The sequence below is a fragment of the Simochromis diagramma genome, unplaced genomic scaffold (assembly GCF_900408965.1).
Source record: "Simochromis diagramma unplaced genomic scaffold, fSimDia1.1 OVJJ01000302.1, whole genome shotgun sequence".
Lineage (NCBI taxonomy): Eukaryota > Metazoa > Chordata > Actinopteri > Cichliformes > Cichlidae > Simochromis > Simochromis diagramma.
The window spans coordinates 13,247,882-13,370,982 of NW_024386792.1; the positions used below are offsets into that span (position 1 = coordinate 13,247,882).

The 123,101-nt window shown below is 40.2% G+C and overlaps 3 protein-coding genes across 14 annotated transcripts in view; all 3 read right to left on the minus strand.

The window, feature by feature from the left end:
- Nucleotides 1-19,425: 19,425 nt before the first annotated feature.
- On the minus strand, nt 19,426-89,967 carry sept9b (septin 9b). Of its 7 annotated transcripts, none has more exons than XM_040024651.1 (11): nt 89,925-89,967; nt 60,625-61,302; nt 35,208-35,384; nt 31,666-31,794; nt 31,420-31,501; nt 30,804-30,941; nt 27,301-27,418; nt 25,179-25,274; nt 24,833-24,929; nt 21,574-21,625; nt 19,426-21,113 (listed from the first exon to the last, which is right to left on the minus strand). In XM_040024651.1, the coding sequence occupies exons 1-11, from the start codon at nt 89,950-89,952 to the stop codon at nt 20,897-20,899; spliced, it is 1,812 nt and encodes a 603-aa protein (XP_039880585.1). In that variant the 5' UTR covers nt 89,953-89,967; the 3' UTR covers nt 19,426-20,896. The 7 variants fall into 7 exon arrangements, with proteins under 7 accessions (XP_039880585.1, XP_039880586.1, XP_039880584.1 ...); XM_040024652.1 differs by lacking the exon at nt 89,925-89,967 and adding an exon at nt 74,827-74,953; XM_040024650.1 differs by lacking the exon at nt 89,925-89,967 and adding an exon at nt 68,570-68,767.
- Nucleotides 89,968-93,458: 3,491 nt separating this feature from the next.
- LOC120729162 overlaps nt 93,459-123,101 on the minus strand; it is a 103,137-nt gene continuing 73,494 nt past the window's right edge. Inside the window, exons 1-4 of one of the 3 annotated variants that reach the window (XM_040024667.1) lie at nt 96,269-96,654; nt 95,271-95,324; nt 94,829-94,932; nt 93,459-94,278 (exon numbers count right to left, since the gene is read on the minus strand). In XM_040024667.1, the coding sequence (XP_039880601.1) occupies nt 94,168-94,278; nt 94,829-94,932; nt 95,271-95,324; nt 96,269-96,509 (510 nt within the window). In that variant the 5' untranslated portion in view covers nt 96,510-96,654 and the 3' untranslated portion in view covers nt 93,459-94,167. Of the gene's footprint in view, nt 94,279-94,828; nt 94,933-95,270; nt 95,325-95,881; nt 96,655-123,101 lie in introns of those variants that run through there. The other 2 variants (XM_040024668.1, XM_040024665.1) reach the window with 2 other exon arrangements.
- Nucleotides 114,586-120,582, minus strand: LOC120729158 (ubiquitin carboxyl-terminal hydrolase 37-like). Of its 4 annotated transcripts, none has more exons than XM_040024658.1 (19): nt 120,310-120,578; nt 119,708-119,788; nt 119,454-119,509; nt 119,086-119,155; nt 118,894-118,977; nt 118,348-118,403; nt 117,938-118,028; nt 117,769-117,852; nt 117,557-117,657; nt 117,377-117,436; nt 117,145-117,276; nt 116,929-117,052; nt 116,691-116,842; nt 116,486-116,585; nt 116,269-116,345; nt 115,974-116,082; nt 115,307-115,364; nt 114,980-115,137; nt 114,586-114,893 (listed from the first exon to the last, which is right to left on the minus strand). In XM_040024658.1, exons 2-19 carry the CDS (start codon nt 119,732-119,734, stop codon nt 114,888-114,890), a joined length of 1,545 nt encoding a protein of 514 aa, XP_039880592.1. In that variant the 5' UTR covers nt 119,735-119,788; nt 120,310-120,578; the 3' UTR covers nt 114,586-114,887. The 4 variants fall into 4 exon arrangements, with proteins under 4 accessions (XP_039880592.1, XP_039880593.1, XP_039880595.1 ...); XM_040024659.1 differs by having other exon boundaries at nt 117,377-117,433; nt 120,310-120,576; XM_040024661.1 differs by lacking the exons at nt 117,557-117,657; nt 117,769-117,852; nt 117,938-118,028 and having other exon boundaries at nt 117,377-117,433; nt 120,310-120,582.

Genomic DNA, 123,101 nt, shown 5'->3' on the forward strand with positions numbered 1-123,101 from the left:
CCATTCCTCAAACAATCATCTTTTTCATCTTTCAGGATGAAGACCAGATTTGTGTCGCCCACATTTGCCATTGATGATGATATGTATGCACGACTTGTAATTCAGCAAATCTACCCACCCTCAGGTGTTTTATCTTATAATAGAGGAGGTTGGGGGGTCTTTGTGGGCTTTAGATGTGTTGTGGGAGACCGTAAAATGCCACTTAAGCAATATCATACAAGAACAGTATAGGTGTGCAGGTATGTGTAAGAAAAAAACCTTCATCATTTAAAATGCTTGTCACATTTAGGCGTAAGTCTGTAGTTTTATAATGGAATGAAGCAGAAAATATATATTTTTAAATCTATATGAATATTACACCAACAATATTATTTATCAGCTAAATTAAGAGCACTGGCAGCATATAAAGAACATTTCCATTCTTCCTTTTAAAACCAAATTACACCAAAGCTTCATGTGCGAACTGAGCTAGCATTTGGATTAACAGCAGGGGAGCATTTAAGTTCAAGTGTGTCTCCTAAAAATGATAAAAATGCATTTAGAGTAAACAGGAAACATACCCAGCTTGAAATCAGACGTCTTAGCCTTCATCCAAAATCTTTGTGGTTCAATGCCAAAAAAACCAGAATGTGGTTATGATCAGGATAGCCAGAGGTCCAATAGCAGTTCAGCCAGATCCTCTCGTACAAAGCAGGAACTATTCATTATATTATTGCCAAAAACGCAAATGGTATGTTTTGTATTTTTTAATACAACAATTTTATTAAGTTGTGCTCAGCCAGCCACAAGACATCCACTGAATATACAAAGAATTACATCTTTTAAAATGCATTAAACATTTTTATTCTATTAAAATGTACATCTACATATAAATTAAATTCCTGTCTTATTTTGTGTTGCAACTTATTGAACATACGTATAAAGGCCTCTGAGCCGTAATGGTAGCAACAGTCAACCCTCTGCCCTTCCAGTGTAAGCAAAACATAAGTTTGCAAGGTATTTATGAAATGCATTGCCTGTTAGTTCAGTAGGATAAAACAGAATGACTGATAATATGTTATGAGAAGTTTTGAGAAGTTTGTAGAAAGCGCAGCATGGCTGATGGTCCTGAAGGACATCGAACACACAGCAAGGTAAAATACAGGTATTTGAGGTTTGAACGACAGCCAATCAGTGTCATCTGGATATTCTGGATATTTAAGCTGCCAATTGCATTGACACTAATGCACCCACATACCATCAGAGAAGCAGACTTCTGAACTGAGAGCTGATAAAAAGCTGGATGGCCTATCTCCTCTTTAGTCCAGAAGATGCAACGTCCATGTTTTCCAAAAAAGAACTTCAAATTTTGATTCATTTGACCACAGAACAGGTTTTTACTTTGTTTTACTACATGTTAAATGAGCTTTGGTCAAAAGAAAACGGCTTTTCTGGATAATGTACATATATGGCTTCTTCTTTGTGTGGATGGCATGGTGACCTGTGTTCGCAGATCACAATTTCTATTAGTGTTTTTGAGCTCATGCAGCGAACTCCGTGACAGAATCACGTCTGTTTTTAAAGCAGTACCACTCGAAAGACTAAAGATCATTCAATATCGATATTACTTGGTGATACATTTTATATTTGGCCTTACACCTTGTACACAGAGATTTCTCCTGACTTTCAGATTCTTATGATGATGTGAAGATGATTTTACACTGCCGAAATTGTTCCACAATTTGTAGACGCAGTTTTTTGTAGACTGGTGAACCTCTGCCTGGCTTTACTTCTAAGAATCTCGGTCTCTCTAAGATGGAAATTTTATAGCCAATCATGTCACCGACCTGTTGCCAATTAACCTAATTAGCTGCAAAACAGCTGTTTCTTTTTAGTACCACTTTTTTTTAGTGGTAATAGTACCACTAGAGCCTTCTGTTCTCCCTTTCCCAGTTTTTTTGTTTTGATGTGTTGCTGCCATGAAATTAAAAAAATCAACTAACATTTTTCATGAAATGGTAAAATGTCTCATGTTTGTTTTATTGTGATTAAAAAATGAGTTTATGAAATTTGGAAATCGGTGAATTCTGTTTTTGTTTACATTTACACAGCACGGCAAATTTGGGGGAAATTGTCATTTAAAACATTCCATAATTATTTAAAACTACCAACAGATTGTAAAGAAACAACAATGTCATGCTGAGTTAAGAAGATATCAACTGAAGTTAAACAATTTCTTTCACTGTTAGGCTGCTTTATGTTTTATTTTTGGAGCCACAAACATAGATAGGACTTAAAATACTCTACATTCTTTCATTTTGTTGGTAATGAACACATGCAAATAACTTGAATTTTTGTTTTGTCATAATAATTGCATTATTGCGTAAATAGAAAAAAAACAAAACACGGTGTTATCGAGACAAAAATGCAAAGTTAAAGCACCAAATAATCATAAATAGTCATGAATAGGGATGGGTACCGGTGTCCGGTGCCATCATGGCACCGGTTCTGACATAAACGGTAGTAACCAGACCGAAAAGCAGCACACATTTCGGTGCTTTATTTCGGTGCTTTTTTTCCCTGAGCTGTGATACACTTCTAGCCAATCATTTTACGTTTCCGAGGATAGTAGGCGGGTCCAGGTATGTACGTTTTTTTAGAGCAGAGCTACAGATTAAAAATGCCCAAGGCGAAGCGGTCAAAAGTCTGGCTGTACTTCACAGCAAAATATGCAAACTCAGCAGCCTGCAACAAGTGCTTTAAGCTGGTACTGTGATACTGTCAAAGGAGGTAACACCTCAAATCCGATGAAACACCTGGCGACGCATAGCGTTTTTTTAAAAAGCCGAGAAATGCGCCGTATTTGATAGCTTGTTGCGAGACCTCACACCGAGCACATCTACTGCGGGTGTGGTGCCTGTTATCGGACAGCAACATCCCCCAAAAACACGAAGAGGAGAGTCCTGGCCCCTAGCCCTGCCAGTGTAGCAGAAATGATGACGGATGATGATGGCAGCAGCAGCCGTTCTTCTCTGCGTGAGTAGCTTAATGTTGTTCGGGTGCAATTTACGTTGAGTAGGCTAAACACGTTATTAAATTAATGCATGTAAGGTGAACTAGCAAACATCATCATAGCTACATGCAGCTGTCTTCTTGTTTGATGGCAGATGCTCCCTTCACCCTGGCCAAAAAGGCTAAAATGACCAAAGAAAAAGAGGGAAACAGTTAAACATGAGAGGTTTTTGGACAAAGTTTGTGTTTTTTCCATTGTTTAAGCACTGCTTCCAGCCAAGAGTGATACCATATATGCCCCACAGCTGCAGAAAAGGCTAACATTGTTATCTTTTTACAAAAAACCAGCTGAACATGAGAGGTTTTTGGACCAATTTTGTGTTCTCCATTCTTTAAGCACCGGTTTGAGCACCGTTTGAGCACCGGCACCGTTTCAAAAGTACCGATTTGGCACCGGTATCGGATAAAACCTAAACGATACCCATCCCTAGTCATGAAGAAAGGCATTCTGAGCACATTCTTATTCACAGTGTTCAAACATATTTCAGCATGCCCACTGGTAAAATGCTGCCCCCTGGAGGTGTTTGTTTCAAATTCTGTAGAGGGTAATTACAAAAAGTACCTTTAAAGTTTGTATCTTTGTGAGATCATTTATAGTAAATGCTGACCATAACATTTCTCTGCTGTTATCTTACTTTATTTAATTTAAAACATTAAGTATTGTAAAGTGAAGGGAACAAAAGATGCTGTTACTGACGAATTTCTATATGGTATGTTCTATATGAACATTTTGCAACCTGGCAGGTACTTTCATGTATTGTTAGAAAATGGATTTGCTACTGCAAATGAGCTCTACATCATATCAATGTGCATATTTGATTTGTCAGCTAATTAATACAAGATGAAGAACTGGATTATAGATAAAGACTACAAATATTTAAAAGACCATCCAATCAGACGTCACCATGAATATTCATCCCGTATAGGGTTCAAGAACTTCAGTTTCAGGACAGCAACATAAAGATGTGTGGCCATTTAGGGAACGTGCGGTTTCTTCAGTCATCAAAGCAAAAACAAGTCCTGAATTATCACTTCTCATTAATATCTGCACCAATTCCATTTTGAAGGAGCTAATTTTTCCTTGGAAGAAAAAACATTTTCTCAGCACCATTAATTAAAGAGAAAGCGGGGGCTGTACGGTCGTATGGAGATGTGAGGATGTAATTTGCATAGCTTGATGACATGGGTGGAAATCACTATGATACATATAGGCTTTCCGAGCAGTCATGAATATTCATTTATTCTGTACGCCACCAACACAGCACATCAAAAATAGATGTGCAGGGTGGAAAACGATCTTATCAGAAAATCCACGGGTGACATACAACGTTTGGCTGCGGTCCTCCACCATGGAGAATCTGCTCAGTGATTTTAAGTTCATTGAGTTCAGAGTGTTGGTGTAAGCCGGTTTACACAGCCATTTGATAACAGAGTTCAACAGAAATGTCATGTAAGTCTTGTGTGAGAGATATCAAGACCCCCTGCTGTAAAACATGAAACTCCAAAAGACTCACTGCAGAGCAGCATACTCTAACTCGCCCATTTAGGGAAGAAGCAAATGCCACTGTGGCTCTGTGAGACAGTAACGGACTATATCCTGCAGCGAAACTGAAGGTGAACAAGGTAGCTCATCCTTGTTTCTTTTTGTTGCCAGTGGGAATCGGTTTTACTTAGGTTGTAATGCCGCCCTCTGAAAAGAGGGAATGAGAAGGAGAATGTTGGAGGGAGGGAGTGAGGGAGGGAGGCAGCGGCCAGGCAGTGAGGGAGCAAGAGAGGGAGGAGGAGAGGAGGCAAAAATGGCTGCAGGTTATGGGGAGTTTATTTAAGACTCAAATTAAACATCCAGAGCAAAGGCGCCAACAAAAATTAAACCTTAATGACAAATTATTACCCCTATATTAGCAACTCACAAAACAGAAGGAGAGGGGGGTTCAGAGGTTCAGTGTGCGTGTGTGTGTGTAAGGAGGATATTTACTTGTGGTCTTTTGTGTTGGTGCTGAGATGATGTCAAAGACCGTTATGACCATGTGAAAACGTTACAGAAAAAATACAGTTTGTATTACTTTGCTTATGCAGCTTGTCTTAAATGAGTCTCAAAACCAAATGGAGCCAAATGAAAAACATGAAAATGTCAGTTTAAAACACAATAGCTGGGATTTGATGCAGAAATATTTAGTTTTAGTTTTCTTTTCATTTGCTTTGTTTTGGTAATCCTACATATATCTCATGCTATAACTGGAATGCACTATTGAGAGTAGTATTATGTATGTATGCGAGGATGTGTGCTGGCATGCGTGTCTGATCGTGTGCCCAGTTGCATCAAGTTCACCAGCATCCAAGCAAACACGCGAGTGCATCGACACAAAACAGAGCCAGGCAGCGAGGCAACAAGAAAGAGTGCCGACACAGCAAACAATGCTGTGACCAGGGACAGCCGGTAATGGGATAAGTGGCGGGTTGCAAATGTGTCAACTGGAGTGTGAACGCCATGTTAGGTATGCAAATGAGGAGGAAAACCTATTGACTTGGCATGCATGGCCCATCTATTCCGCAGCCGCCAGCCACACTGATACAAGACTTGTCAGAGATGGCCTGTGGTGGTTCCAGCAGTTTACACTATAAATTCGAGTTTATGGGTTATTGATTCCACCCTAGGAAAATCAATTCAATATATCACTTGCTGTAAACTAAATGATAATAAAAATGCCCTTCTTTTCCAATATATACTTTACTGTTCCTCCACCTCCAAAGGGAATTTTTATTAACGCAGGCACCATACAGGGCAAAGATAAACAAAGCTTAGGGTGCTCATTAGCCGACTGCATAATACTGCATCTCAGTTCAGATGTGGCTGTATCTCAATAAACTACAACTACTGATGAAAACAAAAATAGAAACAAACATGGATGAGTACAGAGGGATCTGAAGGGACCGGCATTGCTGCACAGCTTTGCAGACAGTTTTCTATATGTTGTAGCTGTTTATTGTCACCAGGGGGCAGTGTCAAAGTTTTTTAGAACAACCAGTTTGTGGGAGAAGAGCTAAGTGGTAACACACGAAGTGCTGAAGTGAAACAGTACAAAGTGTCGAGTGCAGCCACTGTCTGTGCCTTTAATGCTGCTTTTCTTGCACTTCTGTCTCTGTGTGGTGACTTTACTGTCATCCCCTGACACTTTTGAACAACCAGCTTTTAACCTTAGCAGCCCCGCTCAAAAGCATGCTGTCTTTGTGGTCTTTTTTTAAAATTAATTAAGAATCATAATTAATAAAATAAACATTGTGCTGTATACTTAAAACTAACTGACACCATAAACACAACTAGAAAGCACTGAGCATCACTTTCCTATCGACTTGTATACAAAGCGACTTCTTTTTGCAGTCAACCGTCGCCTCGCTGATGACCAATAGAAAGAATGAGGTTTTTAGGCACGTCCTCAGTGGCTTCTCTTTTCAAACACGTGTCCATCTGTTATAGACAGCGTATGGCACTGACACCGCTTCTACACTATCCTCTGGATATACTGCGCTGCATGAATTGATTTTCTTTTAAGAAAATCTTTTGAGCACATGCTGCTTTTTACAAACGGACTGGATAATTTATAAGCAGGTATTTAACATTATCTAATATATGACAAGTTCAAGACCAAGCTAGTCATTCTTTTAGCGTTGGAGGAGTTTAGCAGTGGAGCTTTGGCCCACTTACATCCAAAAAGATATTCATTCAATATGCTTGAGGGAAACTGCTCCAAAATCAAATTCAGTTGTCAAGTTTCAAAGTAAAATCAGAAGTAAATAACACAAAAAGCCACAAAAAACATAATTATACTGATATGCCTTTTTCAAAATCCTCTTCTTCTTGTATGTTTTTATGCTCCTGCATGTTTCCTACATGTTCCTGCATGTATTTATTTATCTTGTTAATTTGGTGCACTTTCAACCAGAAAAATTATTTTTTCCCTTTTGCACATTAAACGATGAAACGGGGCTCGTGGCAGTAATTGCATGCAGTAACTTACAGAAAAAGGACACAATTTATGGTGAATGCAAAGGCAAAAACAAAGACCAAAGTGACCCGCAGCAGAACTGAATAACATGCCAGCATGCCTGGAGTTTCTTTGAAGAAAAGTCAGGAACCCTTAAGGTTCAGAAAGGAGAAAAACCTGATTTCTGTTCCTCTGCATTTTTCTTTGTCCTTCTAGCCCTCCCTTCTCCTCCTTCCCTCCTCCCCCCTTTTTTCTAATTTTCCTGAGGACGGAGGTGCCTGCCTGCCTGGCACATGACATTGATTTCCATCAGTGCTTGGAAATAACCTCAGAGCCGTTGCCAGGGCAACCCGCATCTACCTTTTCGCATTTTTGCATATTGCCACTGAGGGTTTTTTCCTGTTTTTTCTTTCACTGTGTCGGCCGCAGCTCGCAGTAAGCGAGGATGACAAATGCTTCCAGGTAGAGAGGCGATGGCACGGGATGGAGAAGCAGCATGGGGAGGGGGGTGTTGGAAGAGAGAAGTAGAGAGAAGCGGGTGGGTGGTGGGTGATATAAGAAGAGGGAGTGCACAGAGATGGATGGCTATGCCAGGCGAGAGCAGCCAGGGCCGTGGATACTCTGGCATGAAATGTGTGTTGGGGGAGAGGGTTATTGATGTCTCCCAGTTGGGGACTGGGGGGGGGGGGGGGACAAGAAGGGGAAGACAATAAAACACCAGAGAAATGACACCAATGGACTCCTGCCTCCTAATTAACCACATAAAGGACACGCTCAAATATTCAAAGAGAGAAAGAAGAAAAATGCATGCAGAGGGTTGGAATGAAAAGTGAGAAAAGAAAGGACAAATCAAACACGTAGTGGGTCACAAAGCCAGAAAGATGCTACTTTCTTACTAGCATGAAGCATCTGCCACACCAACATCTGTATGTGGTGCAGGCCAGCACGCCACTGCCACTCACCACGTGTAAGAGACTGTCGTCGCTATGTGTTAATATGCATATGCATGTATTGTTGTGTGGCTATCACGAGCGGCTTTCTTGCTTTGGTCATCAGTTCAGTGGAGTAGAGACCGAGGCTTCCTTGTTATTTTGAGGGTTCCTTCAAATTTGTATGTGCACGGGAGCATGGGGCGTGTGAATGGATGCGTGGGGTTGGCTATCAAATCACCGAAGTGTGTCATGAGAAATGTTGATGCACACACAGAGAGAAAACGAGAGCGAGGGAGGGCGAGAGAGAGGCCAAGCTACCTACTGCATTCCCTTACCGACGTTTGCCTCCTGATTTCTCTTCCCTGTATCAACAGCCCAGTCAAAGCGCAGCCAGGGGGAAAATTAATTTCTTATTACCTGATTATATTATTGGGTTTCGCTTGGAGTGTCTGTTAAATATTCTATATCAGCATGCATGCTGATATAGAATGCATGGTATAGAGGACTGTATTGTAAAGAAGGGTATGGGCCGAGCGGGGCAGGCCAGCAGCACGAGCCTGAGTTTGGGGCTGTAATCGTCTGAGACATGCCTTCTCGTCCTGGGGAATAAAGACTGGCGGTGGCAATATGCTGGCAGAAAGCAATTTGCTCGAAAGCTATTCCCTCCACCGGACACACACACCCCTGCATGTGCACACTAAGTGCAAAGCCTAGCCGAGTTTCAGTCGGGTAAAGCACTCACCATCATACACATTTTCTGGCCCTCACTTGTACACATACACAAATACAAATACGTTTTTATTTTATTTTTATCAATAAAATAAGTTTCATCCATCCAGCCCTCAAATTTGCCTTTACAGAGGATTTCAGACATGACCAGTAACTCGGTGCACTCTGGCACCTCCCCATGTTGCACAAACACTAACTGATAGTGGAATTTAGAGGTCATCACATGGAGAAAATGAAAAATAATACACCAACAGCCAACAGTATATAGACTAAAACAGATCGACATTTCGGGTGTAAATCAAGCTCTCATATATCCCGATAAGTCTTGGAGGCGGTACGGTAAACAAAATTGATCATTACAAAATTCATGAGGTCCAGAAATCCTAACTTGGGCCTCTTTCCTCCTGGAGGGCAATGTTATTATTTTTTACCTCATTCCTCGCAACAAATCTACACACCATGTGGCTCGAAGACTCAAGAAAAGGGCAAATTTGCATACCCTCCATAAGGAAGAAAATCTGATCATATAAATGTAAATAAGGTGAGCTTAACTTATATTTTCCTTGAGAAAAACTGTGAATTGATAACATGAGTGAGCAGCAGGCAGAGGAGCGGTGGATGGAGTGGAGAAGGTTCCAAGGTGCCTGTGGATCAGTATATGTATTAATACTGGGGACCAACAGTAGGGAATTAGTTTGTTTTTGGAGGGGTTTTTGGCCTCAAATGCTACAGCTGTGGACAAACAGCACGAGGCAATGGTGCAACATCAGGAGCACAACCATGTGCCTTCTGAATGTTTTACTCTGGTAAGCAGTTTTTTTAATGTTGCATTATCATTTATTCTTTAATCGGTCGAGTACTTATTCTGAAACATTAAATGGACTGTTACAAATAACACTAAATACTATATAACCCTACACTGTGCAGCAAATAAATAACTAATATACATCACTGCATTCAAAATGGTTCTTGGCTTGTGTTAAATCACAAAGCTTTGTTTCTTTGCATAACTTCTAATTGAAACTTACAGTGAGGTCAAATATTGTCCATAACCAACTGAGTAAAAAGCATCGGTCACTAAAAATGAAAACAATCAACCATAAACTACAATGACTGGCAGATAGATGGTGACAAGGGTGGCTGTAGCAGTTAGCTTTCTGCTAGGCTACAACACAACTAATTTGAGTCACTGAAGTGAACCTTTAGGGTTTTCCAATAGGTGGTAGTACCTAGTACCAGGTATTTTTTTAGCACCTACTTGACCAGGGTTCGCCTCGACGTCCTCCTTTGTCGTAGCGTTTATGTTGCATAAAAATGACTAAAGCAGTTAATTTCACAGGCAGACAAGTAACAACCTCAAACAACCACTCACTAACCACTTTTTGCTAGGGACCGGTGGGGTGTGTGTGTGTCACCAACTCCACCTTCTGGGCAATGGCACACTGCCAAAGTGCCAGCTTTAACACCAGGCTTCATAAACCAGGATGACATCCTGTTGGTTATATCCATCTTTTATATACAATCTTTGCTTTAAACATTACTAATTCAGTTTTTGTTTAGTTTGGGTTTGGGTTTTTTTGGTACTGCACAGTGCAACAGCCCCTTACCTACAATGTCTTCTGGGACAGTATGTTGGCTCCTCCATGTTTTCCTCTCTCTGTCTTTTCCTGTGCATCTACAACTCCAGGTGTCCATGCTGTAAATTGACCTATTGATGTAGATTACTGTAGCTACTGAAACCAATATGCTTTCAATATACTAGAAAAAGGGAAAACACGGTGCCACAGTGGTTAGCACTGATACCTTATAGCAAGAAGGTCCTGGGTATGAACCTCCCAAAGACATGCAGCTAGAGGGATTAGTTTAATTGGTGATTCTAAAATGCCTGTAGATGTAAATGTGAGCATGAATGGTTGTCTGGGTGCGACCTGCCCAGGGTGCAAGCAGCCTCTCGCCCGTATGGTAGCTGGCTCCAGTTAAGTATTCTCTTAACCAAGGCTAAATCACTTCACTGTTTTATCAGCTCACTATATTTATGTAAAACTACATATAAATAATTTTTTTTATCTTTTAAAGTTTTGTCTTTCTTGTCCTTAAACTATATCTAAACAAATAGAGTTTTTTTGCTGAGAACTAGACTTCTCCAATGACTTCTCATTGAGATCAACAAAAGCATCTGACTGCTTCATTTTAGTTAATATACTGTATTTGGCTGCAAGGCACACATGCTTCCAGACTGAATGTAATTGTGACAGAGAAAAGTTTATGGCTGAGAAGACACAAGACAAGCATTCTATTAGTCTGCTCGGGGACACGCTGCTCTGCCTACAGAGAAAATGAAAGGACAATCTCTCTGGCTGTAGGCGCACCGTGGGCTCAAATCTGATTATGTTCCCCACCTATTGTGACTCAGAATTTGATCTTTTCATTTCTGTCAAACAAACAATCTAATTTTCTTCTTATTTTGACATACAATGAAAACATTAGACGTATGCAACATACTCTAAGAGCAACACAAGAAGAAGAGAAAAAAAAAACAGGTTTGGGCTTTCATTTTCTCTCTGAGCAGTACGAGCTACAGACCAACACAATGTGATTCATATTATCTTGACCTCGAAGGGGGTTTCATTACAGTGAGGCTGCGAGGATGCCAACTCGGTCAATGGTGCATGAAACTGCCTCCTTTTATTGGCATGGCATTCAATCAGCTCCTCTTGGGTATATGTCCTTGGCTTTGCAGTGGGGCCACCTATAATAGCGCTCCATGCACCTGCCCACATCTTACTACCCCTTTTAATGCCTTTCCCCCGCAACCGCACTTCCATTCCTGCATAAATATAATCAGCCCTGTCAAGAAAACCAGAACCACTTGCTCTCTTCCTCTATTGTTTCTGATGGTTTATGCAGAGCAACCAACGCTTTCTCCTCTCAATTCCTCCCCATGTCTTTGAATTTAACCAGAGCTGGCTCGATGCCAGCAGATCCTCCCCCAGCGTTCCTGCTTGCACTGTTTAACCCTACAGCATGCCCACCTGCCTATACATCACCCCTCTTTCATCTCTTGGACAACTATCACCCTCAACTAGTAATAGCAAAAAGAGAATAAAGGAGGGGAAAGATGCCGTTTAGGAATTTATTAATTCAGACTAACAGTAACAAGGATTCAGGTAATTATTCATGCAAGTGTAGGTTTGTTGCACTCATTGTAAGACCAAACTGAAGAACTATAACTGTAGGTCTAGGTGACTTCTGTCACAGCAACAACTTATTTCTCTGAAAAGCTGAAAATGTTCTGGGGAAGCAACGTTTTGTCTGTCACCCAGTCCACAGGGAACAGTCTATCTGCCACAGAGTGGAGGGATGGCCACACGACAAGCCATTTTATTACACAGACACCGGGTTTACTGTTTTCTCGCAGCAGCCTGGCAGCGGTTGGTGGAAATACAACTGACTTGGCATGCCAAAGTACCTTGAAGGCTGGTCTATATTTCATTGTCAATTGCTTTGGTTATCATGCAGTGTGCATTCATTCACATTCTGCATCAGTGTGAGCTTTAAATTATGTGCCAGTCAGTCAGCCCCATTAAACCCCAAAGCAGTCCCTGGGCAGCCCTTTCGTCTCCTCTATTTGTTCCCCACTGCAGCACTAAACAGCAGCTCCCACAACACTGACTCCAACTAAACAACCTTTGCATCCCTGGAGAGGTATACTTTTTCTTGTCTCATCTACACTGGTGACTTTAATGAAATATGCAGCTGTCTTTAAATCAAAACACGACCAATTTGCATATGGACCGGGACGGGACAGTGGACACTCCCCCCCGTCCTGACCACGTCAGAGCTGGCTGCGATCTAAGCAGATGAGCACTCTGATGTCTGAGCAGTATGAAGGAGACAGCGAGGAGGGGTTGGAGGAGGAGGAGCAGGAGACATAGAAGGTGTGGATGGGGGGTGAGGGGAGGGAGAGGTGGAGTAGGAGGGGCGGGAACATGGCTGGAAACAAGCAAAATCTAAATTAAACAAACAGATGGATGTGGCACATTTGCATACATCAACAATAAACATGGGTACTATGCTTCATGTCCAGCAGGGCTCAAGGGTAAACCGGGCAGAGGATTACAGAGAGCGCTGGTCTGTGTACACGTATTTGTTTTGGTGTAAATAAGTTTGCCGAATCTAAAGGTGCTGATTAGCCCGGGGTGAGCTGGATGCCACGCAAAACAACTGTCAGCATGCACAGCTTTAATAAATGCAAACGAACGGCAAATTAATTACCGGCAAATTACCTTGCATCGATTACTCTGAAGGTGCTGCGGAGCGAAGCAGGGGATGTGGGAGCTGGGCAACGGGTAGCAGCCTTTTGTTTTGGGTGTTTTGCGGCTGAGGACTGAGGAACAGGCAGAAATAAGAGAGTTCTCTCCTGTTGTGTGTGTGCATGTGTGTGTGTATAAGTAGCTGTGAAGGAGTCTGTGGCTGAGGAAAGATGTACTTGTGTGTGTGTGTGTGTATGTGTGTGTGTGTGTGTGTGTGTGTGTGTGTGTGTGTGTGTGTGTGTGTGTGTGTGTGATTTTGGGACTGAGACAAGCAAGCAAAGTAGCCACTAGTGCCTCACCAGTGCAGACGGGCGTTGGCTCGCTCAATGACAAACTTACCAGGCAGATGGTAAACTGGCTGAGTGGAAGTCTATGTGGTTGGCGTGCTGGTTGTCTGGCTAGACTGGTGGCTCATTGGCTGTCTGGCTGGAAGAACTCTGCCTGGTAACGACGGAGCCAGTGAAGGAACAAGGAAGCCTGTGTTTTTGAACCCTGCTTTTCTTCTCTCTGTTCCTTCTCTAAATCTGGCTTTGACTCTTCTTTGTTATTTAGTATTTGTTTACACACAAAAGTATATCCTGTCGTGTGGAAAAGGCAGAATGGTGTCTTATCTTTGTTGTTAAATGATCAACATGCAACGTAACCCACCTGTCTGTGTTCCTACCAACAGGCACTAGTGATGTGCCGCAATAGAGCAGTATGGCTGTGGATGAAGTGCAGTGATATATTAGGTGATATGATCCAGCTGAGACACATTATGTACCTGCTCTTAGAGTTGGTGGGAGTTTCTATATTTCTAAAGCACTGTGATGGAGGGGAGTCTGGCTGCCATTTGCTTTATCAGAATTAATCAGTTCAGAGTTACAGTGAAGCCTTTTATTTTTTTTCATCCCTCTGAAAGAGCTCTCAATTATTATCCAGCCTCACTGAAAAAAAGGCACACATTCATACCTTGTCAAACTCCAGCTGCCCCATCACCGCCGTCAATCCAGCCGACACTTCATCAGTGAGGCACAAGCCCAGCCGGCCACCTGCAGATGGGCCGCTCGCTGACTGAGAGAAAGCAGGAAAACATATTTCACCATCACTTGCTGTCAAATTTAAACACACATCAGATCTGCTTTGGTTGATCTTACATAGCTTCAAACGATGCCGTGTAGCTAGTGTTGTCGAAAGCCTAATTAATTCGGGCCTCCCACAGCTTTACAATGTGACACTACACGTTGGCTCGTTGCCTGAACTGAGCATTGGTTGTCTGCAAAAACACAATGTAACTCAATATGCGTTGCATCAGCTATCCGCGGAAAATACTCAGAAACATAAAGCACCCCCAGGGGCAGTCTCTGCTGTTCTTGTGACTTATTTGTTAGGAAACAAAGCCTGTGATGAGCGATGGCGGTGATGATGATGATGATGAGTCAGAAGTCTTTCTGAAGTGCTGAGCAGGACGTTTCCAGCAATCAGTGCCAGCAATGAGCTTTGTTTGTTCAGATGATCAGAAACATCCTGAGCTGCCATTCAGTAAAGACTGTGGTAAGCTCCAGACACCAGATAACAAACAAACAGATGAAGGCACGAGGGCAGTCCAGAATCTATACATTTCAGTATAGATTCAGTAAATATGGTTAGTATATTGCAGTTATGGGGTGGCTGTAGCTCAGGAGGTAGAGCAGGTCATCTACTGATCATAAGGTTAGTGGTTCGATCCCTGGCTCCAGTCTACATGTTAGGTAGAAACAGTAGAAACAGTACTTGTGTAATTGGATGAATGTGGCATGTTGTATAGAGCACTTTGAATACTCCAGGAGAGTAGAAAAGTGCTATATAAGAATCAGTCCATTTACCAATACTTATTCAAAATCAGAATATACATTTCTACTAAAACAGACATTACATTAAATGAGAAATGCAGACCAGCAAGTAACAGTGAGCAATAAGGACATCCTCAGCTAAGCATTTTATATAATAGTACAATACAATACAAATAAGTAGAGCAAAGTCAGGTTTTATAAATTCCCCACGGATACAGAAACAAAAACAAAACAACCTTGTAAACTGGATGTGGAAAAGTGAGTTGACTTACCTATCCATTCACTAATCTCTCAGTTTAGTTTTATTCTTTATTTTTACCAGGACCACGCATAAGAAAAGTGACTCTCATAACAACAACATTTGCTACTACCTAATTTCAGACCCTAGGCAGGCACAGCATTTCACAAAGCTAGGTCGCTGGATAACCCTCGTGCAGCCAGTTAGCATAATTGAAATGGCACAGATAAATATATATATATTTCTGTTTTGTAGAAAGCTTATGTATTTTGGTTCAAATGATCCTTATAGCAGTGTATGAAATAGTCTAATCACAAACAGTACAGCAGAAGTCTCTACTTTTATTTATGTCTGTTGCACATACAATGGCGCAAATGTATAAATTAGATGGTTGGCAAAACTTAAGATGGAAAAGAGAAATAAATAAAAACATACCTGATGCAGAAACTCCCTTTTTTCTTTTTTTCAGTGACAAGACTTCAGATGAAATTCCTCCCTCTCCTCCCACATCCTGCCACTCTTCCTCTCAACCTCCGAACCAACCAGGCCACAACAGTGTTTCGGTCATTACTAACACCATGTTTTCGTCATCTTACTCATATTTTGAAAAGAAGTTGGCAAAAGTTTTAATCCACCTGCACCAAACTGCATTAGCAACATTCAGTTTCTCTTGTCATTAGTGCCAACAGCTAACCGTGCTAACGTTGGGTTTGCCTGCTAGCGGCACTCCTGCAGTAATGCAGTGGGAGAGGAGGGCAGCTGTCCTCCTGTCTCCAAGGCTGTCATACAAACATTGCTGGAGAACTGCACCTATCAATAGCCACAAAGGAGAAAAACAGCTGTGTGCAGCAGCAGCACTTTGGTAATGTGTTTGCACTATACAATATAAAATATGTATCATGGGCCTCATTGGATATTGATAAAGATCAGACTGTGGATTTCCACCCCCAAAAGAGCAGAGACAGGCCTTTTTTTTTGCTTGTTTATGCTGGTGAATTTGAGATCAAAACACAAAACAGTGATAAAAACCTACTTTGATTTCATAATATTTATTATAGGCACACAGAACATGTAAGATATATCTCATAAAGATATCCCAAAATTGAATGTATATATCCTAAAGTATCATCAGCACAGTGAAATGATTGGTTCCTTTCCATTAAGATATATTGCTCTGTGTGTTATGTTTTCATGCTGGTTTCTTAATCCTGATAAAGGCCATGTGGTGAAACATATCAGCTTGTTAAAGTGCAGATGCTTCTAGCAAGGCACTTGGCATTGCCAAGTTGTTTATATCTTTGGCTTAGACAGTCTATTTCTGTGACATAAAATAATCAGCTTGGCTTCACAGCAAATCTGCTCTGGTGTCATTAAATGTAAACACTCTGCTTTACACTTGCTTAGTAACTGCTGCTTAGTGATTCTGAAAGTTTAGTTTTAGGCAGTCTGTGAAAGGCCACCTATTGCCCACTTTATTGCTCTGATGTACGATTTCCATTGGAACGGCTAACTGTAGGAGACGAACGGCAGCAGTGAGAAAGTACAGATGTCAGTTTATATGCACCAATAAATTGGTCTGCCTCTGCTAGCCAGTGAATCTGGCACTGTCATAGCAGTGTCAGAGATGTCATTATCACTCACCTTCATGGCTCTGGGTGGCTGCCAGGGAAACTGTTTAGACAGAGGTGTCAAAGTTACGCGAGTTTTCAGTAGATACTGATCTTTCTGCAAATTTCATTGTCTCTCACCTTCACATTTGTCATTTGTCACCAGAGCGGCGTCATCCTCGGCAAAGAGGACTTTCAAACCGAGGACTGAATCTAACACAAGAGACGGCTGCAAAAGCCCCAGCAGGAGCTGCAATGTGTGAAAGGATGACAATGACCTTCGACAAGCAACGGTGTCAACACATTACAATCGACAGAATAGTTGAGAAAGTGTGAAAGGAGGTGTAAATGAAAAGCCCTATTAAACCGGTGCTATGTGGGCATGGTGTGATGCCGCTGCAAAGACATATTTCCTCTCAGTTGGATTTGTTTTGTGAATGCGGTGCTTGATGGTCAGTATATTACATGCTTGAAGGCTATTAGGAACTGCACTCAGAAAAGGAAATTATTTCTTTTTGTCAGTAATGTACCTTTATCATAACATCGCAATGACTGACTCGGCTCAGAAAGCATATGTGCGACCTGGTGTGCTTTATATCCACCAGAAAAAAGTTAGTCATTTAGAGATTGCTTCATTAACAACACTCAGTGTCATTTCTTCAATTTAAATTGAGTTTTTTGATTTTTTTATTCTTGCTTTGCACAGTTTGATAAGTGAAAAACAGTAACAACAGTACAACAATATAACGATATAGTTAGTGATATATTTAACTCTGACTTCAGAACTGCCGCAGGGTCAACAAGGTGCCAGAAATATTCTTCAGAGATTTTGATTCATAGTCACGTGACATCACCTCGTGGTTACTGCAGATTTGGCTGCACATCCATAATATAAATCTCTTGTCCCAACACATCCCAAAGCTGGATTGAGGTCTGGTGACTGTGGAGGCTATTTGAGTACAGTGAACTCGTTATCATGTTCAAAACCAGTTTAAGATGGCTTGAGCTTTGTGATGTGGTGTCTTATCCTGCTGGAAGCAGCCATTAGAAGATGGATACACTGTGATTGCAAAGGGATGATTAGCAACAAAACTCAGGCCGTGGCTTTAGACAATGCTCATCATTTTGCCCTAAAGGTCTAAAGTGTACTAAGAAAATACCTCCCACACCATTACACCACCACAACCCCAAACCACTGATACAAGATAGGCTGGATTCATGCTTTCATGTTGCTTATGTCAAATTCTGACCCTACCATCAGTGTCGTAGCAGAAATCAAGACTCATGAGACCAAGCAAACTTTTTCCATCTCCTTATGTCCAATTTTGATGGGCCCATGTGAAATGCAGCTTTAGTTTCCAGTTCTTAGCTGACAGAAATGTTACCCAGGGTGGTCTGCTACTGAAGCCCATCTGCTTCAAAGGTTTAGAGATGCTCTACTGCTTGCCTTGGTTCTATCAGCTCAAAGTAGCCTGGTTGATCTTGAGTTAACAAGGTATTATTGATAGGGATTACAAAGAAAGTGCATATTTCTCCTATATTGGCTTCTCTCCTCTTCTTCTCTTGGCTCCCTGTTAAATTTAGAATTGAATTCAAAATCCTTCTGCTCACATATTAGGACTTGACTTATGAGGCCCCATCTTATCCTAAAAATCTCATCGTACCGTATCACCCCAATAGAGCACTTCGCTCTCAGACTGCTGGCTTACTTGTGCTTCCTGAGGGGATTTAAAAGTAAAATGAGAAGCAGCTTTCAGACTCCTCTTCTGTGGAACCAGTTCCCAGTTTGGATTCAGGAGACAGACACCCTCTCTACTTTTAAGATTAGGCTCAAAACTTTCAATTCTGATAAAGCTTAAAGTTATGGCTCGATCGGATTACCCCGAGTCCTCACTTCGTTACACACCATTAGGCCTTGGCTGCTGGGGGCTTCTCATGATGCCCTGAGTGTTTCATCTTCACTCAACGATCGTTTCAGATTGCTGCCCCACCCTGACTCTGGAGGTCTGTTCCTGCCTTCCTAAATGGGAGTTTTTCCTTCCCACTGTCGCCAAGTTCTTGCTCTTACGGGATCACCTGATTGTTGGGATTTCTTTCTATAATTATGAATGGTGATTATGCACCATATAAATAAATAAAACTGAACTGAATTAAACGGCTGTACCCAAAATAAGTTTTGCTCGATTAACGTTTGACTTTCATTTAACTGATTGGGGGGAAAAAGATCTGCCTTCAAAAACCAGGTATATGAGGTGTAGTCTTAAATATGAAAAAAGGAGTAAACTGAAATGAGAATTTTTGAAATGATTATCCTTTTAACCGTAGGCGGTAAGTGATGAGATACTAGCATGCTGTGAGGAGTGTAAACACTGTGAGGACTGGGCCATTCATTTCATTTTTGAAAAGCAAAGTAAAAAATGACCTCTACCCTTCTTCATTTGTACATTTTGGAGAAAAAAAAATAAACAACTATTAAACAATAAAAATATCAATCTTTATTCTTTGAGATAGCATATCAAAGATAAACCTTGATCTATAATACCATGACAAATTACACAAGAACTATACAACGGTAAACAGTGTAACCCAATAACTTTCTCTTGATAAACAATAGTTTTGTTTTTCTTCTCTTTACTCTTAAGTAATGAAAATATCTTTGACTTCAATTATACTGTTGACTCTCTTTTGGAAATTAGAATGGTATATTTAGATGTAGTCTCTATAAAATATCCCATGAGCTTTTAAAAATACTTTTTTTTTTCCCCCCAAAGAATATAATCACGTGATGTATATCATATGATATGACAGGCAACATTTAGAGGTATCATTTCAGGCTTTTAGGTACAAATTGTCCCTCGCAGTTGTGGCAGAACATCTGCCTCTGATGAAATGATGTAAGCTTGCAATGTAAAAGTCACCGTCTTCCCATTATTTGTTGGCATGACTGATTGTAAATAATAAAATTCAATGTACAAAATGATCAATTCTTGGAAAGTTACTGGTTGCCAGGTACGGTAAAGTCTCACAAACGGCGTACAAAATACTGCATGATACAAAAACCCAAACATATTCTAAATCTAAATTATCATCACTGGTTAAGACCTGCAACAAACCGGAAGCCAACAGCTGGAATCAACGATGAATTAAAGTGATTACATTAAACACACACATAAATACCTATTGATAAAATCAGATCTATACTGTATACTGTATGTGCTTCTCTTTAGAAAAGAAAATGGACTTTTATTTGGTCAGAAAAAAAAAAAAAGGACAAAACGGCTGCATGGGATAACAGTTGCACCCCCATCTTACACAATAAAATTAGAACATTAGCAATTAAAATACAACAGTAAAAGAGCAATGCAAAATGACTGTATTACACAACATTGGCATTATATGGAAAGAGACAATATTGTTTGGCAAAAAAAAGGGGGGAGGGTTTTAAAAAACATCCTAAAAACACTGGAAAATTACAAGACTCGTTGTTTCCAAAAGCTACTCCACACTGCTACCGCTTGTCTGTTTAATTCTACAATGCGGAGGTGTCAACAATATCTTTACTTTCTCTGTAACACTATAAGCCTAATCTACACATCCCTACTTAACCCTAGCGACTATACAATACTATACACCACAACACAAGTCTTACTGGGTCAGTGGCACTAAGTTAGGTGTAAGTTTAGAGCTAATCTACTGTCATCTCAAAAGCTCTACTGTACTCTGCAACATGACATTTCTCCTCATCCGTGCAGCCTTGGCTCGCCAACACTTCTGTCGACCCATAATTTCGATTATCTGTGTGTGTGGATGACTTCTGTGGATTTCTGTAAACAATCCTGAATGTAGATTGGATTTGACAGTTATCATGACGGGAAAACGAACTAAAAGAAAGTAAGAAAGAAATAGATCACTGTATGATATTGTGGCCCACAGCGAGGATGTGATTTTGCTTTCAACTGTAATGATGTAAAAAGATGAGAAAACAGCTCCATGGATGGAAAAATGTAGGAATTTACTCTCCGCTCTGAATCTTGTAACTTCCTGATAAATTAAAAGATGTAGTTAGTTAGTCCTTCTTGGTAATAAAAATGATCTTCACAGCATGAATGCGTGTGTGTTTGTGTACATCTGGGCTTGTTTTTGTAAACAGAATATATGCAAGAGAGTGTACGCTTTGTGCCAAGCTGTGTCCTGATATCATAAATTGGCAATTTGGCTCCACATTAGACCCTCTACATCTCGTGGGACAAGGCTTCGTGCTGAGCAGCGACTCCGTTTGGCTGCGGGGTGGCGGGCTGCTCCTCGGGCTGGCCATTGGCCTTTGGCTGAACAGCAGGATGGTCAGGCGGGTTAGAAGTGAAAAGGATGTTGGATTCATTTAACCGGCGAACACGATACGTCTCATAGTGGATGCTGCATGTGATGTCTTTGATGTTCTGCATGTGTGTCCTGAAAACAAGACGAAGAAGAGAGTATTACATCTAATGAGAACGTACCACAAAGCAAGCTTAACAGGAAATGCCTACAACAGGTATCACTCTATATTTATGGTCATGTGTTGTGGAAACAATCGCATGTATTTGCATACTGTGTGCGAGGAGTCGGTCCTACACTAACAAGCTTAAATGCACAGATTCATTGGAAGAACCCGAGTAGAAATGCCTGCTCTACCACTGTCTAGGGAAGCACTCAAAACATCAAAAGGAATTTCATTGGTATTGATTTCAGTCGGAAATTGAAGCTTTATAGAATCACTCCTGTCTCCAATTCATTTCAGCACATCTAAAAGACAGAGTGAGCTCTGATTTAGCAAAATGGTGAACCTGTAGCTGGGTTTTTATTCAAATCACACTATACCCCTAAAAAACAAAAACATTAAAATAAATGTAGAAGTGTGATGGATGCTCACCTGATTAGGAGATCTCGGAGATAAGCAAACTCACAGTGTGCAATGTTCTCAACTGCAAAGAGAGAAAGAGCAAATCGCTGAGACTAAATTCACTAAACAATCCCAAATCCTTTCCAATCCTGCTTTCTTGCAATTCCTTAAAAAGGTCACAAGATGGCAGTGCTGTTCACAATCCAGTTGAAGGGCGTCCTCTAACATGACATCTACAGCAATTTTCTTAAGCCATGATAACTCCCTCCTCCACTTTCCAGCAATTTAACACATCAGAGCTCTTCACTGTATTGGAGAACTTTAAGTAAGACGTTTTAACAAATTCCCTATGACAAGCTTGTGGTGCCTTTAGTAGGCCTAACATGTTTGAATTATAGATTATGTCATGAAAATGAAGTAAAGGAGGCTACTACTTAAGTAAAGCTTTGAAATCCAGGGCAGGAAATTTAATTCTCTTTGAAAGTGGGAGAGTGGAATAACTGCTGGGCCTGTGAGCGCTGATTAACGGCATCAAGGGAACAAGATACCAACTTGTAACGAGCTGAACTGCTGGTGTCTAGACGCTCTACTCCTCAACTAGCAGTGAGGAGCTGTTATATCAATCGATATGTATGCCTAATATACCCGTTACCAACACAGCCCCTGAAAATAAACTGTATTTTCAGTGCTTGTGATAGTATAGAGACTTAGTCCTCCTCTGAGGCCTAATTTATGATGATGGTGCCGGCATGTCCGGGAACTTTCTCTCCCTTTCTTTTCCCTGTTCCCGCTCTCTTACTACTTGGCTTAACCAGAACTGAGCCACTGTTCTCTTAGCCAGACAAGACTGCATTTGTCCTGAAATTCTTGTACTCTATCTCCCTCACCTTGCGGTTCTACAGAATTCATTTGTAAGCTTTCGTATGAGTAGACTGGACATCTTCAGAATGTAAAATTGAAAGGTTAAAAGCCCAAAGTACCATGTTTTGAGGAGGAAGAAAAGTCTGCATGCACCTCTGAATATAAAGCAGGTTTATACAATAGAAGTACAAACTCAAACCTGAAAATATTGGGATACCGTGCGACATGTACATTAAAAACAGAATGCAATGGTTGCAATTTCATAAATCTATATTGTATTTATCATAAAACATTTAATGTTTAAACTAAGAAAATGTACCACTAAAGGTCCAAACTCAGGTCAGTTTGAATTTGATGGCAACATGTTTCATAAAAGATGAGGAAGTGCCGTGTTTACAGCTGTAAACATCTGGGAGCTGAGGCTAGTTCAGCACCCAGACTCTTCTACTATGGAACCAGTGCTTACAATAGATCCAGTATGTGGTTTAGCATTGTCTTGCTGAAATATCCAAGGTCTTCCCTGAAAAAGAGGTCATCTCAGTGAAGCGTATGTTGCTCTAGACCCTGTATTTACTTTGCAGCACTGATGATGCCATTCATGATGTGCAAGCTGCCAATTCCACAGCCACTAATGCACCCCGACACCATCAGAGATGCAGGCTTTTGAACTGAGAGCTGATGAACAAGCCAGATGGGCCCTCTGTTTTAGTCTGGAGCACATGGTGTTTTCAAAAAATAATTTCAACTTTTGATCCGTCTGACCACCCACTTTGCCTCAGTCCATTTTAAGTGATTTTAAATATTCAAAGTCATTGCAATTATTATTCATTAATAATTTATATCCACTGTTCTGAAATGATTCTACAATGTATAGACAGCTTTTTGCAGGTTGAACCCATCCATCCATTTTTTATACCCAGTCATGTTACTGACCCGATGCCAGTTGATCTCAGTTAATCTAAAATGTTCCTCCAGCTGTTTCCTCTTAGTACAACTTACTTTTCCAGCCTTTTGTTGCTCCGTCCATACTTTTTTCTTCAGTTGCTACCATCACATTCAAAATGAGCATGAGTCTCTCAGTTTAAACATTTGATATGTTTTCTATGTGCTATTGAATAAAATACAGGTTTACAAATTACTGCATTTTGTTTATTTGCATTTGAATCCTTATCTTTGAAATCATTTTTGATTTTTATCCCAGTGTTTTCTGCTCGAAGCGTCACGCCAAGTCTTGCATGCTACCATACTGTTTAGATACTTGTGTGATTGAAATGCTCTTGTTTATGTGAACATTTGTTGTGTTTCAGACACAGTATTTCAAGGTCATATTTCATAGTGAACACTGGGCGTTTCCCCAGCTACACTGAATCACAAAACAAACATAGTCTGAGTCATTTACATTTATCATTTACATGATATTAAATAGCTTGAGGTTTTTTTTTGGTGAATGCTTTACACATTACAATGCATTTATAGGACAGCAAATGAACTAGATGCTCTGCAAGGACTGTACTGAAGGGTGTCCTTAGCAGGAGACACTATTAAACAGTGATAGGTCCCTGCTGAGCTATCCTTCAGTTGGCTTTTTGTCTTTTTGCTACGTGTCCTCGCTCTTTCTCCATCTCTACACACACACACACACACACACTTGCACAATTGTGAGTAATGCAAGTACAGTTACTTGCTAAGAACCTCTTTGGCACTGTGAGCGTGCAGCACAGGCCAACAAATGTAAACCACATCACAGAAGTTATTGCATGCAAGTGTGTCTGTGAGACAGTGTGCGTGTGTTTTATGTTTCTTCCTGTAATCTCAAAGGACATAGAAAGTGTCTGCAAATCTTTTCCTCCTGTCTCCTACGTCTCCCAAGTTACAGACTCAGAGACACTTATATAAACAAGCACCTGGTATTCAAACAGCAGATGGTTAAACTAGCTGGCCACGTTTTCAAGCAGCAGTCTCTAACTTTCCACATGCTGAGAGTTCACCAAAATCAGTCTGCTGGTTTTGCTGGTCATTTTGCTACCACAAATACCAGCATGAGCAAGGTGAGACAACTCAACTGTAGTTAGTAACTGTAGCATGCATGCTGCTGTATTATTTATTGGGTGAAGTCAGATGGCTTTGGCACTGTCGTCTGGACAGGTGCGACCCAGTCATGAGTACAGGAAATGGGCCGTTTTAACGTTTGACCAGATGGACATTATAACATTATTAGGCCAAGCCAAGTATTTTTTTAACTGCTTTGCTGGAGCAATTAGTGGCACTGGCAGTGACAGCTACATGTCGACATGGCCGATCTACATCGAGACAGTAAATAAATGATCACATTGTTCTACCTTGTTATTCATTTTCTATTATCTGGCAGGGAAACTAACCAGCTGTGGTGTTTTATTTGCAAGTGTGGATTACAGTTCATGTGTATTACCCTCTATGGTGCCCCACTTTGTTTTCCTTCCCAGAATCCTCTTTCCGTTCACCTGGTACTCCTGGTCGCTGCCCACCACAGCAAAAGGGGTCATCTCCTGTTGAGTGCACACATGCAAACATGAAGAGAAAACGCTGAAGTGTTTGCACCGATTCATTTTCAGGTCATGTTTGACTTGTTGCAATTTCCCCAGTTATCATGGATTTTACAAAGAAACACAAAGAGGAGATCAAAAAAGTTGCATCTAACAAAGGCTTACATTACATCCATGCTGTAGCCACAGGATGCTATTCTTTAGGTTTGCTGTTAAAATTCGAAGTGAATGAACACAGCAGTATCAACTTACCCTGATTTTGTCATTGATCATCCTGTCCTCTGCATCCTCATCAAACTCTTTCTGAGGATAAACATCGATCCCATTGGCTCGCAGCTCTTCCCTAATCTATACACAAGTAAAGAATGACGCACAAAAACAATAAAGTTAAGATGACAAAAAATGCAAAAAAGTCACACCAGCACATAATATATAAATGAAGATGCTTCAGTCTACGCAGATAAAAATGTACAAACGGAGAGTGAGACTGTGGCAGTTGTGCACAAACGCACTTGACTGTGTCCTGGAGCATTTTGTCAAACCAGTATAACAGAATATAAGCTAGCTGTTGATACCCGTGACAGAAAGGGGCGGGGACACGCTGGTTAACAGCTCTTGAGAAGTCTGACATCCAGACAGAGGTACAGCTCATAAAATCTCCACCCCTCACTTTCAGCATGCTTTTAAAACGACTAAAACTCGGGCACGGGCGCAGGAAAGTTTCTGAGAGAAATGTCCTTTTAATGAATGACTGTTCACTCCCACAATTACTACTCTGACAATTTCCACTTGGTCCTTGATCAAACATTTTTATTGTGTATCCTTAGAAGCTTTCTCAGGGTTACATTAAAGGATGCGAACCAAGTGAAATCCTACAAAAAAGCCACATCAGCGGTGGTTATGTGAACACACATTCATAGTTGAACACACTGAGACCCAACATTTAATAAAAAACAAAACAAAAAAAATTCAGCTTGTTCTGGTTGCATGTTAAGTTGCTGCGGGGATAATGGGAGGGAAAAAAAAACTGGCACGAGAAGCTTTTAGTCAATAATCTTCAGGGTCAAACAGAGCATGTGCAGCCAACCAAAACAATCCAGCTACAAGCCCCGAGGCTTCTACTCTCTGCCAGGGCCTGGCACAGAAAGCAGACTCTGCTTTGTACTTATTGGACTGTGTTACTGGGATAGAGGGGAGACTGGTAGCCAAGACACCCATTGTGCTTCCACCTCTCTAAAATGAATAAAGCTGTTGGGAAGTCTGCATTCTTAAAAGAAGGGATGCGACACAGAGAAAAAGATGGAGGAAGGCAGGTGGCTGTCTGCCTCCTGTGGAGTGAAAATAATCCAGCAGAGAAACGCAGCGAGGAAGAGATTCAGCATCACGTAGGGACTCAACCCAGGTGAAGCAGGAATCTGTTTAGCAGGGAAAGCCATGATAAGAAGGTGAGCGGTGTGAGGCTACAGATTGTCAGGTTTACAAGTCAAAGTGTTGACTGTAAAGCCAAATATGCCCCCAAATTAAACTCTATGGATGAAAGCCTGCACAGATTTACAGTGGTTAGCCTGGATGCATTTGCTAAAACGTGCTTAAAAAACTTCAGTGACAATAAAGACTTCTTGCCATTTGCCAAAAATAAAAAATGCCCATCACGTTGCTGAAATAGAGGAAAAGCCAGGAGATCATAAAATTCATTATGCTGTTTAGTTTGGGAACCGTAACTGCATGTATAAAAGCTCTGTGGCGTTAAAAAAAACAGTATGGGACTTAACAATGAAAAAATAAACTCGCGTATCAAAAACGGGCAAATTATCTCAGATTATTTAGAGAAACTGATGAATATTCAGGGTTTACTAAAATGCTAATTTTGAACTCATTTAATTCTAGTCATGTTTTATTGCACAGTGGAGACCTCTTTGAGCTTGGCTGTATTGTATGCTCACCCCATAATTCAGTGGTAGCCAAACGAAGAGCCTGTCTGCTTAGCTGGAAAGTGGGCTTAAATCTCTTGGATTGTTGCTTAGATAAACAGTTCTTAAATATCTGTAATTAATAAGAGCTTAAAATGTTCACAGTTCGCAGAGATAATAGAGTATTTACCAGGATGGATGGAGTGTGAGTTTGCACAGATGGCTTCAGTTTGTCGTTAAGCCTGGCAGCTTCTATATACCAGTGATTAATGATTATTACTGGTTACTGAACACACCTGTGTTCATGAACACACTCTGTCGTCCGATCTACCAACGCACTGCATTTATTTATCTTAAGCACACTCTGAAGCGCTCCTACAGGCTACTGCAGGCCAGGTCTCGCACACAGCTAACACGATGCAGTTACCAAGACCCAGCAATGCATGCAAACACACTTCTCTCACCGTCTTTTTAAAGGAGTCCCTCTCCTCCAGGGTGAGCGTGTCGGCCTTGGCAATGACAGGAACGATGTTGACCACCTTACTGAGATGCCTCATAAACTCCACATCCAGAGGCCTAAGACTGGAAGATGAAAAAGACAACAAAATTCAACTTTACTTTAAGTAAAATAATTCATATTTTACACATAAATGTGCAAGGAGGTTCTAAATTAAGATGTCTTACACTATGGAAGGACAAAGCAATTTATACTACAGATAAAAAGACACCAAGATGTAAACCTTGTTTCATTTTTGAGTGAATAGTAATAATAATTTAATTAAAAGTGCAGGAACGTCAGTTTAGGTTTTAGAAATTGTATACAGGAATCGCCACATACAGGATTAATCAGTTAGGCAGGTACCTAAATAAAATATTCCAAATGTTTGTTAATAATATGAAATAATCAATAATTCCAGGAGCTTGCGCCTGATGATGTTCTCCAGTGTGAGCACTGACCAATGCCTAGCTTGCAGTAAAAGAGAAGAACTTGGGGGGGGGGGGGGGGGGGGGGGGGAGACTCAAACTGTTTCTTTTCAGTAGCTGACTGCACCAAAAATAGCAAACGTGGTTAATTACATGTACTTCACTGCTCCAAACAGACAACTGGAAGTTATATTTAAGAACTGACATGACTGTAAGGAAAGAGAACAACCACTAGAGAGCAGTCATGGTCCACTGCAGTCTTTCTGTTCTCCCTGAAACCATGTCACTGTAACACACAGAGGGGCTTTCTCATTTTGACAGGTTCACCATTTTCCCCATTTGTCCTTAATATCCTGCTTTCGCCTAACTCAAAGCCAGTTTAGATAAAAGCATTCCTCCTCACTGGCTTTGTGAATCTTTCAAATCTTAACAGTGTGTTTGATTAAAGTTGTTTACGTTTCTCCTTTAGCAGCCTGTAATCGTGCCTAGCGTAACAATGATTAGGACCGTCAGTGTGCACACTGTTGTTCCATGTTGCCTCCAGTTGCTCCTGCACACAGTTTCCTTTCATGCTGTCTGCTCTGCCCTCCAATTAACCTCAGCCAGCCTGGTTCAAAGACCCAGAGGCAGCTGGAGGGAGGAAGGATGCCAGGCAAGTTCTCCAGAGCAACTGACAGACATGTCACCATCAAAATGGGATGAGCTTGTGCTACACAGAGCACAGAGACAGGACAAGAGAAACAGAGCAGCAGAGGTAAAGAGAGAGGAGCGATGCAGAATAAGCGAGGCATCAAATGCTCAAGGGGCAAAATGCCACATGAAATAAATACGCAGACAGGAAGGATATCCCCCCCTCCAAAAAAAGAAAAACTGTGGCTCACGATCCATGTGTGTCAGTGCATAAATAAACTGGGGCTATATGTACATGTGTGCAGCATCACATGCATGACAGAGCATACATGCACACTTTCAGATGTACACATGCACTCTTACCGCAACATATGCAGCATGGACAGTCTTTATAAATTAAACATGGATGCATGCACAGACGTACAACTGTATGTCTGTGCATGCATGAATAAATCCTTCTGTCTAGCTGGTCGAAGAACATAGCAGTGACGTTTAAATGAACTGAGAATGGTTAGCTCGGTGGTCAAATGAAATGAGGAGAAAACAACCAACCACACTGCGAGCAGCACTCCCCTCCCACCATTTCAGCAACGGGTCAGAAAACCAGCTCTGAGTTGACGAGAGCCAAAGTGGAGTCTTTGTTTTCTCGTGACAACATGTTAAGTGAAGTAACAACAATACTGCCCGGAGGGAAAATAATGTGGCTGATGCTGCCATTATCGGAAATGGCTTCTTTGATGCCAAGGCTGTGTCTTGCTTCACTGAGCGCTGCTCTTCGATCCGAAACCACAGTAGCAACCGAAATGCACATCTCCAACGATAGAGGCTTATGAAAGCTCAATCTGTCGTCATTTTGCTTCCTGTCATTCATGGTCACATGGCGCAGGCATCCAGAAGCCTTTGGCATTGTGTCTGGGTAATTGGTAACAGGCCTCATTTAAAAAACCTTCAGCTAACATTACTGTGAGAATTTAAAATGAGAAAATAAGCAAGCAGAGCATAATAGGGTAAGAGTTTTGTGATTCTTTCAGGGACTTATGTTCTTATTTTATTTGTGAATCACTTCTACTAAGTTAAAAAAAAAAAAAAAAACAACTGCAAAGATCTGCCGTAGGTTTGTAAGTATCCTTATATGTACGTATGAAACTACCAAACAGGAACTCTCTACCACGTGCCATACCCCAACGGTAGCCCCAGCAGATGTCTCCTTTATTCTTGCATACAACTCTCTGGATAGCTGTAAGGAAGATCACTTCCTGAAAGATGTTTATAACTTTTGATTAAGAAAAAAGGTGTGAATTTTTGCAAAGCGGGCACCTCTGCTTATGAGCAGTATCTGACCTGCAGCAATACTATGATTATAAAGATGACGCTGGAGGATTTAGGCACTAAGAGAAGCAATGCACAGTCACAATAGAAGAGGGTGGACTGAACTCTGCAGCTGTAAGCACAATTATCCAAACACATTCAGGGTATCCACATATGCGCACCCGTGCAAGTTTCAGCATGCCCACTGCCCACTTGAGTCCACTCCCTGCGCCCTGCTTTACATGAACAAGGGTACACACGAACACACACTCGCTGAAGCAACAGCTGTGGTGACATGAGCAGATGATGAGGGGGTCTGTCAAACTGTGGGGCTCGCACATGTCATCCCTCGATCCTTGAAAAACATTTAAGTGGACAACTGTTGAGTTATTGGTGCACAGAAATATGCGACTGGGTTGGATCTGCGGTGAGAAAGCCAGTTAATGGGTGTTTACAGTTGGTGCGCATTAAAGCTTTGAGTGTTTTAATTCACATATGTACAATATTTTAAAGCCAAGGTGGCTTTATCAATCACACACACTCAAGAGACAGTATCTTTCTTGCTCTTGAGGTAACACAAGGACACTAGCATTAGTTGCTAAATGAGACACCTGCACTCTTTTGGTCCACACTTTGGTATGTTAGAATCATTCACACCATTTTGTTTCTGCTTTAGCCTCCAACCACGTCTTTTGCACATTTGGCGGCTCAGTGAAACACGCTCGTCTCTGACCACTGTCGCACTGGATTTCATCATCAAGTTTCCGTCAACTGCTCGATATCACATCTCTCTATTCAGTCACAGATGATAAAGCCGAGAGATATTTAAGAGAGAGACGGCTCAGAATGAAAGGAATACAGCGGAAGCTGCAGAGTTCAGTTTCTTTGTGAAATGTGACCCTTCGAGTGACTCTTATGTGTCTTTGAGGAGAGAACGAGTTCCACATGTGGTCATTAGAGAGTGAGATGAAAAAGACCAGGAAAGCGATGTGGTTAAAGAGCTAGAAAGAGACAATAGGTCGGGGGAGGTCCCCTGAAGACCCTCTGTAGTTGTGGTGAGAAAAAAAAGAGTAGGAGCTTGTATCACTTTAATACAGGCTCTTACCAGTGGCCAGTGGGAGGTATGAAGTATATGCAACAGTGCACCCTGGAGTCTGGGATCCTTTTCTTCCTGTTAATGTTGATTTCCTCTTGCAGGTAGGATTCATACTGGTCATTGATGAACTTCATGATGGGTTGCCAGCTGTAACAAAGAAAATTAAGGAAAGAAACTATTACCTCAAAACCTCTTGTAAACAGTTACTCTGCTACAGTGACTCCTTTTGTTCTGCAACATTAACTTATAAGCTCCAAAGAAATTTGTAAAGACAAAACTACGGAATTTTTTTTCCCTTTTCGGTGATATAGCGATATTATAACATGCAGCATTGCCTCCAGGGAGGCAAATGTTCCTGTAATGCTAAAGACACTTTTAAGACATTATAACTTCTAATTAAATCATGCATATTTTACTTACACAAAAACTGAATCACATTTCCTCAACACTTTACTTAACTTATAAAATAATAACATGAAATCCACCGTCTTGATTAAACAAAATAAAATGGAAAAAGTGTTTTAAAAAAAAAAAAAAACCCAGAAAGAAATTGAGTTTCAGCTTTGAGACAAATTGAATAAGTACAGGAAGTGATTGTAGGCAGGTAGATCAAGTCAGGGCTCACCAGTTTTCATTGTTGATTTGATCCCCAAAGCCAGGAGTGTCAATAACTGTTAGCTTCATCCTAACGCCTTTCTCTTCAACATCTACAGAAAGAAAAAGTGATTCGTGTAATTTAGGACACTTCACTTTTGCAAGAACGATGTACCGTTTATATATTTATAATGACAGATTAGACAGAAAGCCCATATTTCATATTATTAATGCAATATGTGCTGCATCAGGTGGTAGGCTACAAAACACGGCATACCGTGACTGACGGACTTGATCTCGACTGTCTTGGGGATCCTCTCCTCCACGTTGGGCTGCACAGACTTACGGCTCACCTTGGATTTGAACAGCGTGTTCATCAGAGTGGACTTTCCCAGGCCGCTTTGCCCTGATCCGAAAAACGAACAGACGAACATGCAACATTTAGTAAAAGTAGGAAAACAACCATCTTAGGCAGTCACAAGGGAAATCCCTCTGAAGACAAAATCATAATTCAGCTTCTCTTTTTTAAAACCTCAGAGTGGGGAAAACGACATCTTATAACAGGACCTTACGCTCTTCTGCATGGGTTGTGTGGTGGGTGTGTAGTTGCATTGGGAGCCTCGTTATAGCCCCCAGAAGAGCCACCTTTGGACGCCACAGTATTGTACAGACCACACACAGAGATGCAGACATACACAAGATACATCACCCACTAGGGGCTGAATCCTCTTACGTTGTGTCTCCAGTATTATATAATTCTACTGAATATGGTCTTAGTGAGATAGGGTGGGTGGAAACTAAGTAGAAAGTGCATATATACTTATTATACAATATTATAGTGTCATTTCTCTTACTTAATTAAAAAAGGTCCACTGCTGTTGATACCATGAATAAAAATGCAATTTCCCCTTCCACAGTGTATACTTATCATACTTGTCAATACATTACATTTAGTATTTATTAATCAGTACAAGAGTTATACTCCGACATCTAATAGCCTCAAAAAATGTGCACCTGCATAGTATGGTATCCAGAGTCGTTCGGCTACGTTTCTTTTTTTGACTTCCAAATGAATTTAAAATTTAGTCAATCTGCTCATTTCCACTTCTACATTTTTACCCTAAAGACTCTGAGGTAGATTTGCATAATTCACAGTTGCTGTAGCTCCCTTTCCTGTAGCTCAACTTTACTCTGACTGGCTTAAGCATTAGCTGTATGCCTGACGACATCATTATTTAAAACCATGACACACACAATTGTCAGATATTAAATATGTCGAACTTGTGGACAGAGGATGCCAACATGGCGAGTCTATGAAGTTAAAGGTGACTTACAGTGATGCTATTCATTGCTTGTTTAGCCAATGGAAACATCGACTAAACAAATGCGTGCTTGTGCTGAAACAACAACGAGTTGGTTTCCTTTGACTGGATGAAAATAATACAAGGTGGAAGTGAAAATCTTGATTTGATACTAGCATCATTTTGAAACATTAGGAGTAACCGGATAAACAGGTCACTGCACACAGACCTACTCTGTGTGCCATGTCCCACATTTCCTGTCCTAAATGTGGACTCTGTGGGTATCTGATAGGGCATATGGAGAGTCGCCAAGCTGCCAGGCCCTCTGTGACCCCTCTTGGTGGCCTTTACCGCCTCTCTCTCACCTTACATAAACACACTGCCTCTTTAGCACACACTTCACATGCAGTCTTGCCCTGCTGTATGCATTCACCCACAAGCACATGGTCACATTTTCTTTCCTTCTTCTACTGACATACACACTTAGACACATTGGCCAGGACTAGGTAGCTGAGGGGAGAAATTAGGGTCAAATGCATTCTCTGAATACCACAAGACCACAAGGGACAAGACCAACACCAGTTAACCTTTTACATTTCAACTAACCACTCAAATAGCAAATCTGTTAGCCAGCAGGAACTTTATTAGAATGGGAATAGATTATCTCTTAACGTTAACTAAAAGGAAGCTAACATAGTTAACATAGTCAATCACAACTACAGAAAAAAACAACAACAAAACAGTAGCAATATGACTACACACAGTAGCCAGATTCCTACTGTGTTTCATGGCCTTGAGCAAGAGCTGAAGACAATCTCACAATTATCACCAAAATGATGCACACCCTGCTGTCAAAACAGTCAGAACCCAACGGCAGGCCAGCACTGAACGGAAAGTAAGAAGTAGATGCCAATCATGTGCTAGGTGTTTGCTAACACATTGCCAGAGGAACTTGACACGTTGCTATAGTGATGTACTTTAAAGCTCCCTTTGGCAATCAGACGCCTTGTGCCGGTTGAAACTTGCCTTTTCTTTTCCTAGTGAGCGTTATTTAACAGCGATAGACTTTATCAGTTAATTTTCATTTATCCTTGATGCATTTGGGGCACTGCAAGCAAACATGTCAATGTTGGGTAGAAATCTGCAGTTTTCCTGCAACAACACAAATGTGTAAGCAGGGATGCAAATCTCACAGAGATTGAAACACGCTGCTGTTTCACTCGGGAGCTTTTTGTGTTTACTCTGAAAATAAACGTTTGGTGAGTCATGTTCCACCATCATGCTCTCAATATAAATCTGACACTCTCACTTCACACTCAATGCAACAAACAGTAACTATGCAGCAGCCCTCATTTGCCATGCTATGATCCATTTCCATGAAGCTGCACTGACATGCCACCTTACAGCGTGTACTAAACATAGCCCCGAAGAGCCTCAAATCAGAGTTTTACAGTTACTTCCAACAGGCCAGTACCAACAAACAAAACAGATAAAATCTCTGATTGTTATGTAGCTTGATAACATTCCTTTCTTTATAAACAACATTAGCATAGGTCTGTGTCTCTTGTATGCATGCATGCACACAGGTGCAGGATTGGATAGATGTACTGACACTTTGATGGTGAGGCTTAACTGGAGGTGCGTAGCTGCTTTCTGAGGACGTGAAGTCTCACACGGAGTGTGTGCTTCAGCTTGTCAGAGTAATCGCCATCATTATAGCAATTACTCAGCCTGACAGCCTAAGTTTATCCTCTCAAGTGAGAGTGTTTGTCTGATAAACTGTGGACACTCAAAAAGAGAGCTTGTTGAGGAAGTCGCCACGTTAGCTGACTGTTACCAGAACAAGGGAAGTAGAACCACACTATCAAACACGCACGGTTCGCCCTGCCTTTGCTCTTTACGGCAGCCTCGTAATAGATATAAAAAGCGATTTTCTGAATCGACAGCAAGCAAACCAAGCATGTCCTCTTTTAACTGGCGATATGTGTGCTCCTGATGTGTGTTGCGTCTCAGTTAAATGCTGACTCATGTGTTACTTGAACCACAACTCTTCTTTCGTTGCTTTGTTCTGCATTTTGAGTTGTTGCTGCACAAACTGAAAAGTTTTAAATGACTCCCATGTGATTCCCCCCCTTTTTTTTGCTTTGCTGAAATCGGGACTGGGACAATATCTGTTGCAAACACACCACATTTGGGAGCAATTACAGCTTCAAGCCTTCTTGGACACATCTGTGCTAGTTTAAACTGGTTACATAGTTATATTCAAATCTAACATGAAGGCATAATAAACATTAAAGTGTGAGGTCAGACTAGATGGGAGGAAAACATTTAGAATTAGACCTTTACATCATTCCACAGATTTGTACGAAAGCGACCACCTTTACTCACTGTAATTATCTTTTTTATATGCCATAATTTAGCATCTTTAGCATCTCCCGCTTCTCCATTTAATTTGACAAGACAGGGTTAGAGTCAACAGCACAGGTTTTCACTGGGTAATGTTGTGTGTCTTACTCACCCACAACCATGACATTGAACTCAAAGCCTTGTTTCATGGCCTTCCTCCTCATTTGCTCCAGGATGGCATCGATGCCCACATAGCTGGTGTCGCTGATCGGGGTCTTCTCCCCCTTAGCTTGAGGTTGGGGCTTGGTGGCTTCAGACATGTTGCTATGGCTCAGATTGACCTCTGACCCTAAGGGACACAAAGAGGGGGGCAAATTAGTGTATTTTGTTGGTGTTTATCCCCAAAGCTTGATATTTGAGCACATTAGTTTATGAAGTTAACGTTTAAATTTAGTACATTTGAACAAGCAACATAAATTCAAGTGAAACCTTATTAACTGCAGTGAACACCAAGTTAGGAGTGCAAATCATACATGATACTCATCTGAGAGGCTGACTTCCTGTGTGAAACAGGATACCAGACTCAAAATTCATAGCACCAACCCCCTTTTACAAGTTACTGTGTAAATGAGACATTATAGAAGAACAAGAAACTTTCCAGCAACTACCTCACGCTAGCAACCCAGTGCACAAAAGCTGTTGACTTTTTCAAAAAAATAATGATGTGGAAGTTGGAGCCACAGTCAAACAATGCAGCTGTGTTTTGCAGTAAAGATAAACTAATAAGGAAGACAAAAGAAACAGACCCCGGTGGAAGAAGCGACCAAATATAAATCACAGCTTACCTCACTTTAAGGCGGATCAATTGAAGGCGAAGGCTGTGTGCCAAAGCACTGCTGCAACAGGCAAAATAAAAAAACAGTTCAACCCTACCAACTGTACTAGTATGTGCTTGCATCAACAGCAAGACTCACTCCTATGGTAGGAGGAGACATCATTTCCTGTACTGTGACAGCGTGTGGCGATGCCTGCGTGAGGTCTGCAGTCAAAGACACTACAAACCACTGACGTGTACCTGAAACTGAATCTGTTACAGCCATCCTGGATTTATCTTTATATGAGGCACGCTAAAACAACAGCTTGTCCATAAAGTGCTTTCTGCAGCATCACGCCTTTTAACGCTATAAATATAAATGAAGCAGTTATGACAATGAACTTTCTGATACTGCTCCCTGCTCAGAGTTTCTCTCTTCCTGGGTATGGGTAAGACAAAAACATTTTTTTGTGAGCGTTTTGTTTTTATATTGATACCATGCTGGTTGTTTACAGGCACAGAAAACAGAGATTTACCCACAGAGGCTGAAAGTCAAAGACTCACAAGATTGTGGGTGTCCACTCTCAAGTGGACACCATTAGTCAGCACAAGCCTGAAAACCACAGACTTTTCTACTTTACAAGTCATGCATGCTTCTCTTAGCCAAGATTAGAAAAACAGTGCACACATATTCAACGATACCCAGTTATTTTAATAGATATAACACAAAAAGTAGGTAAACTACATGCATGACGAGAAGGTAGGAAGTTAAATAAGAGTTTTCAAACAGGAATGGCTGCAGTGCTATCAGACTACCTTGACAACTTTCCTTTTGGTTAAACCTTACAGTTAGGGTTGGCCCTTAACCACCATAACTTTAGTTATGCTGCTATAGGCTCAGGCTGCTGGGGGACGTCCCATTCTCCACTCACTTTTGTCGACTCCCTGCGCATTCATGCGTCACTAATGCATGTCATTACCATCTGTCTACATTGTCCCATAGTTTGTGTTGTTTCCTGTTCATGGTGTCTCTGTGTCATCTTTTTTTCTACGTTCTTCCACTTAGCAACCAACTAACCGGTGTAGCAGACGGCTGCCCCTTCCTGAGCCTGCTGCAGGTTTCTTCCTGTTAAAACTGAGTTCTTCCACCCCACCGTCTCCAAGTTCTTGCTCAGTGGGGAGCATTTGACCATCACTGGTTCTGTCTCAAAGATGGGGTCTTCAATTTATAATACAAAGCACCCTGAGAAGCTTGTGTGAGCTTGTGCGATATACATAAACCTGAACTGAACTGAATGTCGACTAACATAACATATAATTTCAACCTTCTACACACTTGCATAATACCGAGTACGTCTGAAATCAATGACTGCTTCTTCTCTGAGCGAGACAAAGAACCACAATTTTGGACCACGAGTAAGGTTATTGCACCTTCAGCAGTCTCTGTGGTATCCATCAGACCTCTGACTTTGAGACTCTGATGGCCAAATGTTTAGTGGACGAACTACCCATGTGGCTTGGCTAAAATTCAACAAATCAATCATCAGGCAATAAGTGATCACTAAACAATGCATTTCTCTTGAGAAATCACTCAACTGAAATTAAAATGCTATTTCTTTTTCAATTCTATGGGGGAAAAATCCATCCACCACAACAATTCAGGAGTTTAACCCATGCTGTGATGTAAACCTCCTGGCAATACTGCACAGTGTGATCATTTTGAGCAGCACAGCTGTCCTCAGGAAACCCAACACATAACTGCTGTCTGTTGGACATGATACAATAAGGTTTTTGGATTGGTATTTCTTTAGCCTGCGTTTCAGAATATTTGTACAGGTTTACAAATTGTTGTTTGGCTAACTATGCACAATGACATCAAACGTGAATGCAACAGTAGCTTCTTGAATGACAGAATGAAAGATCGCTTTAATGACGATATCCAGAGCATTTGCCAAACTGCCTTCTGGTCACCCTGACCATGCCAGCCCCAGACCACCTACTACGTTATAAGTCTGCTTTCTAATAATGGACAGCCACCAGCTAGGTGGGGCAAACAAGTCAGGGTACTGAAATCCTGCAAAAACAGACAAATGTGTGATACACGTAGGGAAAAAGGAGAACAAGTATCAATACCACGAAAGTGCCTGAAAGCTCTCTGCTGTCAAGCATACTGAAACTGTTTTTAAAGTCACTTCTCCTTTTCCAAGGAGAACCAAGAACTTTCATTTTTAATCTCTGAGCTAACCCATAGCTAATTGATTAATATAATTAATCGCTGAGCTATACATTAACTGACCACTAGCGGGCATCTACTTTACTAAGAATTATTTGTGGTCTTCACGTACATAAGAGCCAATTCTGCTAAAACCATTTCTTCATCAGATCTTGATTATAATGTTGTAAAGTTCCACAAGAAAAGCACCAATAACGCTTGCTAGTGGCAGAACATATTAATCGCCAAACCTCATTCATAAATGAACAGAAACAAAGGCTGTGACTCAGATCATGATTTGGCTGCCACAGCCGTTGAATAAAGTCTGCTTCTACATGAGAGAGACTCAGCAGAGTCATCATAATGGAACAACATATCAAACTGTGAGATGCAAGCAATTGATGGCAAAGTGCAGTGGACTACAACGATGCATCAAGGAGCCTCAGCAAGCACCTATACCGATAAAGCACACTACATTTATTTTACCGCCCTTGAATCTTCCTTCAAATGAAAACAGCTTTATTAATCTGCAAAAATATTCTGTCTTAAGATCACTTTGAAGAGGACAAAAGAAAAAAAAACCCACTAGACAGAGGATATTTTGCCTCATAATATGAAAAAGCAGCACTTTGGGATTAACTGATTTCAGAGCTTTGTTTAATGAATGGAGAGGAGTTCAAGCCTTTTCCCTGCATGAATGGATAGATCCCATCAAAGAGATTACTCCAATCTCTTGTTAGTTATTTTCAAATGAGGGCACTTTATGGGAAGCTGACGTTCATTTGTACTCGTCTCAAGATGCCATCTTGCTGTTTTGTTCTTGCTCTTTAGAAGTCGACACAGTTTTCCACACAAACATATTTTATGTTGTCTTAATGGCGAAATGTGTCTTTATTTAATAGGAGTTGCATGCTACAAAATAATTGCTCTATTAAAACGAGTTTCAGTTGTGCACGTTTTCTAAAAGATTTCCTGTTTGTCACAGAGGGCCTCACAGCAGACAAACCACAGCATTTACATCCGCACTGAAACAGTTTGTACAGCTTAAAGGCATACACCAGCAAACTGTACTCATGAGGATCAATTAATTTGCCACAAGAAATATCACTTAGCACTTGTACAGTATCCTCCATTTCTCTGAATTTAACCTTGTCAAGTCTGTGAAAGTAATCCCGAGGTTGTTAGACACGTCATCGGGGATATTTTAGCCTTACAGAGAGTTTTGTACATGCAGATACTGCAAAGGATATTTAGGCCTTATCTTATAGAAATGTACCACTGAATAAACCGACTATTGTTTAATGAACTATTATTTCTTATCATTTTCCATAGCGATCCCATTTGATACCTAATGTAATAGAAATGGACTGACATGTAGATCGTGCTTTTCCAGCCTGAAACGACAAGTCATATTTAACCATACATTCCTAAAGTGCTTTGGTCTATAGACTTCTTTTGCCTTAAAACGACAACCAAGTTAGAATCACTGACTGACTTAACGTGCATGTCTATGAGCTGGTGCAGGACATGGAGGAAGCCCATGCAATTACAGAGACAGCTTGCAAACTTTGTACATAAAGGCCCGTAGCGATCAGGACAGTGAAATCTGAAAACCTCTTAGATTTAGGTGACAGTGCTACAGAACATCTCAGTTTAAAATAGATAATTATCTGCATCTACTATATGAAAAAGCTTTCACAAAGCCTGCAATAAACTGTCTCTGACTTAAATTTATTTCATACAAGAAATATGAACTATTCTGGGAGAACCAAGTTGTTGAATTTCATGCAGTTGCCCTTTGACACATGTAGCACACGGCTGCTGATAGTTTGCCTTAGCTGGGTGGTTTAGGTGAAGGTGCATTATCAAGGACGCGTGACAACCCCTCGCTCACTGGTAATTAACTGGAAAGTTATCTGCCCTATTCTTACATGGCCCCATATGGGCATTACTCAGACTTCGTACCAGTCAGGGGGCAGATTAAAGACATTTTAATCTCCATCAGGTAATGCCCTCAGAGGACTGCGGAGGGAGTGAAAGTGAGGAGAGCTCAACATCCACGACTCACAGAACAGAAATGATTGCCGTTTATCTTCAACACCAGCAGTTTTTTGTAGACAAAAACACAGAACGGCTTTCAGGCAGCAATTCTTATATCGTAAGAGTAGAAAGATAGACCACTTTGAGATTTCAAAACTTGCATACAGCTGACAGATCAAAAAGCGCAATCCTGGACACCAAACTCACTGCATTGTAATATAACCTTCCTGGAAAACTAACACACAGTATTACTCTTCCGTCAGATATAATACTCTGTTTGGCTGTAACAGAGAATCCCCTTCCCATTCCACATTCACACATAACTCAACACTCCCTCCCAAGCCCTTCATTAAAATCCCATCAGGCATATCATATCCAACTCTACATTTAATATTCACCAAGTGAAACTTGAACATGCCTTCCCAAGAAACAAAGCCTTTATTGTCTTCTCAAAAAGCCTCCTCAAACCAAAGAAATTCAGTTTCCATCGATCCGCGGACGCCACATCACCACTTTTCAGCCCTGCTTTAAATTACATGAAAGTTTTTCTCTGTTATTGTTCGACTACAGCCAAGACCCTGACAATGCTGCAGAGGGAAAAGGAAGCAGGAGGTGAAGGAGAGATAGAAGAAATGAGTAAAATGAATCAGTGCGTGTACAGCATGTAATTAGCGCAAATGAGCCAAACTGTTTGAACGCTGTGGTCGATGACTGACACTTTGAAATTTGTGCATTTTGAGGATTTTACAGCACCCCCCTGAAGACTTACTGTGAGGCTTTTTAGCCTTTATTTTTGAGATGACAGTAGAGTAGACAGGAAAACAAAGAGTGGGGGTTGGGGAGAGAGCAGCAAATGGTCAAGATGCACTCAAACCTGGGCCCCGGCAAAAGCAATATGCTGCTTAACCCAGTATCTGAGGATTTTACAGCTGGACATAACTTTCTTTTTTTCTGGATTCAAACAGTTCATCAGATAAATGGTTTAAAGTGCATGAAGCTACAAAGCTACAAATGTTTCTAGCCTCATAGAAAGGAAAGACAGAATTATGAAAAACTTTTTGCTAGTATCCTCTGAAGCAGTCAGAGAGTATTTAACTTTGGTGCACTGAGGCTCATCAGAATGCCAAAATAACCAAGGACATGGTCTGCAAATTACTCGTGGCTAGAATTCCTACATATATTGCATTGGTTGAATTTTTGTTTACATGCAGCAATGTTAATAAGCAGCATCTCTGTTATAATAAAATACAAACACAAGACTTGGTTTATGTCTTGGACTCACTTGAGTTTTTAAAAATCTACTGAACTTTACATTTTCAGATCTTGATTACCTCCCTGAAAGTTACTTGTTAAAGAGTCAGATTCTTTACTCTAAGTGAAGCGTTTAATGTCTGTTGACGAAAAAGAAAAATTCTCTGGGAAATCTTGATTAGCTCTTATACTTAAAATCACTGATAAGGCCACTTTCATTCAATTAATCTTAATAATGAGGGTAAATGTGCATTACAGTTTGTGATTCTCCTTTTTCTTCCTGTGTTCAAAAGCTGTTCAGTCCCTCCTGAGGGGAGGTGAACCCCGGTTAAAAGGAAGATCAGGTTTGTTGTCGCACTCACACAGCTTTTTAACATCATCTGCTTTCTGAATGCTCTGTTATGTTTTTAAAAGTCATGGTTCCCATGAGTCAAATCCCCTGATCCTTTCCTTTCCCATGTGTGTGTGTTTGTGTTTTTCTGTTGCTGTCCTCATCCCTTCCTCTCTTCTTAAACCAGAAATGACATTTCCAGAGGTGGCGTCTCGCTCTCGAGAGGAAGAGATCGTTAAATTTTATGCCAGCTGCTGTCTAGAGTTCAATAGATAGACCAGAGAGAAGAAGGAAGCCACAAGAGTACACAGTAATAGAAGTGTGGGGTTAATATACGCACAATTTAGCATCCTCTAATAATTTAATGGAATGTTTCTATGCCAGTATCAGTTAAAGAATTTAAAAAGATTTTCATCTTCAGGCAAAATTGCATTAAAACCCAGTGCTACTCAAAGCTGCTGTTTTTTTTAACCATTTTCACCAATAGTTGCAATATCAGACAAAAGTATCCTATAGAAACTGTGACACAGACAAAATAACACAATTAAAAAAACAAAACAAAAAGAGCGTACAATATTGCACTTACACTTCAAATATATGCCTATATTAGCATCAACTCCTGCTACAAGGGTGTACAACATTGTCTTCGAAGAAATGAGATAAGACTGAATCACCTAAATCACACAAGCATGAACGAATTCTTGTGAAGGACTCCAGTCATAATGATCACATACGCCAAACACAGGTCTGAAGTTTAAACACACAAAAGCTATAAAGTCGACTAGTCTAAATAACACGACTGCGTATCGTGTGAGAATGCTACGAATTCTTCTCCACAGCACTAGCTCACATTTCCTTTTTCCTTCAAGGTCTATTTCCAAGTGGTGTTTGTATCATCTTATCCATATTGTAAACGCTCAATCCACAAGTCCTTCTTAAATCCTCATGAAAGCCTATGACAGGTTTTGCCTGGTGAAGCTGACTTGTATGTTAAGCGTATGTGCGCCTTTAGCAGCACAGGCCCCTAGCTTAATCCTTCGCTGTGTTCTGTTTGATGGAGATAACATGATGACATGTTTACAGAAGGCAGTGACAGAGCGAGGCTGACAGCTCAAAGTTGGAAGGGTAGTGGAGCCTCTCACTGGGCTCTCATGTGTATCCCTGACAGAGGAAATCCCTCAAACATAATCCCCCCCAATCTGTAAATTCAAACCACAGGAACACAATGATTAAAAAGGGACCTATTATCCTTTGCATTCTAGTAGACTAGCTTTGCATGATTCTTATTTCAAAATAATCTTTATTTATCTGCTGGGCCTTTTTGCAGCCCCTCAGTTCACACTGAAACAAGCTGTTTTAGCTCTTTTGCCTACACTTTCTTACACTTTCTTCTAATTAACTGAAGGTTTGAAAAGCAAGTCTGAGAGGCTGCTGTATAATGTCTCAGTGGCATAATAATGATCCAGGAGTAGAAAAAATTGGGGGGGGGGAAACCCCTAACAGATCCACTTTTAAAGGTTCTCCTTTCTCCGTAAAATGGCGTGATTTTGTGAGGTCAGTCAAGGAAAGAGCTGACACAAACTGAAATAAGAACTCAAGAAAAGGTCTGGAAAAGGCTACTGGCCCACTTCATCTTTCAGTCTTGTAACATGACAGCCCACTGAGAACGCAGCCGCTGTCCCGGTGTGGAGCAAAAGCAGATGGTGTTGATATGCTTGTCACTCGTAAACGTCTGTTAAGGACCTTTACCAAAATACCTCACAAAGATTGAAAGAGTGAGAGTGGATGACCAGAGAAAGCTGTAAATGGAGGACCCTTTAGGTGAAGGGCGAGTCAAGAAAAGAAAAAAGGAAAAGAAACATGAGCCAAATGAAACAATATCAGTGACAAGCTGAAAAACAATATGAGAATACAAAGCCCAGCGCAGCAGGGCAGACACTGTGGTGCTGTGTACCACTGTGAGAGCCCGCTGTTCTGGGCAGCACTCAGCAGACTGAGAGACCACAGCTGTAACTCAGAAGCCCAGGCGTTTCTGAGAAACATGGAAGGGGAACTAGGAGGGTCTCACCACAGAACCATCCACAGCTGCAATAAGGGAAGTAGGATAGGGCAAAGGACAAACAAAGACCATAAAGGAATAAATCAAGCAACCACTAAGCATCAAGTGGGAAAGGGGCTGGCTTGTCTGCATATATCAATGGGCAGCACTTAATTGGGGGAAATGAGAAGCAACTCGCTGTGCACAAATGGCTTCTGCACTTCTTCTGCACACAGTTTTGTTGTACCCTTTATCTGTTCAGAAAAACATCCAGCTAATCGGGTCTATTAACGGACCCTTTTCAATGCAATTATATAGACAAGCTACAAGTCAAGACTTCAGAGTGAGCCAAAGCTAAAAACTGATTCTAATTTAAAGAACCATGAGGTATCTGTGTGCAAGCCATAGACCAAATTGTATCATTTTCTATTACCAGTTTAGAGTCAAGATGCCACAGCAGAGCATAATATTATAGACTGGTGCAGTTCTGTAGAGCAGACCACCGCAAATAATAATCCACTCTCCCCCCTCCACCCACCCAGTGTCGGCAGGTCCTCAAACTGTCACCTCTGACAGGACGTGACATGTCTGACTTCCTCCAGGCACTGACATATGTACAGACAGAAAATGTCAGCTGTGGGCAGATAAACAAGCCATTTTTTAAACAAAATGTGACATTTATGACTCGTGCATTTTTATTTCCTACCACCAACTGACAAAGACAAGAATGAATAAAAACTTCACAATGGCGAACAAGAAAGACAAGCAAGCTTTTAACATGTGGGTAAAAGGTGTGCACGCTAATGTGTGAAAACATATTGTCAGCCTGTTTCTTAATAGTAAAACAAGTTCACACTACTCCTCTCCACTCAGCTCTTCTTCGGTCAAGAACACCAAAAGTGTGTTGAATGTCAAAAATGACACCAGCAGTGGGTTATGTGTCCACGGGGGTGGATTTACACCTTTAAAGGATCAGGTTTGAAGTCTTTATGCGCTCGCAAAACAACAATAAGTCTCTGAAAATGATCCATCTGCCAAAGCTCACGATAATGCAAGACTTAATTACAGAAGGGGAAGAAACCCCCTTCATTTATTTTGGGCTGCTAGCCCCAAACAATCCTAATGAAGCGTTTATCTGTTGTTATTGAATTACTTATTATTATCCAGCTACAGTAATCTGATTAGTAGCATGTACACAATGGATGACTGACTTTAACCAAAGGATTTTGTAATAATGCTTCATGTAAATCAGACGTGAGGCATTAGGAGTAAGTAATATCAAATGTATTGTGTGATAAGCTGTAACAGTGACAGCAGCCCGACTGCTGTGGGAAAAAACACATTTAAATTAACTTCCTAATTCAATAATGTTCTGGTGGTATTGTGGCGCTACAGTGACTTCAGGGTAGCAACACAAAATGCATGCATTTATTCATGCAGACGCAACACGCGAGGATGAATGCATCTCTTTACTTATCAGACATTAAGATGAAATGCAGCTGGTTCGTGTTGGTTAACGAGAACATTTCCAATAACACAACAAGAGAGCAAATGGAGCAGAAAGATCCATTTGCAGTCTTTTTTGTGTGTGCTACATTAGCTATGAGATGAGTGGGATTCAAGGGCATCGTATCCAACAAAGCAACTGTTCAGCTACTGTACTAAAAAATGGGTAAGAGAAGATCATCTGAGACACCAAAAGTATGAGATATTGTGCGGATTTCAACAGCTATCACAGCTAAAGTGACTAATCACATCCTTGCACAATTTTCTTCCCGCTTGAAGCAACTGACAGGAGTTAGAGGAAGAGATAAGTCCTTCCCTGAGAAAGTCTCAAGGCAAATCTCAAACTCACAACATGACCTGTTTGACTCTTCACCTTTAGCTGAACTTGGCAACAAACTCTCTGGAGAGAAGACACAAGGGATTGACAAAATTAAATCACATCACAACAGCTTAGGTCCATCGGTCCTTGGCTAATCCACTGCACTGGATCAAACAGAGCCTTGAAACTGTGATGTGAGGAGAGCTGAGGCTAAAAGAAGGGATCCTTACTACAGAGAACCCTGGAGGCATGCAACTTAAAGAGGAATACGGGCTACCCTGATTGGTCAATCACTCTGCCTCTTTATGCGAGGCTGACTACCCATCCATGCTTCAGAGTTGAGGACACAATGGGGAGGGAAAGCAAGAAAGAAAGGGAGAGGGTGGGAGGAGGGGGAAAGTAAGGAGGGGGAAGAGTAGCAATGCTGACCCCCCCCAAACTCTTCCCGATAGTTGAACAATAGGAAAGAAGAAGAAGAGTGGGAAAGGGAGAAAAATTAAGGTATTTACACTAAATTTGGCTAGCTGTAAGATCTCCTGCAAAAAAAACCCCCATCTAATCTACTCCCAGCTTCAAAACTTTACTTTCTGAGCACACATGAAGCACCTAGCAAACTAACTCTGACACCAAACAGCCCCAGAGGACACATTTACCCCCTCCCCACACACCGACACACCGCCCTTTTGTTTCCCTTTCCCTCCCTCTTACAGCCTGCCCCCTTTTATGCTTTTTCTAAAACCATTCCCCACTGTTACTGCGAAACAGAAAAGTACACGGTAAACATAAAAATCCACAACTCACCCAACCCTTTCCTCTCCTCTCTTTCTTCCTCTCAATCACAGATTCAGCTGTAGAGGCCAGGCTGCCGCTTCTCCTCCCGGCCACGCCCACACGTGGTCATGTGACTGCCATCCCAAGTGGCTAAGAAGGCATTCGGCAGTCACACCCCTCATTCAAAGAAAGTGAATGAGGAATATTGTGGATATAGCGAGCAATCCTAAACCACATTTATTATAGATAAAGTTTTATGTCTTTATGGGAAAAGGAAATTACAAAAGAAGAGTGTGTGTTTGCACAATACAACAGGCAATACCTACTTCCCTGTCCTTATGTGTGCCCATATGCTCTCTACCACCCCCAACTGCTTTGCTTCACAGCAAGAAGTGTAACAGATTATCTGTATATGCACACTAACAGCATTTGGTCTTTCCTTCAGTCCTCATTGTGCCTCTTTCTGAAATAATAGGCTGCACAGACACACACCAACATGCATCCTCTCCCTCCAGCTGTAGCTGACTCATGACCAAAACCATGACTAATTCAGAACATTTCAGAGTTTATAAAAATAAAACTACATAAAGGAATATTTTGCGAAAAATGCTGTCAAAGGATCTACTTGTTTTATGCACCGTTCCCTTTTCAGCTTCGATTTCCCTCTAAAAACTGGCAGCAAGGAAATAAGCTCATAGTTTGTAAGAATGCCTCCACCCCCAGTAAAGCTTACCAAACAATTAGTGAGTGTTGTTTTGGAGGGTTATGTGTTGACCAGGTATAGTGGCATCCTGTGGTCCAAGGCGGTTCATATAAAGACTCAAGGAATGATTAACTTTAGTTGTTTTCTTCTCCTTTCAGTTGTTATGCTTAGCCAGCTGGGCTTTAGCTTTGCCTCAGTGGGCTTTAGGTACACTCTTAATTGGTAGACGTAAGAGAAGTCTTTGCAGCTATAACCTGCAACCAAAAACCCAATACAGTTATTTCCAGTGATGCCAAACTACTTGCTTTTCCAACAGAAAACGTATGTCCTGGATGTTCCCCCTGTTACACATGCTGTTTTTATTTTGCTGCGGTAACCCAGCACCGCTCAGTGTATGAAATAGTCGTGTAAGAACTAGACTGTACTTGTGTGAAGCTGCACTGAAGTAAGCATTGGCTGCGAAACAGCAGAAAGTATTTCCAAATCCCAAATGTTCCTTGGAAATGTGTAGGCCTTGTGCTCCTGCTTCCTGTGTCCCTCCTCTCCAACAACATAGAGGTTCACATTGATCAAATCCATCCCTCCGACTGAGAAATACTAATAGTGCAGTCAGCGTGCGAGGAGCTGTTTTCTGAGAACAGATTTTTAAAGACAAAGAAAGATTTCTGCTACAAAATGGATTTCATCTTAACTTACTGGAAGAAGAGCGTGATTAATTTGTTCCTTTGTTGACTTGGCTCTGCTTTTTTTTTCCATCAGCATGCAGGCTGAAGGTCTGACAGAGGTTTTCATAACATTCAGCAGAAATACTTCCTTCCTGTCAAAAATGGAGCTGAATCTGACTCTTGGCAGTGGTTTTGTTGTGAATATGAAACCAAAGCAAACGTACAATATGGTGTGTTGTGGGTATCAGGTACCCAAACATATTCACTGCTGTTATCAGTTTGCATATACAAGCTACGAGTTTTTAAGATACACCTATTAAGAAATCTCAAACATAGAAACAGCAAATTGATTTAATACTGAGCAACTGCTCAGAGAGTTTACATTCACTTCCTTCACTCGGACCATGATAAAAGATTAGCTTTACCACAAGACCGGATCAACCATGTTATCTGATGTCTGTATCTAGAACACCAGCATAACTTTGTGAGACATCATTTATGGTTAATTCTCCTGTGATCTATATGACTAAAGCATCTAACAACTTTAAGCTATATGCAGCAGTTCCAAGGTTCAGTTTAGGCTATGTCCTGGGCTTGTATCACAGCTGTCATCAGATTCAATTATGAATATAAATCTAATGAACTTTTGCTACATAAGGAAAAAAGACCCAAAAAGATAAATGTTTTCACTGTCCCACATGCCTTTTCGGGTGACACGCTTTCTGACAAATTTCTGTTTTATCAAAGGAGATATTTTCCCTTCAGTTGTCACCAGACAATAAACAATGTTGTCAGTATGGACCTTGCGACACACCAGTGTCTGAAGTTCCCATTTCCTCTTGGAGGAAACAAACATCAAAGGAGAGGAGACATTTTATTAGTGCTGCAAAGAGCCTAAAAGACGGATTTCAGAAAAAGCAGACGGGGGTGCAATATGTGTGTTTGTGTATTATAGATACATTTCTTTACTTATCAATGTATATTTAGAGTGTAGTATGCATCCCATGTTAAAATGCTATGACTCATATCTGCACAACAAATAAGTGATTCAGACGGCCAAAATAACCCAACAATCACCTCTACTTCAGCCACACAGTGCTATCTGTGGCCTGATCCACGTGTCGCTGCTTCACTGTAAATCTAAATAAATAAAGAGTTTCCTCTTTCACTTTAATTTCAGCTCAAATACATCAAGCCATTAAAACCTGTGGTAACCGAATGCTAATATGTTGGGATGGCTGAGGGGAATACGAGCTTTGCCTTAAGGCCAAAGCTGATTTCTGAAGGCTACCCAATCAGGGCAGAGCACATACTGAGCTGATTAAAAGAGTCGCTTCCATGACTCAGCGGACTCAGTGACACATCCTCCCCAGGAGAGGTTGGGGAGCTGAGGAGAGAGCAGAAAGCAAAGGGAAGGAAGGCCGGGAGGGAAAGAGGAGGCAGAGAAGAGAGATAGCAGCAGGAAAAGTAGCGGGTGGGGGTGGTTGGGAAAGTAAGGAACAAGACAGAGAAGGGGAAAGAAGAAGAACATCTGTCTTGGCCTAGATATCTATGGGGAAGATAGCTGGGTCTGCTGGAGACTTCCTGTTGTGTTTTTTTTTGCTGTGGTTGCTCTGCTCTCCTGTGGTGCAAATGGAGACAGCATGTGTGATGAGCGAGGACACCCAAAAGTGTTCTCGCAAGACTCAACTTCTGGTTAAAATCGCCAAACATATATTAACAGTTCTGCTGGATTAGTCTGCAAATATATCTCCAGCTACTTCACATGTTGACAGTAAAATATGTCACTGCTCCAGGTTTTTTTCTTCAGCCTGCAGCTTGGACAATTTATCTCAAGGCTACTATGACGTATGCTCATGCTTGTATTTTATTAGCTTTTCACTGTACCAAACTAGAAAAGAATGTGCTTCGTTCTTTCTTTCTTTCTTTTTGTTTTTAACAATGATGAACCATTGAAGATAAAGTGATTTTGTGGTCTGAGCAGTTGTTTAAAGAGATGTGTCTGCTTGTGGTTTACTGTTTCTCTTAAAAAGGCCACTAAAGCATTCCCAGCTGAACTGCTTAATACAGAGACGAGTTAAAAAGACAAAGAGAAGTAGAAGCCTCTTCCACTTTCAATTACCATATTTAAAAAAAAAAATCCCACTCATTCTTCTATAACGATGTTTCCTTTCAAATGTAACCACATCACCATTCTTTTAAGAACAACATGTTTTTCCAATTCATAGGAATGAAACCAATATTGTAAGAGGAAGTGCAGAATGGTGTCTCATAAGACATTAAAACACTGATGTTTGCAAAAATGTGAATTGAAAAAATGTTTAAAAAAACTCTTTTCCTGCACCAATTTCCCTGCATCCCCATCTGAGGAGGATTCATTGTTCATCCTTTTCCGTGATTGGCCTTAATGGAAACCAGGCAGTTATTCTGCCTCTGTAAGGAGATAGTCCAAAACAGCCGAGCTCTCCCGCAGATACAAAAAAGACAACGACTGAACAGATACTCACACAGGGGTTCTGTCTTGTGGTTGTTGTACATCTCGCTGCAAGTAGAAGTCATATCTCCTCAAAGCGCTTTTCCTTCTGCACCTCTTTCTTACTTCCACAAGTAAAAGACCAGGAGTTAAACAAACTAGCAGCCTCTTCTAGTCCATACAAGCCAGTGTGTGATCTCTCACAATGTCCTCTAGTCTTCCCTGCTGACCACTAAGCAGAAACACTACAGAGAACTGGCCTTCTGGGGAATCCCTAGCCCCCTGCTAGGTCTGCGGGGGCCAGGATTGGGGATGACTCAATTCTAAAAATGAAAACAGGACGGAAAGAGCTCTGTGATTAAACTGTTTGTGCGGTCACGGCATGTCTTCGTGAAACATCTAACTATGTTATGATGCTAATTAAATCTAAACAGAAACCTGGGATGTGCACAGGCATGGAAGCAGATAGAGACGGAAAATGAAGTTCAGCTTCTGACATTATAAATATCCTTCTTCTGTAACTGGTGTCAGCATTCGTTTGTCGACAGGACAAAAATACCACATAAGGCTTCCACTGAACATTGAACCTCAGTTTGATGGTGCATGAGAGACGAATGAATCTGAGGAAACTTGTCATTTCTCTGTGCAGTTGTGTTTTCCACCCTCATCTGCCCGCTCTGCCGCTGAGTGATGCTGATGACTACAGTTGGCTGTGTACCATTAGCAAATCCTTCACACCATCGAGGCTGGACGTGAAAGTTCACCCAAAGTTCCTTCAAGCTCAATTGGTGCATTTCTTTTCTCAACAGATGACGGGGTTCTTCAAACAAGGTAATTGCACTAAAAACCACAAAGCTGCAGGCATATTATCTAAATCCCTAAACTATCATTGTAAATCCCATTTATAGCAAAAGATCCAGATCACTGCTTTTAGAGTCTGTGCTGATTATTGGAAAGTAAAGACTTGAGCATCAGTAATGATGCTTGCCCTTTCTGAACTGAGAAACCAATCAGTCAGCAGCGCAGCATGTCTGAATCAGGCTTACAAAGCTAATCTAACACATTAATCAGCAGGGTGAAGGTAAGAGCGCAAAAGAGGCGATGAAGATTATTAATATAAAAAGTTATGTAGCACTTCAGTTTTTTTTCTAAACTTCATTCTCTGTTATGAAATGTCATTTACTGACACTGAAATTTTATACTTTTAAATTTCACATGTGCAGAGTCTGCACAGTTCAGCATCAGCAAGATCACATTTTTATAACTGTGCTGTCTTTAAGTGGTTTAAGATAATCACCTGTTGTTGGTGCACAATGAGGGACGAGACTGCACAATCTCATCTTTATTTTTGGGTTCTTTTCCATGCACATTCACTTCAGACATACTAACACACCAGTCCCTCCGCTTTACTCGTTTCAGCAGATGGTAAGTCTGTGATGCAAAAGGCCATCTGTCTGTCCATGCACAAAACAGCCCCCTATCAGCCAACAAGTGGATAAAACATCATTAGCAGAAAATGTGGAGACAAACACATGAACTTTTCTCCTGCACTGAAACGACTCTAAACAATCAATATCTGAAATGTATTTTACCCCGACTCACACAGATCCATGAAACATGGCTTGAGTGAGCAAGAGGCATTAACCAAACGAGCTCACCAGATTTAAAAGTGGGAAAAAACAGTTTTTGTCAACTTTAGAATTGGAGTTATATACGTGTAATGCTGCTTACTATCATAATTATGCAATTCATCGTCATTCTGGTCACGTTTTAGGTTTGTTTGTAAATGTTTTTGATATGATGATAGTGGATTTAATGCTCAGTTTCACCACCTGAACATATCTGAAGATCAGTTCTTTAAATTTATCAAAGTTTTACTGAAAAAACAAAACAATGGCTGATAATAGCATGCCATATTCCATTTTAACCTCTTTAATTTCATGACCAAGATAAGAGGTATGATTTTCCCATCAGCTTTTCCAAGACAAATGAATCACTAGCCCCATATCTAGATAAATAACAAGGAAGAATCATACGCCGGAAGGCCAGATAAATGAAGATAATGTCAACAGACTAAATGCTATCTTGCCTTCCTTCATTAGGCTCTGATGGCCCATATCCTACTATCTGTCTTTTTCTCTTACGGCAAGGTCGCTGCTTCTTTGTGATGTTTGTGCGTGTGTGAAAGTCTAAAGCTGAGCTGTTAACGTTTTGCCAAAAGTTAATTTCCTAGTCAGATGAGTTTAGTATATTCAAAGTAGTATATGCTTGGGTATACACATGCTTTAAAATATAAGTGAAGGAGAACCATGTGAACATGTTCGGGTTCACAGCATGCAGGGGTAACTGAATGGAGAAGGGGGTGTTTACAGCAGTTTGGGGATTTGGCATAATGACTTAACAGGACAGAGGTCTTTCTGCAGTGGTGGGAAACTTCTTTAACCCTTGACTTCCCCCAGATGCTCAGTGTAAACTTTAACTTCCGAAAGCCTTTTCTGGGTGAGAGGGGAACTGTGTGTGTCTGTGGTCTGTGTGTGTGCGTGTGTATGTGGGACTATTTATCTGAGGCAGAAGGGCTGTCCCTTTCCCATTATTCAGCTCCACCTTCCAGTGTAAGATGTTCATTGTAAATAAGGAAAACATTTCATGTCAAGTCTTTTTAGTGTCTGCACACTTCAAAGAACTGCAAAGCAGTTTATTGAAAAAATGTCTATCCCGCTGATATATTGGTGTATTAAAAACATTCATAACATATGAATGGAAAAGCCTGACATCTCTTTTCTGCACCAGCATGGTTCAAATTTCTGACCCTGGAGCTTTTTTCTTCATTAAGCTCCAGCCATGAGAGAAAGCGCAGTTGTATGATAACATTTTTCATTTGAAAATTAAACTGTCTGAAAAAGCATGAAACACAGCTTTATTTTACCTGCCACCCAGACTCATTTCATTTCATTTCATTTTTCATTTCATTTATTTATTTATTTATTTCACACTTGGTACAACAGTTTCCACAGTTAGTTCTTTCAGACAAACCAACCACACTTTCTGTCAGTAAAGCACTGCAACCATGTGTGAAAAGGAGCAGGAAGAAGAAAATATTCTTATTAAACCCTGCCCCCTATCTACAATCCAACTTATATTGCAAGTGGGCACCACAAATAAAGGAACAAACTAACATTAACATTTATCTCCGATCCTGACTCAAACCAAACAACAAATTTACAATCAGAATATACCACTCCACATAGTAACAAGGAGAAAAGATAAGTAAATAAAATAAATGAAACAAAAAATAATGGATCCTTTTTCAATGAACTCCAATTTCATTCACATTCTTCATATTGAGTTATCGTTTTAAGCATGTAACACTTTTTAAAACAATGTAAATTTATACAATTCTTTAAATTATAATGAAGAGAGTTCCACAGTCGTATACCCCTAACCGTTGGACTCATTAATCTTTGTGTAGTCCTAGCTAGCTGATGCTTAAAATAAAATTTCCTTCTGCTGTCTTCTCCCCTCAAACACATTAAAAATACTCTTTGTAACTTAAAAGGCAAAATATTATTTTTAGCCTTAAACATAATTAATTATATTAATTAACAATTTCGATTTTATAAATGATTTATTTGTATGTTCCCTTTATTTAATATTATGAATCATTCGTATCACTTTCTTCTGTAATAGGTTTAGAGGTTTTATAGTATTCTCACATGTATTCCCCCAAACTTCGACACAGTAACTAAAGTATGAGAAAAACAATGAAAAATATAAAATGCGCATTGTTTTGTAGTCTAATAAATCTCTTACATTTCCCAAAATATAAATGTTTTTAACCATCTTCTTTCTAATATACTCAATATGTGATTTCCACATCAAATTTTCATCTACTATGACACCCAAAAAGCGAAATTCAGTAACTCTTTCAATCAATTCTCCATTAATGGACATAATGACTTCTTCCTCCTTTACACGATTGCCAAATATCATGAATTTCGTTTTTGTCAGATTCAAAGATAATTTATTTACATAGGGTTACTCAAGATTTACTAATCACACACTGCCTCCTGCTGGCTTGTTAGGGAAGCACAGTGACAGTGAAAGTCATGCACAAGATAATAGGAACTGACGCTTGTCACTGCTGTCACTGCAGGGCGTTTTTTGAACTGAAAAAATAGATGTAAACTCGAGGCTCGCTGACTTCACATGAGCAAAAGTGCTCATTAATTTGCAGCACAGCCAAAGACACAGACACGAAGAGTCTCCCCTTCAGCGCAAGAGCGTCATTTTAAGCCACAAATTTCTCATCATCATGATCAAGGATCTTGAATTATTTGGCAAAAATGTACTTCTATCTAAAAATATATTATTATAATCCAACAGAAGAGAGGATTTTCAAACAATTCAAACAAAATGATTCTCACGTTAATGAAAGAACAACAAACTAAAGTAGGATTTTATTCCCAGTAAGGAACTGCTCCTCCTCACAGGCGCATAGGTAAAGCCTGCCCCCGCTCTCATTTTTTTCCTTGGCAATTAGCCGAAGGGTCACACTGAGTAATGGTCTGGGATCAGTCCAGAGTAATTACACTGGGAGAGGATTGACCCCACATGTGCCTCTGCCGGAGGCTGCGTGTTTGCATGTGTGTGTGTCGATGAGAGACAACAAAAACACGCATACACACAAAAAGAGAGATTAAGAAAGCATGCTTGTTTGTGTGTGCATGTGTGTGTGCGTGTGTGGCCTTTTTTGACCTTTGGACAAGCAGAGACAAATCGCCCTCCACCCTCTGTGGACGCCTCCTCCTCACTTTTAGAAGGTCAGTCCAAACTAAAGACAAATGGCCTCACTTGGTCTTTCTTTCACAGTGACCACATTTTAATTATGAACAGAAATGTCAATAATAATAGGAATCTATTAAGGCAATAGGCAGACATATTCTGTCCAGCCGAAATGAGGATATCTCTTTTGTTCCGTACCATCACAACAGGAAGACAGGACACAATGGCACTACATGAAGCGACTCCTCAGTAACACCCATTAAATACACATTTACTCTCGAAGCCATAGCCTTGGTTTCCTTTGCAATTGTATTTTTAGTGTGTTACAGTTTACACTTTCTGATGTTCTGAATTTCCTCTCTACCCTTATCACAACAAAATACTAAAGAAGTGAGCAAATGAGGTTACTGGATGTTACCCTTTCCCAATGATAACCTATACCAGTCCCATCATCCCACAGATAAAGACACTATTTATGGTCAGCCACTCTAATGAGTTACTATAAAAGTCCATGCTTGATCTTAAAATGAAGGCTTTTCCGGCAAGAAGAAATTGTATTAAAGTTGAAAAATGTGTCAGAAAAAAGTGTTAAAAAAATTCTGACTACAGGTGGTTCAAGCATTTCTGTCCAGAGATATTACGGCTCCTTCTGCAATGAACTGGTGAATAGCAGGCCTAACTGTCAAGATAACGAGTGGACCAGATACCCATCAGAATGCCTCTGGCCTGAAGTGAAGCTTTGTTGTTACATTTCTTAGATGTGCTGGATCAGTTTAAAGCTGTTACTTAAAAAAGCTGCTTCTTTCTGCTTCAAGTACTTAAGCTGCCATCTATCACAGCTGAACCGAGCACAATATTGAGGTCTTTTAATATTTTACCACATTATACAAGATAGAAAATTCTGAATTTGTTTGAGATTTAAACACGTCTCTCCCTGTTCAGCTCAACCCCTTGGTTATTATCAGCAAAATTTTGACTAGAATTCTGTAATGAAACAGTTTTTTGACACTAAACTTTTTATGGAACCTAATAGAATAAAAGGGTGAATAAACTGAAGACAGTGGCTTACAGATAAATATAAGAAAACTCCAACAAGTGTTAATATCAAGTCCAAATGTGCATTTGAGTCTTTGTGCATCTGTTGGGAGTAGAACAGCCGTCCACGTCCCTAGCTAAAACACCATAATGAACTTAGTATGTACAGTTGCCTGAGATGACATCTGTTGCTATGATTTGGTGCAGTATAATAAAATCTGACAGAATTGTGCGGCCTCTGTTGACTTAACCCTCCTCAGATGACGTATTTGCTATTCATTGATCTACCAGTGATTGTAGGTCACACAGCAGTGGATGTGCGTGCACATTTCTTTTCATGCTGACCTTTTACCTAAACATCCTGGCGTATTTCATTCCCCTTAATGCTCACATCAAAGTACGGAGGGATATTGTCGAGGAAGCTGACTAACTTAGATCACATGACCCCTGTGAGAGGAAGCGCTCTGCTGTGAGGTCAGCTGCAGGGGAAACAATCACACTGAGAGAACACGGAAGGAAGCAAGCACAGCGTACACTATGTGTGTGTGTGTGCGCGCATGTGCGTGTGTGCATATGCACTCATATGATGTGTAATGTCATTTTTATGGAAAAACTGAATAGGCCGGAAATCAGGGCAAAACACTTTAAAAAAGTCATATGGAAAAAAATAATCAAATCATAATCATTAGTTGTAGTGTTGCAAATAACTTTCCCTGTTATCTATGAGGCAGATACACTTCAGAAATTTCAAATCTGTGACAGTAGTGCATTTATAAGCATAACTTTGCAGATGTGTTTTTGCCACAGTTCTCTTTTGCGTTTCTGCCGAAGAGGGCGGGCCCATTCACAGCCACAGGGTCCTCCAGGCAGGTCACCCCTCATTTAGACCCCTATTTGGGCCTCTCCCTGTGGACAAATAAGTGGCTACAACTCACATAATCTCGAAGAGAACCGTTTAAAACTCTCAGCACACCGTCAAGAGATTTATAGTAATATGAAATAAAAAAAGACTATAAGAGCAACGTGACATACTTACAGCACAGGCACATGGGCGCACTGGGACACTTTTGAACAACAAAAAATCTGCCAGATGATAAAGTGCAGTTTTCATGGTAAAACTAGTGTAATATTTCAAACCAGGTAAATATAAAATTAAATGTCTAAAATCAGCAGGAAAACACACACATTATGTTTCATCAAGTGATAATTGCAAAATACTTGGCATTGTTGATAAAAGCTGATATATCCAGTACAGCAGAGTTTTGCATTTTTATACTAGCTTTGGAATGATGCAAGCTAATGGCCATTTAATTGGCATTCGCGGCTAAAGGTGCAGCCAAAAACTTAACAAATAAAGCAGATGGCTGTAGAGTCTGTGGCCATAATCCAATTTTTCTATAATAACAATTTAATAAATGACACTGTGAAAACAGTGTGACGTGACAGTGGTTACTCCCAGTGATTAAAATACTTAATCATCACCTGAATCTGTGAAAGAGATTTATAGTCATTTTGCAAATTAATGCTAATGATGATCTTTAAAAGCCATTTGCAAATTAATTTGCAGATCCAAATAATCTACACTCCAAGGAAATAAAAAGAAAATGTCACGTTTAAGTTTTATACCAAAAACTACACAAAGCTACCCATTCATACATTCCTTATCCATATTTGTATCCATCACTGAACAGGTTGCTGGGCTCTCCCAGTGTTAATACAGAGAAACAGACCTTCACACTCATGCCCAATTTAGTATCATCAGTTACTCATAAGTACAGAAGACAAGGTTTATTCTTTATGTTTACTTCTGCCACTTATGCTGAAAGAGCTCAAAGGTATTTAATTCAATTCAATTCAGTCAAATCATAACAACAGTTGCCTCAAAACACTTTATATAGTAAGGAAATGAACCTACAATAATACAAAGAAAAAAAGAGAAAACCCCAAGAATCTTATGACCTCCTATGAGCAAGCACTTTGGTGACAGTGGGAAGGAAAAACTCCCTTTTAACAGGAAGAAACTGTTCTAAGCCTAATCTTAAAAGTAGAGATAGTGTCTGTCTCCCGAATCCAAACTAGAAGTTGGTACAAAAGAAGAGGGGCCTGAAAGCTGAAGGCTCTGCCTACTATTCTGCTTCTTAAATGTTTTAGGAACAACAAGTAGGCCTGCAGTCTGAGAGCGAAGTGCTCTAATAGGGTGATATGGTACTACAAGGTCATTAAGATAAGATGGGGCCTGATTATTTAAGACCTTGTATGTGAGGAGCAGGATTTTGAATTCAATTCTGGATTTAACAGGAAGCCAATGAAGGGAAGCCAAAACAGGAGAAATATGCTCTCTCTTTCTAGTCCCTGTCAGGACTCTTGCTGCAGCATTTTGGATTAACTTGAGGCTTTTCAGGAAGTTTTTAGGAGATCGTGATAATAACGAATTACTGTAGTCCACCCTAGAAGTAATAAATGCATGAACTAGTTTTGCAGTGTCACTCTGAGACAGGATGTTCCTAATTTTAGAGATATTGCGCAAATGGAAGAAAGCAGTCTTACATATTTGTTTAATATGTGTATTGAAGGACACATCCTGGTTAAAAATGACTCCAAGGTTCCTCACAGTGTTACTGGAGTCCAGTGTAAGGCCATCCAGACTAAGAATCTGGTTGGAAACTGCATTTTAAGATTTTTAAGGATGAGTTCAAAAACCTCAGTTTTATCTGAATTTAGAAGCAGAAAGTTAGAGGTCATCCGGGTCTTTATGTCTTTAAGACGTACCTCCAGTTTTACTAATTGGTGTGTGTTATCTTACTTTATGGAAAGATAAAGTTGGGTGTCAAATGTGTATATCAATAAAATGTATGCTCTGAAACCTGAAGGAAACTATTCAATTAAAACTGTTCCTCCGCAGATGATCATTTACCTTCTTTATATCTACTCTTTTAAGAATTTTTGAGATAAAAAGAATGTTGGAGATTGGCCTATAATTACCTAAGACAGTTCAAATGATGACTTTTTTAGTAACGGTTTAACTACTGCCAGCTGACCTTTGCCAGCCCAGCTACAGTGCTGAAGAGAAAGCTAGGGTTGTTTGTATTTCATTCAATCAGTGAAGATGTTCTAGCTTTACAGAGGGCTTTCCAGGCCAAATTATGATCTTTTAAATTAGCGAGGCACCATTTCCTCTCCAGTTTTAGAGTTACCTGCTTTAAGGTGTGCATTTGAGAGTTATACCAGGGAAGTATGACTTAAGGCTTTCTTTTTCAGAGGAACTACTGTATCTAGAATTGTACTCATTGAAGAAGTAAAAATATTAAAAAGACAATCGAGCTCTGTGGGAGCAGCGTTCAGGTAGCTGCTCTACACTGAGTTGGTGCAAGGCACATAGCATAGCACAAGGCATGTAGCTGGATGTAGAGTTTTCAGAAAACACTATGTCTAGATGAACAGAATAAATGTTTTGAGACACTATCTATAGGTTTTTAATTAAATTGGCTTCGCAAAAAACACAACTGCGAGTTGTAACATGAACAGGAAGTGATGCTCTACCATAGAGAGACCCAATACATAAAGAAATTTGTCAAATACCACATTTACCTGAACATAAACATAACCAAAAATTATATTCTGTATCATGATCAGTCATTTGAGCTTCGAGCGGCTCGAAATACAACACAGTCCTGTGGGATAAAATCATTTCATGGTCTTACTTCATCTTTCTTACCTTGTATTTAAGACAAATACTATTTAGCTGCCATAATTACTATAAAGGTCAGGCTTTCATCGTATCACAAAACTGCCCCGGCTCTAATGCGCTATTCAGGAGAGACATGGATAACCACAAACACAGAAAGCCCAGTCTACTGTTTCTACCCAGAAACAGGCCTCTAAAGATAAGTTTCCTTGTATTACTGACAGATACGCAGACATCAGATTAATCAAACCAGCTGCTCTTACTGCTGCTTTTTCCTTGGTTAGAGATCTGATACTTGGGTCACTTTGTGCAGAATGGAGCAGTGTGCAGTGTGAGTACAGAAGGGAGCAGGAAAAAATAAAGTCCAAATGGAAGTCCAATAACACCAGAGATCAAATAAAATGCAATCTGGAAAATGTGACAACATTTCTCACCGGGGGATTTTCAAATGTAAACTCGCAGCCAGGAGTTTAAAGTTGCTGCTTTCTCATCACATGAGAAAATGTAATTGGTTTTATTTGACTTTAAGACAGTCTTTTATAATCCTTTTAATCTCTTTTCCACTGATGATATTCCCACATCAATATGGTAAGTCAATGCTAAAGCAATTACACAAGCTGGTGAACTATATCAATGCACCAAAGCACCACTTTACTAAAGACGTTAGAATGCATGAGTAGACAGCAAGTTAACAAATCTGAGCAGTTTGTCAAAGAGAATTTTCCAAATCAACAACCAACAGCATCCATCTGAAACAACAGCCTTAAGGGTGTGTGATACAAGCAGCAGATGAGAGGCTAACAAATAACCTAACAAATCTCATGGAGATAGCATAAAGTTACTGTGTTTCAGATGTGTTTTTTCAAAAAGAGTTCAGCAGACATAATTTCAGGGCACGACTAGAAGGAAAAATATGAGTGGAATAAGCGTGGGTTGGACTGATATATGGTGAAAGCAGACTTACTGTCAGGGTTGGGGGATTTGCGTCCGTGGTTAGGCGAGGAGCAGCGGAAAGTGGTGACGATGGTGTTGTGGTGAGGGTTGGGGTGGTGCGGGTGGTGCACTGCTGGATGGTGGCCATTGTTCTCGGGAGGTGCTTTAGTGATGCTGATATCAGGTTTACGGATATCCCCTGGACTAGGGGGCTCAAACTTGCGGGTGTGATTTTGCTCAGGGGCTCGGCTGGTCCCGTTGTTGTTCAAGCTGCTCTCATTGCGGCGTGTGACCGGGGAGTCAGTTGGCGTCTTGGCAAAAGTCACCTCCCTCTTGTGGCTTGTCTCGGGCGTCTTGGAGTGCCCCAGGACTTCTGGGCGTTTCAGGGCGCTGTTGCTCACAAAGCGTGCGGAAGCAGGGCTGGTGACATTATCGACCTGCTTGCTGGAGGAAGAGATGTCGATGGAGAGTTCAGAACGGCGGGACACAGGCTCCGGAGTCTTGGAACCTCCTCCACCCATGATAGAGCGGGGCTGGGTATAGTTGAGGTTGTTGTTGTTAGTGGCCGGGGTGGCAGAACCGAGGTCACGATAATAGATGCTGGTGGGAGACATGGCGTTACGGTGAGGTGAGTTGGTTGTCCGGCGGGAGCCGGGTGAAGAGTGAGATGAAGTGTCAACATCCTCTACCTCAAAGGACCTCTTCAGGGCTGCATGAAGGAGACCAAGACAGCGTTTTATTCATACAGTCATTCAAGTGCACGCAAGCAGTTACAAAGTGCTTTACAAGTGATTTAGAAAAAAAGCAAAAAGTTGGTGGATTCACAATAAAATATTATAGAAAATTAAAGCGCTGATTAATAACAACACAAAATCTAGTTAAAACACAGGTTAAATAACACAAAAGTATTGGTCTATATTGGTAAAAGTGTTACCCACTACATATGTAATTAAAGTAAGCAAATAGTAGTACACAAGTACAAAAACAATCTTCAGAAATGTATGGACAACATAACTAAGCTATTGTTGTTCCTATAGAAATGCTTCAATTCACAAGTAGCAGTTTGCTCTTTTACTGCTGTCTGGCATCAAAATAGTTTAAATTATATTTATATTCATATCACAGGTCATTGTAACAAGTGTGGAATTGTTAATGAAGTAAAAAAGAGGAAAAACACTCTTCTGCTTCACAAATGCATGCAAGCAGTATCTCTAACTTGTACTAAACATACTTGGTTACTTTTCACATAAAACAGAACACAACTGGTTGAAAGCTCGTTAATTTGCTGGTACAATTTCTTAAATAAATCAAGTACATCCTTCGCTTATAAACGGTGACATTTACAAGTAGCAGGAACAAAGTCATAAAAAAGTCATCAAAAAGGTCAAACCAATTAAGTGAGAAATATAAAAAGTTAACTGTTTTTTCTAAAGGCATTATGAACAGCACCCAAGTAGTAAAGCGCCTGGGGTTTGAGGGTGGAGAAGCTGTAGGAACAGTTTTGGTGGCACTCGAGAGAAACAGCATGCGCTAGTAATTAAGCCGTGTACTGTATCTAATTTCATTCTCAATCACCAGCAGCAAGTTTTTCGCTGCCGTATGGACTGACATGTTTAAGCCAGTCCATGCCTTTCTTTGTCACGACCTTGCTTGCTACGTGTGTGGTACGCTACAATATAAAATTCTAGGCTTTCACACAGAGTCACTCGAAGCGTTTCACGGCATGTTATAGCGCACGCAATCAGTCAAACATCGACTGCCAAGCATCTGGGCAAAAAAAGTCCCAAGACTCCCTGTTTTTGAGCAAAGTCAACACACAGATAAAGGCACATAGTTCCCCAAGGTTAGTTGTGATGTGAGAAAATAACAGCACTGTCCAAGAAGACACTGAAGGATGGAATCACCCCCTGGTAAGACTGTGCTGGCTGAGAGTCAACTTGAATTTGACTCTCAGAGTTGCTGTGCCAAGCCAGTGGCCAGGAGCTGGCATCATAATGATATACTAGTAAGACTAGTCCACTCACGCACACCCTTTAAGAGCATCTCTAGTTTCTTACAATCCAAAGCACAGTGCTGATTATTTGATCTGTTTGTGGCTTGCGGTGTTCCCAAGTGTGCCTATGTCTTTATGCAACTATTTGGAGTTTTGTTCAAAATGCTTGTAAAGACATGTAAGTATGTGTTGAGGGAATGTATACATGTTTATTTTTAAGCAACTACACAGGGAGGACACAGAGCTGCAGCTTCACTGCTCTCAAAACTCTGCGGAACTCAACACAATCACATCAAAGCTGCACATCAGCCAGCATCCCTAATCTGATTTACTGCCATGAGATGCCTCCTAGCAGCATGGTGGACATTTGATACAATTTGCTGTCTAAGAAAAATTCAGGCCAAAGCCGATGTCTTGTTCTCCTTTTTGTGTTAGTTGGACACACCAAGGAAATTCCCATGCACCACGGGAATAAATAAATCTGATCTCACATCTTGGAGTTCGTGGTGATTTGTCTTACAAATCCCTTTAACTCCCCGCACCTCCCTGTACACCACTCATCTGGACCTTGAGGTACAGTTACCTTTCATCCTTGGCACTATTACTGTGTAGAAGACTGGTTCTATAAATGTTGTCTTAACCATTAGGCAGATAAAACCTGAAGTCACTGCATATAATGTAGCTGTGCAACGCCTGTGCTATGTGTGGAAAACATCTGTTTTACTAAGAAAAGTTGAAACGTTGACAAAAGATCATTAACAACTACTAATAAACACTTTAACAATATTCTTTCTCACAGTTCTGTTTCTTATTGCCTGAAGTTCAATATCCAACTTTACAGTCTATTACTTGAACATGCAATCTGTAAATGGTGTCCAAACCCACACTGCAACCGAACTATGCCCTTCTTACGCCTGCTGTCTTGTTTTTGATGATTCCTAAGAGGGAGTCCAAGGTTATGGCTACTTTCAACTCTGACCAGAAAATGAGTCGGTGTGCCAAAATCAGTCTGCACATTTCACAGGAAGCAAAGAGGCTGTGATACATGCATGAGTCTAATCAGTGAGGCATTCTTTTTAACCTCCTCTGCAGTCAGGACTGCAGACACCCGTGCACACTCTTAACTTTTCTTGACACTTGCTGTAGACTTTTGTTTAACTTTGGAGAAGTTGCAAGTGTGAGAAGCGAAACCCGGGGGATATATTCACAAGTCTGACCAAAATCAGAGAGCTGAACCAAAATGTTTTCCAGTGACCTGTTAAGTGATTGCAGATTAGTATTTCTGGTCTTGGCTGCTTTGTGATTATATGCCTTCAGGCACGTGACTGGAGCAAAGGGTTTGAGTGCTTCGCTCTCAGGTTATTTGTATTTAGAGGCCGTGCAGCCAAGTGTACATAATTTAAGAGCACAAGTGTATTTTAATCTTTCTTCTTCTAGGAATAAAGAGAATGGAAAAGGGCATTCGGGGGCATTTTTCATTCACTCATCAGTCAACTCTTATATTCTTATTCATAAAGTCTGTCGTACCTCGTTCTGTTTTCTTGTTTAGCCAAAGAAAAAAGAGGAAGAAAGAATATCCTAAGTACAGGATCATATAGCAATAGAAATAGTATTTCTGTGGGACTGACAGATGGATGAAAGAGCATAGTTCCCTGTGAAAGAGCATTCCCAGACTATGAGCAAGAAATGAGAGGTCCAGTCTACCCCAGAGGAAACTCATTAACAGGAGCCAGAGGCCTCATCTCCCCACGTCCCTCCACTACCTATCACTGCCCAGTGTTCCAGTATCTCACACTATCTCCTGTGGGAAGATAATGCAGCTCAGACAATGTATCTCAGGACTACCACTATAAAAAAACCCAAAACAAAACACACACACACACAAAAACAGAAGCAGCTGTTCACAGTCATTTATCCTATATGCAGCCCAGGTGCCTAGCCACACTGTCTCTTTATCATCAGTGTCATCACTTACTCTCAAGGACATCCCAACAAATGAACGCAAACATTCGGTATCATCTCAGTGCAGATGGACTAATAAGAGATAGTCAGGGCTTTGAGGGCGGAAAACAAACACAAAAGAAAGGAGGGAAAGGCAGAACACTAGAAAGTGGGAGAAGCCAAAACAAAACTGTAAGCGCTTCTATTACTGGCATGAGCTGGGAGTGAGGGCTTTCCACACTGATTTGGTATGTCAAAGGTGCACATCATTTGTTAAGGGATGAACTGACACATTATTACATTGCTGCAATAAGATGGCAAAGGTCGTAAGACTGGAAATATAATAATATAATTGACAAAAATCTTACAACATGAAATACATTGCATATGGTGCTGGCAAGTTTTAGAGATGATGGTTCTTATTTCAGTGATTAAAAACACTGATTTTATTTTTTATTTTTAAATTGATTGATGTTCAGTTCCTGTTAATGAACTTCACCACTTGTTATGTATGTAGCCCAATAAAAGTCCGCTGGGAAAGGGAAGGGATTATGCATCTGAACTGCTGTAAGGCATTTAATGTGGAACAGATGGGTAAAGTGCTTAGTTTGCATTAACAGAAAACTGCTTTAACAGCAAATTAACACCACAAACAGGAGCAGATTAGAAAATTATGTTTTTTTTTAAACTAAGATGACAAAACTGGGAAAATTACAAGTAAAGGACTGTCAGATAAAAGGCGTAGTTTTACAGCACACCTGCAAACATTTCATTCATTTGAGTATTGTGGTAACGTCCTTTTAGATGGTAAATGTATATAAAAGTATATTGCATATATACTGCATATATTGCAGTGCAAACAACAACAACAACATAAACAAAACAGTACATCAGTATTTTGATTAATAAAAGGGTGTACTTCATTTTACATAGCCTTGAACTCACAACTGGGTCCAGTAATTCTAGCCTCAGAGTCATACGTCAAGTGATTAAGACAGTTGCTGTCTGTCACACACTGGTTATTTAAGACCATTTTATGCACAGTGCAGTTTATCTGATGTCAGTAGCCACTGAATATATATCGATGTGGTCAGGCAAGGAAAAACATGACCAAGGCTTTAACTGACAGGACAAGGCCAAACAATAAACGATAGAATTTCACACTATGCTATTCTGCTGGGTAAGACAAAACCTTAATGCTAAACTGTCAAACACACACTTCCTTCAGCTGCCCACTGACGGTGTTGGGTTAGCTAATGGTGCCCGGGAGCAGTACATCTCAGTGTGTCAGATTTACTGCACTGGTCTGCACTGGTCTGGCTGAGGAAAATGAAATTCTGGGAATGTTATAGGTGTTGTGGTGAAGTGGAAAGACATTAGAGGAGAAGCGAGAGTGGAGAAATGATCCAAATTTGCATTTTTAGTTTTTATTTTTTGCCATAATGTTGATGAAGCAGATGCTTAAAACCAAGATCTGAGCTCTAATCAGAACGAAGAGGCAATTTCACCTGTTAGATTTTTTAATGCGCACACTTTCCAAACTGATTGGAGTCTGATGTTGAAAGGCTACCCCAGTTCTTGGCTTTAGGTTCTCAAGGCTGTAACCTGAGAGATAAATCCTTATTCTTGTACTTTGATCATCCACTGGTTAACTGTATTCCACATGAATAAACAGATTTACATCAGTGATCAGTGAAGGTATAAAGAAAGTTGTTGCATTCCACTTACCAACAGATAACAAACTGATTGGGCTTAAAGTCCTGATATAAAGGGAGTGAGAGGGAGAGAAAGTGGTTGACAAAATGCAGATTAAACATGTGATTCACCGGAGCTTAGTGACCTCAAAGTAGAAATGATGATGTTCAAATGAAGAACTTTTTGCAAGATGAATCACACAACACACATTAGAAGATGCCTCAGCAAAAAAAAAAGGAATTCTTTAAACGAAGGAGGTGCACTGAATCTGCCAGTAAACTAACAGATAAAGGATGTGACGATCCAGCGCTGTCAGCTGTATCTCTAGCCTCTGGGTGTGATGATGTCACAAGCAGCAAACGCAGATTCACTAACAAGGGGCTGGAATCGAATTCCTTGCAGGTCAGAGAATCCATGCATACAATACTTAAAGAAATCTCTGCTCTATCTAACTGGCATATTAGCAATAACTTACCACCTGCACTGTAACATGTCTGCCTCAGAATGAACAGGACCACAGAGAACAGTAAAGAATGTGTTGCATATATGCACATAATCCACTCGTACCAACTTAATAACACACTTGCCTCTCTGCCAAGTTTGGAAAATGTGCCACACACAGACACTCTGTTCGTTTCAATGTTAATTTCCTCACTGTCTATGCATGCCACGCGGGACAAAAATGTTGCACCTGTAAGCAGATAATGTGCCTAAATGTCTTGGCTCTGTTTAGGCTGGAAGAAACATGAGAGGCCCACTGTTCAAACGTCTCTGTGAATATATAAATATGGACTTGTTCCTAAGGTTAGACAGATACGTTCTCTTCCTTTCAGAAAGTCATAATATTATTTCAGTGTGTCGTTTCTATGGAGGTTTCAGTCACCCATATTCCATTATTGGGTCTATCCGAAGAGGAATTATTACATCTTCAGTGTGTTCACCAATTAAATTGCCTTTTCCTTTCGGTACCCATTTCCTCCTCAAGGTGAAATATAGTGGAGTGCAATGCACTGTAAAGCATAATGATGTGGGGTAAAATGGGGATTTACTCAGTCAAGTGTTTGCTGTGCACCTTTCTCTACCCTGAATGGAAAATGTAGTCAGTGTAATAACACATTGAATGGCCACAACATTAAAACCACCAATGCAAAGTACACATTCATCTGGATGTTACTTTGAGGCGTTTCATCAATCTAAAAGCTGTTACAGACCTAGCACACCCCGCCATGGTAATGACACTCCTCAGAGGCAGTGGTCTCAGCAAGAGAATGCAGCTTGTGAAACAGCAAAAAAGGCTCAAGAAGGGAAACGAGAAACACCCAGGCTTGACCCATCCTCCAAACTCCACAGATCCCAATCTGATCAAGCATCCATGGGATGCGTCCTAACAAGCCTAATCCACAGAGGCCCCAATGCAAAGCATCTGCTGCCAGTGTCTGTCTAATTTCTGCATCGGTGCATTCAATTCAGTGGATGAGACTTTTCTTATATAATTGAAAAAGTGTTTTAAAGAAAAAAATCCTTAGCTGAATGTGACCAAAACAAGCTCATATGTAAATACCTCTGAAAGAGTGCCGGGACACAACACACAATAAGCATGAAACAGTTATATCGCCTTATATTTTTTGAATCTATGGATATTATCCCCGTCTACAGCTTAACTGCATCAAAGCTGTATCAAATCACCGTAAACCAGATTACTGGGTAGAAGTTGCTTTACTTAAACAATCCAAACACAAGTGTAATTTCAATAATCTGGTCAATCTCAAGGATACAGAAGTCAGCACCAGCCCATGACGTCTGACGGTAAGCATCAGACCAAACAGCAGCTGTAGGAACTGACAGGAGGAGGAACAGGAAAGAAACAAGCAAGGAGGAAGGAAGAAAGACAGAATAGCAGAGGAAAAGGAGGACAAAGGCAATCAGTGCTAGTTCCACACTGGCTTGACAAACAGAGACAGAGTTGTGAGTTTTTTTATGAGGGGTTAGACAGATGTTAGTTCTTACTGCTGAGGTTTTCACTGTCTCCCTTTCACTGTTTACAGCTGAAGGCTTTCCGGTGATGGTATTGTGTCGTCTCAATACTGCGTTTCTTTCTGTTATTGCTGTAACCTCAGTATAATCAATAACAGACAAAAGGTACAGGAAGCTAGCATCCATCCAGCACTATGTTTTTTTGTTTTGTTTTTTAAAATACATGCACAAGTGCCCCCGCCCACAGAAACATATTTGAAACTAAGAAAAGCACAACGTACATTAACACCACCTATTGATCAATATTAGCCTTTAGCCAATGAAAATGTCTTACAGATGGAGTGAAAGAAATGCAGAAAAATACATAACAAACCTTCAAAATCTGAAATAATTCCCTCCAAGTGTGGGTTGACTCCAGAATCAGACATTTTTTCAGGCAGAAACCTTTTCTTTCAACTTCTAAAGAAAGTTTGTTGCTTTTGAACAAACTCAAAAATAGAATCAGTGTGAAACAAGTCGGAGCCCACAAGTTTCTCTTAAAGTATCAGCTGTTTCTCTCTGACTTCCCACCAACTTCTCTATGTTGCTGCATTCAGACTTCAGAGAGAGAGAGAAAAGGCAAGCCTCCTCCCTTCTCCTCCTCCCTGTAGTTACACACCCACCCTTCTCCCAAATGTCCTGTGTACGTGTGTTTCCCCTGCCCCCCACACACTCATACATGCACACTCATGTAGACAACAGACGTCACTCTGAGACCCTTTCCAACCAACCAACCAACCTGAGGTCTGATTTCCTCAGTCAGCCTCTGAACAGCTCTGAGAGCAGCATGTCAAAAACCAAATTAAACTCAGATCAGACATCTTTGTTACAACTGTGGCTGTTATGATCACCTTCATAAAGAATACCTTCATTCTGGCACAGCTAGAGCGGGACTACAGTTAAAGTGAGCCTTTGAGGTTTCAGTTTTGGGTAAACAACCTCTAAAACTGGCTGACATGTTAATTAGAGTGCAGTCACTTCAGGAGTAGCTGCTTTCCTGTGACACGAAAACCTGAGAGACTTCCTGGAGAAAGTTGACATTAGGGATATACAATGGCGCCTCAGGGCAATCAGCAAGTGATTTGTGCACCAGCCCGCCTTGTGTGACTGTGTTATCAGGAGAAACATGGGAATTCAGGCTCCGTGGACACAGGTAATATAGCACTACTGCACTTCTGCTGGCAGTGGCACTGATGAAAAGCCTGCTTTTTGATGTGGTAGATATGGTTACATTGCTCGTCCTTGAGGCTGCTCTAACCAATTTGGTGACTGATCTTTGTAGCGATAGAGAAATCGTGTTGAAAAGGTGCTGACAAAACAACCCAAAGTGGTGAAATATCAAAGTTAGCCATGCGTTTACTTAACCACTTCCACTGTCTCCCTGTGGGACGTCCTACTGGATTTCTTATGCGGGAATCTACTGCGGAGTCAACGCAGCAGTGATGCTATCACGATAATTGATGATTGGTCATGAGTGAGCAGCTTATCACAACTTCCTGTTTGGAGACAGGAATGACTGCAAATGAGAATTGTGGCAAATACACTCTGATCCTGGGTTAGTTTTACAGTTTCCACACTAATGGTAGCGGTCATAAGCATTAATGTAGCAGATGATTCCCGACTGGCATTGAAGGGAAACCCAAAACTAAAGAATAAACCACAGGAAGCTGGTATTTCCTACTTCAGTGTCACACATTAAATATCACAAATTAAATGGCGTCTTTCACCACAAGAATGGACAAAGAGGCTTAAGTGTTGCGTGGCACATTTATAGCTTTTAAGAAGCATTCGCGGAATCCTATCTGAATGAAAAGCTTCATTTTAAGGTGCACTGGGTGCCAAGCCCACCCAGTGGCCCCTAACTCTAACACCCGAGAGGTCAACAGTAACACAGAATAACACTGTGTGTTTGTGGTGCAGTGTCATTACTTCATACAACTGCTGTGAAGGTGTCTCAGGACAAAAAACAGAGCACAGCACATGCAGTGTATTCCAAATCCAATAGTAAAATATTAACATTTATTTTCACGTGTTGAGCTTTAAGTCCACCTTAATAAAGGACAGAGCAAAGTAATGATTAAGCTGTGTGTTCAGGTCTTTATTATGTATATTAGTGTGTGTGTGTGTGTGTGTGTGTGTGTGGGCTCTCTCTGTATGCTGACTGTAGATTTTGTGCTGCACTGTGGACAATATGCAACATGATTCTGTAGCAGTTGCACTAAAGGACACACGGCCTTGTGAAACACACACCTCATTTAAGCTTGTGTGTATTTATCCAAACATGGATACACAATCCAGGCAGGGCAACAGCATGAGCTCAAAAATCCAGAGTGACATCTGGAGTGACAAATCTGTGAGTAACATTACATGAAAATGTGCCTTTGTGTAAACTGACTGTAACTGCAGGCGCAGGTTTGTTTGTGAGTGTCTGTGGGTCTGTGCCCCTGAAAGAGCTCTGTAATAAACCGAGCCCGAATCATTCAGCGTCCTGTCTCTTTGGCAGTGAAAGACACCAGAACTGTTTGCTTTGTGTCTTTTACCTGTGCGCGAGTGTTCAACCCTTTAAGCAATGCGTTATTCCCAGAGCAGTTTAATGTTTTCACGAGCGGGGTTTGAATGGGATTTAATGATTCACGCTGAGATCACCTTGATGGGATTTTCCAGAGACATTGCATTTAATTGCACATTTATATTATAATCAATGCATCAAAGAACACAAATACAATTTTTACTTTGAAGTGTTGGAGATGTAGAGCATTTCTAACATAGCAAAATCACAGATACTCTTAGGAAAAAGAAGTAATTTAATCACTTTGTTTTCTATATAGATTTGACATTAGGCCTGGATCAAAGTTGCACATTTTGCAGTCACCTAGGGTAGCACTGGCACATAAGGCCTTGCTTTAACTATGACTGTTCACTGGAAAAACTATTGAGAACATAAAATGATTCATGTTGTCTCCATCGTAGTAAGATAAATTGGCTTAAAATTTGCGTGGACAATTTATAGTGGCAGGAGGCTGTCGTGGTCTGCAGACTTGGATGCTAGTCCCTGTGTAAGTAATTGGCCTCCTAAGTTTTTGGGTGAGACATACATTATGAGGGATGAAAAGCAAGCCTGAGTATTTTGTCCATGAAATGTTCCCACAAGTTCCCCATACACAGCTATCGCTTTGTTCATATTTTGACACTTTACCACTATTGTACAGTTGTTCGCACCCGAATGAACTTTTCAGAGGAGTTTGTTTATCTCTGTTTTCTCACCCTTATAATAACCCATGTTTCCATCATGTTGAATAACATCACCTGTCAGAAATCCTCTCTCAGGAGGAGTGAAGGTGGGGCTTCCCTATCAGTTTCCTTTACTCTATGCACTGTTTTCATGGCTCCCTCATTTATCATTACTAAGTAATAATAAAAGAAACAATATGAGGTGAGATACTGGGAGAGCAGCGGGAGGAGAACTGCGAGGCGTTCACTCGTAGAGGATGTCCTGTACACCTTTTTTTATGGAACATGGTGAGCTGAGTGATTTCCTTGATTTCCTTCAACTCTGGGTTCATGTGTATTTGTGGATGTGGGTGAGGTTATGTGCACGTGTCTTTTAGGGTGAGGGTATACAGCTCTCAGAGTGGATACACCACAACAGCACTTCTACAACCCCATATGCATGTGCTAAAAGAGTGAACAGTTAATTAAAGACAGAAGTTGCAGACTGTGTGCTCAGATTCATCTGAAGGCTAAAATTAAAAAATAATGCTAAACGTTGCGTGCTGATGTTTACGAATATAAATAGCCACAAACATAATTAGACATCTAAGATGCATTTTTAGAATATAATAACTTCGAGGAGAAAAGCAAATGTCGTATTCACATAAACCAAAAAGTTGCAAACAAAGTGGACTGCATTTTTAATGATAGATACAGTCTTTTGAAAACAGAGGGAAAAAGCACATCCCATGATTCAGTAGCCTGTAGAAGCTCGTTTAGCAGATATAAGTTGAAGTAATCCTTTTCTGTACAACTTTATCAATCTCTTACATCATTGTGGAAGAACTCTGGCCCGCTCTTCTTTACAGTGTTCCTTCAGTTCATTGAAGTTTCAAGTATTTATTTATGCACAGCTCTCTTAAGGTCCCACCACAGCATTTCTATCACGCTGATGTCTGGAATTTGACAGGGCCATAGCAACACCTCAATTTTTCAATACTTTTTCAGCCATTCTGTTGTAGATTTGTGCTTGGGATCATTGGCCTGTTGTATGACCTAAGCTTTATCTGTCGGACCAATGTGGTCTTATGGTCGACTCACTGACTGTAAGGCACCCTGATCCCGTGGCTGCAAAATAAGCTCAAATCATCGCTCTTCCACCACTGTGCTTGACAATTGGTATGAGGTGTTTGTGCTGATATGCTATGTTTGGTTTTTACCAAACATGGGGCTGTGCACTGTGGCCAGACATCTCCACTTCTCAGAAGAACACAAGTAGTGTGGTTTGTTCAGTAGCAACTTTCCAAACCCCAAGCTGTGCTTTCCTGATCTTCTTAGTGAGAAGAGGCTTTCTCCTGGGAACCCTTCCAAACAAGTCATACTTGTTCGGTCTTTTTCTAACTGTACTGTCATGAACTTTAACATTTAACATGCTAACTGAGGCCTGCAGAGTCTGAGATGCAGCTTGGACTCTACTGAGCATTGCACAGTCTGAGCTTTGGACGAATTTGCTGGGTCATCACTGTGTTAACAAAACCTGACCAGACTAACTTTGTGTTTAGAGTTTATATAATGCATCACACTAAGACGTGTCGAGACAAGAACTTGATGAAACTTCTTGATCTTAACAAATGTGAGGAGATGTTTATTTGCCTTATTTCCCAAAGGAAGTGTATCAACTTGTCTTTTTAAAACTATCAAAGAGGGCTTTAACCGTCCTATTTAATATCCTTTTTACATCTACTGAATTATTGTCATTTGATTCTAAACAGGCCACAAAATACTGCAATTAATGTAATCGCAACAGTCATGATGGCTATTTCCTTCCAGTTTAAATGCTAACACATAAAGCAACTTGACACATCTCTTATGTCAAGTCGTAGGCTTTGATTTATTTTCCTTTAGTTGTATTTTCAAAGTAATTCTAACAAGTCAATGTGTTCACCATACAGGACAGCCATGGTAGATGACATCTCATATTGAACATATTACTTCAATCCCAAACAGATGAAGAAAAGGAACAAGATGGTTGTGTTACAAATCCACACAAGAATTATTTTTGCACTTTTAAGCAATCACAGTCTTAGCTCTTACCATTTACAAAACAGAGGCTGAGAGGATCAGCGATGGGTGGTGTAAGGGCTGGGGCAGCTGTCAAGACAACAGGTCCAAACTAAACCATACAGCACAGACGGAAAACCAGGAAACAGCCATGCAAGACTTCCTTAAATAAGAGGAAGTCTTGCATGGACCAGGGTGAAGTCATATCTAACTACAATGCTTTCTTGTTGGCAAAACAATGCTCTGTCACATATCTCGAATACACCACCCGTGACCGCCTCCCAGTTATTGTGACAGTCTTTACTAAATTCATCAACCTCCCATAAGAATCACTTCATCTGTAAAATATGAATCATCCACAAGGGAAGTTTCACAAACTGAGAGAAATGGTGACTACAGTGCAGGAGATAAAATGACACTGCAACAGTGCCATCAAGTGGAAACAAAGATAGGTGTGCCATGTGTGTCTATGCATAATGCCACTCACTGAGCTCAAACACCTGATTTAAAGAGACTGTTGCTCATCTTGATGCCAGGATTTAATTATTAAAAAAAAGCTCAATAAGTCAGATTAGAGATTTAGCAAATATATACATTTAAAAAGAGTATAGAATAGAAGAGAACTAAGTAGCAGCAGATGCAAGAAAGTTTAAAGAGTTTTCTTTCCAGAGCTAAATCATATTAGCAGGAATCTCATATTAGCTCTGCTTCCTATCCCCCTCAATTTAAAATAAACTGCATGTGCCAGCTAGAACTAATCTGACAACTAGGCTGTGCATCTTAAAATGCTGTGATGACAGCAAGAAGACTCAGCTCTGTCTATCTACTGATGGACTGTGTATGTGGATCAACTGTACCCAAAGCTGGTAGCTTCAGTTCAGCAGCAACTGGAAGATTTATCTTTCTGGGAAGTCATATTTGACAGCTCATCACATGAGATTTACTCACTGGCTCTTTGTGTGCGAGAGCTGATAGAAATAGTCTGAGCACTTTACAGCCTACTGTACCTGTGGCTGTGCATTCAATCAATGATAAACAAAGAAGAAAAGTTGAAGGTTTGTAGCTCATGCAACATCTATGAGACGTAGATCAGAAGGTTAAAGTTGACCTGTAGACGGACGCGCACACACAAACACACACAGACACACAAACACACACAGACACAGGGCTCTAAGCAGCGGCTCCCACCGCAACAGATCAAGCAATGCAAACGCAAGTGGGGTGGCTATAGCTGAATGCTGCCGTACTGCTAAGAAGCTGCTTCCATCTGAAGTCTAACCAAAAGAAAAGAAGCTACGCTGAACAAAACGTTGAACTTACCAGCTATTCTGTCTCGCTCCATAACTCAATGGCTACCTCAGATAGCCACATGCAACCCTCTCGCTTTTCTCTCCTCTCTTTCCTTCCCTCTCTTTTTTCTGCTTGAAGACTTCCCCTTTCTCCTGACTTAGTCACCCTGTCCCCCTCTTCCAACCCTCCCTCTCTCCTCCCTCCTCTTCCTCCCTCCGTCTCCCTTGCTCTTACTTCCTCCAAGTTTTAATGTCTTCAGTCTGTCAGAATAACAAGTGAACAGAACAGACAACCACAGCCATGTGCGAGTCATATGGAGTCCCTCTTTCTTGCTTTCTTTTCTTTCTCTCTTTCTTGATTTTCTCTCCTACACACATATTTCACAGACTTTTATCATAAGCGGACACTTTTTCACTGTCGCCTTTTTTCTCCCTCCACTTTTCTTTTTCCAGTGTTTTATATTATCCCCATGATACTGAAACGAGTCCTCCTTTCTCTTTATCTCGCCTGCTCCCGTGACACTGAGGCTGTATTATCTCTTTGAAATAGAACTTCAGCCCACTTGGCCATAGGTCCTCATGTGAAAATAAACTCGCTTATTTCAAGAGAAATGCTCTTAACAGTCCACAAGGACTCCCTGAACTACTCCAAGAACACACACTACATGTTTCCATGTCATCATTGCTATACTAATTATGCTATCAGGATATACAAACCCTACATTCACCAAGGCCAACATTTCAGACCACAGATGAGTCTCTAAGTGGATTAAAGAGATTTCTCATCCAACCTAATCTAAAAACACTTCAGTCCTGGCACTCATGAATGAGGAGCCTCTCAATGAGGCTTCTTTGCAACTTGCTAATAATCGTCATTACAAGATCTCCACCAACAAGCTTGTTGACCTCTGTGTCTGTGTCTTTCAGCTCAGCATTTAGGAAATGACAACATTTTTCACAGTCTGAAAGCATAATTGTTCTGTGAAACCAAAACCAGATTTAGCAGCAGAAATCACTGGTGCTCCAGAGCAGCATGCACACATACTTCACACATCATGCCTGACCCTCTGCTTGCTGCTCAACAAGGTCAAGGGCCACTTAGGGAGCTGCTCTCTTGGCAAAACAAACTCATACGCATCCATCTTTGTTTTTGTGTCTGGGAAAGAATGAGGAGTAATAGACTAACATGCAACGACTCACTTCCTCTTTCTTAGAAGGAACATCCCTTCTTTAAATTGCAAAGCTAACGTCAGCAGAAAGCATAAACCTAAAACAGTCTTTGTATCACCCACAAAAAAATACATGAAAACAAGCGGATAGACAACATCTCTCTTTATTCAGACCTTGGACAAAGTGGTCAAATAACCTGTAAGGATTACTGTCCAAAAGTCTTGAGCCGCTCTTCTTCTCTTTATATTTTGTTAGGAAAATGGGAAATACGTGCAGCGATTTACTGAAACATGTGCAAACATAATGGAAAGTATGCAAGGCAAAGAGAGAGTTTATACAATTGTAATGAGCTTGAAATTCAATATTTGGTATGACCACCTCCATTCTTCAAACACAGCCTGAACTCTCTTAGACAGGATTTGTTGTAATTTCTTTAAACAGTCTTCAGGAATAGTTCTTCGGGCTTCTTGAAGGGCATTCAGAGCTCTTCTTTGGAGGTTGGCTGCCTTTTGCTCTGTACTTTGTCAAGATGATCGTACACTGCCGCAACGAAGTTGAGCTCTTGGGTCTTGGAACACAAGTTCACGACTGAAAGAGTTCCATTGTGTGTTTTTCTATTCAGGTATGTATTCACTGCATTGGCAGTGAGTTTGGGATCACTGTAATGCTAACAAATGAAGCTGCTTACAGTCCCAAGCTTTCCTGATGGTACTGCATGGTAGATCAAAATGTTTTCAGTCCATCAATTTTGACAAGATCTCAATGCAGAACCCAAACCACGACAGAGCCTTCACCATGTTTACTTCTGGACAGTCACCCTCATTTCTGATGAGTCAGATATATTTCTCAGGTCCTGCCAGGTCATTACAACAAATATAACAAATAACAATATAGCAAGAAACAAAAGAAGTACAGTGACAATCAGTATAGTAAGAAAGTGCCTAAAGATGTAATTAAAATGGGTTATGAATAAATATAACACCGGTTCATCTCTTGAGTTAGATGCCTTTTTATGCTTAGATGATTTTTAGGTGAGCGTTAAGTGGCTGAACTAACAAAACACATTAAAATGGTCAAAGAATGGACTGAAAGTGAGTGAAAAAGCAGCCAATGTCCAAAGAAAAACATTCATAAAACCTTGAGAATTATTGCAGAAGACAACTTTAAAAAAAATTACAGCCAGGTCTGGCTCCTTTTGTCTGGCGCCGTTGCACAGTACTGTATTTCCTGTAATGATGAGAAGATTTTCTCTATTTGGAGTGCACTTTTACCAGAGCACTTTCATCTTCAGTCTTTTGTAACCAAATGTTTGTTTTGCTTTGTCTGTGTTTCAAATTTCAGGGCTAGTAAGGGAAAGATTATTCCCATTATTTCACATTTTTCAACACGCTTTTCCACATGAAATGAACACAAATGGTAGAGGGGTGGATCATCCTGATTAAAACAGGAAGCGCCACTAACATACAAAAAAATACACAGCTTCCACTCTTCTGTAGTCCCGGGGGCCATCATTTGACATCTGCAAAAGGGAAGTGAGGAGAAGCAGAGCAGAAGAAACAGATTAGGGATATTCAAGTGTAGGTGCGATGTGAGGATTTAAGTAGCTTTAGCTCCAGGGAGGCTCTGTGGCTAATTGCAATAATTAAAGTTTTAATAATACCTAGAATTAAAAACAATCATTTTATATATCATTAACAAGGTTAATAAAACAAAATAACTATTTTAAAAATAAAAACACATGGATTATAGCGCACAAAGGGCTTTAAATACAAACACCTGACCGAAGATTCTGGTAAAATCTTATGTCTCATAAGTTGGTTGTAATTAAGATTTCCATTTATATTTCTAAACATCCATATGCATTTATAAATTGCAATGTTTTTACCTTGGAAAGTCTGCCTCAGATCAGCCATTTTTTCAAGGGCTGAGAACAATTACCGCAGCTCTGAATTCCACCCGTCTGGTGAGTTTAGATGATGATAAAATTCTGATGGAGGAGACCTTTTAAACCCCAAATCGGAATAAAAACACAGACAAATTGTGAGTGAGCGTCCTGGCGTTGAATCCATATGGCAAGCAGGAAGTGGATGTTGTGACAAAAGTGTGCGTTTAAAAATAGAGATATGTCTGTTTTGGCCACTGGCTCTTTCTGCCCCACGATGATTTTCCAGACTTACAAAGCTGCAGTTAATCACAAGGTCAGAACCCCCACACACACACACACACACACACCAAACACACAACATGTGCTTGTGCATTTGTTGACTCACTCACATATAACACAACAGAAATGTAGTTTTTGATGCTGTAAAATGTGTTAAAATGCCACGTTTGACATTAAGAGCTACTTTTGTTTTCTTTTGTTTTTGGATGGAGACAAGTTATGCTCCAGAATCATCTTTCTTGCACTCTCTCCCTGTTATATATGTCTCACTCTTCTTCTCTGATTTGTGTGTGCAGGTATCTATTAGTACACAGGAATGTGCACATTTACATGGAAACATCCTTTAAATGGTGCCGATGATGTGGATGCAGGAGCTAGGGTTAGTAAAGATTATTATAACTTAAGGATAAATAGACATTCCATGACTTAGTTTACTTATTTAATATGAAAGTGAAAACAAAGATTAAAAAAACACCCAAAATAACATTTCAGATATTTTATCATTTTATTTATGAGTTTAATTACCATTTCTTTTCCTAATTATCTCACATAACCTAGTTTGGGGAAGTGTTGCTGGAAGATTACTCGCAGCAGTGCTTTGGATCTTTATTTAAAGTGACACTGACCTTTCAGCTTTATTTATTTAAATGTTCTTTTTCTGCTTGAATGTAAATTACAAGTTAAAAGAGGGACATTATTAGCTTCAAACAGCTCATAAAAAGGGGTTTAACTGTGTTAGTTTTGAGAGAATTCATGTTCCCAGTGAATAAACATGACATTTATGGCCTCGTTTCTCTTGCATATGCCTTCTGTTTAACTATACATAGTAAACTGGCCTTGGTCCTAGAAAGAATCTCTTTTGTATAGCAAAACCCAAACATTTTAGATGTATGTGACAGACCAAAAGACTTTATTTTGGGTGCTGCAAAACAAAATTTGTGCGTAGTTTATGGGAAATTTGTTTCTTTGAGCTTGTAAAAGACATAAATCAGACAGTTTGGGGGACAGACAGAGACAGACAGAGGCCTCCCTCATTCATACCTTTCAACACCTCTCCATCACCTGCTGGAGAGATACCCTCCTATCACACACACACACACACACACACACACACACACACACACACACACACACACACACACACACACACACACACACACACGATCAGCCTCTATTATCTGTATGTGCCTCTGTTATGAATTTAAGTCATTTCATTGACATAAATACACAAACACTATTCAGCATGTAGCCTACAATTTCACCCAATAAGGCAGATGGTCATGAGACAGAAAGGCACGTGCGCTCGTTCACTCATGTGCGACAAGCTCAACCCCCACCCACCCTGTCCAGATGAACGCAAGGTTATCACACATTGACTAAGAGTGGATGGAGAGCCTTGGGGTGCACATTAATGTAAGCCGTCACTGCATAGCCCGACCTATGGGCAAAACGTGACTCAAACATGCTAAATTTAGTTATATAACAGTCGGGCAAAAAAGCTCACCAGCATGTAAGCCAACACTAAAGGGATGCCTGCAGGGCAGCGATGCACAATGAAGGAGAAAGAAACAGCGAGTAGAAGATAAAAGATGAAATGAGAAGAGGAGGAGCGAGCAGGGGAAGCGGTGAAAGAGGCAAATTGAGGGGAAAGAGAGGAGAAAAGGTGAGAGCTGAAAGCTCTCTTGTGTCTTCAGGAGTGAAAAACACCTTTTAGATGGATCTACACCCAGACTGCACACTCTACAGACAAAACTAAACTTGGCAAATTAAAACTGATTTATAGTTGAGTGTTTATTTTCAGCTAGTTATACAGCCGCTGCAATGCAAGAGTTGTAAAAAGAAAATCTACAAACATTGTGCTTTCATGGGAAGATATTTTTACTGGGAGATGGGGGAGAACAGTTTAAAATGAAATGAATGATGGTTGGATTTAATTTGGCTGCTTGAGTTTCAGGGTCTTGGCATTGTGCGCGGTTGGTCAGTGTAACAATGGCATGGTTAACAGGGACAGAACAAGAAAGCCATTATGAATGTTCCTGCTAACACTTGTGCTACAAACTAAAGTGAATTATTACCTTTAGATGTCACATATTTACTTTACATGTGATGATTATTAAAAGGCCAAATTATCATATTTACATTGTTAATTTACTTGTGAGAGTGATGATGTTCGCACGGACGAGCCTTCCAGGGGAGATTGGCTTCTGATTGGCTAACTGAGTCTGTCTTGAACTTGTTTGGTGTCTTTAGAGTCATGTAGGAGAAAACAAACTCAGCCCACAATAACCAGTCATCATGTTTGTGATCTTCATGTGACCATGAATTCTGTTACATTTAAGAGAAAGTGCACTTTAGCCAGAGCAAACTTTATAAGTATGGATTCCAGATTAAAGAAATAAATCTCTGCTGTTACACCTCATTTACACGTAAGAATAAATCTGGCTTCAAGTAAACAGACAAGCACCTGTCAAAACACAGGCAGACATACAGAAACACATTGCAATTTATGCTGCGCATTCACGCTGCAGTGCAAACACATATATTCATATGTAATAACAGAGACAGTGACATGCCTAACTGCACACACATACACACACACACACGTGCACAGCTCGCTCAAATCCTCTCTTTTCTCCAAATGTTCAGTATTCAAGAATCCCATCTGCACTCAGGAGATGGTGGAGAGCTAAAAAAAAAACAATAATAACAAAAAGTGATGTGGTGCTGTTAGCCACAGTCTGATGACCTCACCACAGAGCTACGCAGCACTCATCTTCCCCCTGCTGCATCTGCACCACACACACACACAGTGAGACACACACACAGAGAGAGAGAGAAAGGCACTGTCCTCCTCATTTACGTCCCCTGCTGCTTCTGCTGCTCCAGCCTACACACACAACCTGGGGCATGTACAGGGAAGACACAACACTTCACATCACTCATCTACACAAGCCAAATTTAGAACTGGGCCCATGTGCTCACACAAACCTTGGGAAATGCATTTTTGTAAACAGAAAAGAACTCAGACGCTACAGTACTGAACTAAAAATAACAATCCACCTTCCAAGTCACCAAATCACAAAAAGCCCAGGAGCTATTCAGACACTTTTAGACCGTGAGAGCTCATCGTTACAGCAATCTGGGAATTAGAAAAAGAAAGAACGGGAGAAGATCTTATCCCAGGTTTTTAGATCGTAGACTCCCGGCCCAGCTGCACGGCCCTGCAGACAATCTACTGGGTGAAGTTTTTTTTCTATTCAATGCATCAGATATGTTTGAAATAATACATGTCAGGTATGTATGGAAGCTGAACAACCCAGCCCGCTTCCCATTCATCATCATGCAGATTTTGAACTGCTGATCTGTTGGCTTAAGTGAATCAAGTCAGGCTGGATTCAATAAAAAGAATAAACGACTGTCTAAGTATTGTAAACATTTCATTTATATGAACCATATAAATCTCTGTGGGGAAACCCCCTTTGAGATTTCCATGTAGCCACTTCGACATTTGGGGTTGTTCAAAAGAAAGATTTACAAAATGTTAGTGCGAAAGACTGAAAACATGAGAAAAAATATAGCAGCAACTAGAGGTCTCAAACCACGACCGAATCTGCAATACAAACACCTACGGGCTCCATTTCTCAGTCTTATTCCATGTTAAGAAATCAGCCACGAGAAACTGTAAACCGCCTTTTTAAAACATGCAAGTCACAATGTTTAGAGCTCCTGTGGGTAAAGAACAAAATTTGAGTTTATTTTGTGGTAATAATCCAATCATGATGGAGTCGTTACATGTTTTTATGCATGCTTTTCATCATATTAAAAAAACGCAAGAAGAATAAACAGGTCATAATTGACTTGGATGTAAATTAATTTAACACAACAAATATGACCTAAAGTGATAAAAACAAATAAATCTCAGATGTGTTACTGATATGAGAACCACTATGGCTAGCCACATGGCCTGCACTCTTGTGAGTGTGCACAGCTCTGTGTGTTAAATTGGGAGTTTAAGATGGTTCCGCTTTTTCAACAAGCTCCCACTGCTCATTGTGCGACCGACACAATCACAGAATGAACAGCAATGGAAACTATAGAAACAACACATAAAAACAAACAGAAGAGAAACGGAGCAGTTCCCGATCTAATGACGATGCCATAAGTCAGCAAAGTCGCTATTAATCATGTCGTATTGCTAAGTATTTCCTGTTATTTAAACCGCAACCCTCTGTATTGGTGAGATTATACGAAGGAAAAGGCAACAGATTGACCTGAAAAGTGTTTGTAGATGCATTAGAGGCCACTGAAGGCAACAAAGTGGAACAGCCGTGGCATAAACCACTCACCGCCTGGAAGTAAGAGCAGCTTGCAGTCACACCAGCGGCACAGTGAGGCTGTGATTAAATATAGCAGTGCTGCAGGTATAATGTCTACCATGATCACCAGCTTACTGAAGCATGTTAGCGTGTTTATGAACCTAAACAGAACTTGTGGTGACGCTAAATACAAGTTCAAGGGGGTTCCAAGATTTAGTGGGATTCATCCCTTGAGTATCTCCGAGGTCTATAAATAATTACAAAGCAAGCCATCCAATATCTCAAGACAGTTAAGGCTCCGCCCGAGAAGATGTTTCACAGCTCATAATATTAGCAGTACAAAACACATAGCTGAAGTAATTACTGATGTTGACTCAGCAGCTGGTACATCCTTGTTGAGATGCACTCAAGCAATCCTCTGTGAGAACCAGAAAGTGAACCAATCCATGACACACACTTACACACAGCGAAACACGCTCACACGGTCCATCCAGCCAAATCCAGTTCACAGGAAAGCCCATTCCTTTAAGCTATAACTCACACAGGCTCCTCTCTCCCAGTTCTCTGACAATTTAAATCCCATTCTCAGGTCATTTGGACTGTCGGAGGCTGTAAAAGTGCTAGTAGTGCAGTCTGCATGTCTGTCCATCCCAGCATGGTTGTGGTAACACTGCTGGCTATTTCCTATTCACCATAAGGTAATCATTAGATGTGATAGTGGGCTGGCAGCAGTCTGCATAAAATGGGATATCCTAAAAGTTCTTGATCCCTTGCAGGAAATAAGGCGTCTGTTGCAGCAACTGATAAATATTTGGACACTAAGTAGATGCTGCAGACAGTAGCCGAAGCCGCTGTGCATCGTTATTAACCGTGCAGGACTTCTTGTTTTCTAAAAAGCTCATTTTGAGTTCTGATTATCACAGAAGCCAGAATAAAAACAGCCTGAAATACTGACGTCCCAAATCCATATGAGATTTGTTAGGCTCTAACAATAACAGTCTGTCAGCAATGCTACATTTGCTACAGTGTGTAATATACCTCATTGTGCATTATAAACTTACAGTCCACAGTGGTTAACTGCGCATTAGGTAAATGACTAAGGTAAGCTTAGACAGCACGGATGAGAGGAGCAAAGCTATGCGATTTGGCTGATTATCATAAGGCACAGAATCCTGCCACATAAGCCCCAGGCCTCCTGCTTTCACCTCCATCTCTACAAATTAGCCTGAACTGATGGAGGGATAATGCTGGAAAGAAAAAGGAGGGAGAAAGAGAGGAGAGTTCCTGTGGTTCCCTGTGGCTTCAGACCTCTGTAATCAGCATGCCAAGCTCCTGATGTCTAAATCCACAACTCGGACCCAGACAGCACACGCACATACTCATCACACACAGGCAAAGATACACATAGGCACATGCACACAGATGCACACAGAGCGAGTGCCTGACACATGAGCTCTGCGGTGTTCATGTGGAGATTGGCAAAGAAGTACGTCCCAAATAAATGCAAGAAGACAGAGTTTCAATTACATAAGCTGTGTGTTGCACAGAGCCGAGGTTAAAGAGAATTCATTAACATTTTTCTGACTTTTCTAAAGAGATGAGAAAAAAAAAAAAGATTAGTGAGATTTTTAACAGACCCCAAGTCATGCTGGATTTTAGAGGCAGATACTGTTACAGTGCGACTTTTGGATAAGAGTGACTTCAGTTATTATTAAATTACTGTGACCCAAAAAAAAATTCACAAGTGGTCTGCAGTGGGAGAAAGACGTAATGGAGTTGCTGTTTTTAAACACATTTAACAATCTGTGCTGGAATTTCATTTTATTTAAGTACATAATCACAACAGTCACAAATAATACCTATAATTGTAGTAATGGCAGCTACAGTAGCAAGAAGTGATACAAGATCTTCATGAGAATGACGATCTTGAGCAAATTATTATGTTATCATTTTCACATAATAAAGGTAGAATTTATTGGTCATCCGTTTTCCTCAGTTTACCCAATTGAGGGTCAAAGGCTAGCTGGAGCCTATTGTAGCTGTCATAGGGAAAGAAGTGGGGTACACTCTGGACAGGTTGTCACTGTGTTGCAGGGCAATACAACATTAGACAGACAGTCATTCACACCTGTGGCATACCATTAATCGGCCACACCAATTAGTTTAATCCAATGGATGCATTTAGACAACGGAAGGAAGCTGAAGTAACTCAATAGAAGCCATGCAGAGAAGCGAAGAAAATACAAACATCACACAGAAAAGCCTCAAATCAAATAAACTCAAGAAGATTAAAAACATAAAAACATGTGTAGGTTACCACGCCATAAAGCAGTGAACGCAACAAAATAAAACAAAAGAATGGGACCTATTGTGTAAGCCTGGGTGAATAAAAAGGTTTTGAGTCTGTTTTTAAATATATATCCACAGTTATAATTGATCTCAGGTCTGTAGGCAGCTTGTTCCAAAGACCAGGACCACAATAAATAAAAGCACCGTTAAGCACCGGACTGGACTGAGAGCAGCTGCTTGTTGGCCAACTGCAACTGCATTCTGTTATTCTGCAGCTCAATAAGTGAGCTGACATGATTTCAACTTTATGTTCATGGAAACTGCATCTCAGTTTGATGTAAATAAAGATACTGGCCAAAAATGGATGATTGTAAGTGGTCACTGATCATCCTCCACAACTCATCATTCATGCCTTTCTGTCTTTTTACTTTGTGAAAGGGGTCAGGCTAATATTTTGACACGGATACCTTATATCATTGGAATTTTGTCTGATACCTCAGAGGAAACATTTTCTCACTGTAAAAAAATGTCCCTGTAATACACGAATAATAACCATGTAAAGGGACAGTGGATGCCGTCATTATGATCATCCCATGCTTTAACTAATGACATCTGCTTGTAACATCAGGTGTTTCTTTAATGAACATGCAGCAACATTTTTCACGACTGGCTGGCTGCTCATCATGATAAGCAGGAGTGACATGGCCTGTTTTCATCCTTATGTTATTCACGGGGGGCTTTGTTAAGCTGAAACGTCATCGTCCGCCTTCTCTATTTATAGCTAAACTCTGACACAGTGGCAAATGATGTCATACTTGCATGTGTGCGTCTGTGTCCATGCGTGTACACTTAAGCACAAGGGTATATGCAAGGGTATATCAGGTTATTCATCAGCAACAAAGAGCGAGATCCGCTTTTAACACGTAGGCTGTGCATTGTTTAGGAATGGCTCAGGTTTCCTGAGCTGAGAGCTAACTTTATTCAGATGTGACTTACAGATATTAAGAGAGGCGAAGTGAGATGTAAAACCTCAAGAGACGGAGCAAAACCAAATGACACTTTCTGCAGTAGGTGGGAACGCTTTAGGCTAATATCTGAAGGAAAAAGTCCAGACCTTTCAGTGAGTAAAACCTTGGCTGAGTAACTTCTATCTCAGAGCGCCACTAAGGGATAAAACTGAGCTTTTGTACATGGCAGTCATGAAAGAAGACTGATAAAAGCAGCCAAACGCTCAAGCAGGGGTTTTAAAGTGATAAGGATTATATGAACTGGAAAACTTGGCAGCCTGACTCTAAGGTAGTGAATTAAACAGACGCATACCGATGAATACCAAAGTCTCCAAAGGCGGCCTTATTATCACAGGGAGAAGTAGTGAATGCAGTCCAGGCCAATATGTGACTCAGACTGAAGGGAATCTAGCTTAGCTGTCACTAAAGAGCCATTGTTAGGAAGAAATAAAGAGCTGCATTGACTTCCCTCATCTGCTCTTTCTCTAGGGGACCTACTGGTGTGGTTTAGTGGGAGGCTGCATGATGTGGAATTTAAAGTGTGATGGATCAGAAAGAAATCAGTTAGACTCAATAGTGCTACAGCCAACCGTCACAAAATTCATCTTTGCTGATTTTTACAGTGCCCTGTTAGATCAGTAGGGCCACATCACCCTATGATCAAATATCCAACTAGTGTTTTTTGGTGTGAGTTGTCCAGTTTTTGGAGAGATTAAGTGTCTGCATTTCCTTTAATAATATGAAATCAGATGATATTTGTCATGCATTGCTCAAGCCAAAAAATAAAAACATCTGAAAGATGCAGAAGCATTCCTTCAAAAATCATCTGTCCATCCATCCAATTTATTATTGTTGTTACTTTTTTTTACCCAGTTACTTTAAAAAAAATTGCAAACCTTAGAGCACTGTTAACGTAGGAACTATTTTCTCTTCTGAGCAATATCTATAAGCTAAAGGGAGCGAGCAGCTAGCTAGTGGTACAATCACCATAACAGTGGGTAAAGACCGTGATGTTGAAAATCTATTGTTACCATGTGCAAGTGACATGTTTAGATTTCACGCTTTGCTTTTCCAAAGCGTGAAATGGACACACATGCAGAAGTTGCATTACCAGCAGGGAGAGATAATATATTTAACACCAAGAGATCGCTAGTGAACAAAAAAGGTAAGAAGTACATTCCAGGGTCCTTCATCTCCAGAAACAATTAGGCTGTGCAGTTAATGTGTATTTAAATGTAAACGTGTTAATAATGTCTGTTTAAAATGCTTTCGCATTATTATTTTTATGTTAACTGTGCTGTTAAAGCTCATTAATCTTTAGATCCAGTCTTAATGTCCAAAATCCAACCTGTTCTCATGGATAGATGGAAGTTCCCCATTCTTTATCAATAGTTTTAGGTTGCTGACAAATAAAAAACAAAACATTATATTAATAACTGTTTGTCTGTACTGACTTAATAGAGGCCAATTATATTTACAGAAAGGTATTCTGATCAATGACAGTACTTCTGTCTTAAATTGTATTATGTACAAAATTATTAAGGAAAATAACATTTTAACATGACAGTTACATTTAATAAACATTTGCTAAACGTCTGACTGCTGGTATACAAATACTCACATGAGAAGTATAGCGTGTACTAACAAAAATCAGCTCACTCTACTGTATATTGTAGTGAGTGGGCCATGCCTCCCACTACATGTAATCCAGCAGGCTAAATCCTGGCCATCATCGGGCTGGTGCACTGCAGAGAAGTTGACTCATTAATAATTTGCCATTTCCTTATAATATAAGAAAAGGTAGGACTGTGTACTCAAAATAAAGCTGTGCCCATTGCAGTGTCCTTTGATATATCAACTTCAAAGCACTGCAGTAGAGATTTTGAGAGACAAAACAAAATTCCTATAAAAACATGTGTGCAATGTGAAATTAATTATCAGCTGCACATTTTTCAGTGTCCTGTATTTCGTCCACAAGTCGACATCTCCTGCTTCATTGCATTTTTCTGTGAAATCTTCTATTCAAGTCGAGCAAATACACACAACCAGCCCTCAGCAAAAACCCACCATTAAAAAAAAAAAAGTCCACTCAAGCTTAGGCTGTTTTCAAAAAGCATGACAATATATATCACAGCTGACTGGGATCTCTCATGCGTAGGAAGAGCAAGAGAAAAAAGACAACAGTGCTTCTTTGACTCCGCTGGATCTCACTGTTCATTGAGGTTTACATTACATGAAACTACAGAACAACATGTGCACATCCAGTTCAACAAGCCCAACAGACTGTTAGTCTTACCGGACTTTAATAAATCAGAACAACATAACATAATCTTATATGTGACCTGACCAGGGACAACACAACAGTCCCACTTAAGAGTATAAAATTCAGCATCAGGTACCGGGAAAATGAGAGAACCTTCCGACACTTCCCAAAAGTTGCTCTTTCTGAAAGCATTGGCATTTTTCAGGCGTATTCAGTGGGACTTTTTAACCTTAGCTTTGAAGGTATGTATAAAGTAATTACGAAAAATGAAAGATTTTACACATCAATGGTCTGTTATCTTAGGCTGTTTGAACTAATGCACCAGATCATAGCTACACTCCAGAATACATCCGCACAACTTCACACATCTGCACTCCCAGTAATGTTACACTTCAACTAAAACTTTGCAAAAAAGATATGCAAAAGGAGAAAGACCAAAAAACTTCCCGTTAAAGCATATTTATTAGGGGAAATGTATTTTCAATACTACTAATTGGATTCTCTCTCAGTTCAGCCATGAATGCTCTAGCCTGGGAGAAAATTTGACACCTTAAGGTCATGATGCTGCGTGAAAAAAAATGCTGGAGTTACAAGCTTTGAGCTAAAAAGGGGTGAGTGTGGCTGCCAGGTCTTATGGGTTTTCTTTCTTCTGGAGGGAGAGCAGACTAGACACTCTAATGATCAAAGTGTACGGAGACCTTTGAGATAAAATGTTTGCGTTATTCACTCAGCAGTGATAATCCTCCTGGGCTGTTTTCTCTGGTAAGTGTTTGAAAAAACACTGGACACTGTTTATTTCTGCCCGCCTCTTCAGTAGTCTCACCATATACTAAGCTAGTGGAACCACAAGCTGTTAAATATAACACAGTCACAGTAATCACTGAATGTGATTGTATAGTAATACTGTGTCAGTGCAGGTGTAGCCATGAATAGATCCATATGCACTTTTCCCACAACTTTATTCCCTAAACAGTCAAGCACTAATTTATTATTGAGCCCTGTGAAGTTGGAAGACTCCTCAATGCATTTCTTTCCTTATCAATGTAAACACATAGACAGAAATAAAGTTCTGGCTATTGTTTTATTTCAATTTGCTTATTTTCAGAGCCTGAAGCGTTAAGTGTCCAAGCACTTACAGTGTGGACCTTGTCTCCCATTTTCAACACAAGCCCCAACAGCATCAGCTTGTGCCACATATTTTCGTGTTTAATCTAGAGCATGTTATTTTTCCCCCCAGAGCCCATCCTGAGTTCCCAATGTTAAAGGAGAGTGAACACACAGATGGGGCTTGAGCAAGGCCAGAGACATGTTGTATAACACGCATAGACTATGTTGTGCCATGCACTTACAAGGCAGGGTCCCACGTATAGGCTACACAAAACCATGTAGTCTGACATCATGCGCAAGCAAACGTCAGAAATGATTGTTAACGCAGACGCAGACACACAGACAGCAGTGAGTCCAGGAAGGCAGCTCAGCCTGAAGGGTCCATTCCATCCATTCAGAAGGTCAGACTGGGAAGGACAGATGATGCACATCAGACTGTAAAGGCCAGGAGACCCTGAGGTGCTCCCCTGAGTGCTGCTACCTCAGCCACAAAACAGATTGGCCCAGAACAACAGATGTGGTAAATCCCAAGTCAGAGTTTCAGAAGTTGAAGAACTATAAAAAAGATAACCTGGATCTATAGAATTTAAGATGTAAGACCTACAAAAAAAGCTACAATTGTCTAAGATATATCAAAAATGTACGTTTAAGTACTTGACTGCAGTATTACAATATGCAAAACTTTAAAAGTATATAATAAATCTTTTTTTTCCCAGTCTGTGCCATTAATTACACACAAAAATCACTCTTGTAATTACTTTTTGAAGAGTTTAGTGCACGTGATATTTCAAAGGATGCTTTTTCGTGACTCACCTGTACCCGAATTTTGAGCTTTCTTCATGCTCTGCGTTTCCTGCTGGTGCACTTCAGGTATTCGTCAGTAAAAGCAGAGAAGCTGCAACTGTCGGTCGTCCTTCTCACCACGTCGACCAAAGACACTGGAGTTGACTTTGTTGCCTCAGTTTCCCCGCACTTGTTCTTGTGCAGAAAGCTGAGTGCGTGACGACACTGTGTGACTGCAGGCAGCGCTGATGCAGATATGCCTCAATGATGTGCACTTTAGTGGGATGTTGAGAATCTCGAGACCGCAAGACCATGTTAAAAGAAATGTGAGCGCACGAGGGGGCGGGTGGAGAGGTCCACTGACGCGCTTTTACGCACGTATCCAAAGAGGAGATAACAGGATCTATCCAGTGTTGGGCAGCTTACCCCAAGGGAAATTTGTTTACTTAGTCACACTGATATAAAATCTATGTGACAAACGCATCAGAGATATAAGGGAGTTCATCCTGAAGCCATTTTCTTTGGCAAAAAACAAATAAGCAACCGGCTTTGCTTCAGTGGTTATTGTCAGGGTGGAAGTTTAGCACCAAGGAAGCTAGTAGGCTGTATCCGTTACAGGCTTATGTGATGCTAAGGAAATATTTCCCACATACTTCCCATTAGAAAGAAGAAAATGAACACATATTTTTCTGACCTACCAAAACTCACATTTTCTCCTTTTTATGTAGAGTTAAACCAGTCTAAATGCAGTCATGTTTAAACGATCACTCAGGAAGACACGATATACATTAACATCAGCCATGAATATGAGAAGTATGTTGAAGTGCTGTGAAATGCTGCTCTCTTGTGGTTGGATGTGTCACAGCTGGTGTTAGGACCACATTGGGAGTTTTGGTTGAACCACATAGTCAAACCCAATAAGCCTAAAAATAATTAAGCGTCTATTACAAGTAAAAGCAATGCGGCCTGAATAATATTCTGAATACAATTTTAAGTAATAAAAGCATTTTATTAATATAAAATCCTGCAGTATAATGTTCTACCATGAATCTTGTAAGAATCTGGCAAGAGATTTCCCTAAAACAAATGTACTTTATTCAAAGGTAGGTTAACACAAAACTATAAATCGGTGTGGAGCTCAGGAATGTGTGAATGTGTGAGAGAGAGTGTGCGTGTGAGTGTTGCATGCTGTAAAAAGTATTTAGGCTGTCAGCTAATCAAAACTAGAACTAGAAAAGTATATATCAGATGCTGGAAATGAAAGACAGCATGAGCACATGGACCAGTTTTCATAGTCTGACAGGCTGAGGTGAACTATGTCAACTGAGGAAACTCCCATGTTAGAAGAATGCACGTTGAAGTTGGACAGGAAGGCTCAAGGACACTAGAAAGAGCATCACAAATTTAATTTTTGTGTGGCAACAAAGACAACAGAGATAAAAGAGTGACATATGAAATATTTGAATTAAATAACACTTTTAGAAAAGATGTGAAAGAAATGGATTAGATAGAATTTACATTCCTTTGTTACATTGTACAGATGAAATAATCAGAATGATGCTCTATTACACATTAGCCTTCAGAAGTATTTGCCTCATAATCAGTTACAAATAGTTTGATAACCTTGATGCTGTAGCAGTGTAGGTAAAAGATACTGTAGCATAGTATTTTCTATAGGGTTTAAAGTCACTGCGTGTAAAAGTTTCAAAGCTAGATGGGAGTAAATATAGACTGTACCCCAAAATGGTCTGTAAAAATGTCTGCAAAATCAATAAAACAAATAGCACAAACTATATTTTAACTCTGAATAATATCAATACTCAGAATAAATTAAACAAAATATGTGTCAATTAAATATTTTGCAATATTTTATGTTTTTACTCTTGAGTCTCCTCAAAAAAACGTTTGCACTCTGGGTAGGCTGCCAGTCCACGTTTCACCTCAGCTGTTAATATGCCAGGTAAGAAACATCTATATCTATTTTCTCTGGAGGAGTCAGTGAAGCTAACTTTGGCTATGTCTTTCCTTAGCCTTTTCTTGGTGAAACATAGGTACAGTGGCTTGCAAAAGTATTAGGCCCCCTTGAACTTTTCCACATTTTGTCACATTACAGCCACAAACATGAATCCATTTTATTGGAATTCCACATGAAAGACCGATACAAAGTGGTGTACATGTGAGAAGTGGAACGACAATCATACATGATCCCAAACATTTTTTACAAATAAATAACTGAAAAGTGGAGTGCACGTAATTATTCAGCCCCCTGAGTCAATACTTTGTAGAACCACTTTTTTGCTGCAATTACAGCTGCCAGTCTTTTAGGGCCTGTCTCTACCAGCTTTGCACATCTAGAGACTGAAATTCTTGCCCATTCTTCTTTGCAAAACAGCTCCAGCTCAGTCAGATTAGATGGACAGCGTCTGTGAACAGCAGTTTTCAGATCTTGCCACAGATTCTCGATTGGATTTAGATCTGGACTTTGACTGGGCCATTCTAACACATGGATATGTTTTGTTTTAAACCGTTCCATTGTTGCCCTGGCTTTATGTTTAGGGTCGTTGTCCTGCTGGAAGGTGAACCTCCGCCCAAGTCTCAAGTCTTTTGCAGACTCCAAGAGGTTTTCTTCCAAGATTGCCCTGTATTTGGCTCCATCCATCTTCCCATCAACTCTGACCAGCTTCCCTGTCCCTGCTGAAGAGAAGCACCCCCAGAGCCTGATGCTGCCACCACCATATTTGACAGTGGGGATGGTGTGTTCAGAGTGATGTGCAGTGTTAGTTTTCTGCCACACATAGCGTTTTGCATTTTGGGCAAAAAGTTCCATTTCGGTCTCATCTGACCACAGCACCTTCTTCCACATGTTTGCTGTGTCCCCCACATGGCTTGTGGCAAACTGCAAATGGGACTTCTTGTGGTTTTCTGTTAACAATGGCTTTCTTCTTGCCACTCTTCCATAAAGGCCAACTTTGTGCAGTGCACGACTAATAGTTGTCCTATGGACAGATTCCCCCACCTGAGCTGTAGATCTCTGCAGCTCGTCCAGAGTCACCATGGGCCTCTTGGCTGCATTTCTGATCAGCGCTCTCCTTGTTCAGCCTGTGAGTTTAGGTGGACGGCCTTGTCTTGGTAGGTTTACAGTTGTGCCATACTCCTTCCATTTCTGAATGATCGCTTGAACAGTGCTCCGTGGGATGTTCAAGGCTTGGGAAATCTTTTTGTAGCCTAAGCCTGCTTTAAATTTCTCAGTAACTTTATCCCTGACCTGTCTGGTGTGTTCTTTGGACTTCATGGTGTTGTTGCTCCCAATATTCTCTTAGACAACCTCTGAGGCCGTCACAGAGCAGCTGTATTTGTACTGACATTTGATTACATACAGGTGCACTCTATTTAGTCATTAGCACTCATCAGGCAATGTCTATGGGCAACTGACTGCACTCAGACCAAAGGGGGCTGAATAATTACGCACACCCCACTTTGCAGTTATTTATTTGTAAAAAATGTTTGGATTCATGTATGAGTTTCGTTCCACTTCTCACGTGTACACCACCTAGTGTTGGTCTTTCACGTGGAATTCCAATAAAATTGGTTCATGTTTGTGGCTGTAATGTGACAAAATGTGGAAAAGTTCAAGGGGGCCGAATACTTTTGCAAGCCTATGTATATCTTCTGAAAGTGCAAACATGACTAAAAACGTACCTCCATGGCATGCAACTGTCTACGCGTCCCTTTCTCCTCTGGTTTTGGTGTACTACGTATATGGTTGGTCTTTGGCCACATATATAAAAGCAGAGCAACAATGTCCATCTCAGCTGCAAAACTATACCCATTCCTATCTTTTTTTAAATGGACTAATTCTAATTAATCATGAGAATCCATTAATTTGACGGAAGATCTATTTACACACTAAGTGTATATTTTTAAACACAATAGTCTATTTTCTATTAAATAAGCAAAAAAAAAAAAAGAAAAAGAAAAAAGATTGTGTGTACCAACTCCTTTATCTATTTGCAGTACTTGTGCTTCATTATTCAAATATAGACCAATACTATGCAATGAAATATGACAGTGAAAATAATGCTGATCAATACTAAGAATGATTTGAAATAATTCAAGTGGTTTCAATTAACCAGTGTTTAAAAAATGTAAAAAAAACCAAAAACAAATTAATGTTTGACATTTTGACCTGTGATTGAAATGACTTCATGAGACTTCAGTGAGCCAACAACATTTGACTGCATTACTAATCAAACTCATAGGGACTTGAGTTTGATTAGTGCTCTGAGACAGGGGAGAGGTCACTCTTGGTCATGACTTCGTACACGTCATTGGATTCTTGCATCGAACGTCTTAGTCTTATGTTGCCACTACGCTTTAGTTTCACCTGTTGGTAGTAAAACACCACAGAAAAGTTTGGAGACATGCACAGTACATGCAGATAGAGATATATATATATAGTATATTAGATATATAGATACATATACATAATCGATATATATATATAGACATTAATATATATAGATACACATTCATATATATAGATATATATATAGATATATATATATACACACAGTCATCTGACACACATTGCAATATATATATATATATATATATATATATATATATATATATATATATATATATGTGTGTGTGTGTGTGTGTGTGTGTGTGTGTGTGTGTGTGTGTGTACACGTGCAAACATCTGCAGCTGCACTCTAAGATGCAAACAGAGCAGTCAGCGGTTTTAGATGTTATCATGAACTCAGGGCAAGAAGATTTATAATGATTACAGCAGTTCTAAGCATTTGCGGTGATTCTGATAAATGTGAAAACTTACTGTATCTGCAGCTATACAAAATAACCACTGCTGCACATGATAGCTTGCAGAGCATGACCTTACTTTAAAACCTTTAAGCAGACAGAACTGAACTCACCTTTTGAATGATCAATAGGATGAAGACTACGATTAACAGCACGCCCAAGACACCAATGCTGATGATCAACACCAAGATGTGCTGGTCATCTTGTCCAGGATGTACTGTGAAAAATATAGGAAAATTGGATATTTGCTTATACAAGCTGTGGTATTTTAGTGCAGCTACACAAGAAATTTGCTGTAATTTTTTTTTTCCTGGTCACACGTCTTTAAATGTACTGTTTTTACTCTTTGCAATGCAATACAGAATTCTCTGAAACCCTGAAGAGAGGTCATCTAAAACTAAACTGTATGTATCATATAGACAAGCAGTAAAATAAAAGTAAGGGTGGACTAATTTATGTCAAATTAGAACCATAACTCCTGTTTATTTTGCAGCCAACTGCAAAAAATCATAGAAATTTGGCTATTTAAAACCAATAACGGTGTACTAAACTCACTCGTGGGTATCTTGGGTGTATTTTCACAGGAACAGTTCTCCACTACATGTACCCCTGTGCAAAATGAAGGAAAATGCAGGTTACACCAAATGTCTCAAATCTTGCAGCTGCCCTTAAAATTTTTACACGACAATCTTTTGTACTTTTCCATCAATAAATTTTCTGCTTGTTAAATAATTCTCAGAAACCATAAAAAACCCAGAAAGAGAAGAACATTAAAAATTATAAAAATACTGGTAGACTAGTGATATTTTCTTTTTCACATCATTTTAAAAACTGAAAGAAATATTAAAACAATATGAAAGACAATAATAAATGTAAGAGTCTTTTATTTATATAATTTAGCCCATTGGAGTTAAATTTTGGCTGTAAAGAAGCTGAGATCACATGCAAGTGTAATGTCGCCACTGCATAGGTTATGATATTGCTTTTTCTTGGATATTTCTGCAATTTCTCACCTTCACAAAATTCAAGATTACAAAACATTGTCTGTTGAATATGCAAATCTATGCAATGTCCTGCATTTGGCCAGCTCTACAGAGATGCGAGTTACAGGATAAAAATAGAGAGTTTTTAAGAAGAAGGGTAAAAAAAAAAAAAAAAAAGCACACCTCTTATAAAAACTGTGTAGACTTTGCACTTGACATTCTCTTCAACTGATTTTTTGTACACGCTAGTGTAGGCACCAGAAACATCCACAGTCAGGTTGGTCATGATGATGTCGTGGCTCAATGGATCTCCTTCTGTCTTAACCCTGTCTTTGTATTTTGATCACTTAGGGTTTGTCTGGAGCCCAAATAACCACATCCATGTGTAACGTCACCACTGTGTAGGTAAATATGAACCAACTTTCTATACTGTTGCTATTTCTTAATGTAAAAATCACCTCTCGAATATGTAACTGTGTACTGTACATTTACAGTACACTGTGATTAGCCCCTCTTCAGTCTTTTAGTTACTGGACAAGATTGTGGCGTTAAATAGAAGAAAACACTCACCTCTTACAAAAACTGTGTAGACTTTGCACTCAACACTTGTGTCTACTGATTCTGTGTAGACACAAATGTAGACACCAGAATCATCCACAGTCAGATTAGTCACGGTGATGCTGTGGTTCATGGGAGCTCCGTTTGACTCAATCCTGCCTTTGAATCTCGATCGCACAGAAACTTTGCTGTTTACATGGTTGCTATAGTAATACACCTCATTCTGTTCAGTAAACCTATGATACAGATACATCCCAGCATATCGACTATTGTTTTGGGGGCATTCTTCTGAGGAACATTTCAAAGTGATGCTCTCACCAGGCTCTGTGATGATTATAGTGCTCTCTGTTATTAAAAAAAAGACAAAATATCTGATTAGTTGGTGTAAAAATATATAATATAATATAATAAAATAAAATATACTATATAAACGTCAACATTATATTATATGGCCCAACAGAGTCGTATCATCTCTGCAGCACTAACAGCATAAAGTCTCTGTTTCAAACACAATGCGCATACTTACGCACCAGTTCAGACACCAAGCAGTGTTTCCTGTATGGTTTTTGATGTAGATCAATGATGTGTGCATCCTGTGAGATTAAATCATTCATTACATTCACTCATTTAGACAGCGTGTAGCTTTATGTAACACTCTGGAAATGTGTACGAATAAAACAAAGGTTTACAAATGTATAAAGAACTCAATAAAACAAATAAGACACATAAATGTGCCAAGCATTAAAAAGCAAAAGAGGGGGAACTCAGTTCATCAACAATAGTTTTAATTCATGCTATTACTACGAATCCCAAAAAGTAATAAAACTATTCATATAGTTAGATATTCATTCATATAGGAATTATTTTCATGTATAAACCATGAATTCTGCCATAATGGGGTCAAAAGATATATTTACATTTAGTTCCAGGATTGATACAAAGTACTGAATTCATCCTCCTTGTCTAACTCGAACACCAACTCATAAATATTGCTTTCCAGTATAGTCTGCTAGTGAGAAAGCCTCTCTAGCAGAATGATTCATGTGGATTAAATGGTCATTTTAGCCACATGAATCCCTGGGATTTTACTCCTGGATTAAAGACTTATAAAAGCAGGACACATGTGGTTAATACTAGTGCCCAAATATTTGGTATATTGAGTACATTAATTGATACACTAGTGAAAAACAGCAACATCCTTCTCACAGAGCTGATCTGAGATGGAGTTAAACCAAATCTAAACAGAGACATTTTAAAAGCGAACATTTCTCTTTTATGTTTAACAGGCATAAACCAAAAAAGGAATCATAAACACACACCTTTTATATTTATATGTATATTTATACCTATATCCCTATATTTATCTATTTATGTTCATATTTATCTATCACTATCTCTGTTTCTACACTCATTTATATGAGTGGTTATGATGTTGTATATTTGCTGCCATGACAACTCTGCCCTCTTGTGGGCAAAGTGGAGAAAAAACTGAAGATATAGTTTTACACGATCGTGCAAAAAATCCATGCATTTTCAGGTCAGGCCCCTCTTCTGTGGAACCAGCTTCCAGTTTGGATTTGGGAGACAGACACTATCTCTACTTTTAAGATTAGGTTTAAACCTTTCCTTTTTGCCAACGCATATAGTTAGGGCTGGGTCAGGTGACCCTGAACCCTCCCCTTAGTAATGCTGCAATAGGTGTAGACTGCTGGGGAATTCCCATGATGCATTGAGTATTTCCTTTTCAGTCACCTTTCTCACTCACTATGTGTTAACAGACCTATCTGATGAATCACACTTGTTATTTATCTCTGGCTCTCTTCCACAGCATGTCTTTCATCCTCTCGTCCTTCACCCCAACCAGTCGCAGCAGATGGCCCCGCCCTAATGAGGGAAGTAGGTACACACGGGGAAGCAGCTGACACACATGAAAATAACGACATCACAGGGGAAACATAAAGCTAAACACACTGAACACAGGACCTCTTCAAAATAAAACAGGAAACATAATGAAACGCAGACATGACTACACGAACCTGACGACAAAAGACATGCAGACATGAAACACATGAAGGGCAAGGGAGACTTAACATAGGGCTGAAGACACAAGCGGAGTCTAATAACAAAGAACTGTAACGGCAACCTAAGCATAATAGAGATGAACTCAGAAAACCTAAACGACTTAAACATAGAAATAAACTAAAACTCAAAACTCAGGGTCAAAAGACCCAGGATCGTGACAAAATAACCATAATTACAATGCACCAAAATCTTTTAAAACAGGTCTTTTTGTTTGTCCCCAAAGCAAAGGATCTGGGCTAATGTCAGAGTCATCTCTGATTACTTAGTGATGACTGATTACAGAGCGCCTGAGCTCCCTCCTGGGGAGTGTAGTAATTTCCAGTAAGAATAAGCATATTAAATAAATTGCTGTAATAATATAAAGATAAATGAGCTAATGTATAATTTCTGATAGGGGTGGAGGGCATACAACTTTTAGGTAGATACAAACTAAAGGATTATAAATCCTTAAATGTAGTCATCTCTCTGCACCATTCAGATATTGTCGTGCACATGGAGTGAATTGATTGTTTAGCTCTTAAGCATGATAATGTTTGACATTTTGTCTCAGTTATTTTGATTGAAATTACTACATTGTTAAAACAACATCAACAACAACAAAAAGAAAATCCTTAGATTTAACGGCACTGCAAAGGAAACTCCTCTGGAGTTGATGCAGGTTGCACACCAGTGTTCGTATAACTTTGATTACATAATCAGTGGATTGCCCTGCAGCTACTCCATTGTTTCACCTGTCAATAGTAAAACAAGACTGCAGTGATTGTGTGTGTGTAGTATAACAATTTTAACAGATTTCAAAACGATTTATTCCAGAAAAGATTAATTTTAAGCAGAAGGACATGAGCTTACCCTCTGGACGATGAATATGATGAATCTTATGACTAACAGCATGCCGAGGACACCAGTACTGATGATTAAGACCAGATAACGCTTTTTTGCGGTGGTCTGGAGCTCTTCTCGGTTTGTACATGCATTTCCTGTGCAAATATAGGAAGACATGGGTTATAACAAATTAGTTGTTTTCCTGTAATTACACTATAACTCTGGGGTACATCTTTTATTAGAATGTTGTAACAATAAATATGCAATGTGCACTGAAGAACAACTCATCTAAAGCTAAAAAAATGTTTCTATTCTCGTTGTATGTGTCATACAGATAGCTAGAAGGGTGTATACCATCCACCTCTATCTATGCCACCTGTTAAATTCTCTTTTTAGATAATTTTACAAACTGTAAAAAGTAATAAAATAATAAAAGATTATGTTAACATGAAAAGTCCTACGCCTACAGGGGTAGATGTGCCAAACTTGTGTTAATACAGTAACTTTTTATATGCTTTTTAATCTTTTTATAGACCTTAACCCATTCCAAGGGGGATAATTATTGCCTATGTTGTGAGCTTTAGGTTTAGGCTTATGAGAAGCTGACTTTCTTGTAGATCAAATGACCACATTCAGGTGTAATATCATCACTGTGTAGGTAAGCGTAAAGGAAGTTTCCTTCCTATTCTTAGACATTTCTGCACTTTTCACTTTCTTAGCTGAGGAAAAAGATAAGCATCATGTCTTGAAGATGGAAATGGGACTGTATGCATGCATACAGTACACTGCAATTAGCCAACTCTGAAGCATTGTGAATTACTCAACGAGATTGTGGAGTTTTTAACAAATAGAAGAACAAAACACACACCTCTCACAAAAACTCTGTAGAAACAAGTGTAAACACCAGAATCATCCACGGTCAGATTAATGATGGTGATCTCGTAATTCATGAAAGCTTCATTTACCCAAATTCTGACTTTGAGTCTTGGTCGCTCCACAGTTTTGTTATTGAAGTACACCTCATTCTGTTCAGTAAAATTACGATACAGATACATCCCAGCATATCCATCATTGCTCAGGGGACTTCCTTCTGTTGAACACTTCAAAGTGATGCTCTCAGCAGGCTCTTTGACAATTATAGTGCCCTCTGTTAAAAAAAAAAAAAAAAAGAGTGTGTGTAATATAAGACACATACATTTGCATTAACAGTGACAACATTTTTATTTATTTTGGAAGCACTCAGAGAGCCGCATATCCACAGTATCTGTACACAGACAGATAATGAAACCAAGAAAATGATCTGCTCTCAGTTGATCTCGATGCAGGCAAATTTAAACAATATTAACATATTAAAATATATATTTTTTAATTAAATGGACATACCTGAGCTGGAATACAGAAAAATCATCTCTATGGTCCAAAACAGTAGCATCATCTCTGCAGAAATGACAGCATACGCTGACTTTTATCACAGTTTTTCAAACACTGTATGTACACACAGATAGGAGAGATGGTAAGCAGTGTTTCCTGTATGGTTTGATATGGATTGGTGATATGTACTCCTTGTGACCTATCATTGCATGTGTTGTAATAAGCTTTACTGATTTGGATTGGCTTATAAAATGAAATGTAAAGACGTAAAAAAGGCAGTGCAAAAGTGTAAATAACTCTGAGAAGACTCAAATATGTCACGTGTTAAAAAGAAAAGACGACCAACAATAGTTTTAAAGTAAAATATGTTCATTGCATTTGGTTGTACTTTAATAACACACAATAATATGTAAGATTACCACAGCCGTGTTCCTACACTTAATTCCAGCATGCAGTTCCTCAGGAAAAGTGCTCTTACCACATCAAAGATAAAAATATGGCCTAAACGGGCCTTTCATTAGCTGCAGGACTGCTTTGAGACACTAAGTTTTTATATTTTGAACAACATGACCTGAAAGATGACAAAACAAATGTCCTGGGGTACATTAAGTAAGTCAAGGACCCTGTCAAGGTCAACAACTGCATCTGGGTTTATCCCAACCAGAAGCTGTAAAATAAATCATTTGTGTACTTAGACGAAGAAACACTACAGGCCGCGGCTGCCTCCAAGAGGAAGACTCAGGACAGCTTCTTCATGATGGGCTCATCGGCACCCAGGAATCACTAAGCAAGAAGGCTGAAAAATTTGTAGCAGAAGAGAAGATACTCCCTTCTGAACAAAGCTTTTAGACGTATTCCTTTCTATCTAATATTGACATTGTACAAACAAATGATCATCATCAGATTTTTTACTTAGAAATAGCATAAAAACCACAGTTGAAACTGATAATAAAAAATAACTGTATAAAGCTTTTACATTTTGTTCACAAACTGGAGGCCCCGGCAGTCTTCTGATTTCAATCTGAACTTTGAGCTCTGTGGTGTCCCCAATAGGTTATAGTTAAAATGCCTTTATGTGCTTATCTTTTGAGCATATTCCCAGTTTTGATAAATTAGAAGGGCTGATGTTGGAAATGATGGAGGTGGTCACTGTGATGTCACACATTGTTTATGGCCTTTGCATTTTGAAGCTTGACCATCAGTATTCTGGCTGCTGCCAAGACAGATGTTTTTTGGAACCTGAAGATACCATATTAACATGAGCGTGTCATAAGTTATCAGCTAACTCAGTTATAAGGAGCATCAACATCCTATGAAAAGTGAAACTTTTTCATTTCATCAAAAGACAAATACATGGATGTCTGCATGGGTGAAGTCAGATGTCAGCTCAGTGGATGTGATGTCCACTAGGGGGGTATTCTAAAACATGAGCAGTTCTGCAGATTTGACCTAAGGTGTCCACAGTTGTAGATTCCAGCGGAGATGCCAGAGGGATCAACTGCAACCCAACCAGTGAACCTGCAAATTGGTTTTGTATGGGTTTTTTTGGCTTTTTCTCTACTCATTTTTTGTCATGATGGATTACAGATTCAAGAACATTTGAATTCCCAGTCAACACAGAACACAGAAATAAGTGCATCTCTAGGCCTGGATGTGCCTTTCTCCTTCAAACGATCAAAACAAAATCAGCATTAGCTCAGAGCAGAGGCGGAGCCAGACATTTGAAACACCCAGGGCTTAGCCCTAAAGGGTAGTATGCATGTGTGTGTGTGTGTGTGGGGGGGGGGTTAGAAATGACTGAAAGATTAATAGGCTCTGTTTTGAGTTTTGTTCAAAAAAGAATAACTTCATATAGGGAAAAATATATATCACATGTGCAGGACACCTTAAACTAGTTTTTTAATTAAGCAGCAAGGCAGAACAAAGTCGGGGCTGTATCAAGACACAGGGACTAAACCCCAATTCAACCAGACCCAGAACTGATCCGGAATTAAAACAGGACTGCAACAGTTCAAAATCAGGAGTACTTAGGATTTAACCAAGACAGAACCAGAGTCAGAACTAGATGATAGTAGCACTAAAAATCATCATAGACCTGCACTACACTTATTTTTTAAATTCTACCAAAGTACAATATTTAGACTGAGAAAAGTTTATATAATTATTTAGCCTTGTTGTGCAAACAAGCCTGCATAACTTAATAAATATAGAATTTGAAAAATAGCAAACCTAAAAAGAAACACTAGGTACGAGATACATGAGGACCTATGATACGGTGATACTTTTGGTAAACAACCATTTGACTAACATGTGTGTCTCACCTGCTCTTGTTCCATCTCTGTTCTGTCCTCATTCTCCCTCTCCCTCTCTGCTCCTCTCTCTCTCCCTCTCTGCTCCTCTCTCTCTCCCTCTCTGCTCCTCTCTCTCCCTCTTTGTGCTGACAATCATCAAATATACAGTTGAAACCACATATTTATGTACTCTTCAGATCAAAACACAAACACTTTTTTAATTGTAACATCAAATCAGACTAAATGTTTACTTTTTTAGATTGATAAATATAAAAAACATATTTGTTAACTTTAAGAGTAAAGAGAGAAACTATCTGTATTTCTTAATTGCAAATGGCACCAAATTGTATTCAAACTTGAGCCACACTTATGGAGCTCCACAATTCTTTTCCTGGTGTTTTGGTTGACATCTCTTAATTTTCCCATTTCAAAAAACAGGCTCTGTGTTTTGCCTTATATGCATCCACAGCTGTGCCACCAATTTACTCACATGGACTCTACTAACCTATCAGAAGCTTCTTCAGCTCAGAATGGAATCGTCTGGAGTTTCTTATTAATTAACAAACTTAGTGTATATGTACTCCTAAATTTGATCAAAGTGATAAAAAAACAGAAAGCTCTGTCTCTCTTTATTCTGACATTTAACTAATTCAAAAGATATTTCAATATTTTTCTAAAACAAAAGTTTACTCTAAATTGATGTTGTACAGTAAAAATGTTTTGTGTTTTCTCCCTAAAGTGTATGTAAATATCTGGTTACAAATGTGAATATCCTGCTGTGTACTGAAATCCCTCTTGTTTTGCATAGAAATATACTGAACAAGTTCAGTATATTTCTATGCAAAACAAGAGGAAACAACAATGATGAAAAATCTAGGTTTTTTTTTTTTTAAGTTATATTTATAACTGAAGTCGAGCAAGCATGACTGGGGACATAGTACTTTAGTGACTTGTGCTAAAATAAAAGTAATTTACTTTTAATGTATTTATCCTGTGTATATATCAATGTGTTCTATGGTAGAGGGGGGTTAAACATACAAGAAAATGGTTTAGAAATAAGCATTAGACAAGTTTTACACTAAATATACCATATTATGTCATTAGGACTCAAATGGCACCGAATAGTAAGAATGACCCACAACATACAAAGCATAATATATAAAATAACATTTACCTGAGTTTTTTCTTTGAAAGAACCCTCCAATGTCCATTCTTATATTTCAGTACACAACTGAAACCGATTTAGTCGGGGAGGGTAAGAACTGAAAATATGAAATAAACACACGTAAGATCAGACTCTATAAAAAAAAATAGCATTTGTTCGGCTTTTCATTTCGCCATTTGTTGATTCACTTGAAGAGCAAGTAACGTAATATTGGTCAAGTGATCAGTTTGATTTCAATCTTTTGTGATTCACCGTCATATTTACATTATTTGTACGGTACGAATGATTTACTTTGGTACCTGGTCAAACTTAAGCTCTCCTCAGTATGGCTGGCTCCGTTTCTCCAACAGCGCACTCACAGGCGGCAGCTGCCCCGCCCCCTCACTCAGTCGCTTAGTGCCTGAGCTCGGATCATACCAATATCAGGGGGGATTCACGCACAGTCGTAAATTCCCACAGTGTGCACTATGTGCTTCGAATATTGTGTGTACTTTTTGTTTTATACAGTTGTTAGCCAGGCATCTAACTATGAAAAAATTACACTCCAAAAGACCCCGGGCTTCTGACAAAACAACCCGGGCTTAAGCCCAGTAAGCCACCCCCACGCTCCGCCCCTGGCTCAGAGTAGGTTGATTGGATAAGCATAGTTCAAGTGATTTAACTGATTATTATTTAGTTTTATTTGCATTTCATTTAGCTTTTTTCCCCTGCCAAACTGCTTTAATAAAATATCCTGTAATAGGTCCAAATGGTGGATATTCACTTTTTAAACTTTTGTTAAGCAGTGCAGGTAAAAATCTGAGTATTTATCCTTATTAGTGCAAATAGCTTTTACAGGTTACTCCAGCCCTTTAAATACTGTCCAGCCCCGTAAAATTGACCATGTTATTAAGAAGTGCACCAATCTAGAGGGGAGCTGTCCTAACAGGTGGGACTGGTAGGATTTGACCTGCAAGGCTACTCAGGTTTTGCTTAAGACAGCTATAAAAAAAAAATCTCATTTCTGTGCTTTACTAACAAAGACACAATGTTTGTTTTTTTAAAAATTACATTTTTTAAAGCATATAACCTAGTTTACCTCAATATTTTGTAAATAATGTAGATGTAAATCAAATCACCTTTTACAAAAGTTGACAACAGACAATAGCAGTAGATTTTCAACTGGTCTCACGGTTCACATTCCTGCTCATCATCAGAGTATCATAAGTATTAAGAAATATATAACATAAGATGTTAAGGTCAAGGTGCCTCAACCAGATGATCCACTATGACTCTCTGATTGTTGGACTTAGACCTACACAAAAGCCAATTTTGGCTTTTGATAAATGAAGGCTGGGATGTATTAAAGAAGCATAGTTAATATGTAATGATTGGGAAGTATGGACAGTTATTTCATTCAGTTATTTTTCCTGACAGGGGAAACAGGCTTAGAGCCTTTGTTACCCTCCACCTCAATCCTGGGCCTGAACTCTGGCCCAATGCAGTCGGAATCAGGGAAGTCACTGCCTCCACCATCGGAACAAGTCCCCAAGTCTCTCTCTCTCCTAGTCATATCAGTAAAACTTGTTTCAGGTCCCTCTGACCCGAGACCATCTGCCTGTGCTGACACTGGAAAAATGTCCCTCTCTGACCATAAGGACACTTGTGGCACATCTAACCGAGGTAGACGATCACTGGTTTGTAGTTTGGTTTGAGTTCTGAGTTCTGACCCCGGGGCTGCACATGGTCGCAGCTCTGACCTATGAACATTTTTCGTTGGCCCTCCTTCAAAAGGTTCCACAGTGTGTGTAGTGCCTTGGACATCCACTACTTTGTAAATAGAGGGGCCCCCAAGCATCCTGGATTTTATGCCTCCCCAAGGGCTGATGGCGAAGAAAAACAAACTGCCCAATGTAAATGGGGGGGGGGGGGGGGGCGCAATGGACTTTCTTGTTTTGAAATGAAATCCGTTCTGCTGCTGAGGAGTAGCATTATAAGCATACACAAGCTCAGGTAGATATTCTGGCCACTTTCTTTTCTTTTCAGGTGGAAGCGTTCTCAGTAAATCATGAAGAGTCCTGTTATATCTTTCACACTGAGCATTTCCTTGTGGTCTGTATGGAGTCGTCCTGGTCTTTTTAACACCATACAACTTGCAAAGTTCTGCTATAATCTCGCTCTCAAAATTCCGTCCTTGATCTGAGTGGAGTCTTTCTGGCACTCCATACTTCATAAACCATTCCCTGAGCAAAACCTTAGCTTTGGTGTCGGCTTTCTGATCTTTAGTCGGAAACGCCTGTGTGAACTTTGTGAACACGTCAGTCACAACCAGCACACTTTCCCGACCATCTGATGCTGGTTCAAGGACAGTAAAGTCCACAGCTACTACCTCCAATGGCCTGGATGCCAGAAATGCCTGCATGGGGGCATTAATCTTTGGCTGCGGCATCTTAGACAAGACACACCTTTCACAGTTCTTAACTCAGTTCTCCACATCCTCATAGTAACCTACCCAAAAACACCTCCCCCTTAGCAGGTTCACTGTGCGCTCAATCCCTTGGTGCCCCATCTTGTTGTGGACACTCTCTAGGACCTGACCTTTGAGGCAAACAGGCAAAAGCAACTACCATACTGGCCCATGGAGGGACTCTGGAACAACCCTGTACAACAAACCTTCCCTTTCCTGAATAAGGTTCCACTGTTTTAAAAGTAGTCTCACCAGGTTGGATAAGGCTGCCCTTTCCTTGTAACTAGGTTTCTTTCCACGATCCCAAAAGGTTCTGAACCCTGTGATGGTAGGATCACTGCCCTGAAATGCTAATAATTCCTCTCTGGTATAGCCTGGGAGCGTAGGAGTATTTCCTTGCTCTGCCACCACTCCTGAGCCTGACTCCCAAGCACGTATCTGTCTCACCTCATAGCATTCAAGACCTTTAGCTACAAGATCTGGTTCCAGAGCAGTCCCTCGCCTTACCAGGCTGCAGACAGGGACACAGTCATCAAATTCTGAATCTGGATCAACCTCCGGCTCCCCTGCAAACTTCTGCCTTGAGAGGGCATCTGCAGCAGCATTAGAACTCCCAGGACGATACTTCACTTCAAAATCGAAAACTGACAACTGGGCGACCCATCTCTGCTCTACTGCGCCCAACTTAGCCGTTTTAAGATGGCAAAGGGGATTGTTGTCAGTGAGCACAACAAACTTCGAACTGAGTAAGTATCCCCTAAATTTCTCAGCAACAGCCCACTTCAAAGCTAGTAACTCTAGCTTCATGCTGCTGTAATTACGGTCATTCCTCTCAGCCTGGCGTAGCCGGCGACTGGCATAGGCTATGACTCGCTTTGTGTCACCCTGTTGCTGATACAATACCGCCCCTAAACCATTTTGACTGGCATCTGTTTCCAGTACGAAAGGCTGTGTGAAATCAGCAAAACCAAGAATAGGGGCAGAGGTAAGTTTTTCCTTCAACCCCTCAAAAGCTGAACTACACGTGGGAGTCCACATTGCATCAAAATGGCGGCCTGCTCATCCAGATTTCTTTGCACTTAAGCATTTGTTCACCAGGTCATGTAGTGGCCCTGCAGTCTGTGAGAAGCCTCTGATAAACCTCCGGTAATAGCTACAGAACCCTAAAAAAAGACTGGGCTCTTTGGCAGTGGTTGGAACCTTCCAGTCTTTAACAGCAGACACTTTGGATGGGTCCATCCCCACCCCCTCAGCTGACACTTGGTGTCCCAGGAACTTCACTGTGTCCTGAAGAAAGGCACATTTTTCGAGCTTCACCTTAAGACCAGTTTCAGCCAAGTGTCTGAGTACAGTTTCAAGTCTTTGGAGATGTTCATCAAATGTTTCAGAAAAAACTAAAATGTCATCAAGATACACAAGTAGCATCTGGAAAATGAGGTCACTCATTGTTGCCTGCATGAGTCGCTGAAATGTTGCGGGCCCGTTACACACACCGAAGGGCATCCTTACGTACTCATAAAGGCCAAAAGGGGTTGTGAATGCTGTCTTGGGCCTATCACGTTCGTGCATGGCTACCTGGTGATACCCACTTGCTAAATCTATTGTGGAGAAGAACTTAGCACTCCTCAGCGCATCAAAGCTCTCATCGATTCTTGGGAGGGGAAAAGCATCACGCCTGGTTTTTGAGTTGAGCTTCCTGTAGTCGACACACAGCCTCAGACTACCATCAACCTTTCTGACTAGCACTATTGGGGAAGCATATGGGCTAGAACTCGCTTTGATTACTCCCTTCCGTAACAACTTGCCAATGTGTTCTCTCACTTCATTGTATTGTGTGGGGGGAATCCGTCTGCAGGGCTGTGTCACAGGTTTGTCATCTGTGAGGTGTATTTCATGTTGCACTTTGTCTGTGTACCCTAGGTCTTCATCTTCTGTTGCAAATACAAATGAATATTTTCCCAACAGCAAAGCTAGTTGTGCCTGCTGGTCTGTAGTGCCACCAACCTTAAGTTTATGTAGAATGGATTGAACATCTGTGGGTGGTTCAGGCTGCGTGCTTACGCTCACTTCATCTGTATCTGCTGAAATTCTCTGAAACTGAACTTTACACAACTGGTCATTGTCTACAGTGTCAACCTCAGTCAAAAGTCCAAGTCTAGTCTTGGGTTGCAACCAGATGTCTTCATCAGACAAGTTCATGACCTGAACAGGAAAAATATGCCTCTCTGATGTTATCAAGGTTGGCACAACTACCAAACCTCCAGGTAAAGGGGCATTGCCAGGTTCAAGAAGCATTAAAGGACCTGTTTCACTGACAGTTTTGAGCCCTTTGGCCATGATGGTAGCCGCAGATGAGGCTGGGACGTGGACAGCATCTTTCCCAGCGAGCCTGGCACATGAAAGTCTGCTTGCTACACTAACCGTTTGTACTCGCTGAAAAGCCTGCCTCCAGTTACTGTCAAGGTTACCCTTCATTGTGGTTTCAAACTCTCCATGTACTAGTTCTTGGCACTTTTTAATTACATTCATTCCAAGGAGACAAGGCACAGAGCAAGACTGTGCTGAATCTCTGACTATAAGAAACCCCCTTTCTGGGATTGTCAGCCCCATCGCCTCTACTTCCAGCTCCACATAGCCTACATAAGGTATCTCCAGTCCATTAGCTGCCGTGATCTTCAGCCATTCAAAGGTAGAATGGATATTGGTGTCTTCTGCTGACCAGTGTTCGTTGAAAAACCCCTCTGAGATGGTACTCACTTGACTGCCAGTGTCAAGGAGACATGATACCTCCACTCCCTGTAGTTTGATTTCTACAGTCCTACATTCCCCAACGGCCCTCTCTAAAACTACATCTTTGTTCAGTGTTTTAGTTTGTGAGCCAGTTGCCTCCCTTCGAATTGTTTGGCTCATGACAACCGAGGGCTCCAGTTTTCCTGCCCTATAGGAGACACAGGAGCAGCATCACTAGACCCGAGTTTGATTTGTGGACATATCCTGGCAATATGCCCAACCCCTCTGCACTTAAAACAAATTGGCTGACCATCAGGTGTAAATGCAGGCTGTGGTTTAACTCTTGGCTTGGGGTCTGGGGGAGTCTGTGGGGCACGTCTACACAGTTCCCCTACAGCAGTTGATAGTGCAGTCAGTGCTTTTCCTAATTCTGCTAACACGGAGATCTTCTCCATCTGCCTGCTTACAGTTGTAAAAAGACTGCAAGAGCTGTGTGACACTACGCCTCTCACCAAACGCATTTCTTAGATGGGCCAAGTGATTTATTCGCCTAACTGATTGACCCCTCATACATAACCTCACTTCCTCAAGTGCTGGCCCACGCAACAATGAAAGTATAAAATCACACTGTTCCTCGGTGCTCTGTTCTCTGGACCTTGTCACTCTTTCAACCTCTTCAATAAATTCTTCAACAGACCTCCCGTCCTTTCCCAATTCCCCTGTAAAGAATTGGACATGGCGTTCACGTGGAACACAAATGTATGAACGGTTAAGGGCATGACCAGCACTGTCCCTTTGAGCCCTTGTTTCATCAGTTAATCTGATAAGGTCATCCCTCAACCTCGTCAGCTCCTGAAGCTGGTTTTGTATCTCATCATCTGGAGCCCTACTTGGTCCTGCCGGCTCTAATGGGCCCTGACTGGATAAATCCCCACCACTGGCCTTATCCCCAGCATCTGGAGCACTTGACATGGCGCTTCTAATTCAGTCCACAGTCCAAGCTTAAGTATAGTTTAGCTATAATAAGGATACTATGGGAAAAGTCCAGTTCAAGGAACAAGACAAATCTTGTTCGCTGCTATCAGATTGCCAGGTCCAGATGGGTTCTGTTCCAAGCGCCGCACCAGCAACTCTGCAGAATCACCACCTCCGCACGTCCTCCCGCAGTGATGGTTAGTCCCTGTAGTCTTCACCACTGCCGTATTTTTTGTATTTTTAATAAAAAGGAAATAACATGCCACTGTGCCGCCAGTTATAAGTTAGTGAACTAAAACTCTCCTTCTGCTGCACACCCCACTCCTGGTACCAAAATTATGTAGCCTGGGAAATGGTTAGCCACACAGGACACAATTACTGGGGTTCTTAATGTGCAGTTTTATTGTCAATGACGACTGAATAAACCAAAAAAATGTCCTTTGACCTTTACTTTTGTCAAACAGCGGCCATATGGACTTGTACTGAACATCGACAGCACGAGAGGTAACGTGGCAAAGTAACAGAATAACTGATTAAACAAAGATGCGCCAATACAATACCAGGAATTTATTATTATTTATTAAGTGGCATACTGTTAATTGCACGGGTAATCTCCTCCACTGTAATTGGAGCATCTATAATCTGCTGGTCAGTAGTAGAAAGCTGTGGCAGGTTTAAATCAGTAAAGAATGCTTCGAATTTCTGTTCATCTAAACTACCTTGTGTAGAATAAAGATTATTGTAAAAGGCCCTGAATCCATCATATATATGTCTAATAGAAGCTGAAATAACCCCATGTGATTGTCGTATGCCTGGGATATGGTTCATACTGTCTTTCTGTTTAAGACGGTATGCTAATAAACGACTCGGCTTTTCTCCCATTTCCCAATATGCTTGATTAATGCGAAATAAAGCGTATTCTGCCTTTCTGTTGTACAGTACATTCAACTTATATTTAACTTTAACAATTTTATTCAACGTAACTGTCTTTTGTATGGGAATGTACTGCCTCAAGTGCCTTTAATTTGGCTTCTAACGTAATGATATTCTTGTTAGCTGCCTTCTTTTTAAAGGAAGCATAAGAAATTATCCTCCCCCTTAAGTATGCATTCATAGCATCCCACCAAGTAGCCAATGTAGTGTCCTCTCGATTATTTGTCTGTTTGTAAAATTGTATTTCATCTCTTATCAATTTAATAAACCCAGAGTCTTTAATTAAGGACACATTTAAATACCATCTGCGGCTTTGAGGAATCTGTAAAATATTTCCAAGACATAGAAAAATTGGCACATGGTCCGAGAATACTATATTACCAATACTTGAATCTATAGAGTTATTCACTAAGGCTTCAGAAATAAGAAAGTAGTCGATTCTAGTATAAACATTATGAGGCGGAGAGTAAAAGGAATATTCCCTGCCTTCTGGATGCATTGTCCGCCAAATATCATTCAGACCTAAATCTGAGGTCATCTGCCTTATGGCAACTACAGATTTACTCTCTGTGCCTCTCCTAGGAAGTGATCTATCTAGGTCTTGATCCAGTATTTGATTAAAATCTCCTCCTACCACTATTTGTGCACCTTCTAATTCCAAAAGATACTGTGACAGGTTATGAAAAAAGGCGAGTATGTCCGCATTAGGTGCATAGATATTACATAAAATTATTGGTGTGTCCAGTAGTTGTCCATAAACCAATATAAATCTACCTCCCTTATCTGTTATTACTTTTGTTTCAGCAAAGCTAACTGCTTTATGAATCAGAACCGACACTCCCCTACTTTTACCAGTTCCAGGACTGGAAAAGACTTTACCTACCCAGGAACATTTAAGTTTTAAGGCTTCTGACTTGCACATGTGCATTTCTTGAATAAAGGCTATATCAACTCTTGATAACTTTAGATATGTTAATATTTTCTTCCTCTTAATCCCGTTATTCAACCCCTTAACATTCCAGCTGGCTATTTTGAAATCTGTCTGTCTATCCATCTTATATGTTGTCTCCTTGACCTGGAGACAACATATAAGATGACAGCGCCATGGACCTCAACCAGCAGGCTTTGTGTTACCTGTTTCTTTATACAGGAGCATGTAGGGGTGGACTGCCTTTTTATTTGATTACCCTTTTCTCATGTTTTTGTTAGTTAGGGACATTTTGGGGGATGTTATACTCTTACTTGTTAAACACATGCTCCCATCCACTCTCTTGGTCCAGAAGCTGTGAAGTGCAGCAGTAAAGTTGCAATGGTGCTATCTTTTATACAGTCTATGGTTCACTCTATTTGATTACCCTTTTCTCATGTTTTTGTTAGTTAGGGAGATAAGACATTGTCATTTGGTTGATTCTTTTCATAAATAAGTTTTGCACATCCTTTAGATACGGTCCCTTTTGTTTGTTGTTTTGGGGTCCACCCCGAAGCTGTAGTTCGCTCCTTTCCTTTGTTAGAATTCAATCACTGTGAAAAAAAATCACCATCAAAATTGTACTGGTTGTGTGATGTGCTGCTTGGGGTCAGACAGGGGTGGATCACCCTTATATTATGGTCTGGCCACCCTTAGACAGGCCATAACACTAAATAAAATGAAAATTAAAACTAGACTGCATGTAGGCCGAGTGCTGGCTGGTGTCCTTACCAGTGACCTTGGGTCTGAACTGTGGGCTCCTCTTTCCAGGTGTTCGTACTGCCTGAGTGGCACCAAGATGTGCTGTCTTGCCTCTTTTGGGTTTTCTGCATGTTTCTGGCTCAACATGCAAGTATCCACTTCTTGACGTTCGCTGTTGGTTGCAGCCACTTGAGGTTTTTGGGCTCATTTGGGTTCTCAACACTGGGCGACTTTGATGGGAGTGAAAGCATCCTCACAACATAAATCACCACACTACCTGCTTTTGTTTCAGGTTTTTTCTTTATCCTTGTTAACATGTTTGGGTACTGGGTTTACCTGTAATGCATTTTGTGCTCCAAAAGCTGTTATTTTGTGCAGCTGTGCTCCAAAAGCTGTTAGCATGACCTTTCTTATCATTAGATTGTGCCACACCAGCACCTGAGAGAAAAGCTTTGAGTTTGATTTTGTGTTTGTGTTTTGCAGGCACTCAGGAGAATAAGTCATGATGTTTCTTGTGTTTGTCATGTTAGTATCTCAGTGCTTGTCAATCACCAGTCAACAGTGTCACCACTGTGAACAACATCCTGCGACTGTTTGAGCCAAAACCTTCGAGAAGTCCCTGCAGCCGCTTCAAAACTCATCACTGAGCTCGATCTCTCTTTTAACACGCTGGAGACAACAATGAAAGATGACTTTCTTTCATCTGCTGCTTTGAGGGCTTTGTTCGTGAACAACAACAGAATCAAAACCATCCATGAAGAGACATTTCACCCGCTGATTAATTTGGAGAAACTGGACTTCCACAAACCAGTTGGAGACTTTGTCTTCTGGATGGTTTCAGAACCTGATTTCTCTCCACTATTTCAATCTTTTGGGAAACAAATATACAACACTGGGTCCGGTTGTTGTTAACTGATCTTGACTTTGTTGCTTAAACGTTGCAAACCGGCCTTCGGTGTGTCCTGTACATGAGGTCATTTAGTACACCACAGCACGGTGAGTTTTTTGAGCTGATGAAGTTCAGCCAAAACAGGAAACATGCAGCAGGAGACAGTAACTTGTTAAAATGTTATAAAAGGTACAATTAAAGATTTTCACCCTACAGGGTTGTCAATGATCCAAGGATAAATGTCATTTATTTAAAAGCAGAAGCTGCAACTGATCGAGTGAATGTTTGTCTGAAAACTTAAACTGAACTCCAAGCGTACCATTGCTCCAGCTTACCATCTTTACCTGAGTGAATCAGTTTGTTGAACAATCTAAATGATTCAGAAACTTCTGTGACATCAACTTAACTAAGGCTCATTACAAATTTCACAAAACACTGCTGAATACTTTTAATATTTTTTTATTAGTTATTTTTGTTTTGTTGTTATTTTGATTTTAATAAAACAAAATAACATAAAGAATTAAATAATTTCTTTGTTTTTTTTTAATTTAATTTATTTTACAAATAAATTAATAATAATATTACTAATAATAACAACAAATTAGTGCTGTCAGCGTAAACGTCATTAGTTAAAATGACGTTAACGCTGACAGCACTAATTTGTTGTTCCAGAGAGCAAGCCAAACACTGGTCTAGAAAAGGACGATCTCTAGTAGTGGTGCACTACTAGTAGATTTTGTTTTAACCTCCTAGGACCTGGTGTCCACATATGTGGACATAACATTTATGAGACCAAAATACAAAATTTTGCTCTTCAAAAACCTGATATCCACTTATGAGGGAGGACATTACACTGCCCCTGTCCAATCGAAATTTAAAATGAATGTCCTCATATGTGGATCTCATTTTTTTGAGAAACAAAAAAAAGATAGTCCGAATCTGATGTCTTTGTTTTCACATTCATCAGGTCCCAATCAACCCAAATGGCACAGAGAAATTAAAAATGCATGCCATGAAAGAGTTCAGGTCTTAGGATGTTAAAAATGTCCCTGCTGATGAGACCAGTGAATGTGGGGCGACGGTGGCAAGAAAAAACTCCCTCCTGGAGGAAGAAATCTTGGGAGGACCAGGCTCTCTGGGAGGACCCTTCCTCCTGAGGGCAATACTTACCAGTACTTGTCCTCCAGTGTGCGATGGTGGGCTGGGACGAGTGTTGTTTCTTCTCAGCATGATGATGACCTTCCTTCCATTTCCTGTTTCAGAACTGAGAATGAAGACAAAACTGGTTAACAAGGTAACAGGACATTTAAAAATTCTCTCACTTCAGGATGAGATGCTGTGTCTTCTTACGTTTCTCTTGTAAAACAGCATGTAGGCCGAGCGCTGCTGTTCCTCACAAGCTGCCGATCCGGTTGTGTGGAGCACCTGTGCGTCATTATAGGTGAGCCAGCGATCTGATGTAGAGTGCTGACTCTCCTCAGGATGGACAGAACTACAGATGTAGTGTCCTGAAATCACATTAAGACAAATGAATCCAACTTCTGGAAGTCAACTGATTCAAGCAAACAGTGATTTTGACTTAGTGCTTCTTAGAACATCAAAAGCTTTTGTGTGTGAGTCCTTCACTGAAAAGTGGCAAGTTTTCATTTTCTGTTTGTAACAAGTCTGTTGTTTTACCTGACTCTGTGCCTCCATAATGATTGATGATGCTGACAAGACTATAACAGCCACCACCCTGAGAAGGAACAAATCCAAAGAGTGTTAGTTTCACAAAGTCTCACATCAGAGCCATAATTAAGCTGATTTGCTGAGGCCACGTCCACACTAATGCGTTTTCGTTTGAAAACACATCGTTTTCCCTCCACTTTGACCTCCCGTCCACACTGAGATGGCATTTTCCTCAAGGAAAAACACAGCATCTTGAAAACTCTCTCGAAGACGCATACATTTCAAAACGGAGTTGTCTCGTCGCAGTGTGGACACTCGAAAACGCAGACTTTCTAAAACGATGACGCATTTTAGTCATGTGATGCAGTCATGTGAGCAATTAAACAAAGATAGCCGAGTGCATTATACAGCAGTTGTTGTGATTGCTCTCAACTTTCACAGCCCTAAAAAAGATTAATATCAGTTTGTACATGCTCCGGATAGCTTTTCTTCCAATTCTGTAATTCTCACTCACTTTTGCGCATGCGCAGGACTGGAACGTAAGCGTTTTCGGCCGTTTCAATGCAGACGCACAACTATTTGAAAATGACTGAAAACGCTAGTGTGGACACGGAGTTTTCAAATCTATCAGAGCTAGTGTGGACGTAGCCTGAGACGTTCTGCAGTCTGTTTTTACCTGATTGGATGGCACCACCAAGTCCCTCTGCAGCCTGACGGGGTCATCCACCTTCTGAATGTTGTAGGTTTGTGTAAAGCCAAACCTCTTCAGATGCAAGATCAGAACTCTGGCAGAAAAGAAAAAAAAACACAAACAAGGTAGAAAATAAGAAGAAAAGAAGAATGAGTGTCAAACACAAACAGAAGATGGGAGAAAACGACTGCTCAAGTATTGTCTCGAAAAACTCTGATATTTGATGCGCCACAGTTTGGAAACATGGTCAGTCGATCACTTCTGATGTGACCTTACTCACCTTGGCAGTGTATCAAAAGACGACTTCAGTTCTGAGGCCGTCCCTCCACAATCACAGCGAAATTCTATCTCTTGTTCCTGAACAACAGCACAGAGAAAACAGGCTTTATGGTAGAAAGAAATCTCAACATATGCACACACACATACACACAAACACTAACAAAAAAGGTGTGTTAAGATTGCTGACACTACAACTCTATTGGAATTTGTGATCTTACCTTCAAGTATGTCTCTAACATGTTTATAATAGACCCCTCTGGAACAAGGTCAAGAGACAAGCTGGTGAAGTCCTCTTGCTGTGATGATTGGTGACCACAGCTACACATTTCAGGAGTAACGTAGTTAAAGTAAAGATCAGGTAGGTGGAAAAGAGGTATATGAAAATATTGCAACCAGCTCTGCGTTTCTGAAAGACAGGCTTACCTCTTGCATGTCCTCATGTTTTCCATTTTAAAAATGTGATGCTCTTCTACTGGGCAGGTATAACTTTGGCCCAGGAGAGCTGCGTTCCTCTCCAGGTGAGGTGCGAGCCTTTTGACCTCATTGAGGAACAATGTTAGGAATTCATGAGCGTCCTGAAAGAAAAGCAGAGAGATTTAAAACAGTACATCAAAATCAGAAGGTAAAGCAAAAAAACGAAATGTCCAAATAGCTGACGCACTTTCTGTGCACTGCCGGTGTATTCAGGAGCTTGACTGCTGAATGCCTTCTTAAAAGCTCTTAGGTGGTGATCTTTAAGGCCATAATCTGTTGACTCATGACAGTCCCTGACATCAATGAGCCTTCTGTAGAAAGGAAAGGGTAAACAGACATTTCTGCTGTTAGATCTCTTTGTTCTTCAGGTTTTTGAAGAAAGTAGAAGGTTGACGTAGCGCACCTTAAGAGCTGAGCTTCTGGATCTGTGCGCCACAAAACCTCCTGACGCCTGATGTCTCTTATGAACTCCTGAATGTTGAGGAGGCTCTGCAGGCAGGAGTTCATGTAGCAGCTGTTTCCGATATTTGGAAACCTGACACACACGCACAACGTTTACAGTATCAGTGTAAAAGAATTCATTTTCTCCACTTTGACAAAGTGAGCTTTGGTCTTTGTGCACCACGTGTACTCACCCGAAGCAGTCTATAGTCCCAGTTTGACTTTCTATTATTTTTCCACCGCATGCTACACTGCTCCAAAAAGGTAAAAACACAAACACAAAATTAGGAAAGATGTCAGGATGCTGAGCAGTGTATGTGCATGTATGCATGAGCTTTGAAGTTGAAACATTTTGGAGGACGTCTTTCTCTTACCTGTTAAACACATGCTCCCATCCACTCTCTTGGTCCAGAAGCTCCATAATCCAAGTGTCCCAACTCAGGTCTGCTGGGATCTTTTCCGTGGTGCTTCTTACCTGATATATATATATATAGGACATAGCTGTGTGCCTCATTGATTTTAATTGCTCTCATTTAACTGTGATGAGTAAATGCTTGATGACAGTGACTCTTTCCATAAAACATACCTTCCCGGATTTAAAAAGAGAGCAGCGAGACCTTTTTTGTGTCTTCACAGTGTTGCTCTCTGCCTCTGCATCGCTGTCAGTTTGCTGCAGAGGACGAACAAACATAAGTTTATTAAAAAGTACATTTTAAAGAGAATGTGCATTTCATATGTTTTGTGTAAAAGCAAACCGAGGAACAGCAGAAGAACTGTCTCCATTTTCTCTTCTTTTGACCATTTTCAGGGTCAGCTGGTGTGGCAGCAACAGAAGCATCCGGGATGCTGATCAGGAGAAAAGTGTAAATGTTGTGGAAATTTATAAGAAGGAGTACATTTTGCTAATACAGATTGCTAATAAAAGTGAATAACTGTAATGGAATACCAACATGAACAAAATCATGTATTTTATACATTTACACTCTACATTTTCAAACGCTAATCTCTGCATCCATATAAATAATAGACAAGACTAGAAGTAGTAAAAAAGATGTAAATACACAAGGTGGAAGAAAAATGCCAATAAAAGGGAAATAAAAGAGCTCCAACTAAACCACTGCTATAAATATCTCCAGCAGCATTAAAGACTGGCGCATTTCTTTACCTCTGATGAGACGTAGAAGGAATTTCCTTCTCTGCCACGTTTTGTTTGTGTAATTTCTGTTTAGAAACAAGAAAACCAACATCAGTAATGGCATAAAACAAACATACCAAGTGGGTCTCTCCATGAAAAGTGTCCAGTTAGAAAATTTGGTATTATTTCATATTATTTATCACTTTAGTGAGCTGTCAGCTCATGAAGCAGATATATAGGAATATCTTTAAATAAAATAAAAACAATTTATTCATGCCTTAAATTGAGTTTTAAAGTTTGTCCTATGAGATACAAAATCCTTCATTTGGTTCTGATCAAAATTCAGTTTTTACAGAAATCATCCATGAAGCTTCAAAAATGCTTATTCACCATAAAAAATATTTAGAGAAACATCCTGCAAGTCTCTTCGAACTTACCTTTCTGTGAAAAAAAACAGTTTAAACATCTTTGAACTTAATTTGAGGACATAGCTGTGTGCTAAATTGCTCTTAATTCTTCTCATTTAACTGTGATGAGTAAATGCTTGATGACAGTGACTCTTTCCATAAAACATACCTTCCAGAATTTAAAAAGAAACCAGCGACACTTTTTTTGTGTCTTCACAGTGTTGCTTTCTGCCTCTGCATCGCTGTCAGTTTGCTGCAGAGGACGAACAAACATACGTTTATTAAAAAAGTAAAGTCACTTTAAATTAACAAGTGCAATTTAAAGAGAATGTGCATTTCATATGTTTGTGTAAAAGCAAACCGAGGAACAGCAGAGGTGTCTCCAGTTTCTCTTCTTTTGACCATTTTCAGCAACAGAAGCATCCGGGATGCTGATCAGGACAAAAGTGTAAATGTTATTTTTCAAAGTGCAAATTTTTAACAAGGAGTACATGCTGGAGATTGCAAATAAAAATTAATAACTGTAATGGAACAAAATCATGTATTTTGTACATTTACACTCTACATTTTCAAACGCTAATCTCTGAATCAATATAAATTATAGACAAGACTAGAAGTAGTAAAAAAGATGTAAATACAAAACACCAATAAAAGGGAAATAAAAGAGCTCCAACTAAACCACTGCTATAAATATCTCCAGCAGCATTAAAGACTGGCGCATTTCTTTACCTCTGATGAGACGTAGAAGGAATTTCCTTCTCTGCCACGTTTTGTTTGTGTGGTTTCTGTTTAGAAACAAGAAAACCAACATCAGTAATGGCATAAAACAAAGTATATGGTATGAAAATACAAAATCCTTCATTTGGATTCAAAATTCAGTTTTTACAGAAATCATCCAAGAAGCTCCCTTAAAAGTTTCAAAAATGCTTGTTTACCATAAGAAAATATTCAGAGAAATGTGCTGCGAGTCTCTTCAAACTTACCTTTCTGTGAAAAAGAAGTTTAAACATCTTTGGACTTGATGTGATCGCAGCGAAAATCTCCACAGCTTTGCAAAAGTTCAACTGAAAACAAGCAGTCAAAGGTTGTATATTTATAAACTTTCAGCATAGAATGTTCATACCCTGAACAGCAAACATCATCATTATGATGTATGGGGCTAGTTTGCATATTTTGGAATGTATGCTCATTTGAACTGTATGGTACTCGTCTCCAAGCAACTGCTACAAAAACAGGTCAAGTCAAGTGGCTTTTATTGTCATTTTAACCACGTGCAGAGGTACTGTACAGAGTGAAATGAGACAGCGTTCCTCCGAGACCCTGGTGCTATATATGACATATACAGACAAACCCAGGACTACATAAAGTGCAGTGTGCATAAATTGCAAAAATAAACAAGACAAAACAGTGCAAAACTAGACAGAACAGGACGAAACAGACACAAGACAATGGAAATGTGCAAAATGCTGAGTATTGTGCAAAAGTAACTTGGTGTCTGTAGGGGAGAGGGGCTCCAATGATCTTCTCAGCTGCTCTCACAATCCGTTGTAGGGTACTGCGATCCAATACGCTGCAGTTACCATACCAGACAGTGATGCAGCTACTTGGGATGCTCTCGTTAGTCCCACTGTAAAAGGTGGTGAGAATGGATGGTGGGAGATGGGCTTTCCTCAGCTTCTGCATGAAGTAGAGATGCTGCTGGGCCTTCTTGGTTATGGAGCTGGTGTTGAGGGAGCAGGAGTGGTTCTCCACCAGGTGGACACCAAGAAATCTGGTGCTCTTGACGACCTCCACAGAGGATCCATTCATGTTAAGTGGGCAGTGATCCCACTGTGCTCTCCTGAAGTCAAACAATCTCTTTTGTTTTGTCCATGTTCAGAGACAGGTTGTTGACTCTACACCTCTACAGATGGCCCGCAGTGCAACCCTTCAGCTTCCTAGTAGATGCACCTATATACAACTTTAAAGACCTAGGAGACTTACTTCTCGTCACAGAGTTGTAGCATTCACAACATTTTCAGAAAACTTGAACTCAAGGTCAAAGTCACTGATATTCAAACTGACCCCAGAACTTTAGTAGATGCACCAATGGCATCAATTCAAAATCCTGCCCCTCGTTCTCGAATTATTGTTTTGACCAAGCTGAGTATACAATTATGAAACAATCATTTCCCATTTTTATTTCACTATCTGTAACTAAGACAAATAAACAGTATTTGGGACACAAGTTGCTATTAAAGTGGTTAGTGAGACTCCACATCTGATAACAGTATAACACACTGCTTATTTATCAGAATCAGAATCAGAATCAGAAAGGGTTTTATTGCCAAATGTTGAGCGGGTTTACAACATTAGGAAATTGCTGCGGTGCTTCAGTGCAAACATACTGTTATAAATACTGTTATAAATTAAGCTTAAATAGACATGAAAATAAAAATGAGAATAAGAATTAAAAGTGCTAAGTAGATAGATAGATATATACATGATATATACATGAGTGCAGGTGGTGATCAGTGCCAAACATGGAATGATGCAGTGAACACAGCGTAGGGTCATGTGTTAGTGGTGGGAAACAGTCATACGGTTATTGTTCATGTGTTCAACAGCAGAGGGGAAGAAACTGTTCTTATGGCGAGAGGTTCTGGTGCGAATGGACCGGAGCCTCCTGCCTGAGGGGAGCAGGTCAAACAGACTGTGTCCAGGGTGAGAAGGGTCAGCTGAGATCCGAGCTGCACGCCTCAGTGTCCTGGAGGTGTACAGGTCCTGCAGAGATGGGAGTCTGCAGCCAATCACCTTCTCAGCAGAGCGCACAACACGCTGCAGTCTCTGTTTGTTCCTGATAGTGGCTCCAGCGTACCACACGGTGATGGAGGAGGTGAGGATGGACTCGATGATTGCAGTGTAGAATTGCATCATCGTCCGTGTTGGCAGGTTGAATTTCTTCAGCTGCTTCAGGAAGTACATCCTCTGCTGGGCTTTCTTAATGACCTCAAGTGGCTTTCTTAAAACCACTTGAGGTTTTTGGGCTCATTTGGGTTCTCAACACTGGGCGACTTTGACGGGAGTGAAAGCATCCTCACAACATAAATCACCACACTACCTGCTTTTGTTTCAGATTTTTTCTTTATCCTTGTTAACATGTTTGGGTACTGGGTTTACCTGTAATGCATTTTGTGCTCCAAAAGCTGTTATTTTGTGCAGCTGTGCTCCAAAAGCTGTTAGCATGACCTTTCTTATCATTAGATTGTGCCACACCAGCACCTGAGAGAAAAGCTTTGAGTTTGATTTTGTGTTTGTGTTTGCAGGCACTCAGGAGAATAAGTCATGATGTTTCTTGTGTTTGTCATGTTAGTATCTCAGTGCTTGTCAATCACCAGTCAACAGTGTCACCACTGTGAACAACATCCTGCGACTTTTGAGCCAAAACCTTCGAGAAGTCCCTGCAGCCGCTTCAAAACTCATCACTGAGCTCGATCTCTCTTTTAACACGCTGGAGACAACAATGAAAGATGACTTTCTTTCATATGCTGCTTTGAGGGTTTTGTTCGTGAACAACAACAGAATCAAAGCCATCCATGAAGAGACATTTCACCCGCTGATTAATTTGGAGAAACTGGACTTCCACAAACCAGTTGGAGACTTTGTCTTCTGGATGGTTTCAGAACCTGATTTCTCTCCACTATTTCAATCTTTTGGGAAACAAATATACAACACTGGGTCCGGTTGTTGTTAACTGATCTTGACTTTGTTGCTTAAACGTTGCAAACCGGCCTTCGGTGTGTTCCTGTCACATGAGGTCATTTAGTAACACCACAGCACGGTGAGTTTTTTGAGCTGATGAAGTTTCAGGCCAAAACAGGAAACATGCAGCAGAGCAGTAAACTTGTTAAAATGTTATAAAAGGTACAAATTAAAGATTTTCACCCTACAGGTTGTCAATGATCCAAGGATAAATGTCATTATTTAAAAAGCAGAAGCCTGCAACTGATCGAGGTGAATGTTTGTCTTGAAAACTTAAAACTGGAACTCCAAGCGTACCATTGCTCCAGCTTACCAGCTTTACCTGAGTGAATCAGTTTGTTGAACAATCTAAATGATTCAGAAACTTCTGTGACATCAACTTAACTAAGGCTCATTACAAATTTCACAAAACACTGCTGAATACTTTTAATATTTTCAATGCGTATTAAGCGTCATTTTTACACTAATGACGTTCCGCGTAACCCGCACATTATGTTGCCATGATTACTTGATCATATTATATTAATTTATTTGTAAAATAATAAATTAAAAAAACAAAGAATTATTTACTTTTTATGTTATTTGTTTTTATTAAAATCAAAATACAACAAAACAAAAATAACTAATAAAAAGAAT

What these genes read in the sequence shown, in the direction of transcription:
- LOC120729158 (XM_040024658.1), bottom strand. Translation starts at nt 119,734, where the DNA reads ATGTTTAAACTTCTTTTTCACAGAAAG. An exon ending in CCTTCTACGTCTCATCAGAG is followed by an intron (nt 118,029 to 118,347) that starts GTAAAGAAATGC and finishes TCTCCTGATCAG; the next exon opens with CATCCCGGATGCTTCTGTTG. An exon ending in AACATGAGGACATGCAAGAG is followed by an intron (nt 116,586 to 116,690) that starts GTAAGCCTGTCT and finishes TGAAATGTGTAG; the next exon opens with CTGTGGTCACCAATCATCAC.
- sept9b (XM_040024650.1), bottom strand. Translation starts at nt 68,624, where the DNA reads ATGTCTGATTCTGGAGTCAACCCACACTTGGAGGGAATTATTTCAGAT. An exon ending in GATCAAGTCCGTCAGTCACG is followed by an intron (nt 31,502 to 31,665) that starts GTATGCCGTGTT and finishes TTCTTTCTGTAG; the next exon opens with ATGTTGAAGAGAAAGGCGTT. An exon ending in TGATCAATGACAAAATCAGG is followed by an intron (nt 24,930 to 25,178) that starts GTAAGTTGATAC and finishes TGCACTCAACAG; the next exon opens with GAGATGACCCCTTTTGCTGT.